The 119,770-nt window shown below is 30.3% G+C and overlaps 11 protein-coding genes across 24 annotated transcripts; 6 read left to right on the forward strand and 5 right to left on the reverse strand.

Annotated features, from left to right (window-relative positions):
• Window positions 1-2,563: 2,563 nt before the first annotated feature.
• LOC8281368 (adenylate kinase, chloroplastic) lies at window positions 2,564-7,612 on the reverse strand. 2 transcript variants are annotated; one of them, XM_048371385.1, is made up of 8 exons: window positions 7,124-7,612; window positions 6,930-7,025; window positions 5,922-6,050; window positions 5,695-5,829; window positions 5,283-5,429; window positions 5,068-5,142; window positions 3,409-3,484; window positions 2,564-2,955 (listed from the first exon to the last, which is right to left on the reverse strand). In XM_048371385.1, the coding sequence occupies exons 1-8, from the start codon at window positions 7,340-7,342 to the stop codon at window positions 2,912-2,914; spliced, it is 921 nt and encodes a 306-aa protein (XP_048227342.1). In that variant the 5' UTR covers window positions 7,343-7,612; the 3' UTR covers window positions 2,564-2,911. The 2 variants fall into 2 exon arrangements, with proteins under 2 accessions (XP_048227342.1, XP_015576444.1); XM_015720958.3 differs by lacking the exon at window positions 3,409-3,484 and having other exon boundaries at window positions 7,124-7,482.
• A 2,787-nt stretch (window positions 7,613-10,399) lies between these two features.
• Window positions 10,400-16,866, forward strand: LOC8281367 (amino acid permease 1). Of its 2 annotated transcripts, XM_048371191.1 has the most exons (6): window positions 10,404-10,608; window positions 10,721-10,954; window positions 12,626-12,719; window positions 14,770-15,136; window positions 15,699-16,229; window positions 16,734-16,866. In XM_048371191.1, the coding sequence occupies exons 1-6, from the start codon at window positions 10,569-10,571 to the stop codon at window positions 16,752-16,754; spliced, it is 1,287 nt and encodes a 428-aa protein (XP_048227148.1). In that variant the 5' UTR covers window positions 10,404-10,568; the 3' UTR covers window positions 16,755-16,866. The 2 variants fall into 2 exon arrangements, with proteins under 2 accessions (XP_048227149.1, XP_048227148.1); XM_048371192.1 differs by lacking the exon at window positions 16,734-16,866 and having other exon boundaries at window positions 10,400-10,608; window positions 15,699-16,428.
• LOC8281366 (vesicle transport protein GOT1) lies at window positions 16,748-21,360 on the reverse strand. 4 transcript variants are annotated; one of them, XM_015720896.3, is made up of 8 exons: window positions 21,260-21,353; window positions 20,993-21,036; window positions 20,801-20,853; window positions 19,886-19,977; window positions 19,702-19,782; window positions 19,513-19,610; window positions 19,348-19,429; window positions 16,748-17,169 (listed from the first exon to the last, which is right to left on the reverse strand). In XM_015720896.3, exons 3-8 carry the CDS (start codon window positions 20,829-20,831, stop codon window positions 17,131-17,133), a joined length of 423 nt encoding a protein of 140 aa, XP_015576382.1. In that variant the 5' UTR covers window positions 20,832-20,853; window positions 20,993-21,036; window positions 21,260-21,353; the 3' UTR covers window positions 16,748-17,130. The 4 variants fall into 4 exon arrangements, with proteins under 4 accessions (XP_015576382.1, XP_002521773.2, XP_048227151.1 ...); XM_002521727.4 differs by lacking the exon at window positions 20,993-21,036 and having other exon boundaries at window positions 21,260-21,360; XM_048371194.1 differs by lacking the exon at window positions 21,260-21,353 and having other exon boundaries at window positions 21,024-21,248.
• Window positions 21,361-22,383: 1,023 nt separating this feature from the next.
• On the reverse strand, window positions 22,384-26,630 carry LOC8281365 (putative F-box protein At4g17780). Of its 6 annotated transcripts, XM_048371451.1 has the most exons (3): window positions 26,287-26,630; window positions 23,655-23,868; window positions 22,384-23,574 (listed from the first exon to the last, which is right to left on the reverse strand). In XM_048371451.1, exons 2-3 carry the CDS (start codon window positions 23,764-23,766, stop codon window positions 22,604-22,606), a joined length of 1,083 nt encoding a protein of 360 aa, XP_048227408.1. In that variant the 5' UTR covers window positions 23,767-23,868; window positions 26,287-26,630; the 3' UTR covers window positions 22,384-22,603. The 6 variants fall into 6 exon arrangements, with proteins under 6 accessions (XP_048227408.1, XP_048227406.1, XP_048227405.1 ...); XM_048371449.1 differs by having other exon boundaries at window positions 22,384-23,873; window positions 26,318-26,630; XM_048371448.1 differs by having other exon boundaries at window positions 22,384-23,873.
• Window positions 26,631-28,006: 1,376 nt separating this feature from the next.
• On the forward strand, window positions 28,007-34,074 carry LOC8281364 (hydroxypyruvate reductase). Of its 2 annotated transcripts, none has more exons than XM_015720959.3 (10): window positions 28,007-28,167; window positions 28,307-28,425; window positions 28,510-28,654; window positions 28,786-28,913; window positions 29,811-29,882; window positions 30,608-30,734; window positions 30,795-30,928; window positions 31,912-31,953; window positions 32,403-32,615; window positions 33,670-34,074. In XM_015720959.3, the coding sequence occupies exons 1-10, from the start codon at window positions 28,065-28,067 to the stop codon at window positions 33,736-33,738; spliced, it is 1,152 nt and encodes a 383-aa protein (XP_015576445.1). In that variant the 5' UTR covers window positions 28,007-28,064; the 3' UTR covers window positions 33,739-34,074. The 2 variants fall into 2 exon arrangements, with proteins under 2 accessions (XP_015576445.1, XP_002521771.1); XM_002521725.4 differs by having other exon boundaries at window positions 30,804-30,928.
• Window positions 34,075-40,151: 6,077 nt separating this feature from the next.
• LOC8281363 (disease resistance-like protein DSC1) lies at window positions 40,152-44,843 on the forward strand. Its single transcript, XM_015720936.3, has 4 exons — window positions 40,152-42,084; window positions 42,237-42,539; window positions 42,641-43,921; window positions 44,041-44,843. The coding sequence occupies exons 1-4, from the start codon at window positions 41,077-41,079 to the stop codon at window positions 44,569-44,571; spliced, it is 3,123 nt and encodes a 1,040-aa protein (XP_015576422.2). The 5' UTR covers window positions 40,152-41,076; the 3' UTR covers window positions 44,572-44,843.
• A 367-nt stretch (window positions 44,844-45,210) lies between these two features.
• Window positions 45,211-51,019, reverse strand: LOC8281360 (TMV resistance protein N-like). The gene is made up of 6 exons (XM_048371468.1): window positions 50,287-51,019; window positions 48,420-49,509; window positions 47,932-48,225; window positions 46,710-47,816; window positions 45,945-46,617; window positions 45,211-45,848 (listed from the first exon to the last, which is right to left on the reverse strand). The coding sequence occupies exons 1-5, from the start codon at window positions 51,006-51,008 to the stop codon at window positions 45,955-45,957; spliced, it is 3,876 nt and encodes a 1,291-aa protein (XP_048227425.1). The 5' UTR covers window positions 51,009-51,019; the 3' UTR covers window positions 45,211-45,848; window positions 45,945-45,954.
• A 772-nt stretch (window positions 51,020-51,791) lies between these two features.
• On the forward strand, window positions 51,792-56,403 carry LOC8281358 (disease resistance protein RPV1). Its single transcript, XM_025157826.2, has 5 exons — window positions 51,792-52,304; window positions 52,715-53,810; window positions 53,986-54,288; window positions 54,405-55,505; window positions 55,577-56,403. Exons 1-5 carry the CDS (start codon window positions 51,829-51,831, stop codon window positions 56,189-56,191), a joined length of 3,591 nt encoding a protein of 1,196 aa, XP_025013594.2. The 5' UTR covers window positions 51,792-51,828; the 3' UTR covers window positions 56,192-56,403.
• Window positions 56,404-92,933: 36,530 nt separating this feature from the next.
• On the forward strand, window positions 92,934-93,580 carry LOC125369246 (disease resistance protein RPV1-like). The gene is made up of 2 exons (XM_048371254.1): window positions 92,934-93,398; window positions 93,506-93,580. Exons 1-2 carry the CDS (start codon window positions 92,934-92,936, stop codon window positions 93,578-93,580), a joined length of 540 nt encoding a protein of 179 aa, XP_048227211.1.
• A 1,059-nt stretch (window positions 93,581-94,639) lies between these two features.
• LOC112535287 (disease resistance protein RPV1) lies at window positions 94,640-98,440 on the forward strand. The gene is made up of 4 exons (XM_048371469.1): window positions 94,640-96,203; window positions 96,292-96,600; window positions 96,700-97,772; window positions 97,912-98,440. The coding sequence occupies exons 1-3, from the start codon at window positions 95,238-95,240 to the stop codon at window positions 97,762-97,764; spliced, it is 2,340 nt and encodes a 779-aa protein (XP_048227426.1). The 5' UTR covers window positions 94,640-95,237; the 3' UTR covers window positions 97,765-97,772; window positions 97,912-98,440.
• A 10,501-nt stretch (window positions 98,441-108,941) lies between these two features.
• LOC8281349 (UMP-CMP kinase 3) lies at window positions 108,942-110,689 on the reverse strand. Of its 3 annotated transcripts, none has more exons than XM_015720926.3 (8): window positions 110,565-110,689; window positions 110,417-110,479; window positions 110,056-110,326; window positions 109,859-109,976; window positions 109,592-109,766; window positions 109,429-109,509; window positions 109,228-109,335; window positions 108,942-109,126 (listed from the first exon to the last, which is right to left on the reverse strand). In XM_015720926.3, the coding sequence occupies exons 2-8, from the start codon at window positions 110,444-110,446 to the stop codon at window positions 108,986-108,988; spliced, it is 924 nt and encodes a 307-aa protein (XP_015576412.2). In that variant the 5' UTR covers window positions 110,447-110,479; window positions 110,565-110,689; the 3' UTR covers window positions 108,942-108,985. The 3 variants fall into 3 exon arrangements, with proteins under 3 accessions (XP_015576412.2, XP_002521756.2, XP_048226524.1); XM_002521710.4 differs by having other exon boundaries at window positions 109,592-109,748; window positions 110,565-110,681; XM_048370567.1 differs by lacking the exon at window positions 110,565-110,689 and having other exon boundaries at window positions 110,417-110,558.
• Between the last annotated feature and the right edge of the window lie 9,081 nt (window positions 110,690-119,770).

Genomic DNA, 119,770 nt, shown 5'->3' on the forward strand with positions numbered 1-119,770 from the left:
ATTTCGATTTAGACATGGGATTAATTCCAAAGAGATTGTATAAATGGAAAAGGTAGAGTTTAATATTGCATTTGCTTATTCCAAATTATGAATAATTACATAATCAATTCTTAATTGAAAACTCTCTAATTTTTTAAGCTATTAATTTTCTATCCTTCAGTTTGTTACTTCAAAAATGAATATAATGGATAATCACAACTACATATATCAAATGGAAATTTAATTATTGCATTCTCAACTAGCCTACATACAATTTGCCATAGGTAGAATTAATAAGGGATATGTTTTATGCTTTACTAGAAATTATAATGTCCATAGCAAGGTTAGACGCACAAGTCCTATTTTATTTTATTTTTAAATTGATGCTTAGATTTTTTATTTTCTAAATTTTAAATTTAAATTTTCAATAAAATTTTAATCATTCGATTTAAATTAAATATAGAAATTACAAACATAATTAGCTTTTTATCACAAAAGACCCCTTAATTATGTTAGTACATGTATTTATCTATCAGTGTACTTTCTTTTTAGATATTTTTTAAAATTTTAAATTCAGGATTGACCATATTTACTATCATTAATTTTATACGGTGAGGATAGTTACTTTTTTATGATTAAAAAAATTGATAGTTTTATAATGTTAGTCTTAATGATATGAAAAGTATCTCTAATTTTAAGCAGGATATATACACTTATATATCTTAGAGTAAAAAATGTTACAAAGAAAATCTTATAGTTCCACATCATTTTGTTTATGTTGACGATCAATTTAATATAAAATCACTAAAGATTATCATAACATACCTCATTACTGAATAATCTTGGATATTGTTAATTATGATATTAATAAGACTTTTAAAATTTAGTTTTTGAAAACTTGTAGAATTATTAAATTAAACGTTCGACTATAGCAATGATAGGGTGGGAAATTAAGATAATAAGCACTAATCAGTTCAAATAAAATATATCACTCTACAAAAGAAGATATCATTATCACAAATAAAAGTACTCTTACAATTTTAAACAATTATAGGCGTCATTAGAAGCATTAGAATGTGATAGAAAATGCATTTATTTTTTTATTTATATTTTAATCTAAGTTTATTTTTCAAGTAAATATTGTTGATCACTTTATCAAAGTATTGTTACAAGAGTGTATGTGGTGCAAAATTTTTTTAACAAATCATAAATGAGGATTAAATAAAAAATAAAATATGTTATAGTATCCTATAAAATAATAAATATTATTTACTTTAATTTTGATATTATCTAATTTCAAACTGAACGTCTAAAAAATGTAATGGAACTATAATTAAATTGTTATATACAATAATAATTTTTACTGTGTAAAATATTTAAAATACAGTATCAGTTATTTTTTTGGTAAAACAACCAGACTGCATTTTTGAAAAATAGAAATTAAACAGTATTTTTAAAAACAAATTACACAAAGTAAGGAACATATATCCAATCTAGAATTGGAAAGAAAATGAAAATCTTAAAATATATTTATTATCATCGCATATAATTTATTTATAATTTTAAATAACTTGTTATTTATTTTATTTCACCATCTTATAATTGGTGTGACCTAATTTCTATTTTTATTCCCCAATAAGAGGCAGGAAGAAATGTATAATAATTAGTTCTCAAATTCTTTTTTACAATTCCAATTTTCTCCCTTTTTTTTTTTAACAACCAAATGGCTCTTAAGGTTAGTGACGAGAACAAAGGATTTTCTTTTTTTTACTTGTATATATTTGTTATAAATTAGTTTAGAGATATTTATTAGAATAGCAAAAAATTTAGAAGTCGAATAATAATATTATTATTATTATTATTATTTTATCGGAATTTCAGATTTGATTAAGACTTAAAAGGGTACAATTTCATTTAATTGCACAAACAATTCACGAATAGTAGATTACATTCCTCACAATTTCAAACTGAACACTTGCACACTAAGAACGTATGGCAATATGCCATTTAAATTACATCCCTCATTTCCCAAAATACAACTAAATATTTTATTAATTTATTAAATCCAATTATCTAAAAAAATAAAATTAATTTCTTCAAAAAATTTATTAATTACTTCATCCATTCTATTATAATGGTCTCTTTTTCAAATTAAAAAAAAAAAAAAAAAAAAAAAAACTAAATTATCTGTCATTTATATATCCAATGCATCATTAATTTTTTTTTCTATTTTATCCTCATATTGGAATATATATAATATATCTTAAAATATCCATAAAAAGATAGATTAATCTAACTTAGCTAGTTTTTCTCTCTAATTAACCCCATTAAATATTTTCTTTGGTAGAGTGAATTACTTAAAAAAGCAACAGTGGGAGTAATAGAGATTATTAATTTATTAAATATTAAATTTAAGAAGGTAGACTGTATTTCAATTTTTAAAATTAAATAAACTTACATTTAGCATCGTTTTAAACTCTTGGGCAGAAACCCAGACATAAGCCGCCTCTAAAAATGCAGTCCATAAGATTAAATTGCACAAGTCTTATGAGCATGTAGTTTGTTTTCAAGGTGTTCTAAGAGATTAAGAAAAGCCTCAGAATTGTGCATTTCTTTATTTGTATTTATTACAAACGTGATTAAATGCCCACAAGATACATTTCAAAGAATAATGATGACAGTAATACCAAAATTTGTACAAGGACTGGTAATTTCTAAGAAACCTGATAATATAGCACAGCATTTAATATAAAAGATATCACATTAAGTCAAGGAACACACCTCTGTGTAGTGAGAATTGACGACCCAGGCTATTTTTTCCTGTCTCTATGCAATCTTCCACCTAGTCTTCTTCTTCTTCTCCTTCCTCAATTATGCAGCCAGAGGTTCTGATACTGCCTTCCTATCCTCATGTAATTTTGTGAGAGCGTTGTCAATTTGTGCAAACACTTGCTCCTTTGAAATGTTTCCATTGACCTGAAATCAACAGAATGGCCCCTCAAGTTAGATTTCATCATAATATAAAGCAATTGCAAGATATTGCTTTTTCATTCATCAAGATATCAATACAGAAATTTTCCTCCTGATGAGGGCTTTGTGCTAAAATGCCTTGCACTAGCACTCATTTTAGCACAAAGCAGTTTTTGGCATTATTGTCCTACTTGTTATAAATTGACCCGCCAAATATAGGGAATCTGCAGCATATTGTTTATGAAACATCAATTTTGATTGTCTATTTTGTAATTGACTTTAAGCAGATTCTTGACTTTCTGGATCATGAGCGTACAAGCAATTAACTCTTAAGAGAGAAAGGATGCATTTCTGTTCTGGACTTCTTGTCTGAGATATGCTCTGATTTTGGATTAGAATTCAATGGAGTTTGTTACTATAAATAGAAAATTGTAACAAACTAGATAGAATGTATAATACCTATGGACTCGAGAAATGACACAGTCTGTGCAACAACACGAGCATAGATACTAAAGAAACCTTCAGAGCCCATGAGCTGAATGTGAGCTCAACATATTTAAGAAAAAACAACAAAACTTGGTATTAGAAAAGACAAGAAATCAATTTTGATATGAATTTGTATTTATTGGGATGTTAGGGAGAAGCTCTATTCAATCAGTTAGAATTGTTGATTTTAGGTGACCAAATGTTAATTGGATATCTAAAATTTCTTGAGGCTCTCTGAGGAATGAAATGTCTTGCATGATAAGGCTCCTCATTAGTGGTTCGGTTTATAAGCATAATAAATTAACACAATAACTTATGTTGTACAATCTCTTTGGCTTTTTCAGTAGCTGAAACATCATTGCTTCGTCTGTACTTTTTGTGCACTCTAATCATATATTTAAATAATTTTATTTTAATTGTAGATAACTGAAATGTACTACACTGGATATTGTCTACAGTAAGTAGTCAAATGATTTTGGCTCTTATTCTCTCACATGACTCTGCGATAGACACAATTGATACTTTTCACTAACATCCCAACATTCTGAAGTTTATATGCATTCATTAAAATCAGTATATTATGATAATTAAAACTCTAAAACCAAATTTTTAATGAATTAGTTATCATTCATTACATTCCCAAACTCAATGAAGTACTTCAATATATTGTTAGGTATTTAAATGTTAATAACTGTATGTAGGTCCAAAAAACCTATACTGATTGTTTTTGAATGTGGAGGTGCGATGGGGTTTGAGCGTCCCTCGGGAAGAGTGCTTCCAATCATTTTGTTTCTTTCTTCTTGTTCTTCTCTTTATCAGTTTAATTTGGTCAAGCATATGTTAGAACATCACTCAGATCATATTATCAACAGGCAGGGATCTAAAGCAATTTAATTAAATCTAAATGTCACATCTTGCACTAAAAGGAGACTAGGGCGGGATTTGTTACTATGTCAAGATCACATGCGGTGTAATTATGTGATTGATAACCTCAAATAATTGACGTTTAGGGTTGGAAAAATCTCAAACCTAAACCCTTGGTCAACCACACACACTTGTGATGTGCAGTGCATGCTCATGCACATGTTAAAATGGCAGTCTAGTGCAAGTCACATATATGAAACACAGGAGCAGATTGTCATTCAACAATATAGGGTTCTTTCTTTTAGCTTTTTAATTGGCAGGATATAACTGGCTAACCTTCTATTTACTTTCCCCTCCCACACCCACACTCTCTCCTCCCCTTTTTTTCTTTTCTAGGCTCATGAACTCCTTCGAGCAGTCATTAGCAATATGCCATGAAATACTAATTTTATGTCCTCCAAATCAAGTGTCCAATGATTTGGTGGGTCTGGGCATATTCTCTCTCTCAAGTATGACTGATCATATAGTTGCTGTCTAAGTGTCACCTAGCCGCTTCAACAGCAATTGCTTCTTATATCACTCAGCAGCATTAGTACTTTTTTCATTATGAGCTGTGCCACATTCTGATTTTTCATAATGTAACAGAACAGCAAGGACCCTATGGTAGAACACTAAACAGGCTGTGCAAGTTCATAAATCATCTACTCTTACACACACACACACACACACACACACACACACACACAGAGAGAGAAATAGATTGTGTACCTTTAATGTAATGTCTTCATATATTGAGAGTACTGCCTCAACGTTTTCGTGATGAGTTTGCAATCGCAACTTCACCTATATAAAACCATATAAGAAAGGAAGCAACATTATTACTAAAGAATATCAACCAACTTCCATGATAAAAAGAACCAAAGAAGACAGGGAGTCTTCTGAAGTCAAAATTCTCTAACTACACAGACTAGCATAAGACATGCCTTTTCTTCAGTATCATCAAAACGTTGGGTAAGCCTAGCAGCAACTTCTTCGGTCTCAGGAGGAGAATACTTCAAGTGATATATCCTTCCAGTAACAGGGTCTAATCTACGTCCAACCACCCTCTCAACAAGAATCTCTTCATCGACCTGCAGAAGAAAATTCACAGGTTCAAACATAGTGGAAAGGCCGCCTAAATACCATATTGACAATCTAAAGAAGGTGAAGGAAATATCAAACAGTAATACATTAATAGGGTGCTACTCCTTTTCTTCGTTAGATTTTTCTGTTTGTTTTCTCCAAGTAATTTAATACTATAATCATGCATGAAATAATTAGTGCCAGAGATGGATGCTAGCATCTAGTGCATGTTTTCCTCCTCTCAAAATATGATAATTGACTGCAAATGCTTACTTCTAGGAGAATGAAAAGATCAGGCTGAAAGTTAAGTTCCATGAAAGCAGTAGCCTGTGACAAACTCCTAGGGTATCCATCCAAAAGCCAACCATTTTCTTGAGCATCTGGTTGCAGCAGGCGCTCCTTCACCATCTTCACAATTGAAATCAAGGAATTAGCCATTTGAGAATGATAAACGCCAACATTTCCTTTTAAAGTAAACGAGAAAAAAGCTGTGTCGCTACCATGACAACTATTTCATTTGGGACCAATTGCCCCTTCTCCATATATTCCTTCGCTCGCTTCCCATTTTCACTCCCTGAAGCAATTTCCATTCTCAATAGATCTCCAGCAGCAATATGCACCAAACCATACTGCATTCATCAGGAAGACTTGATTTAATCTTTTTTTCTTGACAGCAATTGAGAAATTATGTAGTAATATTGTAACCGAGAAATCATGTAGTAATGTTATAACTGATTCTACCAACCACACAACATCACTGAGAGGGTAGAAAAAAAAAAAGATGTATCCTCAAACCCGAATTCTTAACAGATATGCCATGCTTATCCAAGTAATGCCTATTTTGACAAGCGACCTATATGTTTAGGGCTGTTAAAAAACTGTCAAATAGTTAAGACCAGCCTGCAATGTTGAGAATTAATCAAGCACGGTATCACTAGAAATCATATAATTGTCCATTCCACCTAGAGAGCATTTAGAACTAGCAAACTTAGAATTTTCACACGTTTTCATATCAGCAAGTGCATCATAGAATAAATATCTGATCCCCTACGAAACAGCAATTACTGTAAATGACAAAAACTCCATGCTAACATTTTTTTTTTTGGTTTCTATATGTGCAAGCATCAATAAGTAAGACTAATGTGGCAACTAATTTTAAGTAACTTGGCTTAATTGCAAAAACTTGCTCCACATTTTACTATTAATGTTTAAGGAGAAACTTCTGTTTACCGTCAAAATCTAATGAAACAACTAGATACTAGCTAATCAAGTAGAGTTTTTCAAACCTGAAAACATGACATATATTGAGTTTGACCTAGAGCGGGATTGGAGCATTAAATGCAAGTTGATATAATCTGAAACACTTTGATGGAACTCATGAAATAAAAGCTCATTTTGATGGATGAAACACTTTGATGGAACTCATAATCGTGGCATCAAAAGCTCACTTGCTGCCATTTACAATACTATAAAAGAAATTTAAAAAAAAAAAAAAGATAAAAACTTACTTTCTTAGTAATGAGCTCGCACTGAGTACCTTTACCGGAAGCAGGAGCTCCTGAAATCATAATCTTGAGAGGCTCTGGTTTAGCTGCTGCTATTACCTGATAAATGTGCCAATAATCAAATTAAACACACACAGTGATATACATCATGCAATTACAAAAGCAATCAACATTAATCCGCTATTTCCGGAGCTTACCATAGTCGGATTGGGAACCACACGAGTAGATATTAAGGCTCCTTGACGAGAAGAACGGAGAGAGAGACAACAATTGTTAGAACAACACAGATTCCCGGTTGACGATGAAAAGATCAATTTTGAAGAGGAAGTACACGGCGGTGATTGCGGTTGCGACTTTCCTCCAACTCTAAAATTGACACCGCCGGAGGTAATTGTCGCTGCTGCTGCTGCTGCCATTTTCTTCTTATTACTTTTTTTTGTGCCTCTCCTTTCCTTCTCTGTCTAATTAGAGAGTATTCAGTGGTCAAAGAAAGACAGAGAGCTAGAGAAGGAGGCTGTCACTGGTAAGAAACTAATAATTGGGATCTTCTATATAAATACACAAGGCTTGGATGGGCAAATAGGTAATTTCGAATGAGTACTAAATCACCCATGAATATATTTGTGGCGGCTTTTTTATGTTTTATGTTCTTTTTTTTTCTTTTTTGTTTTTTCAAGGCCTTCTTGGGTTGCGTCATCTCGGCTGTTGTGCTTTAAGATGTTAATTGTCAAGGCAAAACGCATAAAGGTCCTCTATTCTTAATTTTATTGACATTTGAGTCCTTAGACTTCTATTTTGGTAATTAAATTTTTATTTAACATGATGCGGTAATAAAATAGGTTATTTAGTATGACCTAGCATAATTTAAGCCTATTAAATTATAGTTCTTAGATCTCTAACTTTTAATTTTGGCTATTAAAATCTATTATCTACTACTTGTTAAATAGGTAATAAAAATAAAAGGTTAAAAAGTAATACTATATTCTGTTTAATCTATTATTTTATAATAATAAAAGATAAAAATACGAACATTGAAGGCACAATGATCTTATTATAGCAATCGACGTTGAATCCAAACTTCTACCAATAATAGGAACACGTAATAGTCTTTGTGCTCGCCCGCGCATAAAATAAGCTATAATAAGAAAATTTGTGATTTTTCATTGAAATAATGAAACTTACTTATTTATTGTTTGTGAAATTTCAAATGAAATAATTTGATATGTTGGGTATGAATGTGCTAAAATTTATTTTCTTCATGAATATATAATCAATTCTTCGTTGGCTTTTAATTATTCATTACTTACAAATTAGAACTAAGAAAGAAAATGCATTATAAATCATGAAGAATCCTAACAATCACATTGTAAAATTACCACTATAAAACACCACACTACATGGTTTAGTCCTTACAAATGGGAGTGCATAATGTATGTGTTCGTGCATAAACCAAGTGCAAAATGCAAGTGTAATTACATATCTGTTAAATTCACAAAGTTGGCCAAATAAGGGTGTGTTTGACATTGAAGTTGAAAAAGCGGTTTTTTCAATTTCAATTTTAATTTTATATTATTTAATTTTAAAAGATAATATATTTTTCAAAGCAAATTTAGAAAAGCAATTTGTAAAAAAATTAAAATACTAATATATTAAAATCAACAAAATTTCAAACATGCTTTTTCAACACCCAGTAAGTAATTCCAAACACGCCTTAAATAATTTTATATATTATTAACAACTTTATACTTATAGCTCGAAAAATAAATATTAATTTTAGTATCTCATATAATAGCCATTAATATTATACTAAAAAATATAATACAGTTGTACATTTAAAAATATAATTCCCAAAAATTACAATAGTTAATATTTTTCCTATGGGTCTATTATTGTCCATTTCTTAATTCTTTTGGCCGGTAAGTATTTAAGCTTTTAAAAGAGAAATGTGAAGAAAAATTCCCAAAAAAAATAGGGTAAATTTTATTTTGTCGCATTTAATTTTTATAAAGATTAAAGTGCAGGGACTAAATATATAAAAGTAAAGGGTCAATGTCAACAAAATCCAAAGTACAAGGACCTATATATCTATTTTACCTAAGATCAATATAAAATGTTGAGATCAATATGCAAGGCCATCCAATTTAGACTTTCACCATCAGCACGTGTGCAACAACATTTAAATAATATAGTTATTACTTGCTAAAATAAAATAAAAACACGTTATTATTTGCTACAATTTGTATAAAAATTGACACCTGGAAACCAACTTTTACTAGAATTATACATAAAGGTGTCATTTACATAGAAAAGATGGTGAACAATTAAAGGAAATTAAAGGATGGAAAAGGAAAAAGAAATTGTTGCCTTGTATTTAATTACAAAACAAATAATTATTAAAAGGAAGATGAATTAACTAAATTTGTGTTTTTATTAAATTTAGAAAAATAAAAATAATAATTAACTAAATTTTGTATAAATTATAATTTTTTTATTCTAATAAATATATTTTGGACGGAAAAAATTCTAAAGTAGCAAGTAATAACTAATAAAAAGTTAATTAAAAATAATATCTTTTAGGGAACACTGCAGAATTTAATTATGTGGTTTAATCTTTTAATACAAAGGATTTTATAATACTTTCATATCGTAAGAATTAAAACGTTAACAACTTATATTTAAATTTACTAATATAAGTAATTAAATAATTATAATTTATTTATTTAGTGTTAATTGGTTGAGATTCCACCACCATTCTATTTTTTACCAATTTTTCTTTCATTCAAGACTAGCTATGTTAATTTTTTAAAAAAATTTCAATGAAAAATTATCAATGTGGTTTATCGTATGTTCACTTTAAGGTATGAGATTTACTTTTTTTCATTTTGGTATCTTGTTAACAAATAACGGTCAAATTGCATGATACTGTTAGTAAGTACTGACGTGGCAGTTGAAAAAATAATAGCTATTGTTTAACACGTCAGAATCTCTTAACGGTATTATGTAATTTAGCTGTTATTTATTAATAATTATTTTCACAAAATACTAAAGTGAAAAATAATAAACTATAGATCCTAAAATAAAAATAGGTTAAATCACAAAAGTGGTTTAATGAAATTTTCTCTAAATTTTATAGAGTTTCAATAGAAAAATAAAAAAAATAGTCTAATAATTATATATTCTTTTAAATTTTAATCAACGCCAACCAGTTTTAAATAATATAATAAAATTATATAACTCTATACTTCATCATATATCCATAAAATTAATTTTAGAACAATTAATTTTATTTAAAATTTAATTTTAAAAATTATTAACGGTAAAATATTAAATATAAATTGTTAACGATATAATATTTAAAATATAAAATTCTGGCTACAAAAATCAAATAACTAATGATGTCAAAAGGGTAAACGAGACTGTCAACTTTTGTAGCTTTAATCCTTTAATTAATAGACAAGATTGCGGTGGGGTTCATACCCATATATAACCAACTTACTGATCTTCAGATATTCTTTTAGGATTCTGCCGCCACCGCCTGCCTTCTCTTTTCGACCCAAAATCTTTGTTCTCTTGCCTTCTGATTTTATTTTTCTTTCATTCAGAGTGTACCAATCTCTTCTTTTGGGTGACTGTTCAGTGGAAATGGAAGTGGATGCAGGAGATGATGGACGCATTAGAACAGGTATATATATACACACGCAACATGAGGATGAGGTTATCTTCCATTAAAAGGAAAATTCAAGCTTGATTTTGCCACTTAATTGCTACTCGCTGTGTTTTTTATTGTGATGTAGGAACCTTGGGAACGGCAACAGCACATGCTTTTACAGCAGTCGTTGGTGCAGGCATATTAGCATTGCCATGGAGTGTGGCTCAATTGGGTTGGATTCTTGGATCTTTTGTTCTCGTCACCTTCGCCATTATCACTTATTATACAGCTATCCTTCTATGTGATTGCTATAGAACTCCCGACCCACTTACAGGAAGAAGAAACTACACATATATTGATGCTGTGAGGTCACTTTTAGGTAATCCTCAAAAACATGAAGTATTCATTGCACCAATTTAACTTCTCTATTCTCTCTCCCTAATTTCTATGAAATTGAATCTTGAGATTTTTCTAATTGGCATTGAGTAAACCATCGATTTGGTTCAAATAAGCGCAAAACGCATTTTTAGATCCTGAATTTTGCATGATCGGTTCGAATGCGTCCCTATATTTCAATTGCATTTTGAAAAGTCCTCAAACTTTTATTTTTATTATCGATTAAATCCTTTTTTAACATTATGCTAAAGGAGTGTAATACACTCTCTATTAAACTAGAGTTTAATTCAAAAAGCTTAATATAAAAATATTAAACAATGGAAGTTAAAAAATAGAAAATTTAAAATAAATTTAAGAAAAAATCAATTTCATTTCTCCCATTGTCTACCGTCGCACATCACAATTATTGGAGTTTTATTAAGATCTAACATCACAATTATTGGAGTTTTATTAAGATCTAACAGTAATCGAAAAAATATTTTATATTAAGAAAATAGAAGAAAAAATTAATCATTTTTTTCTAATTTATTTGTTCTAATTTTTTATTATTTATTTTTAATTGTCTTTAATGATTTTAAATCTCTCGTTAAAAAGAGTTCAATAAAATAAAAATAAAATTTTAAAATTCTTTAAAACATAGTTGAAGTACATGGACGAATCGACCCAGACACGCAAAGTTGAGGATCCAAAGATGGCTTATGCCTTCAATGAATATTATACTGGATAAATAAAAATCTAAGTATTGAATTTCTAATGCAACTAAATCGAAAGGGGAATTAAATCCAATGAATAACCTGAATTCAATTTTTTGGTTTAAATTTTTATTTTTATCTTGTTAGGTCTGAATTATTATTATTATTAAAGTATTTATTTTAATTTAAGGCTCTTATTTTATATATATGGCAATGTAAATATTTTATTTTATTTTATTTTATTTCTAATTTAATCAAATTACCTAAAATTTTCTTTAAACAAATGAATTTCATACTATACTAACAATTCGATTCGGTTTAACGAAAAAAATAACCCAAAATTGAAAAAAATAAAAATTATTTAAATTTTTAGAAATTTATACTGAATCGAACTAGTAAATAACATTAACCAAACCATATCATTAGAAGTGTTGTAACATTATCAACGATGCTCTTTATTTTAAATAATATAATTTCTATAATAAAAAAATTTTAAATATAGAAATTAAAATATTTTAATTAAGTCGAGTAGACTCATTATATTAACATTTTTATTTTTTTATTTTCATAAGTATTAAAATTTTAATATCTATTTTTCTTTTTAATTTTTACTAATAAAAAATAAAAATTATAAATATAATTATATTAAATATATAAAAACGTATAATGTACTTATTAAATATAAAATAGAAAATGTAATTTGAATTTTTCATATATAGAAAGCTAAATTAATTTTATATTTTATATTTAAAAAATAAAAAATGTGTTAAAGTGTTTTTTTGTAATATGGCTCTTTAGATATATAATTTGACATTGAAAATGCTCTCAAGCTACTTAAAATTGAATCATTCTCTCTAATTTTTGTGATGAAATTAATTAATTACAAAAGTACAAAAAGAGAGAGTTAATGAATACCTTTCAATTCTTGTTTTATTTGACCACTTGTTGTTTAATTTGCACAGGTCCAAGAAATGAACTTATTTGTGGTGTACTGCAATACACACTACTTTGGGGCACAATGATTGGTTACACTGTTACAACTGCCACTAGTGTAGCGTAAGTTACTCCATAAAGATAATTCCCTTATTTTTTATAATTACTATATATGATTAAGAAAATAAATTTATAAAAATAAAAAACCAATATTCGGCTGTATTTTATTTACAGGTCTCTATTTTTCTGAAAGTCTATTTTTTGAAAAATTAAATTTTTAAGTAAATTATTTTCCAGAAATTAAGAATTAATTGTGTTCTGTAGATAAATTAATTTTATTTATTTTTAACTAGAAATATGATCAGTATATATTAGTCGTTATTGTGTGAGAAATAAAAAATGATAATACTTTCATTCCTTACTAAAAATATTTTAAATTTAAGAAGATAATTTGTAAATTATGAATGAGTATATACAAGATTGTAAATATCTAATAACTAATTAAAATTAAGATTTATGTGGCTAACGATAGAAATATTATTTCCGTTAAATTTTGAATTTTAAGATTAAACAAATAAATATGTAGATATTTTTAAAAGAAATATATATTTAAAAGATTAATAAGTAAATAATATCAATATAAACAGAAAGTTTATTAATTTTAAGGATCAATTAGTTCATTATTTAAAAAAGAAAACTAGTTAATTTATTTATTTTTAATATAAAAATGAAAAAAATAGTAAAACACAATGCAGTTAAAAAGTATTCCATCCTACTTAGTGGATATCGCTTTATGAAATTTTCTATTTTTTAAGTGCATTTATATCATTCCAACAAATTTTTAAATTATTATATCTATTTTTAATTATAGAAAGTAAGTGACTTGAGAGTTATATTTTTTCTTTTTAAATTTAAAAGGAAAGAAAGTGATTCTTAAATGGTTTTTAAATATATTACATTATTTTTTTCTTTAATATTTTCTTTTTCTTCTTATTTATTTTTCTTTTTTTTTTATTTTATTAATAAAAAATTAACTAAAAAATAAGATAGAGAATATTGTTGAAATACACACATTTCAAGATAAGTTAAAATAGAAATTTAATTATTTATAATATAATAAAGAGAAATATAGAGAGTATTGTCCAACAAGCTCTTAAATCATTTTTTTTTTCTATTATAGAGAGCATATGCAAAAAATAAGTTTTTAAAAAATTTTATAATTCAATCGTCCTTTTCTAGAATGACTTAAGAGTCACATTCTCTCTCATTCAATTTAAAAAGAGAGAAATTGGCTCTTAAGTATATTATGTCGTTTTTTTTTTTTACTTTTTGTAACTTTTTTCTTTAAGAGTAATATTTTCTCTTCTTACTTATTTTTTCCTTTTCTACTTTATTAATTAAAAAATTATCTGGGAAGTAAAATGGAGTCTATACATTTTAAGATAAGTTAAATTAGAAAATTAATTATTTATCATTTATTAGAGAGTTTCTATAATTCACGGTGACTCTCTAAAATGACTTAAGAGCCGTATTCTCTCTCCTTAAATTTGAGGGAAGAGAGAAAGTGGCTCTTAATCCGTACTAATAGTTATTTTTAGTAGTTCTCTTGGATTGAAGAAGCATTTAATACACTTAATTATAGAAAAAAAAAAGTTAAAGTAGACTAAATTACTTCTATTGCAACACAAAGATAAAATAGAAAAGAAAAAATTGATGTTGCATTGGGTATATAAAAGTAATAAATAATTAAAATTTTTTTTATTTGAAAAAGAGAGAGCTAGTATGGAATCGAGGAGATATATTTTAGTATTTTTCTTTTTTAAGAGTCATCATCATTTATTCTCTTTGCTTATTTATCTCTCTTTTACTTTATTAATAAAAAATTAATTAGGAAGTAAAATAAAAAATATTATTAGAATACACACACATTTCAAGACAAGTTAAAATAAAAAATTATTTATTTAAAATTGAACAAAGAAATGTATAAAAAATATTGTTGGAAATGCTCTTACCTGTGCCTAACTATAATTTTCTTTATTTGACGAAAAAAATCTATAATTTAATTTATGCTAAAAGTTATATTAACACTCAATTTATCCTTAACTACTAGTATATCATTTCCCTTTTTCTTTTCTTAATTTTTGGTTTTCATTGGTTGTATTAATCATTGTAGGACTGCAAAGAGGATAACATGTTTTCATGCAAAGGGACATGCAGCACATTGTGGGGTGTCAGGAAATCTATATATGCTGGTATTTGGAGCACTGCAAATAATTCTTTCTCAATGTCCCAACTTGGAAAAAGTGTCTATTCTTTCAGCAGTTGCTTCTCTTACATCACTTGCATATTCATCCATCGCATTGTGTCTATCTATTGCAAAACTTGCCTCAAACCGTGAGTTTAAAGGAAGTCTCATGGTAGCTATGGGTGACAATAGCAAGGTCACTGATGCTGCATCAACAAAAACTTGGCATGTTTTTCAAGCTCTTGGTAATGTTGCTCTTGCCTATACTTTCTCCCAGCTACTATTAGAAATTCAGGTAATTCTTTGCTTTTTAACTAGTTATGACACTTCCAGTTTTCTTCTTTGCAAGCCTCCATTCTAGAAAGACCCTCTCTGGGCATAATTCATCACGTCTAAAAATTTGAGTTCAAAATTTTTCTTTCTTAGAAAATGAAATTTCTTTAGATTTCTTTTCTAAAGTCTTTTGACACTTAAGATCTAACTCAAACGGCAAAAATATTTATTTTTGGGAGTGAGAAGTTTCAGGTTTAAATCTTTTCGTCTTTACAGCGAGTGTAAGGAGATTACTACTCTTGTTATATAGTCCACACCTACCAGACTTCCCATAAAATCAAAAAATAAAAAGTTCTTTGCCGACTTTCCATATAAGAAAAAAAGAAAAAAATTCTTAACTAACACTATACTTTAATGGGCAATCTTAAACTCAGAATAGATTTGAACTGAAAATATCTTTTTGGTTAATTTAGACCTTGAATTCAAACAACCGACTCTAGAGATGATTTTAGTACCACTAACCATACTTTGTTAGTTCATCAATGTTATTCCTCAACAACTTTTTCACATCAACATTGGTGTAGGACACCTTAAAGCCACATCCGCCAGAAAACAAAGTAATGAAGAAAGTTACAATGTATGCCATTGGTGGAACAACATTGTTTTACCTATCTCTGGGATGCTTGGGCTATGCTGCATTTGGAAATGATATTCCTGGAAATATACTTGCTGGATTCTATGAACCATTTTGGCTTGTCGACATTGCCAATCTTTCCGTAGTTATACATTTGGTTGGTGCTTATCAAGTGTTTGGCCAACCAATTTTCGCTATCAATGAGAAGCTGCTTGCCTCAAAATACCCAACATCATCTTTTGCTACTACTTACACCCTCAGATTGCCATATATGAATAAGTTTGGATTTAGCTTTAGCCTAAGTAGGCTATTACTTAGAACATTTTTTGTCATTTTGACAACTGCAGTTGCAATGATGCTTCCATTTTTCAATGCAATTCTGGGTCTTCTAGGAGCTGTTTCATTTTGGCCATTAACAGTCTACTTTCCATTGAGCATGTACATGAAGCAAGCAAACATCAAGAGAGGGAGCAGTCGTTGGGTGAGTTTTCAAGCTTTGAGCTTGGTTTGTGGGATTGTCACTCTCATTTCAGGTTTAGGTTCAGTTGCTGGTATGTTAGAGAGTCTTAAGAAAGCCAAGCTATTTCACATTAATTTGTAAGCTTTATGTCAGAAATAATAATAACACAAATGGTTACTGAATTTTTCATTTAATTTTTTAATTCATTTTATTTTAATCATTCAATTTAATTTTAATTATAATTATAATTTTATGAAGTAACTAAATTGAAAAACAATTGAAGTTAAATAATTGAAATAAAACATTAAAGTTTTATGACAAAACAAAATTTAGTACAAAATTTAATCAACAATTTCTATCATTATGTTAAAATGTTTTGAATTTGTATTGGGAGTGGAACCTGTTATAAACTTTCATTTCCTGATAGCCTTATGAGCAATAACTGTTTGACAATTGCCATTATCAAGTTTTCCACACGTATCATACAAATACAATAGATTTATTTTACTGAATTTGCTGTATCAGATAGTTGTGATGGATGATTGAACCTGAATTTATCAATAGTACAAAACAGAGAAGCATACTAGAGATTCTGTACACATTTTCACAAGTGGAGAATCCAAAGCATATATCAGAAAGGCAATGAGCAAAGTACAACCATAATCAAGTAGATAAATGAGCCAAATCATTTTCTTTTGCTTCTTTTGCCAGTACCATGGCTATGACAGAAATAACCACTTTACTGTCATTATCATTTTTCTGTCCTTTCTCTTGTTAGAACATTGCCTGTTATCAATAAGAACCATTTCCTATGTTCCCATATCAGGAGTAAGGAAAAAAAGAATGAAGACTTTGGTTTGTGATCTGTCGGTATGCTGTAGTCACTGCAAAAAGGTTGGCAATCCATTGCTAAGATCCAGAGTCACACAGGTACCCGTTTGCCCCGTTGTCGATCAAAGAACTGCACATGATAATAAATAACAATTATTGACAGGAGAGATAAATGGCGATTTTCAATTTTGATATCAGTAAAATTAGCCATTAAAAGAATGATGAGACCCAATTGAACTCAAACATTTATATGATATTAAACTTGCACAAACAGAAAAAGAAAAGGTCCGTATGCAAAAATGAGGAAAATTATGGAACTGGTGGAAATAAAATGATTAGTACTTTATAGACTAGAATTCAACCAATAAAGATATATAAACAGTCTGTTTAGATCTTTGCCTACTGTCCATGGTCTATCCAAAGGTTGCAAATTTTACACTTCAAACTTGATCCAAAAATATTAATGATGCCTGAACGATGACTTCTTTAAGTCTCTCACTCTCTCTCTCTCTCTCTCTCTCATATGTTCACTTTACAAATGCATTTGACTCCATTGAAGATGCACTTTGCACAAACAAATTGTTCATGATGTCCCAACCTTCTAAAGATTTCAAAAGAATGACCCAGTATTGTCCCTCACAATAACCCTAGCAATGCAGCATTAATCAGTATGGACGTCATAATGATTCCAAACCCATTTTTCGTACTATACAACATCCAGTTGTAGGTCAAATTTTGTGCCCCAGAAGCCAGAAAGAATAAATTTGATAAAAGAATATTACCCCTAGTAAAATAGTACCAAAATAATATTATCGTAATTCAATCTACTTAAACCTACCTCTGCGCATGTGCACAGTATACTCATGGATAATATATGTTTTGAGCAGATGTAAGATTAAATATAAAATGAGCATCCATGTTTTATCTGCCTTGCTTTGGCAAGCATTTCTCTGGAAGTTTATTGGCATTCCTTTGGAATTAAGACACACATCCATGTTCTATCTAGAAACCAACTTCATCTGTTAACAGCTAAAAAGTGCAAATGAAATATATTCACATCTGTAATAATTGTTAAGAAGGTAGCATTTGTCTTGCTGATTCAGTATAATCTATATAGTTTCAGACAAATTTTTAGAGGCTGTTATTCCCTACAAAACTGCATCTATTTTCTTAACAGCTTGTATAAAATGGACCAGAGTACCAGACATGTGGACCATGACATGTGCGAGCTCCCCCCAAACAAAAATCAGGAATAAATAAAGAAGAAGAAAATAAAAGAAAGAAACCCTGCTTTCAAACTCTGAAAAGAAGTTGAGGTGCTGTTTGTGGTTTAGTCCCATTTAACAACCACAGCACAAATTTGAACGGCAAAGCTAAAGTAGACACAATGTAATGGAAGAAACCAAAATAATGAGTTGAGCAAAGTCCACATTAAACAACATATACTTAAAATGAACCTATTTCTACATGAGAAACAGCCAGTTCTGCATTCTTGGCCAGCCACACATCCATAATCATGTGGTTCCCATAATGTGTAAACTGCCATTTCAGATGTGGAAATAGCAGTGTTTCTCCTTAAAATGTGAACCCTTCTCAGCATTAAGAACCAGGAACACTGAAGGTTTCAGAATAGTCTGTCAGATCCACCAGGTGGGATAGCCAACCTATTAAGAAGGTATCATTAAATGAATAGGATGACCATAAAATGAAACCCTCTATCTCTTAGGCAATATGGATAGAACCTTCATTTATATCAAACTTTCTTCTTCTTGCCTGATTCAGCATTTCCTCCACAAGGCTCTAACCACAGGCAATGGTAGTTTCAAGAGTCACTTAGATTAACTGGAGGCAAACCTAATCTGGAACAAAAATCAGTTAAGGTAGGAGCAGCCCTTGAGTTCTTGAAACTGAAAACATCATTTGGTCAGTCTCTGCAACAATGTTTGACCAAAGCATAATCTAGCTCTTCTCATGACCAAAGCATAATCTATCTCTTCTCATGGTTCTAAATGCATTACCCTCCCAAACAACTAAATCAAAGCTTAGTCTACATCTAGATTATCCACAATAAATTCTAAGATATTAGCTTGATTACAAGCAACTATTTGATGCTCTTAGTCCTACACTTTCATGACATAATTAAAAAATGGCCAGTGGCTCTCAAATTTAATCACAATAGAAGCACCAAGCAGCCAAAAAAAAAGAAAAAAGAAAATGGCTTTGATATACAAAGATCTAACTAACATACACATAATGAGAAAGTTTGCAATTAAGGAAAATGGAAGTTTGAGTTATAAGATAGACATACTGATCTGACAAATGGTTGTTGGAATACCCAGCCAAGAATAGGTATCTTCTGCAAAAAGACAGCCAAGGTTGGCCAGAAGCCACTGCGCAAAATCTCTATTAGCATCTTCAGCTATTTAGACTTAATGGATTACTATGGAACAACAGCACCCAAATCTCAGTTTACCTGAAAAGTACTATGAAGCCATATGCTTCCAAGATCATGCCTATAATTGGCCATCCAATGACAATAAAGAAGAAGCCAGCACCAAATGAAATGGTTCCCTGCAGATGTGAAAAAAGCATCAGTAGTATAAAATAGAGTAATGTTGTATAATTGAAAACAAGAGTCATAACTTGATACAAACAAGTATACCTTGAAATTTTGGCGTTTCATGAAAAATTGCATGGTGGACTTCATTCCAATGGTTAGACTCAGCCCTGAGACGAAGAGGATCTGATAGATACCATACAGAAACAGGCCAATGTTAATAACAACCATAATATTCCAAAGAATCAGAAATATTACATTCAAGGAAAAGTATAACAAAGGTTCTTACATTTCCCATAGCAAGTAGTCCCTTGTCAAAGAAGAAGATAATTCCCAGAAACGAGAAAAATATTCCAAACCCTGTTAAGCCTAACCCGATCTCTGTTGCATTTCAGTCACAGATATTAAATAGTGTTTGAATTGTATATAAAAATAGAGCATGTAATTAAACTTGTAATCTTTTTGATGATCAGATTTCATTTTGGAAGTATCAATTAAGCATCAGTTCTTGAAGGAGGAGGACGGGAAGCAATTGATGCAATCTTACAGGACTCAATATGTACAAATAATGATTAATCCCCCATGTAATTTAATTGGGGAAGTAGTAAATTCTAATATTCATGATTATGACTCTCTTAACTGATTCTATTTAGTCGCATCAAATGAATACTGGATGACTAGAAAAACAGAGCTAAAACTACACAGGTTTGCAAAAGCTCTAAGGGTCTGCCTTCTAAGTAGATCTAGTAAGACTTTACCATAGGAGACGCAAAACTTCAATAATACGTCACATTTTTTTGGTACTTGAGATGACACATATGCTAAATTATCAATAAAAGAATTCCCCTATTGCCAGTGCAAAGCAGTGAATCCCCTAATACAACATCCATTGGATAAAACAAAACAGGCTAAATCGTTAATAGTGACCATTGAGTATTGACTATTGAATTTTGCTACAACTAAGTAAAAGAATGACAACAAGAGGAACATAAACAATAGTTGCTATGGCACATTTCTGAAATACCGTAAGCAAATCGGCAGAATATAAGATTTGAATTACATCTAATATCTTAATTTTACTGTAACATTTTTATTAAGCTAACTGACTTCCAGAATTTATAAGCAAATCCAAAACTAAACCATAAAATTTAGAGTAATTATTCAAAATATAAATAAGCAAAAGCATCAGTCATTGTTCACTCACTTTTTCGGTCATTCATTTCAAACGACATCATTTCTGTAGGTTTTCAATTTTCACTGCAATCACAAACATGAACAAACAAGTCTTATAACAGCAACACAAAATCCTATCAATTTATATTATTACCAAAAAAAAAAAGAAGAAGAAGAAGAAGAAGATGATCAGGACAGAATCAAGACAAATGAGAATAATTACAGAATTAGACTTTCAGATTTGGAGATTTTACACGATAAGCTTTCCTGAGTAAAGAAAACAGCGAATCAAACAATTCATCCAGCAAGAGGAAACAAAAAACAAAAAAAAAGCACTAAGAGAACGTTTCAGATAAACATCTCCGTTTGGTTGCATTGAAAAAATTATCCCTGAGTACCACATCTTCCTTAGATTTATCAGTAACCAAACAGAAAATCGCGTCAATGCAACAATTTTAAGAATTTTTGCTGTTAGAGGGAGAGGAAGAACCTGAGCTGGAGTAATGCAGCGAGCAAGAATCGAGAGACAATAACAATAAGTGAATGCCAGAAATGGGTTGATTTGAATTTGTGTTGGTCCGTAGCATTTGTACATTGTTAAAAAAATAAAAAAAAATAAAAATCTTCATCTATGTTTATTTTTCAAAATATATTTTTTTTCTTACCAGAAATTAAATTTTTATTAAAAGAATTATTTTTAATAGTGTTAATTGATAATTAATTGATATAAATATTTAATAAATTAACTATAATTAATAATATATTTATTTGTTAATATAGACATCCATTAAACTGAATTCTTAATAGTTTATTAAATTAAATTAGGAGATATCTCTAGTCTAGATTCATTAAATCTAATTTTCTAATTTAGTTGATAAAAAATAGATAGATGTTCAAAATTATTCAAATAATTTGAGACGAAAGATGAAATTTTAAAAATGTTGATGTTTTCTCTCCATGTTGCTCTTTTCATATAAATTTAATAATATTCGTTTAATTTATAAAAAATAAAATAAAAATAGGAATAAATGATTCCCATTATCAGTATTTAATTTATTTTAAAAATTATTCATTATTCTATTAATAAAATTCATCTATTCCTTTCTTTTCCTTTAAAAAATAAAAACTCTATTCCAATAAAAATTATTTCAAATCAATTATATAATTTATTATTTATATAAATATTATTATATATATTTATTATAAATTAACTATTATTTTTTTAATTATAACTAAATATTATTGATGCCAATAATAAATAAATTTGATTCTCGTTCCATACTCAACCAAACAACATATAGAAAATAATAATTTCCATTCTTTTTCCTATTCCCATTTCTATTCCCGATTTATATCTTAAAATGTACACTGTTAACATGCTTCTACTGAACAACACTGCACTAGTTGTAACGAGGGTATATTTAGTTGCAGAATTGCAATTGTCTATCCAGAACATAGCATGCTTTTAAGGTTATTATTGTTACCTTATGTTAGAAAACACAAACTTAAACCTGATTTCAGCAAACAGTAGAATCACATACTGCCATTGAAGCAGTAGTCTAGTTTTGATGCTAGAATTGCTATATCCAAGTTCAAAAGAAAAAGAAAAAGAAAAACAGGAAAATCCAAGGGCCTTATTTATGTACAGTTACAAAAGTAACTCATGACATTTGATATTTACTGATCAAGACCTATACTGTAGAAACTCAAAAACATTGCAAAGCTTAGCAACCAATGCAAAACAGAATAGGATAGAGGCAATTATGAAGTAATGTACTGTATACATGAATCTGCAAACCACACTGCTCAACTGATAGCCAAGCCAAAGGAGAAATCAATTACTGGCATCCTGAATTTTCACCCATGAGATAAGGCTGTTTACATGAGGCAGGTATGTACCATGAAACGGTAAGCACTTCTTATCCATTTCAACCTTTCTCATCTCTTTAAGTCTACAATCGTAAGAGTAAAACGATCCATCTTCATCCCTCTTGAATATCAGCTCTCCACCGATTCTCAAACTGCAAATCGGAACCATGTCAATAACACTGCCTCTAGTGATGCTATATTGTTTTGTCCAGACATCGCCAGATAAACTCCTCAAGTTCCAAATATCAATGTTCAACTCTTCATGAGTGACGAAACATAACAGACCACCCATCTCAATAATCCTATCATGGATTCTGCAACTTTTGGGGAGTGGTACACTATGAAACTTTTCATTATCCACTTCCATTGATACTAAGTAATCATTATGATCAACTTGAGGAATCCAATGCAGTGCTCCAAGTGCTGCAACAGGTCTGTATCCAAACCAACGAAAAAGTCCAAAAGAAGGTCCATTTACTTCTTTCCAGAATCTTGCCCTGAGGTTTAATGTCTCACAGCTGACATATCCCAATTCATCCCGAAACAAGTGCACTACTTTATATTCTCCAGTAGTATCACTTAAGGCAAAGCCATAAGATTCATCCTGAGGAGAATAGATGGTACCTAGAGGAAGTGCAATAAGCTTTCTCGTCACAGGATTCATGACAATCAGTCCTCCTTTCTTCAGTTTATTATCAAGCAAAATTAGGCCATTGCATGTGGCTCTAATATTTCCAAGGCAGTTCACATTATACTCTCCTATCTTCATATTTCCCTCTTTAAATTCCACAAACTGAATGCAAAATTTTGGCGCACTATTCATGATAGGTTCAGCAAAAATGGAGCCAGAGTTTGATTGGAGAAAACTTGCTTCAACTGAAAAGTTATTTGATTCCTCTGGTGGTTTTGATGTTGCTGAGTATCTTTTATTTGGAACTGGTTTTACATATATCAACACAGATTCAGAGCGACGAAGATGGGCATCAATGAAAATGGAACTGTTAATGATACTATACCACAGCTTGCAAACAAATCTTGAACTTTGAAGTGACTGAAGAGGAAGCCGAATAAGGATATTTGAGATGCAATCTTTATGAAAATAAGGAACATGTTGCTTGTTTTGCTCATCTTCCACCTTCTTGGACAGGGCTCTCTCTTCTACAGTTCTCAATAAGCCCAAATTCTTGTTTCCCACTGATTTTGCCATTAAACCTTGCTCCTCACTGAGCACTGCACTTAAAACAACAAAGTCAAAATTAGTGCATAGATTTTTTCCTGACAAGAAAAGATACATCCATTAGAAAGCCATTAAAAGGCGGTTCCACTTTTTGAATGGGGAGTTCAGAAATAAAAAATTACATCCACCACTCATTGATCGCAATCATTTAGCATCAAGTCTTTTTACTGTTTTATTTGATTGCAATACTAATTCTTCAAATTTACAAGTCTAGAGTACTTTGGTATCTAGTTATATAGGATAGATAATTCTCATGGACTCTTAAACAAAGTCTATTTAGTTTTTAGTCCTAATTAATCTAGTATGTTACAAGTGACCAAGTCCCTGTGGCTTTAGGGTGGATTCCACATGATATATCTACATGCAGACTTATTTCATTTCCCTTTTTTTCTCCGGTGATTTAGGAAAGAGAAAATTTTACAGAAAAGTATTAGTTTTCTCTATTAGGCAACAAGTGATGCAATTCTTGACATTTTTGAAATTTGATGTGAGGTTTAGAATCTTTCCTTCCTTTGATTTTGAGGTTCTTCAGAATTTTGTTCTCACTTTATCAGATCCCAAAAATCTTCTATTCAAACCCATTAATTTTTTCCTACCCATTACTATCAAAGCACACCAGCTTCTCCAAAATTACTATTCAAATAACTGTTGATCATGCCAACGCCAGCATTGAAACAGCCCTGGACCTCTTTATTTATTTATTTATTTTCCTTTTCAGTTTCTTTTTTATCACAAAGCAGGTCCCCTTTAGAAAACTTACCACCTGCATAACTTTCTAACCTTCTAGCTTTAACCAAATCCTCAACACTACTGCAAATATCAGTTGTGCATCTTTCCCCTATCTGTTAATCATTATCTAGACTAACTTATGTGTATGCACACACACACTCACAACAACAATTTCCCAAATGTATCAACCGACTGTCAGAAGTTTATTGCAGCTTCGGAACACCTGTGAAACAATGTAACAGCTTCTGCCAAATGGCTATTTCCAGTACCTAAATTATCACAGTAGAATAACCAGCCATTTCACGAAATGGCCTATCCCTACATTGAGTTGTAATCTCTGTCGGCCTTTAAAGGAAAAATAAATATTTTAGTTCACAGAAGAAAGCGATATCGATTTCTATAGCTCATTTGCCATTTACTTTGACAAGGTTAGGCTATCTAAGATTCCTTAAACATCAGTAGGTTGCAAGCTTTAGGTGGTGATTCAGGTGGAAGTCGTATATCACAACAGAAGTTTCATGTTATTTTCCAAAAATGGCTTGTTCATAAAATACCCACATAGAGAATCACGTTGAAATATCTAGACCAAATATAAAATATTATATTATATCAATACGGAGAAAAAGTGCTTTCAGGTATGTTGGTTGAATTCTTACTGGAAAGTCGTTTCAGATTTGGGATTTTGGAACATAACAATTCCAGAGATGCGTGTTAAGCACAAAGCTGTGAAGAACTGCTCTGAGCTCGAGGGTCTCAAACATAGTGCACGCTTGAGTCCCTTCAGAAACCACTTAATCATCAACTAATAAACAGACTAAAAATGCACATTGATTAAGACAAAAGCCAATTGTCTAAAAAAAAAGTGAAATTTAAACATATGACTGAAAAAGACATCCCATAAAGAAACCTAATCCAAAGAGAAAAACTAATATGTTTTTCTTTAAATGAGAAGGATCAAAATGCGATCATATTCCTGATGTAAAGAACTATACATTTAGAGTCCAAGAATTTCAGCACAGTTGGTAATGAAGCCAAGGACTGAAGCCATGTAGTGTGTCAACCAAATATTTTAGAGACTAATAATGAAATCATATTGTTTTATGGTCCTCAATTATCAAAAGAAAATGGAGGAAAGAGAAGAAAGAAAGAAAGAAGAGAAAGGTGCATATTTGATCAGAAAAGGTCATAAGTAAAGGATCTCTCATCCCAGATGAAGGTCTCTTTCTTAATTTACCTATCAGAGGGTGAGAAAACACAAAATGTAGGACAAATGATGACAGAGAATGAATAAAGCGTATAAAGATTAACCAATGAAGCCTCCAAAAATTATCAAAAATGAGAACTTTTACAAGAAGCCTGCTTCAGGGACTTAAAGTCCTCTCTAATTAATCGTAACACAAGCTTTAAAGAAATTATTCAATCCTAATAAAGTGGATACTACCAGAATCAAGAGTAAGTATCAATTGAAGAAAAAACTAATGATCAGACTCCTAAACAGAGTAAAAAATCATTCAAGAAATCATTAAAAATCATAATAAAGCAACAATAACCAAATAAATAAGGAATTAGCTATCCAGTCAACCGTATCAATAAAATCAACTAAAAGAACTGTCTCAAATTTATCAGTGTTTTATTCATTCAATCAAGAAAAGCAATTCATATAGTAATGAAAGCTAACTTACTGCTCTAAAAGATTAAAAGAGAAAGAAAAACCTTTTGGTTTCTTTACTTTCTTTATCCTCAATCAATCACAAAGCTGCAATTCCGAAATGGGTTCTTGGATTTCAACGTAAATGGTTCTAATTTAACCCTTTTGAGAAGAATAAAAGACAGAAAACAATAAGTGTTGACCTTGGAACTGACCTCATGTAACCACTACCCGCAAGGAAACAAGAAAAAATGCTGACAATACAAAGGAAACAGGAAAGAATGCTGACAAAACAATAGCCTCTTTGGTTGGGGAATTATTCTCTGCTCTACACTCCTCTGCCTATTACGTGAGTTCCGCTGATCCGAGAGGGAAAAAGAAGTTAATAAGATATTCGCTCAGTCCATTTTGGGGATATCTTATTATTATATAAAGGATAAATGTGAGAGATCGTCTGTGTATTCTAATTTAAGTTTTAGTAAATAATTGATATCTTTTTACATTAATTAAAGATGTAAATATTATTATCTTTAAATCTTTAGTGAATAATTAATAATTTTCTTTACATTGATTAATTATATTTTGTCAATGCATATTGAAAAAGTTGATAGAATTTAAAAATTAGGATAATATTAATTATAATAATTAAGTATAAGTTATGAGATATTTAATATTAATTTATAATAAAAAAATTATCAAGAAATAGAATATTTAATTACAACTTTTATAAAATTTATAAAAGAAAGTTATTATTCAAATAGTCATTAATTTTATAGATATGAATTTTTAAATACTTTTAATTTTTTTAATATATTGCCATAAATAAAAATTGTTAATAATTTATTTTTATTTTTTATGATTTCAGTAAAAAAATTTCAAAATCTCATATTTTTTATTCTTAAATTTTTTTATATTGTCTTTTTTATTTTTCTTTTCTATACTCTTCATCTTAGAAAATATAAAAAATTGAATGAAACTCATAAACTAAAAATTATTTAATAATAATATTTTTTTGTAATTATAAATATTAAAAAATTAATAAAAAATTTAATTTAATTTTAAGAAAAATCCTCGTACAAGTACGATTTTAAGTGAAGTATTCAGTACATTATTTTAATCAAACAATTATATCGTGTGTATAGATTTTTAGATTTTATTAGAAAAATTATATTAAGAATTATTTCTACTAATAAATATAATAATTATTTGTATGTATTTATCAAATAATTAGTAAGTGCAATTATTATTTTTATATAATAGATAATAAATAAAATATGAATTTAATTATTTAATTAATAATAATTGTTGTATAACAATTATTCTCAAATAAGATTTATTGTCTTGATAAAAAAATAACATTTATGTTATAAGTAAAAATAATTTAAATAATATGAATTTAATATAGTAATAAAATAAAGTATATTATTTATTTACAGAATTATAAAAAATATTATATGAAATAATTTTTGAAATAATGAAAAATAATAAAAGTAAAATAATTTAATATAATTTTAAATAATTAAATAATATCCTATAAAAATTAATAAAAATTCATTAACATTTATGAAAAGAAATTTTTAATACAAAATCTATAAAATTATTTAGAAAATCATTAACTCAATAAAGTCATTGAAATTTTATAAATTCTTTGAAAATAATATTATTCAAAAAAGTTTATAAAATTTTATCATAGATGAATACACCTCCTAAACATCCAATCATTATATATAATCGGAGTTTTGTAATGTTTCAACTGCTCTCTCATTTAGTGGGGACTTGCTATGTGTCGGCATTATATAGCCAACAAGGCAAATGGAGAAGGCAATAAGGCTACGGCTAGTGACAGTTCTCCCTCTCTGTTTGGAACTTTCTAAAGTTCTTTCTCACTCTACCCTCTGCTCTCTCTCAGCTCCTGGTTAGTAAAACACACGCACACACTTTCTTTCTTCACTAATCTTCTTCTGTATCTAGATGATCCTTTTCAATTTTGCTTTTCTGGGTACTTCATCTTCACAATTATGTCATTTACCATGTCTATAATTCCATGTTTGCAGATAGATTAATGGCAGGGGATAATTCTAATTACATCACCCGAGTTCTTTTTTGTGGGCCACATTTTCCTGCTTCTCATATTTACACTAAGCAATACTTGCAAAAGTACCCTTTTATTCAGGTATTTCAATTTTACTTACTTTTCCAAGAATTTAATTTCTTTTCTTAATGTAATATTACGGATTTTTATTACAAGTTCTTGTAGGTCGATGATGTTCCTCTTAATGATGTCCCAAATGTTATAGCGAATTACCACATTTGTGTTTCCAAAACGACGCGGATTGATTCTAGTATCATTTCTCGTGCTACCCAAATGAAACTTATAATGCAATTTGGTGTTGGCCTTGAAGGTGGTTTCCGGTTTAATTGCTTTTATAGTTGGATGTGATAAATTTGAGGTTTTGGTATGCTTATGTGCTTGAATAAAGATTTGATCTTTTTGCTAATGAACTTGATTGTCCTTGGTAAATTTTTGTAAAAGGTATTAATATTGATGCTGCCTCAAGATGTGGAATCAAAGTTGCTAGAATTCCAGGTGACTTTACTGGAAATGCAGCATCTTGTGCTGAAATGGCTATTTATCTAATGTTGGGGCTTCTTAGAAAGCAGGTTGGTTTGTTTAATCTAGTAAAGGATAAGAATTGAGGAAAAAAGAAAAACTAAAATTCACTTTGTGCTGGAGAATTTGTGGTTAAACAAACACATAAATATCTGTTGAACCTCTTAAATCAGAACATCATGCATTGCCGATTGATAGAACATGGAAAAAGAAAGTGCAAAGTATTTTATTTGTTACATTTACCATGTGCATAGGATTATCAGATCTGAAATCTGATTCCTCGGAATTTACTTTTCTATTTCACATGAACTTTCTAGAACGAATTGCTTGTATTGAGCCTGCACGTGATGAGGGCTACCTCATGTCCTAATTCAGAGATGAATATGTTTGCTGGGAACTCTGATTTGATCTTCCGTGGACATTCACCAATTCTTTCAATGAAATCTTCTGTTCAATATACCTGGCATTCAATTAGAAGTTGAAGCTTAACTCTGACTGTAATCCCGTTCTGGTTTATAAATTTACTGCTTAAACCATGACCATTGTTCTCTCTCAAAATTCTACAAGGTGAAAGAACTTTGTAGTAAACAAGCTCTGGCATGAATCAATTCAGTTAGAATGCATATGATCAGATTTTTGATAACTCTGTTTTCCCCTGCATGCATCACATTAATTTACCTTATCATTTTGTTAGGGGGTCATTCTTACTAGAAGGTAAACTGATATCTATTGGAGCTCCAGGTTTCTGTCAAGACAGTTCTCCTGTTGGTGCTTGCCATAGATATGCTTTTACTTCGTTTGATTTGGATTTTGTCCTCGTCTATCTGTGCATCTTGCTTATGTTTCTTCAAGTATCTGAACTTCCGTATGCTGTCATTATTCTATTTGCATTCTTCCTCTTAAGTTTTGCTAGTAACTTACTACGTCACCATGCTAACTTGTTGCAGAATCAGATGCAAGTTTCTATAAAGCAGAAAAAGCTTGGAGAACCAATTGGTGAAACACTACTGGGCAAGACAGTAAGGATAAATTCTCTTTTCTGTTTCTTTAATGGAAACTTATCTTCATTACTTCTGTCAAGTACTCCTGATGGTACTGATCATATTGTTCTTCGTTTAACAATAAATACCTTGGTTTAAAATGGAACCATGGAATACAAATATACACATTCATGTCACCAGCAAGTATCTTTGTATGATTCTAAAATGTTTCCATGCTTTAAGCTTTTTAACCTAAAAGGAGAATAGTTATTACATGTGAGTGAAATATCAAACAGAGGGTGGTTACTAAAATTGGAGACAGCATCATTGAGTTACCTTCTTTTCAGGCAGAAGCCATGCTTTTTGGATACTTTGGTTTCATATTGCTTCAGCCCAAAAAAAGGAGCTGACTCTGTATGAGTTAAACATATAGAATTTGGAAAAATTCAATGATAAAGTGATTTGGACTAATATGGAAATTGTTGATTTTACTTCTGTCTATGTCTGAAATAGTTAGAGGAACTGTGGTAGGAGAATTTACTTGCTGTAATCCAATAAACATCTTTCTCTTAGTTTTGGAGTGGCATGAATGGGGTTTGCCAGGGTTATCCTATTTAAAAGTGGTTAAGGACATCCAATAAGTTTACATACTCTATCAGCATTATTTCATCAATGTCTACTTTATTGATTATTGAAACTCATTTTTTAAAAGAATCATTCCCCATCTTGTTTGTTAATTGAGATATTTTAATTTTCTCATGCAGGTATTCATATTGGGATATGGAAATATAGGAATTGAGTTGGCGAAGCGCTTGCAACCATTTGGTGTAAAAGTTATTGCCACAAAAAGGAAATGGACATCAAATTTACATGTTTTACATCAACAAAAAGGTTTGTAATTTTTCTTTGTAACATAACAGATGGTGAAGGCTATTCATTTTTGTTCCTTAGTGTCTTCAGGGCTCCCCATGCAGAATGGCAGCATTGATGATTTGGTTGATAAGAAGGGCAGTCATGAAGATATACATGAATTTGCTAGCAATGCTGATATAATCGTTTGCTGCTTGCATATGAATAAAGACACAGTAAGGATTTGCTCTATCCCTGACTTTCAATTAATTTTCTTATCATATTGGCACCATCCTATTGGTCGTGGAAGTTGCATGTATGGCTGGCCAGTTTTCTGGACAAGGAAATCAGACATGGAATTTATTTCATGTACATATTGATGTAATGAATTGTTATGGTGAGTGCAAGATAGCAAAATGCCATTGTTGCCCTTGCTCATCTGAACACCTCTTGTTCTTGTTGATATAAAACCAGACCACATACAGTTCTAGATCTAGTTTTATATATCTTTTGCTTATGTCTGAGTGTGGACAAAATGAACTCCCTGGCGAAATCAGGTATTTAGTAAGGGTGTTTTATGAGTGTGTAAATGAAAGCAAGTAATTTGGAGCTTTAGATTTCAATTAAGCTGGTTATCACAATTAACTTGATGCTAGATTCCTAGATTTTGAGTTGGGGAACTAAAATAAATAAATAAATTATTTTTGCTAAGTTCTCTTCTTTAGCATGTTTGTGGTGCACACGCATACATGAATGTTTATTTTATTACTCCATTTCTTTCACTAAGAAAGGAAGAACTCACTACAAAATAAAGGTACATTAGTGATCACAAGGAGAGTAAGAGAACATGACTTGTATTAAGAGAAAGTCAAGATTGCATGAAAAAAAACAACCCAAGAGGTGCACCAATGAACCCTTTAACCTTTGTGTTGTCCTTTTTCGTCCTTTGCTGTGTCCTCATCTGCTAGAACTGGGAAAATTAAAGCACTCAATTAGTAAAGAAATACTCCAGAAGCAGAACCCATATTAAGTGAGAAACAATTTCTCCAATGAAAACTTGAGGAAAGTACTGATCTTGAAAAATATATGATATCTCTTTGAATCCGATACTGGAAATATTGAAGAAAAAACCACAAGTTCTTTGCCTTTTGTACTGTATTATAATTTACAAGTGTGTGCTAAATAATTCTTTATCTAACCCATGTATTTTAATTTTCAGGCCGGAATTGTAAACAAATCATTCATATCTTCAATGAGAAAGGTTTGTTTTGCATTTGCTTCTCTTTTATGCAAGAAAGTTTTGTTTGTTCGCAGTGCTGAATATTTCTACTTTCCTTAAATTTGCATGCAATTCAAGTGGGCATATCCTTAAACAAAGAATTGGGGCTGCTTTTGGCAAATGAATCATTTTGTAGATCACTTTGATAATGTTTCCTTTTACTTCATGGGGTTGGGGTGGAGAGCGCCTGTGAACTTTTAGGAGAAGTAAAAGTACGATTGTTATTGCAGTGAAGTTTAATATTTGCTTGCATTGAATTTTGAATTGCTTTAAATTATTAAGATACAAGTGAAGCTTTGATATGTTTTACCTTGTTTAATAAGCAATCATGTTTTATGAAAAGAGGTGCAAGCTTGTAATTGATACATCTAGATATCCTTATTATCTCTCTGTCCAATTATTTTAGCATGCTTAAGATGGTCTTGCCACAGGGTGCCCTTTTGATAAATGTCGCTCGAGGGGGTCTCCTTGACTATGATGCTGTTATGCAGCACCTCAACTCTGGCCACTTGGGAGGCTTAGGCATAGACGTTGCTTGGACAGAGCCATTTGATCCTGATGATCCAATTTTGAAGTTTGACAATGTTCTGATCACTCCCCATGTTGCAGGGGTAACAGAACATTCTTACAGATCCATGGCTAAGGTACAAATCTTGAAAAGTCTTCCCTGGTTTAGTTGAAGAAATGACTTTGTTTCTTCTTCTATTGATTAGCCTTCAGTTTTGATATTTGCATTATTATTAATCTTTTTTCTTTGCCCATTGCCATTTCCTAGAGCTGTAATCTGTCAAAGAATTACATAGACCTAAAATTTTGCTCTTAAAGTTTCTGATTCTGAGGGCTATGACAATTCTTTGGCTTTCAAGTTCAGCTTAGAAGATGCAAAGTAAATACTACCCATGAATAAAAGCTTTGCTGAGAAATGGAGACATAAGACTAATGTGTTGAGGGAAAGGTAGATGACTGCCCCTGGGGACCATGCGGGCACTCAAGAGTTATTCCCAATAGCTTAAATTCGTGTTTCATACCATATTCTACTTAAGTGTACCGCAAATTGACCGAACATTTTCTCATTTACCTACTCTAGTGCGAAGATCACCTATAACAGAATTTTCATAACGACAAGATGTCAAATATGACATTAAAACATGCCGCAACAAGCATGACATCCATAAAAAAAGTCTGCTTAATTCTGAAAGAAGTAACCTAATATGGTTTAGCCATAACATGTAGTAGATGCATCTTCAATGCATTTTAGCTGAGTGTTCAGGAGCTTTAAGAGCATATCTAGTCTAGTCCTCTGAAAAGGTGAAGATTGTTAATGAGTCTTATACGAGTTGTCAACCAGTGTAATTATCGATTCATTTCCAGTAGATTAATCTTTTTTCTTCTCCTGAATAAACTGCAGGCAAGAATGGTATACTACTTTGAGATATAAAATCTCTTTCTTTTTCTATTTTTAGTTTTTTATTTCTCTTTTTCTTTTTTCTCCACTACCATATGAGAACCATATTTTGACCAACTATCCTAGGAATCCAACAATGTCATCCTACGATGTTTCTGGATGTTTGATTTGTTTTCTTGTACTACATATACATTTTGAGTCATTGCTGTTTTTCTTGAGTTCTTTTAGATAAGTTTTTCATACTGAGTATAGCCTGTTTTTCTCTATGCTAAATGCTGGTTGCATAAATATAGGTTGTTGGAGATGTTGCACTTCAAATTCATGCAGGCGCACCTTGTTCCGGCATAGAGATTGTGAACTGATTCGTTTGTCAGCATTGAATCTCCATTCATTGGTTCCATCTTCAATGTTGAAGGCTTTCCAAAGAAGTGTGCTGTATGGAATCCTAGGTAGGTCAACCGTGCCCAGTACATCAGTGTTGGTATGATAAAACATTCTGTTTTTATGGTATATAACCTTTTATTTCTTGTGATGTTGGAGATGACTAATTCCATTGTAATTTTAAATTTTCATAATGTTTTATGAAGCAATCTACTAGAAAAATCAGCCCACCATTAGGGACCCATGTACATATCAACTTCTTCCTCAAATTGGGAGTATCTGCCTTGGTTTGTAAATGAACTTCATTTGCTTTGGTATCTTTGCTGCAGAATTTAATATACTAGTATCTTTTTGCATAAGCTAGCATTTTAGTACATAAAACATTTGGCATCCTAAACACGCCACTTCCAAACTCTACCTTAGAGACTCCAAATGATCTAAAGACTCATTACATCTACATTTACAAAGCATATCCTGTACAAATACACAAGTAAACTCCAAGCGGATTACTTGGTTTCAGTAAAGTCCGCATCAATGACATCTCCATCATCCCCTGATTTAGTTGGTTTTGATGATTATGCGGCATTGCCAGCTCTGGACCCAGCACCAGGCTGACTGTAAAGAAATTGCCCCAGTTACATGACTTCTTGGTTCAGGACCGCTATTGCATCTTTAATGGCATCCTTGAGGTCCTTCAGTTTAGCCTCTACCATCTCCTTAACAGAATCAGGGACTTTCTGTTCCAGCTCCTTCAGCTGCCTTTCAGTCTGGCAGACAACAGAGTCAACCTGGTTCTTTGTTTCAATGGCAGCCCTTTTCTGTCTTCTTTTGCATATCTTTCTGTCTCCTTCACCGTCCTATCCACCTGAAGTAATATTTTTCCCACATCCGGAAACGAATGGTTATATAAAATATGCAGTAAAAGGCATGTTCTTGCAATTCTCAGGTATGAGCAATTTAGAGGAAGAGAGTTATTTTGTGGTTGTAATAATTCATCTAGGGTTACAAATCGGGGGTGAAAGTTATGAGTGGTGTGGACACACTTTAGTGACTAGGATTGCTGATACATGTCAACATGTGATGTGTGCGTGCTTCTTTTAAAGCCTTATGAATTAAGTAAAAATTCACTAGATTACCAATTAGTACCGTCTCGGTTTAGAAATTATATGCTAACTTATACTATATTAAATCTAACCGGTTTAGAAATTATATGCGAACTTATACTATATCAATTGGGTTGTACTTATTTAAAATTAAATTTAATATTTAATAAATTTAAATTTATTAATTTTAATCGGATACGGTTTTAAAAATTTATTTTAAAAATAAAATTTATATTTGTATAAAATCTAAAAATTCTTAACAAGAAAAGTACTAAATGAAATTAATGTAATTATATAGTTAAATTAAATAAATATAATGAAAGAAGTAAAGATTAAAATTTAGTATTACTTTTTTTGATGAAAAAATAAAATTAAAAAAATAATTTTAAGAGTTTGAGAAAAAAATAACAAAACAAAATAGACTATTATCAAAAAATTTAAAAAAGAAAGTATTTATATGATATTAAAATAATATAATATGTATAATATTAAAATAATATAATTTATATAGAAAGTATATATATGATATTAAAATATTATAATTTTATATAAATTATGCACTATATATATTTTAATTTTTAGTTTTATATCAGTTTAGATCAGGTTTTACTATAATTTTTAAATTTAAAAATAAATCTAGTTTACTTTTATTTAGTTTTAAATATTTTTAAATTATTTTTAATCTAAAACAATTTCAATTTAATATTTTTTTTAAATTTTTATTAGAGTTATTAAATTAGTTAGGTTATCGGTTTGGTTGAATATTTTTACTGTCAGACCTAAATAAAAATAATAGATGAATATCAAAGAAACAAAAAGTGTGATATTAAATAAATACAACTAACAAAGTTTAACAAAGTTTTGGGATCAATGGGCAATCACTCCTACTTTCTCGAACTTTCTTTCTACAGATCTTTTGACAGAGAAATAAGTTTTCTCAAGATTCACTCTATCCTGCCTCTTGGCTATCTTCCCAACTATTTTATCTCTACTCTTTGTAAAGGCCACCCCTGACGGTCGTTCTTTCTCCCTCAATGTTATTAATGACTGTTAGCTTTCCCTCCTTCCATTGCCGCCGCTGCTGAATTCCTAGTGCCCAAATCATTACCCTCCTTTTCGCACCTTAAGCTCAAATTTCTGACTCTTTCTCCTATTCTTACCTTAACTTTTCCCATTTCAGGATTGAATGTTGAGGAAGTTGAGTTTGTACCCAAGAAAGGTGACAGGTTTTGCATGTTTTCATGGAAAAGCCATTGCCAGGAATACCCACAGAGTGGTTTTGCAAGACATGCCATAGTCTTTCTTTTTGAACAAAGATCTTTACCCTATAAATTTGTCCCCAAATTCACCCAATTTAACGGTTAAATACATAAAATTCAAACTTTATCACTAATTAGCCTAAAAGTTAAAAATATCAAATCTAAACTTTTTCAATATAAATTTATGTCTAAAGATAAAATTCATTCAATTTACACTTATAAAAAAATAAAAAAAATTAGATTATTAAATTTTAATTGAAATATAAAAACTAAAAATAATATTTATTTTATTAATTTACTAATACAATGTCTAATGACGTTCTATACAAGCACATATTTGACAAAATTTAATTTTTGGATTTAATTGATCCAAAAATGACGAGTGTAAAATAAGTCAAATTTTAACTTTTTAAAATTTAAATAAGTCAAATTTTAATTTTTTTTTAATAAATAGATCCATAATTTGTCACTTTTTAGTCAATTAAATTCAAATTTTAAATATTATCAAACATACTCTTGTATAGCCTGTTTTAGATATTGTATCAATAAAATGATAAAATAAATATTAATTTTAAATTGAGTGTATTTAACTCTTACACACAAGTCTAAGAGATTATTTACTGAAAAAATTTAAATTTAGTACATTTGATCCTTTGACATAAATTTAAAAACTATTTGCTGTAAAAGTTTAAATTAGATATATTTGATCATTGCACATAAATTTAGAGCGCAAATTGACTTTTTATCCCTTTCTTTTTCTATATTCACTTTCTTGTTTCCTCTTCCGTTTAAGAAAGGTTTCTACTTACTGGTTTAAAGCTTGTTTCTGCTGCTGCAATGGGAGTTTTAAAGGATGATAAATAACATATACAATCATAAACACATTTTATGTGAAGGAGAAGAAGAGGCTTTCTGTATATTCCTACAAACTTGAGAAGGTGGTGGAGGAATTTATGTTCTATTTTTTAATGGGCTTTGCTTCTAATCCAACTTAGGAATTTGTAAGCAGCCCATCACCCGAAACTTAAATTGACAATGGACCCTCCATGCACCTTGAATTGACATTAATAAATTAATATACATTTAAATTATAAATGATGAATAATTTTTACTAAAATAATAAATATTTAAAAATTAATAAAATATAAAAATAATATCGTTACAGTAAAATTTGAATATCATCTTATAAATGATGAATATTGATATCCATTATAAAAATGTAATACTTTTTATTATATAATTATCAATTATATATGAATAAAATTTCTAAAATTATTAAATGCGTAAGAGATTAGTTTTATTCACTAATAATATAAAATTTTAGTATATAAATATTTTTTAAAGATCATATTATATTAGTTTTAATATCGATTTTTAATTCTCTAGAGTATAACTATATGAAAACAATAAAAAAATAATAATAATTATATTAATTTTTAAATTTTATTTACCTATAATATAAACATATATAATTTTGAGATTTAAACTTTTTTTAACATGTGTTATTATATTTTGATATAGTTTAACATATTTACTTATTTTTAACACATAAAATTTATTTATTTTTATGTATAAAGAAATTAAGAAAGGCATTAGAAATAATTAATTTATTATTATTTATAAAAATATTATAAATATATAAAATATAAAATATTTTATTTTGATTTTATCTAATTAAAATAATTATAAAAATCATACAATATGTAAATAAAAATTAATATTTATAAATATAAAAATATTTACTAAATATATATTTTAAAATATATAAATATCAATTTTTATAATTTATTTTATTATAAATTCAAATGTAAAAAAAAAAAAAAAAAACCTGAAAAAGTGGAACTGCTATCCTACATGTATGGCAGCTTCCGGCCTACAGTGCAAGGTGGACCGGAATGCAGGACATAATTTGCCGTTCTCCATTACTTATAAATGGTTTACCTAAATCCCAATTTTAGATGTTTGAAAACACCACCAATGAAAATCGGAAATTTATGCCATGAGTCCCGCACTTTAGTTGTTTTGTTCTTTTTTTAATTTGAGATTATTATAAAAGTTAATATTATATAATTTAAAATTATATATTAAATAACTATTTTTATATTTATATATATTAATTTTTATTTTTGTGTTATATGATTGTCATAATTATTTTGAATTTAACTAATAATATAAATATAATATTTCTATAAATACTAATAAATTAAATATTTTTAATATTCTTTTTAATTTTTTTATACACAAACTGAAATTTTATGTGTTAAAGATAGTATAAATATTTAAATGTGTCAAAATATAATAATACATGTTAAAATAATTTATATCTCAAAATTTAATATATAAATGTAGGTAAATAAAATTTAAAAATTAACTTAATAACATATTTTTTTATTTTTCAATAGTCATATTTTGGAGAATTAAAAATCAATATATTTTCGAACAAATGATAAAATAAATGATCTATTAAAACTAATATAATATAATTTTTAGAAACTCTTTATATACTAAATTTTTATATTATTAGTGCATGAAACTAATCTATTTGTATACAATTTAAATATTTCAGCAATATATAATTAATAAATTTATAATAAAAAGCGTTCTCTTTTTATAATAGACATCAGTATTCATCATTCAGAAGATAATACTTATTATTTATTATAATGATATTCATTTTATATTCAATCAAATTTTAAATGTTCATTATTTTAGTAAAGAATATTTATTATTTATGATCTAAATGTTCATTAATTTATTAGTGTCAATTCAATAATTATATTATATATGAAGTATTATTTTTAGATGAAAATAATGTTGATTCTTTATGAAAGTTAGATTCATTTTTTTTTGTGATACATATTAAAATAATTTTGAGATATAAGTATTCGTCATTTATAGACATAATATTTATTAATTTATTAATAAATATTTATTAACTTATTTAAATAGACATATATAATAATATATATATATATATATATAATATAAATTATTTTTACACTTAGTAAACAAATAAAACGTCAAATTAAAATTATTTTATAAATATTTATATTGTGATAAAAATATCCTTTTAGTAAAATAAAATTAATCAACAATGAGCATATAATATTTAAATAATAAATATTTAGTATTATATTTAATAAATATAAATTAATAAATATTTATTATCGATTTAATAAATATAAATTAAAAAATACATCTACAGTATGCAGAGTATAAGGCCCATTGAAATCATACTGACATTATATTCTGTTACTAAGTTTTAATTCAATTTGCCCTTTTGGTCCATGTCAGCTCTATGTGTTATAGTTCTTGTGTTAAAAAAAGTGGAAATTAGATTATTACTAATTTTAAATTCAAGTTGCCCTTTTTAATATTTTTTTTGCTCCATGTCAACTCTATGTGATTTAGTTCTTGAGTTAAAAAATGGAAATTAATTATTAGATTGTTACTAAATTTTAATCCAATTTGCTCCCTTTTTTTTATCAATTTAATTAAATAAAAATCTTAATAGATTAGGACCAAAAAGATAATAGAATTATTTAAAATAATTTGATCTTTTGAGTTTGTTTCTAATATATAAAGGAATTAATAGTTAATAGGTAATGTATTTTCTCATAGTGTAGCTTATGTTTTGTGTTTCAATAGAATATTATCCAATTTGTATTATTAATATGCTTTATATATGACATGGGTTTTTATGAAATAATTCTCTTTAAAGAAGCAATCATTTTTCTAAAGTATTCTTATTAAATTTTTTTAATAAAATTCTAACTCTATTAAGATTTTTATTAAATTAATTAATAAAAAACATATCACATTCTTAAAGATTATTTTAATATTTAATTATTTATTTATATCATAATCTTATTATGTACATAAATTTTATTTTATTTGAACAACTAAATATCAATTTAGTTTATAAAATATTAAATGAGATAATTCTATATATATTAGTAAATAAGAACTATATATATAATAATCTTTATATATTATATATATAATAATCTATTAATCAATTGTAATTTTCACTGGCCATCTCTATATATGTTGCTCACAAAACAGAGTTGACAAAGGAAACAAGTTGATGAATTCAAGATCTCCATTATCATCTTCTCCAAAGAATATATAAGCAACGTCTCCATGGTGCTTCGATGACCGGTGAGCGTATTCTTCCACAGGACAAACGGATAAGGCGCAAAGGTCCTTAGTAATTATTTTCAGTTTGTCTTCTATTTATGTATGAATAACTAGCTACTGCGGCTGTAATTTTATTAGCATAATCATGTTAACTTCTTTTGGCTGTTGCAGTTTTAACCTCTATTTATTTCCATTTTTCTGGTTGTCAACTTGAGCTAGGTCTCAGTTGTAACTGAAAAACTTCAGTTGTGGTACAGTTATATTTATTGTACTTAGCAATTAAGCTTTTGACTTGGCCAAAAACATCAAAAGAAATATATATAAAATTAAGTGGTTTTTCAGCTTGGCCCTCTGCTTATATATATATATGTATAGAGGTATGTGGATCATCAAATTTGTAAACAAGAGGGGGAGAGAAAGAAACTTAGAGAGAAAAATTAGATAGTGTTTCTCCTAAATACAAAGCGTCTTTCCTTTGTTAGTAAAAGTGTGTTTTCTCCCATTATAAGAGAGAGGGCACTGTTAATTGTGGTCTCCTTATTTCACAGAGAAATTTCTCATAATATGAACCTTCTACCATTTTGTCTCCAGCCTATTTGAGATATTTTCTTTCACAAAATTACCATTTTTGTTGTATCAACTTCAGTTGTAATCGAGTGCCTAGTGCCACAATTTCCTAAAAATTAAGCTGTTCAAATGTAAAAATGTCATAATACCAAGCAAGAAGATAGAATAAAATTCTATTTCAAGAGATGGCACAGGCCTGAATCTAAACATATACAGAGGAGATTGTTGGAGATCATTTGAAGAAACTAAGATGTTCTCAACTACATTTGTTGGCATCGATTCGCGCATTGAGAGAGTGGAATCTCTGCTATGCCTTGGATCATCAGATGTCAGCATTGTTGGAATATGGGGAATGGCTGGCATTGGCAAGACAACTATTGCTGAAGCTGTATTCAAGCGCAATGTTGCTTCGTTTGACACCTGCTACTTTTTTGCAAATGTTAGAGAAGAATCAGAAAAGCATGGATCATTGCATTTGCGAACTCAGCTTCTGTCTAAAATATGTGGGAAAGCTCATTTCCGTAGATTCACTTATAGAAAAAATAGGCTTTCTCATGGGAAAGCACTTATCGTTCTTGATGATGTAAATAGCTCACTGCAAATGCAAGAATTGTTGGTTGAAGGGCGCCATTTGTTTGGTGAAGGAAGCAAAGTCATTGTGACAAGCAGGGATAGGCAAGTGCTCAAGAATGGAGTTGATGAAATATATGAAGTTGACGGACTAAATCTTAATGAAGCTCTTCAACTTTTTAGTATAAATTGCTTTAATCAGAATCACCCCCTTGAAGAGTTCATGCAGTTGTCCAAGAGGGTTATTTATTATGCGAAAGGAAACCCATTAGCTCTTAAAGTTTTGGGTTGTTTTCTGCTGGATAAAAGCAAACAAGATTGGGAAATTGCACTGGATAAACTGAAAAGAACATCCAATATAGGGATGAAAAATGTGTTAAGATTGAGCTATGATGGATTAGAGATTGAAGACAAGGAAATATTTCTTGATATTGCTTGTTTCTTTAAAGGAGAGGATGTGTGTTTTGTTGAAAGAATTCTTGATGGCTGTGGTTTCTATGTGGATATAGGACTTAACAATCTTGTTGATAAATCTCTGATTACTGTTTCAAATGGCAAGTTGTGGATGCATGATTTGATACAGGAAATGGGTTGGGAAACTGTTCAGCAAGAATCCACTGGAGAACCTGGCGAACGTAGTAGGTTGTGGCATCACGAGGACATCTACCATGTTCTGACAAAAAATACAGTAAGAGCCAAATATATGGTTAATGTCAAATTATTTCATGAAATTAAGTTTCTTCATGGATTTCTTAATTCTTTTATACCATATAAAGCAGAAATGACTTGAATATTCATATGCATTTCATGGTCATTTAATCTGATGAATTTGATTATTAGGGGACCAAAGCAGTTGAAGGCATAACTTTAGATCTGTCTGAAACGAGAGAGTTACACTTAACCTCTGAAGCTTTCAAGAAAATGTACAATCTCAGATTGCTCAAGTTTCATGATTCTGATTTTGAAGATTTTTGTAAAGTTCACTTTCCTGATGAAGGTCTTTCATTTCATTCAAATAAGCTGCGATATCTTCATTGGTATAAGTACCCTTCAAAATCTTTGCCATATAATTTTTCTCCAGAAAACCTTGTCGAGCTTAATCTTCCCCGTAGCAATGTTGAACAATTGTGGCAAGGAGTGCAGGTACATATTAAATAATATCCATACATTTCTTTCCTCCTAATAAATGGATTCTAATTTCACAAATGCTGATTCTTTTTTCCGTGACATATATTTTGATACAGCGCCTTGTGAAGCTGAAGCGAATTGACCTCAGTTACTCTGAGTATTTGACTCAAATTCCAGATCTTTCAAATGCTCAAAGCCTAGGGAGTGTGAATCTTAAAGGGTGCACAAGTTTGGTTCAGGTGTCCTCATCCATTCAATATCTTAACAAGCTTGAATATCTGAATCTGGAAGGTTGTAGATTTCTTAGTAGTCTCCCGAATATGATTGCTTTGAAGTATCTAAAAACTTTGAATATAACTGGCTGCTCAAATATCAAGAAGTTTCCAGAGATTGCAGGAAATGTGGAAGAACTATTTTTAAATCAGACTGCTATAGAAGAAGTTTCTTCGTCAATTGAGTGCCTCACCAGGCTCAGTTCTTTGTATCTCACACACTGCACAAAGCTTCGAAGTTTACCAAGCAATATTTGCAAGTTGAAATGTCTTCAAATGCTAAATTTAAGCGGCTGTTCAAGACTAGAGAGTTTCCCAGAAATCTTGCAGAGCATGGAAGGTCTAACTTACCTTTATTTAGCTAATTGCAGGAATCTTACTAGTCTTCCAAACAGCATTGGCAATTTGAAATCTCTTGCAGAGCTTGATTTGAATGGGACAATGATTAAAGAGTTACCACCATCCATCAACCATCTTACTGGGCTTTGTCAGTTAGAACTAGAGAAGTGTAAGAACCTTGCAAGCCTTCCCGACAGCATTTGTCATTTGAAATTTCTGAAGAAACTTAATCTTGCTGGTTGTTCAAAACTTGACAAATTGCCAGAGAACTTGCATAATATAGAATCCCTGGAGGACCTGGATATAAGTGGAAGTGTGATAAAACATCTTCCATCTTCTATCATACATTTGAGAAATCTTGGAAGGTTATCATTTAGAGTTCAAGATTCAGCAGGTTTAATCCAAATTCCTACAACTCTAGGCAACCTATCTTTGAAGACGTTAATTCTAAGTGGAAATAACTTTGAGAGTATACCTGCAAGCATTAAGCACCTTTCTCAGTTGCACTTGCTTGACGTAGGCAATTGCAAAAGGCTTCGTTCCTTGCCTGATCTTCCTCAGTCTTTAGAATTTCTGCATGCGCCTGAATGCATATCATTAGAAAGTGTATTTAGCAGCAAGCATTTTTGTGAGCTAGATTTCGAGCCTGGTACTCGCAATTTCAAGCATTTTTCATTTACCAATTGCTTCAGAATAGAACCAAAGGCACACAGCAGCATTCTAGCAGACGCAGAGCGAAGAATTCAACTCGTAGCATCTCTATCAGACGAACTTTATAATGGCGGGGTCTATCTTGCTCCTTTATCTATCCCTTTACACACACATACTGCCATATGCCTATGCACGAAAGAATGTGCAGGCCTGCACTAAATATAACTAAATTATGTTTTCTTATTACAATGCAGGGTTCAGTAAAAATTCATCTGCCTGGCAATGAAATTCCAATATGGTTCTGGAATCGAAGTTTGGGATCTTCAGTGAGCATGCAACTTCATTCTAGCTACGGTCAGCTAAGAGGAATTGCTTTATGTGCTGTCCTTGAGTTTGATGACTGTTACGAGGACAGAGGTTTGATTGTAAGATGTAAATGCCACTTCAAACCCAGGCATAGTGGAAGCACTGATATAAATTTCAACTTGAGTTATTGGCTTGAATGGTACTATAAACCAATAGCCTTCAAGTCAAATCATTTGTTTGTATGGGATGATCCTTGCTTGGAAGCTAAGGGAACACATGAAGAAGATTGGTTCAGAAAATACACTGAGGCCTCCTTTGAATTCTACCCTCTAGACTACGAGGAAAACCTCTTACAGGACTGCAGGGTGAAGAAATGTGGAGTTCATCTGCTACTTGGTGATCCTGCACCCTTCAGAATTTTTGGTTCTGATGAGGAAGAGCAACCATCTCCTAAGAGATTAAAATGCATCGAAGAATAACCTTGGTGAATCAGAATGTTGTCTCAATGCATGTCAATTTTAGATGAGTAGAAAAAAAAAATAATCAATAGAAGTTCACCAGTGAGTTAGGCTCTCATGTGTTGTTTCTGTTTGCTGCTTTTGTCAGACATTTTGTTTCTTAGTTTCAAGCATTCTGATCATAGGAATTTGTACTAGTTCCATTATGCTCAGCATAACAAACAACTTGTTCAAATTGTTCGCCAGTCCAAAAAGTAGGATTCTTCTGTTCGTCAAATATATATATTTCCTTAGTTTCTATGTCAGTGGTCCGCCATTAACTGGACCAATAATATTTGAGCTTAATAACCCCAAAACAAGAAACCTTTCAATGAGAACATCATTAAAAGCAGCACAACTCAAGTTTTAACAGTGAAAGCATGCATCTAGTTAGGTCTGCTGCTGGGTCTAATTGAAGGCTGAAGCTTCCTAGCCATATGATTATTGGTGAGAGATAAAAAACAGACCACCAGTAGATCATCCTCAGCATTAGAGAAAAGTTTTCTTAGGCTACCCTGAACATCTGAAGATCGCCAGGCTACCAACTTATATGATGGTAACTTCTAATTGTAGAGAACTCATTTCTTTTTTGTTTTTCTTTTAATTGGTTACTTGAATGAATTGTGCCAATCCTTATTTACCATTCACCTCTATTTCGATGACATTATTTTTTCTGTCAATTATTCTATGAATAAATCAAGATTCAAATCCTGATATCAGAAGAATTCTCAAAATTTCAGTAGCGCCATCCATCAGAATACTGGCAATTCCACCAGCCAGCTCAAGGAGAAATATCACAAGGCAATGTTAGCGTGCTTGCCCTCATAAAAGCTGGCTGTCTTGTCAATGTGTTGCACCTGGATCATCCAATCTTTGGTCAGGGCTGAAGAGTATTGATACAAGAGAACCACTGAATATAACACTCTTCCAAATATATCCATCTTAATCTGTGAATCTACCTCAAGGATTCTTAAATTTCCTCATATTGCAAGAAGTCAATTCCACTTGAATAATTAATGATGCTCTGGCTGGTTAACATGTAAAACCACCTTGTACCACATTAATGGCCACTTGCGAGGCAGGCGTCAAGACACGCTGAGAAACCCATTCTGAAGATCTGTAAACTCCACCTTTAAGCTCATTCAGTGCTCAGAATATATGGGAACAGAGAAAATTTATCCCGCTTTACCATTTTATTCATCAGCTTTACCAAATCAGTGTGATCCCCTTGTCTGTTTCATCAGAAGAAGCTCCAATTTTCTGCAGATAATAATACATATTTAAAATTGCAAGGCAATCATGGAATGAAAAACAACAGACAAAGCAAGTCCAAGTAGAGAAGGCCTTTAAAAAACCTGAAGTTGTTCAAAATTCTTTCAAGCGTTTGGCGTATGGCTCCTCTTCCTTGTAAGAACTTCCACTGCTGCTAGATCCAGCCTCATTATAGTCATCGTAGCCCCTCTTCAACTTGCAAGCTTCTTGTACCACCATTGGCACATCAACAGCTTGATAGTCAAGACCTAAATTCTCAGAAAGATGAAGATGACTGGACTGGAAAGGGATGAGATTGTAATCATCCTCATCTTGATCGTAAACAAAACGGATTCCACAATATTTCACTTCCATGCATGGTACAGAGGATTCAAAGGAAACTTTAAGATAGCCACAGTTATTCAGCCAATTTGATTTGCCAAATCCAATTCGGGAGTGAAAGCCCATCCAAAGGTGATTCGACTTTAGAGATGGGACTCTATAGATGAGAAATTTAAAGCTAGAGGTTGAAGTATACTCAACGGCTTCTAACTTGCAATAAATGGCAATATCTGTAGATAGGCCATCAGGAAGTAAATGTGGATTCTCATGGGTTGCAAAAGAGAGACAGATAGCCAGTCCTTTAAACTTCTCATTGTACCATTTTGGAGTTAACTGGATGATAAGGGATGAGCCCACATTTTGATGGCTGAACCAGGCTGGAACTTCTGTTCCGGGAACAATAACATCAAATCTACAGCCTGTATACGATGCATCCTGCAAAATGAAAATCACCATGTTGAGAGACAAATACAGAGAGAGAACAGGAGGAGAAAAGAAGGAAGAGAAGGGAAGCAGGAAAGGAGGACCTGAAGCTGACTCATCGGTAGGGACTGCAAATGGCTTCTTAGAAATTTAAAAGCTGTACTATCATTGCCTTGATTCACAGCAAGCTTGGAGCAATTAGTAAAGTAGAAAATTGGCCAATTCCATTTATCTGCAATTACTTCTGGACTCGATAATGTTTCTAGTGAGGTGCAATTGTTTGCAGAAATTTCATGTATAGTTGTTGGAAGTTTTCGCAGAGCTTTAAGATTCTTGCAGTCATCCAAATAAAGAAATCGCAACCGAGGAAGTTGACTGATGCTTGCAGGTATATTTACAAAATTATTTCTGCCTATATTGAGCACCTCCAGTGAGGAAAGGGTGTAAAAATCTGCAGGGATCATCTTGTCTGAAAGATTGCAATCACTAAGGTCTAATTCTGTTAGAGATAGTAGACCATTCAAAGAAGGCAAAGATAAACCCACGGCATCATGAGTTATTCCAAATATGGATAAAATCTTGTAGGGCCACTGCCATGCTATGGGACCAATTCCATGGAAAGATAACACTTTCAGATATTTCAGAAGTCTAATGGAGGATGGTGGTTGTCTTACAGAAGTTTTGCCTAGATCCAGCTTCTCCAAACATTCTAGATAACCCAAACTATCAGGTAGACTTTTAAGCTTTGAGCAGCCAAATAAATCCAGATTTTTTAGATATTTCAGAGAATTAATGTTGCTTGGAAGCTTCTCAAGGTTCTTACAATTTCTGAGACTCAAAAAAGTTAACCCAGTTAGATTCGCAAATGAATGAGGTACTTCGGCTATTGCGGTCCCATCTAAGCCAAGTTTTGATAAGTGTGCCATATCTCCCACAATTTCCGGAAATTTTTCAAGTTTCGAGCAGCCAGAAAGAACAAGCACATTTAGAGATTCCAACCCAATGCTTCCAGGAAGACTCCTCAGACAGTTGCAATCCTTCAAATTCAACAAAATAAGCTTTTTGAGAACTCCAATAGATGGGTGAACCTTAGAGAGGCTTGTACAACCTTCAAGAATCAATGTCTCAAGATTTGGTACTCCTGTGAAGTCTGGGGTTTCAGTCAGGTATTGGGAGTGACTGAGATCAATGAACTGCAACTCTTTGAGTTCCTATGAAATCAACAGAAAAAGATAAGAATCTTGAGATTAGCTTCCAAAACCCCTTAAAAATCAAATTAATGAATGAAAAAGAAAAGAAAAGAAAGCATAACAAGGAAAACCTTACCAGTCTTCCCCCCCAAAGTCGTTTAATGGAGCTCTGAGGCATCTCCAGCATAATGATCTTCTTAGGATTGAAGTTTGATGGCAAATATTTTAGGGGGTATCCTTCCCAGCAGAGACACTTTAATTTGTAATACAAAAATTCAAAGTCTCCAGAAAGGTGTATCTTGCGGTCTCCATAGGCACCATGCACATCGAGCAATCTTAGATTTTTCATCTTCATGAATGCCTCAACACTGAACTTTTTCTCATCAGTTTTAGACAAGTCTATGACCATGCATTCAACATGTTCTGACCCCTAATAAGCAGTAAATAAAACTGAGTGTTAATAGATAAAAACTCATCAAGATATAAGCATGCAAGAAATGTGTCCCAAGTGCACAAGAATTCCTGCCTTGTGAGGCTTTATATGCTGACAGGGTCCTAATGCATGCATCTATGGGCTAAATATTACATCACATGTGAAATATAAATGGCACAAATCTTACTCACCGATTCTTCCATTAACACTTGGACAACGTCCTCATGATCCCACAATCGACTACGTTTGCCAGGATCTTTAAGGGATTGTTGACGCACAATGTCCCGACCCATGTCTTGTAGCAAATCATGCATTCCTAAGGTGTTGTCAAAAACGGTTACTAGGGAATGATCAATAAGTTCACTTATTCCACTTTCAGGGAAAAAGCCAAAGCTTTTTAGAAGCTTTGCAACATAATCTTTGTCCTGCCCCCTAAAGTAACAAGCAATATCAAGAAACAAAGACTTGTTTAACTCAGCAAGTCCATCAAAACTTATTCGAAGTGTTTGCTGAATATCCTTGTTAAAATGTTTTTCTAATCTATTTAATGAATCATTCCACTGATTCTCACTCCTACCATATAGAGAAGAACCCAAAACTTTAAGCGCCAAAGGAAGTCCTTTACAATAATCTATAGCACGTATTGAGAGCTCAGTAAATTCTGCCGTCCGATGTTTCTGCTTAAAGGCATACCGGCTAAAGAGCTCAAGTGCATGTTCCTCATTTAGGTCCTTGACCTCATATACAAAATCCACTGCATGGCTAACTAGCAGGTGTCTATCTCGAGTAGTTATAATGATTCTACTTCCAGGACCATACCAGTGAATACCTGCTAGAAGTTCTAGTTGTCTCGAACTGTTAACATCATCAAGAACAACAAGAACCTTCTTGCGATGGAGCCTAGTTTTAATACAAGACGGTTCCGTACTTAGCATATGCATGTTTAAATTTTCATCCTCTAACAACATAGAGAAAAGTGCTTCCTGCAAATGAGGCAGACCTGTTGTTTCTGATTCTTTCCTAACATCTGCAAGGAAGCAGCAACTATCAAATAGAGCAGATATGCGGTTAAATATTACTCCAGCAATGGTCGTCTTGCCTATGCCACCCATGCCCCATAATCCTATGGTGCGAACATCAGAAAATCCAATACCTAGTAGTTTTTCCACTTGTTCTAGGGAGGATTCTATGCCAATCAGTCCCTCAGTATCACTTGATGGTGTATGATTCAATTTCTTCAATATATGATTAACAATTTCAGTGATAAGTTTGGAGTCAGGCCTGCCATATATAATGAAAAAATAGTTGTAAGTTGGAATGGACAAACAGAGAAGATTTTGTATAAAATAACTTCTTCATTCAAGCACAAAAGAATCATATTGATACTAGGACTGATGGCATAACCGTCGGTTTTTAGACAACTGTTAAAATATTTAGTTTCAGAGATGGTGAGCTCTATTTTCTTCTGCATATATTGGAATAGATTTTGATAACATTTCAACTCTCAAATGCAGATTTGAAGCTGAGAAAGGGCTGCCTTCAAGCAGTAAGAGATATTAGCAGACAAAACAAATGGATTTGACATTTTTGTTATCAATATCATTGTTGGTGTTGTTGTTTTCTGTATTCCTTGAGCTTGTTATAATAATAGTGATATAGCTGCAAAAATTATAGTTCTCTGAATATAAAGACAGCTTTATGATTAATTCAAAACATATCTTTCATCTTATTACAAGATCAATGCTATATGTAAAGAATTATACTTAACTAAATCAATTCAATGGTTACACTGATAGAATAAATATTCCAGGAAAAATCATTTTTGTTTTCCTTTTTGGTCAAAACAAAGGAACTCCACATAAGCTAAAGTTATTACACATAATCATAGCTTAGTTATGTACATAAAGCAATAAGAGTGATATGCCAATTGAGAAATGGAACATTAATCACTCTTCATATTTCTAAATTAATACTACATTAACAAATTGGTTTGGTACTTCTCCACATCCATAAATTCCCTCCCCAAAAAAAAAGCACAAGATCAGAAGCAACATTTACCTGACAACAGATGAATCCCAACCAGAAAGATTAGCAGCATCCTTTAAAGCAGCTTTCCACTTCTTCACCAACCTCATATCACCATTAGCTTGCTTTTTAGCTCCATCGAAACCTTTCCCAAACTCCCCAATTTGCTCTTCCACTTCAGAAGGATCTACTCTATAAAAAACTGGCAAGACAATCTGGCCATGAGCCCTTTTACATTCCATTATATGCACAAGCTCATCCAAGCACCATGGTGAATCAGCATAGTTGTGAGAGAAAACAACCACAGCAACCATTGATTCTTGAATTGCTTTCAGTAGCTCTGGAGTGATCTCTTCTCCTCTATTGAGTTTATTATCAATGAATGTCTCAATGCCCTTTTGATATAAATCCTTGTATAGATAATTGGTGAAGCTATCACGTGTATCTTTACCTCTGAAACTAATGAACACATCATATTTCCATTCAGAGGCTGTGTAAGAAGATGAAGATGAAGAAGCAATAAGAGCAGACATTAGTGAAAGGGTAGATAAAGGGTGAGTTTTTAGTTTTGCTTCAGTTTCCTTTGGTGTCTTGAAAAGAAAACAAGAAATCAGATTGGACCCAGATGATACATTGATTGAAACGATGAAACAAGATGAATTCAATAGAGAATTTGCAGAGTTTAAAGGATTGAGACAAGGAAAAGTCCTACAAGGAAATGACAGGGCAGCGAAGATGTTGAGCCAAGTCAACATCCGAAACGTCCGCGTTATTCTCTGGAAAAGGAGAGGACAAAAGGGTCGATTTGCTCCCTCAATGTGTGTCAAGGGTCAAATTAACCAATTTAGATAATTAATTGAACAAAAAGTAATTTAAACCTTGAAATAGAAAGATTAAAATATTAAATTTATAATTTTTTTATAATTTCAATTACTAAATTCTTTACTCCCTTCAACCCAATTCAATAAGAATACTGATTTTTATTAGATTATGCTAGAATATCATATAGACCTTGTATAATTCAAATTGTATAAAGAACTCATTTTAAATGAGCTATGGGAAATAATTAAGTGCAAGTATATGAATATATAAATATTATTATTGAAGCATAATGTTGATATCTAATATTTAGTTTAGATTTATAATTGTTTTAAAATAAAAATTGATTAAGTATAAAGATAATGTTTCAATATAAATATTTTCTAAAATGTTTTAATTTATTTTAATGAAATAAGGAAATTTCACTAAAAAAAATTATTTATTTGTTTATCATATTGTTATTTTAAATCAAAACATTTTTGTTTACTTTAATAAAATGATTAATTTATATTGAATTTGATACATAATATTAAGAAAAATTTAAATTTTTATTTTTGTGGTCTGATTAATATTTAAAATTCACATTAATGGTTAATTAAATCGAAATTCAGTAGTATCATTTTGTTCGATTTTCAAACAAGATGAACAAAAGTGTTAAAATGATCAAACCTCAGGAGTGAAATTGTAAATTTCTCAAAAGAAGACTATCATCAAAAAGCTCACTGCTCGCTCTCTTCTGACGCAACTGCCTCAAACATGGCTTCACTGAGCAATCAAAACCCATCTTCCTCTTCTTCCCTTCTTCCTGGGTCCGCCTGTTCTTCGAAGTACAATGTGATCTTGAGCTTTAAGGATGAAGATAACAACTTTGTTAGCCATCTTTATAGAAAATTGAGCTTGGAAGGAATACATACTGTAGAAAATGGTGGAAAGCTAGAATTTCCTGTAGCTATTCAAGAATCAAGACTTATAGTCGTTGTTTTATCAGAGAAGTATGCTTGCTCTGCTCAGTGCTTGGATGAACTTGTAAAGATCACAGATTGCTGGGAGAAAACAAGAAAAATGGTTGTACCCATTTTCCATAATGTGGATCCAGATGATTTGGGAAATCAAAGAGGCAAAGTAGCAGAAGCTTTTGCAAAGCATGAAGAAAATTTCAAGGAGAAGGTGAAAATGTGGAAGGATGCTCTAACAAAAGTGGCCTCAATTTGTGGGTGGGATTCATTGCAATGGTAATTGATTTTTGCAAACCTAAGTGATTTTAGGTGCTCTGTAGTAACAGTGTAGGTGGGTTATTTGAAGATTTAATACAAGACAATATTAGCAATTTTCCCTCTAATTTATTACTTGTTGATCTGATTCTGGTTCAAATATTCATGGGTGTCTCAATTCAAAGTGATTTATGGCTTGTATAGTGACGCTATTAATTACAAGTAATCTTGTGTCAATCTACATGAACTCCCGTTTCATTCAATTTTACTAGATATCTATTCTAATTTTATCTTTACTTAGCCTAGAGATTCAAGTCTGCTTGATTTGAACTCAAATTAGAGATAAAAAATCTATGTTCGGCGAGTATTTCTTTGTAATTGACTAGAAATCATAAATCTGTTTCTTTCCTTCATTATTTTCTTTACTACAGGGAGGAGACAATCTTCATAGAGCAAATTGTTAGAGATATTTCAGACAAGTTAATTTATACATCATCGACTGATACCAGTGAACTTGTTGGAATGGGTTCACACATAGCGGAAATGGAAAAGAAATTGTGCCTTGAGTTAAATGGTGTCCACATGGTAGGAATATGGGGCATGGGTGGCATAGGTAAAACAACAATTGCCAAGCTGATTTATGATATGCTCTCTAGCCAATTTGAGGTTCATTGCTTTCTTCCAAATGTTAAAGAACATTTCGAAAAACATGGTGCTGCCGTTTTACAGCAGAAACTTCTTTCCAATGTCTTAAGTGAACGAAGGAGCCTCAATGCATGGACTTTCAATGCGAGTTTTAATGTGATCAAGAGAGCTCTCCATCACAGAAAGGTTCTTCTTGTTCTTGATGATGTGGATGATTACAAGCAGTTGGAAGCCTTAGCCCGAGAGCCTAATTGGTTTGGTGAAGGAAGTAGGATCATCATAACTAGTCGTGATTATCACTTGCTAGACTCGCATGGAGTGGAGAGTATATATGAGGTTCAGTATCTGAAGACTGACCATGCCCTTCAGCTATTCAGTCTGCATGCCTTCAAACAAAACAATGCAAAAATAGAGTATCTAGAGCTCACAAAACAGTTTTCATCTTATGCTAAAGGTCTTCCTTTGGCTGTTAAGGTTTTTGGCTCATTTCTCAATGGTAGAAACATACTTGAGTGGCAAAGTGTGAAAAATAAACTAGCAAAAATTCCATGCATAGGAATTCATGATGTATTGAGAATAAGCTTTGAGGGATTAGATGAGACACAGAGAGATGTATTTCTTGATATTGCATGCTTTTTCAACGGGTTGAGCAAAGAATTTGCAAGAGATATTCTGGGTGGTTGTGGCTTCTTTCCAGACATAGCATTTGCAGTTCTCAAGGATAAGGCTCTTATAACCATTGATGATAATGAGTTGTTGGTGCATGATTTGCTGCGAGAAATGGGTCATGAAATTGTATATCAAGAATCGAAGGAAGAGCCTGGAAAACGTAGTAGGTTGTGGATTCCTGATGATATTTTCCACGTATTGACCAAAAGCACGGTAAGAACTTAAAAGCAAAGAATATCACTTTGTAGCAATGCTATTTCGACAGAGATTATATATCTATAGATGATTCTCTTGTATAATATTTACATACTCTTTGTTTCTACTTTCTTTTTCTCATATCAATATTAAACTTGCTCTAATTTTTCTTTTCTTATTGTTTGATGTTTAGGGGACTAAAATTGTTGAAGGCATTTTTCTTGATACTTTTAAAGTCAGAAAGATGCACTTGAGTTCTGAAGCCTTTGCAAAGATGAGGAATCTTAGAATGCTCAAATTCTACTATACTGGCTCTAAATATATGAATAAGGTGCACCTACCTGATGAGGGTCTCCATTATATGTCTAGTAATCTAAGACTCTTCCATTGGGAAGGTTATCCTTCAAAATCACTTCCTTCGAGCTTTCATGCTGAAAACCTTATCGAACTTAACTTGGTTGGTAGTAATCTGGAACAACTCTGGACTGGAGTCCAGGTATGTGTTGTGCCTATGTGCTAATTTAATTTTCTTTTCATCGACTCATCCAGCAATTTTTAGAACTATAATGTTCTACCTGTTTCTAATTTTTCATTATTGGTATATCCATGCAGCATCTTGTGAATTTAAAATGGATTGATCTCAGTTACTCCAGGCACTTGACTAGAATCCCAGATCTTTCAAAAGCCCAAAATCTTGAGAGAATGGAGCTTACGACCTGCCAAAATTTGGCTGCGGTTTCCTCGTCTGTTCAATGTCTCAACAAGCTTGTCTTCTTGGATTTGAGTGACTGCACAAATCTAAGGAGTCTCCCAGGTGGGATTAACTTAAATTCTCTCAAGGCTCTTGTTCTCACTAGCTGCTCAAACCTTGCCAAATTGCCAGAGATCTCTGGAGATATCCGATTTCTTTGTCTAAGTGGAACTGCCATAGAAGAACTCCCCCAGTTTATTGGATCTCTTACGAGTCTAGTTACTTTGTACCTGAGAAATTGCAAAAGGCTCAAGAAAATTACAAGCAGCATTTCTCAGTTGACATCTCTTAGCATGTTCTGCCTCACTGGCTGTTTAAGTATCACGAAGTTTCCAGATATCCCTGAAAATGTGGAATCTGTAGACTTTACAGGCACTGCAATTGAAGACCTGCCCTCGTCAATTTGCTCACTCTCAAGACTATTTCAGTTAAATCTCTCAAATAGTAAGAAACTAAAGAGTTTGCCAAGTAGCATTTGCAAATTGGGATGCCTCCAAATACTTTGTCTTTCTGGATGCTCAGCACTTGACAGTTTCCATAACTTGGAATCTCTCCCATGTCTAAAAAGACTAGATTTAAGCAACTGTGATCTATCAGAATTCCCTAGCAACCTAAGCAGTTTATCCTTGTTGGAAAATTTGGATCTAAGCAAAAACAATTTTGAGATCATACCTGCCACCATCAAACATCTATCTCAACTGAAATTGCTGAACATAAGCTCTTGCAGGAGGCTCAGATGTTTGCTGGATGTTCCGCCATGTATAAAAATTTTAAAAGCATGGCACTGCACATCATTAGAAGCCATACCGCGCATAAAAAGTTTATGGGAGCCAGATGTTGAATATTGGGATTTTGCTAATTGCTTCAACTTAGATCAAAAGGAAACCAGCAACTTAGCAGAAGATGCTCAATGGAGCTTTCTGGTTATGGAAACTGCTTCAAAGCAAGTCCATGATTACAAGGTCTCTCTCACATTCAAACTTAGCTCATTCTGTCTTTATCTCGTTTCTGAGCTTTTGCTTTTATGAAACAGGGAAATCCAGGTCAGTTTTGTTTTCCAGGAAGTGAAGTTCCAGAAAGTTTCTGCAATGAAGATATAAGATCTTCACTCACATTCATGCTGCCCTCAAATGGACGCCAGCTCATGGGAATTGCGCTTTGCGTTGTTCTTGGCAGTGAGGAGCCTTATTCAGTCAGTAAGGTCAGATGTTGTTGCAAATGCCATTTCAAATCTACTAACCAAGACGATCTCATTTTCACATCCCAATACGGGTCGATAAATCATGAAAATGTGACCCTCAATTCAGATCATATTTTACTATGGTTCGAGTCTTGGAAGAGCAGGTCAGACAAACTAAACAACTCTTTTACTGAATGTCACGAAGCTTCGTTTGAATTCTGCATTTCGTATGGCTTCAAGAAGCATATCAATGTGAGAAAATACGGTGTTCATCTAATCTATGCTGAGGAAACCAGCGAAAATCCGCCTAATATTTTCCACAAACAGTTATCTGCGCTCAACCAAGATTCTTCCCAACCAATGGGGGAAGACCGTAATACTAAGAGACGGCGCAGTCGCAGTGATGACTTCACTGCTAAGGAGGAGCAGCAGCCTAACCGTAAGAGAGTGAAAGTATGTTCTGCTTAGTGTACTGCAAATTTAGATGATCATCAATCCTTTACCCTGGTTTAGCTTTGCTGTCTTGTCCATTTCTTTAGTAAGGAGACAGGACTTTGTTAATCAGACAGAAAAGAAAAAAAAGAATCCAGTAAGTCTGACAATTTTTATTAGGAGCTATTGATTCTCAGATTATCACTAAAACAGAAAAAAGAAATGCATTTCTGCTTCGATTTTGTTAACCTATTAAGTTCTCAAATTAATATGGGTCACTTATGTATGTGATGTGCCTCCATGAAGCATGTATAAATTATTAAATTTTACAATGACCGAATGAAAAATTATTCAGTCACTTCAATATTTTGTTTTTTCCAATTTAATTTAATAAATGTTTTTGTAATTTATTTAAATAGTCAATTGAATTTTATATTTTTATGATATTTGAATATTCATTTGCAATATATATAAAGATGAAAAAGTCTTATTCGAATTCAGAAACTCGATCTGACTCGCTTGAATCTCGATTCATCTGAACTTGAATTTTAATATAAAATTAAAGATTCAAATTCAAAATTGAAACTGAAATCGCTAGAACTCTAAATAACTTAGATCCGAAGTAATGCGAGACTGAAGTGATTCAAAATTCCTGAGACCAAAATAATTCGTGCTCGAAACAGTTTAAACCAAAATTAATCTGAATATGAAATTGACACAATCTAAGATTTGATAATACTCGAATTTATAATCGACGTAATCTGATTCAAAACCCAAAATAACTCTAGATATAACTTTTTATTAAAATAAAAATAACATTTTGGTGATGATAAATTATTATATATAACTAATTTTTTTAATATATTTTCTTTTCTTTTAGAATTTTAAGAAATATCTCTTGTAATTCATTTCTAAATCTTTAACCTTTTAAAATTATTGCTTTGTAAATTGTTAACTATTAAATAAATTAACTAGCTTAAATTTATATATATAATATCAAAAGATAAAAACATCAAAAAGTAATCAAATAAAATAATTGATGTTAAAAATGTTATAATTTAGTTTAATTTCTATTTAAATTATTTAAAAAATAAAAAAGTGAAATTATTTTATGTTATATTTGAAATTGAAAATAAAATTATTTCTTAAGTAATTAAATTAAATTAATAATTATAAATTATTTTTATAAAAGTCAAGAAATTTAATTGATAATGAAAAATTAACTAAATAAAAATTTGATATTAAATTTTTTTAATTTATAATAGTTTCATAAGTAAACTAAATAATTAAGTTAATTATTCTCAAAATTAATAAAACTTGTAATTTTTATTTTTTTCTTTAATTTTTGAAGAAAAATTTAAGATAAATAAAAATGATAGTTTAACAAAGAAGCGGCCATGCAGATATAAGGTAGAAAATGGTCCACCACAATACAAAAATTTGAACTTCGAATTTTGAACTAGAAAATTTTAAAGAAATTAAATATATAGAATTTTACTGGAAAAAGTTCATGAGATCAAAAAATAAAATCGCATAAATTAATCATAAAATTTAATCCGAGCCTGATAAATTAATCTAAAACCCGATCTAAAATTTGAGGCACTCAAACTAAATTTTATCTGAACTCGATTCGAACCAAACCCGTAATGACCTGAATATAAAAAAAATAAGCAGGGTTATAAAAACCGAACTCAAACCAACCGAAACGCTATTTAACCCGAAGCCGAAACTAGTAGAACTCGACATCATCTAATCCCAAAATTATCATAATCCTAGAAGATCCAAATCCGAAATGACCAAATCCAAAATGATTAGAAACCCAAAATAATATTGTCCGAACCTAACTCGACCTGCCATTTGCCATCTCTATAAATATTTATGGATATATTGAATGAAATTATATATAAAACAAGGTGTTTAAATAACAAAGAAGAAATTGAGGTGTTTTTCAAGTTCCATTGAGAATTAATTGAAGTTACTAAATGGTGACATATATTTGTCCAATTTACAATTTTGGATATGGAGCTAGAGTAAGCACACAAGTTTAAATTATTTTATTTACAAGTTTAAATATATCTAATAAAGTATTAGTAGATGTGCCTGCAAATCTCTGCTAAACAGGTACATCCTTAGATCATCTCAAAAGGGCTTTTTATATAAACTAAACTCTTTATTATAAAGAGTTTTTTAATTAAATAAGACTCCAACACACTCTTTATATACTTAAAATATAAAATAAAGAGTGAAATTGACTCTCTACATTTGGAGAGCCAAATTCACTCTTTATCTTTATTGTAATTAATACATTACAAGTTCATATACATTCTATTAATTGATATCTACTATCTTTTAGCTTTTTTATAAAATAATTTTTTTTAAAAAGAAAAACAATTTAAAACATTATATTTTTTGAATAAAGTAAAATAAAGATAAAAACAAAGAGAGCATAGAAAAAATTTCTCTTTTTATAAGTAAAAATTACTTTTTATTAAATAAAAGATATTTTTTAAAATAAAGAGCAATATTGGGAATGCTTCTAAAACCCTCATCATTTAGCTGAAATTATCTTTTCAAATTTATTTATTTTTTAAAATATTAATTTATTCATCCCATTAAAACTTTTAATTTATTCTCTTCATTCTAAATATAATTTTTAATATTAAGAAATAAGAAATAAAGAGTTTGGCCTGATCGCAATATCAACAGCTAAGTGTTATTGATTAAAAAAAGATCACAATAAATTGTTTTATTCGTATATTGCATTGATGATGTTATTATTCTAATTATAAATAATAAAAAATAAATTAATATAAAAAATATGAAAATAATTCAAAATTTTATAATTGTATTTTATAATAAATTTTTAATATTTTAAAGTTTATTAATGCAATGAATATAAAAATCTTATTATAAAATATTTATTAGTTGTATATAAAATGAATACTACAAATATTATTGATATGCTAATAAGGATTAGTAATTACATGTATATTTAGAAAACTAATAAAAAAAATCATCTTAATTTATTAATTTTATATATAATTAATATGTGTTTTTTACGAATAAATTGTACGATTAGAAAATTAATTTAGTGATGAATATAATATTTAAAATATAATTTTCTTAAAGAAAGTATTTTAATATAATTAAAATATAATTTTCTAAAATTAAGAATTATTATTTAATTTAAAAATTAATTTATCAATTAATAAATTAATAAAGATATACATAGCTTAAATGCATAGCTAAAATAGGTATATCTGTCAAAAAATTTATATGTTCGAGAATATATTTATTGGTTGATATCTGCATAAGTGCGCCATAGATATTAACTGAACAGATTTTTAGGTGAAAATGGCTTTTTTTGAAAATAGAAAAAAGAATATTTCATATCACAACGTACCCTGGAATCTTTATTATATTAAAAGCAATTCAAGTTTGGCTCTTCCCGATAAAAATTAGATCTTAAAATATTAGATAGTGCACTGCACTCCATTTGGTTTAAAGTTTTTCATAGATTTATATTATTGTTTTGGACCCTGCTAATGCAGGAGGTGGGGGTTCAAATATTGACGTTTCCTTTCTCTATAAAAGTCTTATTTTATACTAATTAAGAAAAAGGGGGGCAGCTTTAGATTCTCTCGGATAGAATACTATGATGAATTGTAGTGCTCTCTGCTTGTCTACCTGCAGTCTGCCATAGCTTCCATGAGCACTCGAATGGCCTCTCCCTCTTCTTCACTTACTGAAAGCCCCGCTTTCTGCAGCTATGTTTTCTTGAGCTTCTCGGATGCAGATATGTGGAATAGAACTTTGATTTATTCTGTTTATCAATGTTGAGGTAGCAGCTACATCAGAAGGTAGGGTTAGCTCAACCGCAGCTGATCAAGATTCCAATGACACATTAGCAGGAGGCTCTTGGTATGCTAGTCAGCAGTCAACAAGTTAGTTATGGCTGAAACCAACTCTTCCGCCAAAAGGTGTAATTAGCAAGTTTGTTACCACAGCTTTAGTGTGTGCAAAGTCGGTTGTAATCTTACTCTATATATATGAGCATTGTATTATGTTTGTATATGAATTATTTTTCTGTTGTTTCCCATTCTTTCTCTTGGTATCAGAGCTTTCTAAGACGTCAGTCATGGAAGATCCTAAAGTTCTTGATAACCCTAACTCTTCCTCTTCCTCTTCGTCTTCTTCTATTTCTTATATTCTTCCCTCAAATCTTATTTGTCCCTTTGTTTCAACTCTTAATACAGTAATCTGTGTCAAGTTGGATAAAAATACATATTTGATTTGGAAGTCACAGATTCTTCCAGCCTTGAAAGGTTACGATCTCACTGGTTTTATCAATTACACAAAGAAGTGTCCAGCACAATTCATACAAGACAAAGAAGCTGATGACTCAAGAGTTCAAAAGTTAAATCTAGATTATGAAAAATGGATTAGAGATGATTCTCTTCTATTAAGTTGGTTACTGTCTACTTTAACACCATCAATCCTGAAATCTGTTGGAAGATATAATACAACTTTTGATGTTTGGAATGCTTTAGAACAATTGTTTGCTGTAAGGTCTAAATCAAGAGTAATATTAGCCTTTAAAGATTCAATTTCAAACTATTAGAAAAGGAGCTTTGAACATAAGTGATTAATTCTCTAAAATGGAAAATTTGTGTGATCAACTCTCATTAGTAGGACATGGAATATCTGAAGAGGATTTAATTTCACAAACTCTTGCCAGTTTACCAGCAGAATATGATGCTGTAATTGCTGTTATCAATAATCGTGCCCAAGAAAGTTCTATTTCTCTCCATGAAGTTCACGCTATGATTCTTACTCAAGAAAATAGGATTGAACAACTTCATGCAGCATGAACTTTGACTGTAGGTTCTCAAATGTCAGCAAATTTTAGTGATTCTAAAGGTAGAACATGTGGCAATAGAGGAAAGAGTTTCTTTAATGGGCAGAGAGGAGGCAGGACTGAAGGACGAGGTTACTCAGCTGGCAGAAGTTATGGGAGGCATTATAAGCCTGTGTGCAAAATCTGTACCAAACTTGGACATACTACTATCGCTTGTTAGTACAGATTAAATGAAGGATCATTTAGTGCTCAAGGCTCTCAAGTGCTAGGAAGTCCACAGTGGAATAATCAAGCTAATACAACTGCAAGTTGGAATAAACATCAAGCACATTTTGCAGGTGTTCCAGAAACTGTGGTTGATCACCCCTGGTATGCTGACACTAGTGCAACCAATCATATTCCACCAGATCTGGGAAATTTTCACATTGCTAATAACTTTAATGGGCCACATAGGATGATGGTTGGAAATGGTAAGTTGCTTGGGATTACCCATATTGGGTCTAATAATTTGCCTACAATTACACCAAACACACTTCACTTAAACAATATTCTAAGAGTTCCTAATATGAAAAATAATTTAATTTGCATCTCTAAATTGACCTCTAACAACGATGTTATTGTCTCATTTTATCCTACATTTTGTCTTGTTAAGGATATCAACACAAGGATTCTACTAAAGGGGAAGCTTAAGGAAGGTTTATATGTGTTAAGTGACAATGATCAAGCTGCTGAGAGTTCATCAAATTCTTCCTTTCAGAATCGTCGATCTTTTTACAGTTCTATTAGTCCAAGCATTCCAGTTAGTGTTAGTTCTACTAAAGCTTTTTCTGTTGTTGCGATGTCTGCTAGCCAATTACTTGTACTAGGTTTTAATGCTTCAGCAGTAATAACGTTAGACTTGTGGCATAAGCGTCTTGGTCACCCTTGTGCTCAAACTCTCGATAATATATTGGCAACTTGTAAACTTCCCAATTTAATAAAAATGAAATTTGTTTTATGTGATGCATGTCAGCTTGGTAAGAGTCATGTATTGCCCTTTCCAACCTCAAATACCAAAACCTCTAAACCATTAGAACTGGTTCATATTGATTTATAGGGTCCAGCTTCTGTTTTATCTTCTAGGGGCCACAGATACTATATTTCCTTTCTTGATGATTTTAGTAGATACTTGTGGATATATCCATTACAAACAAAGTCTGAAGCCCTATTAACTTTCATTGCCTTTAAAACTCTTATGGAGAAACAACTCAAAACCTCTATTAGATGCTTACAGTGTGACGGGGGTGGTGCGTTTAGATCATTTTCCTTTTATCTTGCATAAAATGGTATAATGTTTAGACATCCTTATCCCATACTCATCAACAAAATGGAAAGATTGAGCGAAAACACAGACATGTTGTTGAGTTAGGGCTTACATTACTCACCCAAGCTGACATGCCTCTCACGTTCTGGTGGGAAGCTTTCTCTACCGCTTCTTACTTAATCAATTTTGTCCTTTTGAAAAATTATGGCATCAACCTCTCTATTATTCCTTTCTTCGAGTTTTTGGATGTGCGTGCTTTCCATATCTCTGACCGTATAACCATCATAAACTCCATTTTCATTCTGTTAAGTGCATTTTTATTGGTTATAACAACCAATATAAGGGTTACATGTGCTTGTCCAGTTCTAGTCGACTCTATATAGCCAGAAATATAGTATTTAATGAATCTGAGTTTCCTTTCAGATGTTTGTTTCAATCATCTCCACCTCTAGTCAGTGAGTCAGCTCCTGTGTCTGTACCTTTTCATGTCGTGAACTCTCAAAAGGCTACTTCAAGGCAGTTTACAAATACACATTCTACCGGCTCTCCTCTAGCAGCTTCTTCCTCTATAAGGTCTCATGCCGAACCACCTTCATCACCTTTAGTCCCTTTTGTACTTACTTACACACCTTCCCAACTTGATACACTTCTTGTTAACCAGACACTTCCTTTGCCCTTACCTGAGCTTTCACCCTCACAATCTAACCATGCAACGTCTTCACCTGTTCTTGAGCCTGTCCAACCAACTCATCCTATGATTACTAGGTCTAAATAAGGAATCTTCGAGCCTAAGGTATTTACTATTTTCAAGCATCCTCTTACAGTGCAGTCTGGTCCATTAGAGCCCACTTCTGTGTCTGAAGCTCTTAAGGATCCTTTATGGATAAAAGCAATGCAAGTTGAATATGATGCCCTTATCCGAAATAATACCTAGGAGTTAGTTCCTCCTTCACAAGCCTATAATTTGGTAGGTAAAGTGGGTATTCAAGCTGCAAATTAATCCCGATGGCACTGTCAACAAGCATAAGGCTCGTTTAGTAGCCAAAGGGTTTCATCAAAATCCTAGTGTGGACTTTAATGAGACTTTCAGCCCTGTTGTTAAAGCTCCAACGGTCAGACTTATTCTTTCACTTGTTATTCATTATGGTTGGCCAATTAATCAAATGGACGTAAATAATGCTTTCCCTAATGGCATACTACAAGAAACTGTATATATGTCTCAGCTTGAAGGGTTTATTGATCCTGCTACTCTTAATTATGTTTGTAAGCTTAAGAAAGCTCTTTATGGTCTCAAATAGGCTTTGCGAGCCTGGTATAATATTTTACAACAGCTTTGCTTCGCTGGGTTTTACTAACACTACTTCAAATTCATCTCTCTTTGTTTACTCTTCTGGTGTTAATCTCCTTTATCTTCTGGTTTACATCGATGACATTCTGGTTACTGGGAATAATACTTAGTTGTTAAAGAAACTTGTTGTTTGATTTAAATGTTGTTTTCTCATTGAAGAAGTTGGGTTCTTTGCACTATTTCCTGGATATCGAAGCTTTTAGGCACTCATCTGGTTTGTATTTGTCACAAGCTAAATATATTATTGATTTACTCAAGAAGGTTAAGCTTGAAGGTGCTAACCTTGCTCCAGTCCGACTGCTCCTAGTAAGACCTTGTCCAAGTTTGAGGGGGAAGGATTGAAAAACCCTTCGGTTTACAAAAGCTCAGTTGGTGCTCTTCAGTACCTAACTTTTGATAAGGCCTGACATAACTTATATTGTTAGTAAGCTTAGTCAGTTTTTACAGAATCCCACAATAGTGCATTGGCAAACCTGCAAGAGAGTGTTAAGGTACTTGAAAGGGACAATTAAGCATGGAATCAGTTTCAAGCAAAGCAAGAACTTAAGTCTCACTGCCTTTGCAGATGCTGACTGGGTAAGCTGTCCTGATGACAGAAGATCCATAAGAGCCTACTGTATTTTTCTTGGGACAAACTTAGTGTCCTGGAGCTCCAAGAAGTAATTTGTTGTGTCTAGGTCAAGCACAGAATCTGAGTATAGAGCTTTGGCTCAAATGGCTGCAGAACTGTGCTAGATGAAGACTTTAATGAATGGATTAAGTGTTTAGCTTAATTCATTGCCCGTAGTTTGGTCAGACAACGTCGGAGCAGCTTCATTTGCTGCTAATCCCGTCTGTCATGCAAGAACAAAACACATCGAAATACATGCACATTTTATTTGAGACATGGTGTTAAAGAAGCAATTGGAGATTAGGTATGTTCCTACTGCTGATCAGGTAGCAGACGTTTTAACTAAAGGAGTTTCAACTGCAAGATTCTTTAAAATGAAAAACAAGCTTAGGGTAGATGCCTCTCCCTTTTGCTTAAGGGGGAATGTTGAGGTAGCAGCTGCATCAGAAGGTAGGGTTAGCTCGACCATAGCTGATCAAGATTCTAATGACACATTAGCAGCAAGGCTGTTAGCATGCTAGTCAGCAGTCAACAAGTTAGTTATGGTTGAAACCTACTCTCCCGCCAAAAGGTGTAATTAGCAAGTTTGTTACCACAACTTTAGTCTGTACAAAATCGGTTGTAATCTTGCTCTATATATATGAGCATTGTATTTTGTTTGTACATGAATGAAAGAGCTCAGTTTTCACAAAACCTTATTAATCTGTTGTTTCCCATTCTTTCTCTATCAAGAGCTGACCCTGAAAGACATAAACACCATTAAAGCTAGGGAAGAACAGGGCAAAGGAAAACCACTTACGAAAGCTATTGTAGAATCAAAATTTTTAGTAGTGTTTCTTTCAGAAAACTATGTTTTTTCAGGTCAGTGCTTGGATGAATTTGTCCAGATCACAGATAGCTGAGAGAGGATAAGGCAAGTAATAGTACCCATTTTTTCTAAGGTTGATTCATCTGCTTTCAGAGATCAAAGAGGCATAGTGGCTGAAGCCTTTTCCAAGCATGAAGAAACCTTCAAGGAAGAGATAGAAAAAGTGCAAAGGTGGAGAGAAGCTCTAACAAAAGTGGCCTCAGTTTGTGGCTGGGATTTAAGGCTGTGCTAAATACTTGTCCCTCTTAACTTTCTGCTTAATTAGATTTGACTATATTGGAGCTCTCTGATATTTAGTTGTCCACAGTTTTAAATTAGATTTGAGAAAGAAGTGATAAGATATAAATTGACCCTTTTCCTTAATTTGTTGATTCTCATTGACACGAAAAGGAAACAATCCTCATAAAGGAAATTGTAAGAGTTATTTCAGATAAATTAACTTATGCATCGTCATGCAAGACTGTTGAATTTGTTGGAATGGGTTCTCACATAATAGAATTGGAAAAGATATTGTGTCTAGAGTCAAATGCTGTTCAAATGGTTGGAATCTGGGGCATGGGTGGCATTGGTGAAACAACAATCGCCAGGGTTATTTTTTTGACAGGCTTTCTCAGCAATTTGAGGTTCCTTGCTTTCTTGAAAATGTTAAACAAACTTTCACACAGCATGGTGCTGCTGCCTTACAACAGAAACTCTTATCAGAATAGAGAAGCAAAAGTGCTTGGATTTTCAATACCAATTTTAATGTGATCATGAGAAGGCTTTGTCACAAAAGGGTTCTTCTTGTACTGGATGATGTAGACGACTGGAAGCAATTGGAAGCCTTAGCTAGAGAACCCAGCTGGTTTGGTCCAGGTAGCAGGATCATCATGACCACTCGTGATAAACATTTGCTAGCTGTACGTGGAGTAAAGGACATATATGAGGTTAAGCATCTGAAGACTGATCAAAGCTCTTCTGCTCTTTAGCCAGCATGCCTTCAAACAAAATAATCCTGAAATAGAGTACTTAGAGCTCTCAAAACGCCTTGTATCTTATATAACAGGTCATCCCTTGGCTCTGAAGGTTCTGGGCTCTTTTCTCAATGGCACAAGTATGCTTGAGTGGCACACTGTTCAAAATAAACTAGCAATGATCCCTGACCTGAGAATACATGATGTTTTGAAAGTGAGCTTTGATGGATTAGATGATACACAGAGAGAAGTATTTCTTGATATTGGTTTTTTAATGGGGAGAACCAAGAATAGGAATAATTTGGAATGCTGTGGCTTCTTTCCTGACATAGCATTTGCAGTTCTCAGGGAAAAGGCTCTTGTTACTATTGGAAATGACAGGCAGATGAAGGTGCACGATTTGCTTGCAAGAAATGGGTCGGGAAATTGTACGACAAGAATCAAAAGATCCCGGGGGACGTAGTAGATTATGGAATCCTGAGGATATTCACCAAGTATTGACAAAAAATATGGTAAGAACCTATTAAGTGTATGCATTTTTTAATAGGCTTTTTTTTTCTCTTCTCTTGAGGTGAGAGAGCGGAAAAATATATGGTTATTTTGGGATATACAAGTGGACAAATATCAATAGAATGTTTAACATAGTATTGAAGAGCACCTCAAACTTTTCATCAAAAGTCCTAATTATCTAAATGAATAGACCAAAATTAGCCCTTTTTATTATAATTTTAGTTTTAACTGTTATTCTTTTAGCTTTGAACTAAGACTAACATAATTTTAATTTCTTATGAGTAAATAAGAATTTAAGATTATTCTTCATGCCTCTTAAAGATATTAATTTAAAGATCTCTAAACAACTAAAATAAAATAAAAGTTTGTTTTTACTATATTCTTTATAAAATTAAAATGATATAAAATATTATAGTTAATATTTTTTACTTATTAATAAAAAATTGTGTGTAAATAATCAATTTTAGTATATTTTTTACATTATTTATATATATAAATAACATGTTTAAAATAATATTATATTGTTAAACCCTTTCAATGTGTGTACTAATGGCTAATTATTTTAGAATATCAAACAATTAATTTTTAAATTAAAATGTTATTAACCTGTGTTTTAAGCTAAATGTTCTCATGATATTTCCTTTTTGCTTTTGGTGACATCCGAATTTAATTACAATTTTAAGTATATATTTCTTATCGACGATCGACACAATATATATAATTCTTAAATATAGATAAATATGCATTTGATATAAAGTATATTTTTAGAATATTTTTTTTTTTTTTGCTATATATTAATAAAAAGTGTTTGAATTCTACAAGTAATTTTCGTTCAAAAGACATAGAAATTAGTTTACTAAAAAAAAAATACTAAAATCACAATATGACTTTGAAACAAAACATGCAACTCACCCATTTTATTTCTTTGGTCACTGATATGTAGGGAACTAAAACTGTGGAAAGCATATCTTTGGACATGTTGAAAACAAAAAAGATGCACAAAGATGCATAATCTTACACTGCTCAACTTCTATGTCTCTGGATACGTCAAGAACTGGGAAGATAAAGTGCACCTTCATCATGGCCTTCTATCTCTTTCTAACAGGCTGAGGTATCTCCGATGGGATAGATTTCCTTTGATATCTTCGCCATCGAATTTCTGTGCAGAAAACCTTGTTGAACTTGTGCTGACACGTAGTAATGTTAAACAACTCTGGACAGGAGTCCAGGTATGGATGCTTCTGTAGATGCAAAAATGTCCACTTATTCGTTTCTTTCTGTATTTATACAACATTTTTACTGATGTTCGTACTTTATGGCAGAACCTTGTGAGCCTCAAAAAGATTCAACCTAGCAGCTGCGAATAGCTAACTACAGTTCCAGATTTATCGAATGCCAAAAACGTTGAGACTATTGATCTTCGAGAATGTAAAAGTTTAACTGAGCTTCCCCCCTGTATTCAATATCTTAGCAAGTTGAACTACATCAATCTAACAGACTGTCCAAGTCTTAGAAACCTTCCGGACAGGATTAATTCAAGATTTCTCACTGAATTTTATCTTGGAGGTTGCTCAAATGTTAAAAAGTTTCGGTTCAACAAATATTCTGGGGAAGAGGCTTGTTTTGAATTTGAAGGTTACTATGTACTTCTGAAGCATTGCAAATGCATGGTGAAGAAGTGTGGGGTTCTTCTACTATATGATGATGAAGATGAGGCTGTGCTCCTGCCGAGCAAAAATCTTGCCTCTGACGACGAGCAAGATGAACCGCACCCCAATAGATTAAAGCTTTCAGATGTAACAGTGTAATTGTAAGTTCTGTAAATATGTATTCACATGAATAAATATGAACACATGTTCCGCCTCTGTCTGTCGTCTGCCATGTCCATAATACTAACTTTGTAGATCAGAACTTTTCTTTATATGGTTAAACAAATGCTATATATTCACCTAATTGGAACTTATTTTAGGCCTCTCAAATTAACCATATCCTCTGAGAAACACTTAATCAACTGAGAAAAGGATTTAATTAATGTCTAAAAATAACAAAAATAAAAAACATGAAATTAATTACAAAAATTAATGAAGAATAAAAATAAACTCTCAACTATCTTTTTTGTTTCTCGGGGCATGAAAATGGCAAAGAAGATATGGTTTCTACTCATTTTAGGGTTTGTAAAAGAACTATTTCTTATTCTACGCTGAGATTTTGCTTAATTCCCATTGTAGGATAGTCAAACTTGTTAAAAACAAAGTTATATATGTCTGTCTATCCAACCAGCGGATAAAAATTTAAATATTTTTTGAGACGACAGATTTTATAATTCATAAATGTAATTAGAATTTATAAATTGTATTAAATATAACAATAATAGATTTTGTCTAAAGTTAAAAATAATTTTAAAAAAAGATAAATTTATTAAAGAATTCATCAATTTTTTAAAATGATGGATTAATAGGTGGAAAATTAAAACCTTAAAAAATAAGAAATTTTAAAGGATAAAGAATTTCTTAAAATCCAAGAATTTAGACTATATATTTACTTGTCAAAAAATAAATTTAAATTAAATCCATATTCTTCTTCTAAAATCTGTAGATCCAAACCAATTTATCCGCCTGACCAGCTGGCAAACAGAGTGCTACATGCTACAGATATAAAGGCAGGCTATATGCAGCTAGCTTGCAGAGTCTCCTGTGAGTGGGTGTCGCCTTATTGCCCACCCACTCATATATATATATATATATATATATATATATATATATTGTGATTTTTAAAAATTAATAATAATAATAATAATAATATAATAATAGTTCTAATAGAAAAATACTGATAAAATATATAAAATTAGTGATAAAAAAGTGACAATAATCATAGCAGTAATAAAAATAAAAATCTTATTAAAATAATAAAAGTAGTTAATTATAATATTACTATTGTTGCTAATAATAATAGTAATCGTAGTTGTAATTACATTAATAACAATAGATATAATACTAAAACTAGAATTATTAATCACAAAATTAATAGTAGTAGTAATAATTTGAATTGAACTAAAAAATCTAAAATCTTAGAAATAAAAAAAGATTCAATTGAATTGAAATTATAGAATAAAAAGAACTAACCCAAATTGAAATTAGAAATAAAATAAACCAACTGATAATCTCAAAATTATTAAATTTAATCTAATCAACGGACTAGTAAATAAATCAAATTGAATGGACAATATTAATTCGGTTGAATTTAATTTCGTAATATATATTTTTATATTTAAATTATATGTTATATAAAAAAATATCAATAAGATATTAAAGTATCATGTGGTTTTACCATTAAATAACTTTTGGTATATAATTTTTTAAAATAAAAAACAATTATGTGATTATAAATCATGACAAAAAATAGTATTTTATAATTAAAAAATTTCAATTGGTAAAAATTTAACCATTTTCACTCCGATCATCTATTATTTCATATTTCTCATCTTTGATAATATGCGTTTAGAGCTTAACAATTTAAAACGTCATTGTTTGACTGTTAAATTGATAATCATCGGATCAATAACTATTTAAATCACTATTTGACGGTAAAAAAGTACTAAATCGGATTATGTTAGTAGACAATTCTTTTTTTGGGCAATTATCACAAATATTAGAAAAAAATAATTTAGTCAAGGTTAGAATTTAGAGTTTGCTCTTAAGAATTGTTACTTTTTTCTGAAATACAGAATTAGTAATAAGTGCCTGTGACGATTATAGAATTATTTTTGATATATTTAGTTTCAAGACTCAAACATGCAAAGAAATAGGTAAAAATAAATAGTCTACTAACATAATCCGATTTCAGAAAGGTCTGGACATCAGATCAACAAACAAAAAAGGAAGAGCATTTGTAACAATTTTCTCCCAAAAAAGAGCATTAGATTTTATTTAAAATCAGCATAATAGGAGTTAAATACTAATAGTACTTCATGCAGTACGTAGCTAGATCAATTAGCAGTAACAATGGCAATGATGTTTTTTGCCCGATAACTTGCAGAAACCTCCTCTGCACTTACTGCTGCAAAACTCATTGCATCTATGGTCATCGTGCCCTGGTAAGCATCTTCCGAACTCATAATGTTCCCTGCAGCACATTCCATCAGCTTGGGAAACCGGTAGTTCAACTCGCCCAACTGCTACATTCATGTTATATTCTGCACATAACACGAGTGCAACTACAAGAACAATTGAAAATAGTTTCATTTGAGCCATTGTTTATAACAGTTTCAGAAATTATAGAACAAGAAAGAAAGTAACCCAAGAACAAGTTTTAGAATGAACAACAAATTTGGATGCGTAAGTATTTGCTCTTTGTTTATAAAATTGGTGTTCTTATATAGGCACCAAATTACATTCCCTAACAGGGAATAAGATTATAATTCTAATATCAAATATATGTCTTAATTATGATGATACGCCCATTAATAGAAATATATGAATTTCTTAATTTATAGCATTAAGAAATAGAATTATTCTACCAGAATAGAAACATACTGATTCTCCATTTTACAAGAAAAAGAAAAAGAAAATCATAGACATATTATATTATTCTTGGTATCAAAATACTGGTTATGGAGATTCTACATTAATTGGTCAGAAAATGTTTCCAAAAAGATAGCAGAATCTTAGTGTTGGAAATTAGAATTATTTCCCTATTGATGTTTTGTTTTATAGTCCACTTTCCAAATTAAAATTAACGGGTTATTGGTCAACTCCATGCCTGACATTTAGAGCTATTTAAGAGGTGTAATTAGGATTCTTTTACACAATTTAAGCTACATAAATCAGCATTTAGAATTGTTTAGTAACAATTTATTTCTTTTTCTTTAATATACATTGCTTAATAAAAGTATACTTATGCACAACATAAACATACAAACACATGACATGATGATACACAAGAGGAGAATCAATCTAATTGAAATGCCCAGGTGCCAGGAGTGGCTCAGTAGAATAGATTATTAGAGCAACCACTTAAGGTCTTTTATATAAATATATATATATATATATATATATATATAGAGAGAGAGAGAGATGGAAAATTAAACTATATAAAAAGTAAAAATAAAATTAAATAATTATATTTTAATCTAGTAAAATAATATAGACATTAAGTTGACAAATTGATTGTTAATGAAGAAGATTATGATAATCTTATATGGTAAAAAAAAATTTATCATCGACTTCAAATGAGATTAATACGAGTGAAATTTTAATTTTTAATATAGCTCAATTTTAGTATCTAATAGAAATAATAATTTTTAAATATTTATTTTATTTAAAAATCTAAAATTAAACTACATAATAATTTAATAATATTAAATAAAAATAAGTATTTTTAATATGTTTAAATATCTTAGAATTAAATTGTGCTAAAAATGAAATTATATTTTAATGTAATGATAAAATTAATTTTGGATGAGTTTGATATTTAATAATAAGCTAAAAGATCAAATTGTAATATTAAATTATTAGTTTAAACCGTCGACTAATACGGAATGAGCTAGTAGTTAATTTTATTAAAACTAAATAAAATTTTAATATAGTTGAAAAATACAGAAATTGAATCATATATTTAACTAAATGTAACGCCTGCATTTTCTCATCATCCATGTTATGTGCATTTACATTTAATCATTAGGCATATGATGGTATATCAATGATATTTTTATTTTATGAGAACATATATATATTAATTATAAGTAGAGAATAAGAAGCATGATATTAGATTATTAATTTAGATAAGTTGATTAAGTACTTGGGTTATGTGTATTAAGCCTTAAGACTTAATTGAACCAATAGTTGAAGGTTGGGTAAATAGATTGGACTTAAAAGATACAATTAAAAGTTAGTACCTATATATGGTTAGTAAGAATTGATTTAGGGTGATAAAAATAGTTTAGTAGGTGGTGGCATTAAGAGAGGAATATTGGAAATTGGAACCATGAGTAAGCTCATTTTACCTCTTCATTTCTCTAAAATTCGTACATGGCCAAAAACACAAAATTTGGAATAAGAGAGATGAGTGGAATACCTAGAAAAACTTAAGATTAAGATAGGATGTTGCCAACTATTGAAGGAGCCAAGCTAAAGCTAAAGGATTTAAGCATATTAGCAACCCAAAAGCTGAAATTGGTAAGTTGTTACTTGAGTGTTATTAATTTGTCATTAGGGTTCTTGATTACAAATTGGAAAAACTTCATTTGATGCTCTCATTGATTAATTAAAGGTCTGATTATCATGAATTAGTAGAGTATTGAATGATTGCATAAAGATTAAGCTTGATTTAAGTTTAAGTATGTTAAGATAGAAAACTGTCAAAATTCCAGCAACCTTGATGTTCTGTATTTTAGGCATAACATGGGTTATATAAGTCCAAATTAAGCTTAATTGGTGTCTATGGAAAGTTTAAAGAGTCCTCTATAACTTTGTAGTTTTGTGATTTTGCTATTTTTGCCGTTTTGGTTGCTTAAATTGAGCAAACAGATTGCTGCTCGGGTACAACTAGCTGTATGACCCTTGCTCAGTAATTTGAAAATAATTAAATCTATAGAAGTCGGAATTGAGTAATTCTTCTTGGATATGAAACTAGACGCATAAATGGATATGTCTATTTAATATGAGAGTTTTGTATTAAGCCAATTTTGCCCAGCAATAAATATACCTTGGTACTAAATTCTGTCTAGAAAACAGAAATGTTGGAGATTAGTTTTATGCAATTTATTGATGTTAATTTGAGTTAAATTGGTATTTAACTAGATGGGAAATATTTATAGGATATTAAAACAGTAATTGAGAGTCTTAAAGGAAGAGTTAGACCTATGAATTAGAGAGGGGATGATCTTGTAATGCATTAGAACTCGCATTTACATGAATATTTGTAATATGCATGAAATGTGAATTGATGAATGTGTTGACAGGTACTCAAAGGCCTGGAAAGGAAGTTGTGGAGAAAGGAGGTTCTTATATGCTAAAGGAATAAGTATATTTTGAGTAAGTAAATAGTTAATATTTGCTATGTTCATATATTTAATCAAATGTTCTGCAAATGGTTGCGTTTGCTTAATATTGTTTATGTTTGAATGACTGAGATGGAAATGATTGGTGTTGAGTGGAACAATTGTTATTGCTGAAATATGATATAAGTGAAATGATTGAATTGTGATGTTAAGTGCATATGTGCATGTGAATGGTGGATTCCCTTATGAAAATATATATATAAAGCCTTGGGAGGCTAAAGCCTAGAGAGGCTATAAAAGTGTATAATGTGAGATGAGGCGAGCTTACGTGTGTGATATGTGAGGATGAGGCGGAGCAGCACATTAAAGGGGATCCACAAGCCGTGAGAACTAACCATAATTGTTGAATTGTATTTCTTCTATGATGGTTGTAATGAATTGAGTAGAATGGTATGACTTTATACCTAAACTATGAATATCATGGAAAGTTATGTGATTGGGTGGAAATTGTATTAAGTGTATGTGATATAGATTATGTTGATTATTTATTTACTGAGCTGGAGGCTCACCCCTCTCCAAAACTTTTCTTTTCAGGTTTGTAAATAGTAGTGCATCCGTTGGTTGTATGCGAAGTCTAGCTTTTAGCCTCAAGTTGGGCCAGTTTTGTGAAGTCTCCTCCCCGATGCATTTTTGTATGCAGTTATGTGATATATATGGAAGTATGCCTTATAAGGCATAAGAAGATGTTTGTAATACTTGTTAAATGATGTTTAAGTATAATCATATGTTTATATGTTAATAACCTTGTGTTTGGATTCTTAACAACCTACATATTGACCTATCTACCTGTAGTATATATTCTACGACGCTTGTATGCTTCCTGGCTAATGTTTATTGGTTAACATGTGATGGGGGTGTTACACTAAATCTCATGAGTAAATAATATTTAACCCTTGTTTTTCTCATTCTATATTCATCTCCTATATATTAACTAATTATATTTTCTAAATAGCTTCCCATCTATGACTAGAATTTCCTTTCTTTTACTTACTTTTTTCTTCTTTTGATACCACCTTTTATTTACTTTTTTATAGTACTTTTTTTAATTTTTTTTATTGAAAAATAGTTTAATAATTAATAACACTACAAGTATTTGTTAATCTCTTATAGACAAAAATTATTGTACATATATGCAAGCAAATTTGATTCCATATATGGCAATTTCATGATATTTGGTAGAATTTTGGCAATTCTACGTTTCTTCATTTTTTTTTTTGTCATTATATTATGTTTCTTTTTATTTTGAACTAAAGTAAAATAAATAGCAGTTACAATATTTTAATAAAATAATTCTAATAACTCTTAATACTTATACAATAATAAAATAAATAAAATAAATCCACTTTCAAAAATTAACTAAAAGCTTATATATATGGTTGTCTTTTTCTTTATTATCTTCAAGAAATTAAAATTCTAATAAAAATAAATAGGCATCCAAGTTCTTGATATACTTTATCAGCGTCCATCCATGCCCATAACATCTTATGCATTATAACATATTTTTTATAACCAATTTCAAGTCTTTGAACTTATGCAATAAGAACAACCATTAGCTTGACACCAACATTAACAACAAGGACTAATAATTCTACCCTTGTTCAACCTCCCATTATCAACATACTCCAACATGTTATTATAACATTTGAAATATATAGAGATAATTACTATTTGCTTCCTATACTTTTTCATATTATACTAATTACCTCTAAAATTTAAAGAATATAATTTTTTATCTTTTTATTTTATAATCTTATACTAAAGACTCATTTCGTCGGAATTTCACTAATCAACCTTTAACTAGATTTGATTTTATACTATTTGCTTTTTGATTTTTGACATAATATACAAATTTTTCCTTATAATTTATTTATTATATTATAACCTCCATGTCTAATTTTTATGCAAAAATCGATTTTAGTGTCTGCACAAAAATAATTAACTAGTATTCCTTAATTACTATGATTTTTAGCATAACTAAATTCTAGTAAAATTTAAATATCTTGAAAGTACTGATTAATCAAAATATTAGGAATTTATTTAATTTAACATTAAATTATTAAAATAATATTAGATATTATTTTTATTATTAATTTTGTTATATAATAGAATTGTAACTTTAATAAGAAATTTGATAATCAAATTATATATTTTTTCAATTTGATTCCTTAATGCATTGACTTTCAAAACGCAAGGGGATTCCAGTGAATAAATAAAATATAGGGGATAAATAGTATAAAATCAAACGTAATTAATGATTTCTTAACGAAAATTCTGAAATGAGGGGTTTTAACATAAAATTATAAAATAGAAGAATGAAAAAGATATATTTTTTAAATGTTAAGGGTAACTAGTATAATATGGAAAAATACAATAGGCAAATAGTAATTACCTCAAATATCTACTACATGTCATTACGAAAGTGTTAAAAAAAATTAATCATAGACTTAGACGTTGTAACATATTAATACTTAGTTTTCTTGATGACCATCTTCAGAATTTTTTCTTTGTTGATAACTACAACTGTTGTGACTATATCCACCACAATTATGGCACGAGCGCTTCTTAATTGATGCTTGAGTTAATGACAACTCAAAACCACTCTTGAATTTTCTATTCTTAGTTTGTACCTTTCTTTCAACCTTTAGTTTGTGATATATTAGGGTCACTAAATTGCAATGAAATAGCAGGAATAGCAGGTTGAACATCTCTCAAGTCAAGTAAGCAATCATTAAGGGAATACTGGTGTAGGTTCAAATTGTTGCTCTTTTCATCATAAAGCATTTGGCTTTCCATTCCTAATGCTTTTTTTGGCCATTGGGTCTAAATTATTAATAATAACTTTATAAATTTCTTCTGATTTTTCAGTAAGATGAGATAATTGGTTCATGTATCGACATACATGTATATTTCTTAAAGAACCTACTATATAATGCTCAACCTCTTGTACTAGCCCACTATCATAAATATGATGAATGCTCCTTTTTGCATCCTTAGTCCATCGCTTCACAATATAGTTACTCGGAATTCCAACAATATTTCTTTAAATTGAAAAACCACTAATAGATGTCTGCATAAACTACCCATAATCACAAAGAGTTGGCATTAACAATTGCCAACTTTTCAATCCAAATCTAGAGAAACAACAAAAGTGTCATGAGAATCAAAGAAATTTTTTACTTTGTACTGATAATACGAGCCATGCTTTTCAATTTTCTCCTCTGTCAAATGACTGCTTTTCACTACTTCCTCTTGAAACATATTGAAAATACTCCTAATATAAATGGATGATCCATGATGTTCTATCTTAGACACAGTTCTCAAAATGCGTGACTTATTTCTTGACTAAAAATCTTCTATTCTTTGCTTCGAAAAGGACTATCTACAGCTTTGTCATATTGTCTTACAAAATCTTTTAATGTTGTTGAATCCATTAAAGCATCAAAGAAAGCATTAATATTCTTTTTGAGTTGTATTCATTCCTGCAAAAAGAAAAGTATTTCTATCATATATCGGAATTCATGAATCTTGAATATTATATAATGATTGTAGGCATTCATTTTTCTCCAAGTCATACTCAACAATCAAATCTTTCTGATACCTTTCAAAGTCATCTATTGCAGGCGATTTTTGGATGCACCTTTTCAATGCCTGATTGAGACTTGAATTTTTATGATATAAATGTAACAGCTTTTCAAGGAATTTTTTTTTTAATATGCCATAAGCATAAACGATGACGAGTTGATAGAAACACTTTTTTCACTACTGCTCCAATAGCTAAATCTTGGTATGTAATTATAGATATCGGTTGTTTTCCATATATTGCCTCAAGCCATGTTTGAAATAACCACATAAAAGATTGCTCTGATTCATCTTGTAACAAAGCGCAGCCAAATAAAATTAATTGATAATGATGGTTTGAACCAGTAAGGGAGCAAATCGAATGCTATATTTGTTAATTTTGTAAGTGGTATCAAATGTAATAGTATCTCAAAACTGTTGATAAGCTAGTCATAATCGTGCATCCACCAAAATAAAATAATCATTCAAGCATCATCATCACATTGAATGACATAAAAAAATTAGGATTCTCCATTTCTCTTGTTTTACAGTAAACTAAAACAGCTTGATCCTCGACATCTAAAGTTTCTCTAAGGTGATTTCAATAATCTCTATTAGAAACTTGATGGTCAATGCTACCAAACTTTTTGTAGCTGCAGACATTTTTTTATGACATCTAAGATAGGTTACGCTCTTAGGACTAACCATAATATGGTTATGAGCATTGCTATAAGACTTCACTATCCAATCCCTAGAATTCTTTCCCTTTGATACTTTTAACATTGCCTCACAACGAGGTCTTAAGGTTGAACATCTTTTTTCTATTTATTCCTTTGGTATTTTTTATTTCTTTTCTATAATGGCATTCATTTCAACATACATATATACCACTGACCACTTCATTACTTCGAGAACCTCTTATGTATGATTTTATACAAATTTGAAAACCATCTTCTTTGGCAATGCCTTGCAAAAAAAAATTCAGAATCATCAAGAGAACTAAATTCCATTCCTTAAGTTATAAATAATAGTACAACTTTTTTCTTGAAAAAAATATGTTAGCTAAACGATCGTTACTAAAAAACAAAGAAAAACAATGATACTTTAAATACACATAGTTCTCTTTCTTGAAATTTTAGATTATTCTTAAAGCTCTCTTTCAATGGAAGAAAATAAAAGAAAAAGTACTATAAGAAAGTAAATAAAAAGTAGTATTAAAAAAAATAATAATAATAAATGAAAGGAGGTAGATTCTGATAATAGATGGAAAGTGAATTAGAAGACATAATTAGTTAATGGATAGAAGAGAGAATACAGAATGAAAAAAAGAGTTTATAGCCGTTAGATGTAAAAGAAATCAATGGGGGAGAAATTATATAAAATTAAAACATTTTACACATGTGCAAATGAATCTCCTCCTATATATATGTATGTATATATGTAAATCTCTAATTAATTAGAGGATCTTTTTTTTTTTTTCCTTCTTTTCAAAGGCCTGAGTCCAAACTTATTGAGGAAATTGTCACAGACATGTCCAAATCATTCTATAGGTTTGGTTGGAAATTTGGAATTGATTCACCCCTTGAGAAAATTCAATCTATGTTGTGCTTGGAAATGTTAGATGTTCGTATTATTGAAATATGGGGCATGCAGGGCACAGGCAAGAGCACTCTTGCTGGAGAGCCATATTTGATCAAATTTCTGCTCCGTATGAAAGTTCTTACTTTCTAATAAATGTTAGAGAACAGTTGAAAAGTTGCCTGCTTGTTCATTTTTCAATTTAGTTTAGAAAGCCCCCATTTACATTAATTAATTTCCTCCAAAGCAGCTAAATTGAAAATTTTAAACCTCTATTCATCAATTGGGTCATTTATCATTGTTTAAGGTAACATAGTTCTAAATTCTATATTTGTATTTATTTTATTTGTTTGGTTTTGTTACAGAATTAATGGGTACCTGTGACGATTATAGAATTATTTTTCATATATTTTGTTTGAAAACCCAAACATGCAAAGAAATAGGTAAAAACAAATAGTCCACTAACATAATCCCAATTCAAAGAGGTCTGGACATCAGACCAACAAACAAAAAAGGAGAGCAGTAGTAGCAACTTTTTCCCAAAAAAGAACATTAGATTTTATTTAATATCAGCAAAATAGGAGTTAAATATTAATAGTGCTTCATGCAGTACGTAGCTAGATCAAATTAGCAGTAACAATGGCAATGATGTTTCTTGCCGGATAACTTGCAGAAACCTCCTCTGCAATTACTGCTGCAAAACTCGTTGCATCTATGGTCATCGTGCCCTGGTAAGCATCTTCCGAACTCATAATGTTCCCTGCAGCACATTCCATCAGCTTGGGAAACCGGTAGTTCAACTCGCCCAACTGCTACATTCATGTTATATTCTGCACATAACACGAGTGCAACTACAAGAACAATTGAAAATAGTTTCATTTGAGCCATTGTTTATAACAGTTTCAGAAATTATAGAACAAGAAAGAAAGTAACCCAAGAACAAGTTTTAGAATGAACAACAAATTTGGATGCGTAAGTATTTGCTCTTTGTTTATAAAATTGGTGTTCTTATATAGGCACCAATTTACATTCCCTAACAGGGAATAAGATTTTAATTCTAATATCAAATATATGTCTTAATTATGATGATACGCCCATTAATAGAAATATATGTGACTTCTTAATTTATAGCACTAATAGGGTTTTTACAAATAAAAGCGTATGTTAAGGCATGAAAAACTGAGAAACAATGCTAAATTATCTCTAAAATAGAATTATTCTACCAGAATAGAAACATACTAATTCTCCATTTTACAAGAAAAAGAAAAAGAAAATCATAGACATATTACATTATTCTTGGTATCAAAATACTGGTTATGGAGATTCTACATTAATTGGTCAGAAAATGTTTACTAACCAGTGAAGAGTGAAGAAGGAAGGTCCTGCGAAAAGATGGCAGGATTTTACATTTTATTTCCCTATATATTTATTATTGACGTTTTGTTTTACAGTCTACTTTTCAAATTAAAATCTATGGGTTATTGGTCAACTCCGTTCAAATTATTTCCCCATGTAACAGAATAAATAGGATTCTTTTACACGATTTAAGCTACACTTGTGCCCGCCCCCACACACACATATATATATAGTAGTTATAGTCATTTTTTTCAATGTTTTTATATATTTATTTAAAAAAAATTATAAATTTAGCTCAAATTTACATAAAATATTTTAATATGTAGATCTTATATAATATTACATACTAAAATATTTTTACATAAATTTCTTAATTCATAAATTTTTTTAAAATTAATATAGAATCTTATAATTTTTATTCAATGAGTATATAAAGATATTAAAAAGTTACTGTAATTATAGTACTCTAGAATTCACCAAGAATATGAAGTAAAGTAATTACAATGACTTTTCAACAACTTTATATATTTATTTAAAAAAAAATTATAAAACTTGGATCAAATTGACATAAAATATTTTAATATGTAAAATTTTATATAGAATTACATGCTAAAATATTTTTACATAAATTTCTCAAAAACAAAAACCTTTTTATATAAATTAATATAGAGTTTTATAATTTTTATTCAATGAGTTGAAAAGTCACTGTAATTAGGACATTTTAAAATTCATCTAAAAATTTTACTCATATATACATGTTCTACTCTCATAATTATTGTGGTGTATACACTAAATCTGATAATATTAACTAACTAGAGTTTTTTGCATGGAACTTAATAAAAATCATATCTTTTTTATTTATAAATTAGTATTAGATTCATAATTTAGGCTAAATTTATTATATCTTATATAATAATTATATTACTTGATTTTTATCTAAATTATTATAATTTCTAATATAAGTTAATAGAGCATATATGTTATATATTTCCTATTGATATAAATTTAAATATCAAATATAAATATAATAACTATCATAGTATATATAAAATTAGATGTCATATCATAATAAAATCGGCCGATTCCGATTCCAGTTTGATCCAACCAATTTTTTAGAAAATAAAAATTTAATTAAATTGAATTTTTTTTCAAGTTGGAATTGAAACTAATAGTTCCGGTTACAGTTGAGGAGAAACCGATCTTCACCGGCTTCTAGTTTTAAGCTGATTTCAGTCTATTTTGACCATTCTGGTTCTATTTACCAAACTTATAAATTTTATTTCGACCATTGTGGGGCAATAATTAATACTTGTAATAGACAATGATTAATAACTCTTCCAGTCATTGGAATATCATTTTTCGATCAAATTTAGAAGCTCCCATTTAGGTTCATTAATTAATTCCTGCAAAACGGCTAAATTGAAAAATCTAAACCTCTATCCATCAATTGAGTTAATTATCTAGACCTCTTCTTCTTTTTTTCTTTTTCTTCTTTTGGTTTTGGCTAGCTAGAATTTGTTACAGAATCAGTGGATGCTTCTGAAACCACCAAAAGTTGATTCTTTTTTTAAGAAAGTCTTGCCTAATTCAAGTATACAACATTCAAATTACTAAATGATTGAATACATATAGTTTAATCAAGATTAGAATCTAAGGTTTAGACGTGATTCATGATAGTCTTCATGGTAACCTGTAACAATTCCAGAATCGTTTTTCATATATTTTGTTCGACAATCAAACATGAAAAAAAAAGAAGGTAAATTTAGGCAAACCAAAACATATAAATAAAGAACAAATAGTCTAATAACAGGAGTAATGATTTCTCATTAAAAAAAAAAAAAAGAAAGAAAGAAAACCATTAGGTTTTATTTAATATCCTCAAAATAGGAGTTAAATATTAATAGTTCTACATGAAGGACGCAGTAGATGAACTAGCAGTAACAATGGCAATGATGTTTCTTGCCAGATAACTTGCAGAAACCTCCTCTACACTTACTGCTGCAAAAATCATTGCATCTATGGTCATCGTGCCCTGGTAAGCATCTTCCAAACTCATAATGTTCTCTGCAGCACATTCCATCACCTCGGGAAAGTGGTAGTTCAACTCGGCCAACTGCTACATTCATGTTATATTCTGCACATAGCATTAGTGCAACTATAAGAACATATGGAAACACTTTCAACTCTGCCATTGTTTCTGACAGTTTCAGGAATTATGGGACAAGAAGAAAATAAACCCAAGAACAAGTTTTAGGATATAGAACGAATTCGGATGCCTGAATATTTGCTCTTTGTTTATCAAATTGGTGTTCTTATATAGGCATTAAAATACATTGCTTAATAGGGAATGAAAATTTAAATTTAATATGGGATTATATGTTCTAATTAGGATGATACGCTAATAATAGGAATATATGAGTTTCTTAATTAATAGCATTAATAGGGTTTACAAATAAAAAGCGTATGTAAGGCATGAAAAAGGAAATCATTGATTTATTATATTATTCTTAGTATCAAAATAGTGGTTATGGAGATTCTTCTACTGAATATTAATCGGTTTGAAAATGTTTAATAACCAGTGAAGAGGTAAGAAAAGAAGGAAGGTCTTCCGAAAAGATGGCAGAATTTTACTGTTGGACATTAGAATTATTTCCCCACATTAATAATTATTATTATTATTGACGTTTTGTTTTTCCACTTTCCAAATTAAATGGGTTATTGGTCAACTCCATGCATGACTTTTAGAGCTATTTAAGAGGAATAAATAGGATTATTTTACCCGATTTAAGGTAGACAAAACATTGAAATATATATATATATATATATATAATAAAATTAAAAATTGAAAAATATATTTAAATTTTATAATATAACTTACTAAAACAATTTATAAAAAAAGAGAAATCTATATGAAAGTAAAAATAAAAAATTAAGTCTTTATCTTTTATTATATTTATTTTAAATAATAGCATCATTCTATAAGTTCTTTTTCTAAAAACAAGAGTATAATAACTATTTACTTTATTGTTAATTAAGTCAAATTTTTTAAAAGAAGAAAACCCTAACATTTATTTTTATTTTTTCTTAAAGAAAAGTAGCATAATTCATAAACTATTTTCAAAGTAAAGTAATATATCTGATATTATATTTAGTCATAAGAAATTAAGATCTCTTAATAATTGTAGTTTAGAATAAAATATCTAAATATTAAAAAATTTCTTTTAGATATAAGATACATTCTAATATTTATGGTTTTGATTTAATTTAGGTCTAAACAAAGTTTCAAAAATAAGAATTAATATTAACTTTACAATATTTAATCCAATAAAAGTACTAAGACTTTTTCTAAATTATTTTATTGCAAATAAAAAAAAATCAAATCGCTATAAGCTCTTAAGAAAAAACTCTAAAATAGAGCTGATACAATCAGCAACTATTTAGACTAAATCAGCTATTAGTTACTGTTTCTTAAATATTTACCAAACACTTTAATATAGTTGTTTAGTGAGAAACATCTATCAGCTACATTAAATATCTGAATCAAACACTCTCTAAAACTCATTTTTTTTTATTTTGTGAAAAATGATAATTTTGATATTTTAATCTAAATATTCAGTTGTCTTTAATTAAAGTTTTTTTATATTTTTTGTTCGTTCTCTTCTTTCTCTGTCGTTATCCTCTTTCTTTTTTTGTCAAAAATGGTAGATTTTGATATTTTTTTCTTTTTTATATTATTTTATATTTTATTATTTTTAAATACACATAAAAAATAACAATAAAACAAAGACATGCATCTAGAAAGAATTGAATAAAATTGTAACCATTTACAAAATCCATATAGCAAATTGATACTAGTTTAAAATTAGAATCGTAATATTATATAAATATGTAAAATTCAAGATAAATAGATTCATCATTCCTAAACAAATTTACAATCAACTACTTGACTTGAGGAAATTGGACAATTGAGTCAGAATGGCTCTCACCTTCTGTTTATTTTGATATAATTGAGTCACAATGGCTCTCACCTTCTGTTTATTTTGATACAATTGAGTCACAATGGCTCTGAATTTTACAAATTTCCTCATTTTCTCCATATTCCACTTTCTTTTTGAAGCATTTCCTCCTGTGTTGCTATGTGCTGCCACCTTTAGTTTTCAAAACCCTAGCATCTTACTGGTTAATGCATTTCGAATAACGTAGAGAGAGAGCTTCCAATCTATTATTCATACCCAACGCCCAAAAGCATAATTACAAAAATAAAAAGTACTTAACAATAAAATTGAGTTACTAGAATATGATTATGTTACTTTATCATCATACAACTTATCTTTCAATTATAGATAATTAATTTATAAAGATTTTGTCTCCTTCTTTTACTTTAGATTATCATTGAATTTATATATAATTTTCAGAATCGTTCTAGTCTATCATGATTATATGGTATTTATTGATATTATTCTAATTTTAATAATTTATTAATATAATTGGTTGCTAAAATATTCAATTATATATTTTGCTTAGTTATCAATTAATAAAATATATCATTTTTATTTTAAAATTTATTTAATGGTAGTTGACAACTATAAGATTCACATATATAATTTTGACTTATATAAATAATTAAAATTATATATGAATTCATCAATAGTCTAAAACAGTGAAAGATATATAAAACTAATATATTAATTAAAATAATACCAATTAATTATCTATAATTTAAAATACACTTTTATAATGATAGAGCACTCTAGCAAAACTCTAAGTTTTAGTTATTTTTTAAAATAAAACTTATACATGGAAATCTCATAGTTATACCATAATATATGATATGTTATAAAATTATAATTTTTAATTTTAATAATTTATTAATATATTAGTGTTGAGCCTACAAATAATTTTTAAACCCAAAGCATAAAGAAAGTCCAAAAGATCAAAAGTCTATAATTATTAAATTAATTAATTAACTAATTAAATAATTAAATTAATTAATTGGTTTGTTTGTTTAGTTAGTAATTAAGGGTAATGTAAAGAAGAGTAGTGGAAAGAAGATAGGCGGAGATAGTTACTTCCACTCTCCAACAAGGAGTAATAGGATTTTTGGCACACAAAGCATAAGAAGATTCCAAGTAAAGTGAAATTTAGAGATCTCTATAAAAAGAGCATGCAACACCATCAAGAAATCCATAACAACTATGCTGCATAATACAAATTCTCAGCAAAAATACGACGCACAATACAAATTCTCAGCAAATACATTTTAAACCTTTAGTTTTTCAGCCAATTATTTAAACTTTTTTCTTGTATCTATATTCATTCTAAATATTTAGTTGTTTATGCAATACTCCAGCAAATTAAATACCAGTCGTTTAGCAATTATTTACTGCTATATTTCAATTAATACTTACGGTGTCTTTTTGAGGATCTAACCAAATTGTAGTAAAGGAATTTAGAAATTGACAAGAAATCGGATTAAAGAAGTCAATTAAGACGCATGTATACCTACACACATGGCACGCTCAGCATCAAATTTCCACCGGACAATTAGATTAACAAATTACATATAGTAATTAGTTATCCACCAAATAAATATAAATAGTTGCTTGATAAACAAATACAAAGATAAGATAAAGATAACAAAAGGCGATTAATACTAAGAGTCCCATTCTAATCTTTTTGATAAAAGGAAAAAGATCAGCAAAGGATTATTAGAAGTTTAGCACAAAATATAGATTAAAGAAAAGTTTAATACAATCAGTTCATTTTAAAAATCATCAATGGCTAAGATTTAAGTTGCATAATTTAAAAGTATATAATCGTTTACGACACTCTAAATACAATATCGTTAACTCACTCTAGAACTCACTGAACGTTCTATAACAAACAAAAATTGACCACTCCATTTTTTTATGTCTTCGTGAACGCACTCTAGAATGCAAAGAAAACAAGACCTTGAATCAAAAGATTGCCAACTTTTGCTCTATGGTGGAACAAATAGACTACTAACATAACCCCAATTCAGAAAACGTATGCAACCTCACATCAACAAAAAAAAAAAAAGAACAGTAGTAACAATTTTATATAAAAAAAAATATTAGATTTTATTTAATATCAGCATAATAGGAGTTAAATATTAATAGTACTTCATGCAGTACATAGCTAGATCAATTAGCAGTAACAATGGCAATGATGTTTCTTGCCGGATAACTTGCAGAAACCTCCTCTGCAATTACTGCTGCAAAACTCGTTGCATCTATGGTCATCGTGCCCTGGTAAGCATCTTCCGAACTCATAATGTTCCCTGCAGCACATTCCATCAGCTTGGGAAACCGGTAGTTCAACTCGCCCAACTGCTACATTCATGTTATATTCTGCACATAACACGAGTGCAACTACAAGAACAATTGAAAATAGTTTCATTTGAGCCATTGTTTATAACAGTTTCAGAAATTATAGAACAAGAAAGAAAGTAACCCAAGAACAAGTTTTAGAATGAACAACAAATTTGGATGCGTAAGTATTTGCTCTTTGTTTATAAAATTGGTGTTCTTATATAGGCACCAAATTACATTCCCTAACAGGGAATAAGATTATAATTCTAATATCAAATATATGTCTTAATTATGATGATACGCCCATTAATAGAAATATATGAATTTCTTAATTTATAGCATTAAGAAATAGAATTATTCTACCAGAATAGAAACATACTGATTCTCCATTTTACAAGAAAAAGAAAAAGAAAATCATAGACATATTATATTATTCTTGGTATCAAAATACTGGTTATGGAGATTCTACATTAATTGGTCAGAAAATGTTTCCAAAAAGATAGCAGAATCTTAGTGTTGGAAATTAGAATTATTTCCCTATTGATGTTTTGTTTTATAGTCCACTTTCCAAATTAAAATTAACGGGTTATTGGTCAACTCCATGCCTGACATTTAGAGCTATTTAAGAGGTGTAATTAGGATTCTTTTACACAATTTAAGCTACATAAATCAGCATTTAGAATTGTTTAGTAACAATTTATTTCTTTTTCTTTAATATACATTGCTTAATAAAAGTATACTTATGCACAACATAAACATACAAACACATGACATGATGATACACAAGAGGAGAATCAATCTAATTGAAATGCCCAGGTGCCAGGAGTGGCTCAGTAGAATAGATTATTAGAGCAACCACTTAAGGTCTTTTATATAAATATATATATATATATATATATATATAGAGAGAGAGAGAGAGAGATGGAAAATTAAACTATATAAAAAGTAAAAATAAAATTAAATAATTATATTTTAATCTAGTAAAATAATATAGACATTAAGTTGACAAATTGATTGTTAATGAAGAAGATTATGATAATCTTATATGGTAAAAAAAAAATTTATCATCGACTTCAAATGAGATTAATACGAGTGAAATTTTAATTTTTAATATAGCTCAATTTTAGTATCTAATAGAAATAATAATTTTTAAATATTTATTTTATTTAAAAATCTAAAATTAAACTACATAATAATTTAATAATATTAAATAAAAATAAGTATTTTTAATATGTTTAAATATCTTAGAATTAAATTGTGCTAAAAATGAAATTATATTTTAATGTAATGATAAAATTAATTTTGGATGAGTTTGATATTTAATAATAAGCTAAAAGATCAAATTGTAATATTAAATTATTAGTTTAAACCTGAATCTTGAATATTATATAATGATTGTAGGCATTCATTTTTCTCCAAGTCATACTCAACAATCAAATCTTTCTGATACCTTTCAAAGTCATCTATTGCAGGCGATTTTTGGATGCACCTTTTCAATGCCTGATTGAGACTTGAATTTTTATGATATAAATGTAACAGCTTTTCAAGGAATTTTTTTTTTAATATGCCATAAGCATAAACGATGACGAGTTGATAGAAACACTTTTTTCACTACTGCTCCAATAGCTAAATCTTGGTATGTAATTATAGATATCGGTTGTTTTCCATATATTGCCTCAAGCCATGTTTGAAATAACCACATAAAAGATTGCTCTGATTCATCTTGTAACAAAGCGCAGCCAAATAAAATTAATTGATAATGATGGTTTGAACCAGTAAGGGAGCAAATCGAATGCTATATTTGTTAATTTTGTAAGTGGTATCAAATGTAATAGTATCTCAAAACTGTTGATAAGCTAGTCATAATCGTGCATCCACCAAAATAAAATAATCATTCAAGCATCATCATCACATTGAATGACATAAAAAAATTAGGATTCTCCATTTCTCTTGTTTTACAGTAAACTAAAACAGCTTGATCCTCGACATCTAAAGTTTCTCTAAGGTGATTTCAATAATCTCTATTAGAAACTTGATGGTCAATGCTACCAAACTTTTTGTAGCTGCAGACATTTTTTTATGACATCTAAGATAGGTTACGCTCTTAGGACTAACCATAATATGGTTATGAGCATTGCTATAAGACTTCACTATCCAATCCCTAGAATTCTTTCCCTTTGATACTTTTAACATTGCCTCACAACGAGGTCTTAAGGTTGAACATCTTTTTTCTATTTATTCCTTTGGTATTTTTTATTTCTTTTCTATAATGGCATTCATTTCAACATACATATATACCACTGACCACTTCATTACTTCGAGAACCTCTTATGTATGATTTTATACAAATTTGAAAACCATCTTCTTTGGCAATGCCTTGCAAAAAAAAATTCAGAATCATCAAGAGAACTAAATTCCATTCCTTAAGTTATAAATAATAGTACAACTTTTTTCTTGAAAAAAATATGTTAGCTAAACGATCGTTACTAAAAAACAAAGAAAAACAATGATACTTTAAATACACATAGTTCTCTTTCTTGAAATTTTAGATTATTCTTAAAGCTCTCTTTCAATGGAAGAAAATAAAAGAAAAAGTACTATAAGAAAGTAAATAAAAAGTAGTATTAAAAAAAATAATAATAATAAATGAAAGGAGGTAGATTCTGATAATAGATGGAAAGTGAATTAGAAGACATAATTAGTTAATGGATAGAAGAGAGAATACAGAATGAAAAAAGAGTTTATAGCCGTTAGATGTAAAAGAAATCAATGGGGGAGAAATTATATAAAATTAAAACATTTTACACATGTGCAAATGAATCTCCTCCTATATATATGTATGTATATATGTAAATCTCTAATTAATTAGAGGATCTTTTTTTTTTTTTTCCTTCTTTTCAAAGGCCTGAGTCCAAACTTATTGAGGAAATTGTCACAGACATGTCCAAATCATTCTATAGGTTTGGTTGGAAATTTGGAATTGATTCACCCCTTGAGAAAATTCAATCTATGTTGTGCTTGGAAATGTTAGATGTTCGTATTATTGAAATATGGGGCATGCAGGGCACAGGCAAGAGCACTCTTGCTGGAGAGCCATATTTGATCAAATTTCTGCTCCGTATGAAAGTTCTTACTTTCTAATAAATGTTAGAGAACAGTTGAAAAGTTGCCTGCTTGTTCATTTTTCAATTTAGTTTAGAAAGCCCCCATTTACATTAATTAATTTCCTCCAAAGCAGCTAAATTGAAAATTTTAAACCTCTATTCATCAATTGGGTCATTTATCATTGTTTAAGGTAACATAGTTCTAAATTCTATATTTGTATTTATTTTATTTGTTTGGTTTTGTTACAGAATTAATGGGTACCTGTGACGATTATAGAATTATTTTTCATATATTTTGTTTGAAAACCCAAACATGCAAAGAAATAGGTAAAAACAAATAGTCCACTAACATAATCCCAATTCAAAGAGGTCTGGACATCAGACCAACAAACAAAAAAGGAGAGCAGTAGTAGCAACTTTTTCCCAAAAAAGAACATTAGATTTTATTTAATATCAGCATAATAGGAGTTAAATATTAATAGTGCTTCATGCAGTACGTAGCTAGATCAAATTAGCAGTAACAATGGCAATGATGTTTCTTGCCGGATAACTTGCAGAAACCTCCTCTGCAATTACTGCTGCAAAACTCGTTGCATCTATGGTCATCGTGCCCTGGTAAGCATCTTCCGAACTCATAATGTTCCCTGCAGCACATTCCATCAGCTTGGGAAACCGGTAGTTCAACTCGCCCAACTGCTACATTCATGTTATATTCTGCACATAACACGAGTGCAACTACAAGAACAATTGAAAATAGTTTCATTTGAGCCATTGTTTATAACAGTTTCAGAAATTATAGAACAAGAAAGAAAGTAACCCAAGAACAAGTTTTAGAATGAACAACAAATTTGGATGCGTAAGTATTTGCTCTTTGTTTATAAAATTGGTGTTCTTATATAGGCACCAATTTACATTCCCTAACAGGGAATAAGATTTTAATTCTAATATCAAATATATGTCTTAATTATGATGATACGCCCATTAATAGAAATATATGTGACTTCTTAATTTATAGCACTAATAGGGTTTTTACAAATAAAAGCGTATGTTAAGGCATGAAAAACTGAGAAACAATGCTAAATTATCTCTAAAATAGAATTATTCTACCAGAATAGAAACATACTGATCTGTGTATTAGGGTTATTTCCCACATTATTATTACTGAGGTTTTGTTTTACAGTCAACTTTCCAAATTAAAATTGATGGGTTATTGGTCAACTCTATGGATGAATGGGATTCTTTTACACGATTTAAGTTGGACAAATCAACATCTTAGAATTGCTTAGTAACAATTTCTTTTTCTTTCCTTGAACTTTTTTAAATTTTATTATATTGAGCCATTAAAGTTTTGAATTTACTCTATTAAGCCTTTCTACTATTATTCTAATTTCATTAAGAATTTCTTATACATATTTTATGGAATTTTTATTTGTTTTATTGAGCCTTTTATATTTTTATTTTTACTTTGATTAAATATTATTAGGTCTTCAATAAAAGTATAAGGACTCAATAAGATAAAATAAAAATAAAAATTCAATAAAATAAAACTGAACATATATTATATATTATGCACAAGTACATAAATATACAAACGCATTAACTGTTGTTTCAGAAAAGGAGAATAACTATAAAATGTGGGTATTAAATGACGATACACTAAAGGAATATCAGCCATGCTCAGGTGCATCAACTAAATTTTCACTTGGCTTTAGCAAATTGGACAATTGAGTCAGAATGACCCGAGTAAATTATCAATATATTCATATATAACTTTTAATTATTTATATAATTTTAAAATAATATAGATAAATCTCATAATTGTATTATAGGTATATGATACTTTAGAAATATATTACAATTGATATTATTTTAAATTTTAATAATATAATTAGATATTAAATTAGAAAACTATATGTAGTATTAGTTATCTCCAAAAAAAATACACTAGTATAGTCTATATATATAGTCGTCTGATACGATGACATGATAAACAAATACAAAGATAAAGATAATGATAATCGTACAATATCAAAAAGTGATTAATACATGCTATATTTTATTGAAATTCATTAAGAAAATTATTTTATATATGAAAAAGATAAAAAAAAAAAGAAAGTAAAATCAAAATGATAAAATTGAAAGAAATATTTTCATGTCATGAAATATATTGATTTACTAATATAGAATTCATATGGAAATTCTACATATTTTATTAGAATTTAGTTTATCTATATCCAGTTTCACTCAATTTTAATTATATGGAGTTTTAATTTAACTTTCATTTCATTCAAAGCATATAAATTTTAGATTTGCAAATGAATTTTATAAATTATATAGTTTTCAACCAAATACAGTATAAGGTTCCTTCTGATTTATATTTTTTTATAAAAGGAAAAAATCAGCAAAAGATAATTAGAAAGTTAGCACAAAACTAAGATTAAAAAGATTTTAATACATGTCGACCGTTCCATTTTTTTATATCATCAATGGGAAATATTAAATTTATATAGTTTAATGGTATATAGATATTTAGTGCAGGCTGAATACAATATTGTAAAAGCATCCTATAATTCACTCAATATTCTATGATAAAACAAAATTGACCAATCCATTTTTGTTTTCTATTAATATTAAATTGTGATATTTTTAGTTAAATATTAAATTTATATAGTTTAATGGTTTATAGATATTTAGTGCAGGCTGAATACAATATTGTAAAAGCATCCTATAATTTACTCAATATTCTATGATAAAACAAAATTGACCAATCCATTTTTGTTTTCTATTAATATTAAATTGTGATATTTTTAGTTTGTTTTCAAGTTCAAAGCAAAAATTTGGCCTTATATATGAATAGATTTGTTTGGTCTTCAGTATATGCATGGTCAAGTAAAGAGGAAATAAGACCCTGAATTCAAAACTTCCAACTTTGCCTGTATGGTCAAGAGTTCTGTCTTGGGCTTAAAAACATATATCAGACAAATATTTTCCCTTTACCCAACAATATCAATTTCTCCACACTTCTTTTTCATGACAGAAAATTGAATTTGAGGGCAATGGCTGCTACTTAAAGCTGGCCGGTCCTCCGTTTCGAATGGACCAACTCCATTGCAGAAAGCTTCAGATTTCCACTAGAAAGTTTGACACAACTAGAAGGTCAAGGAAAAGTCATAAATAAGAGTGACCTTTGTGGTGGGTAGATCACAATTAATATATTCATTTAAGGCTGCTATATATATATATATATATATATATATATACATCAACCTTTTGTTGTATTCAAGAGTTGAAATTCTTGCCTTGCTGTACTGCTAAGTAAAGAATTAATTCTCACTTCCATTCTATGGCTCCTTTAGCCACTTCTGAGAAAAAATATGATGTCTTCCTTAGTTTTAGAGGTGAGGATACTCGTGATAATTTTACTAGTCATCTTTATTCAGCTCTGAACAAGAAAAAGATCTTTACGTTCATGGATAAGGAAATCAAGAGAGGAGAAGAAATTTCGCCATCGATCGCGAAAGCCATCAAAGGGTCGAAGCTCTCTGTGATTATTTTCTCTGAGAAGTATGCGTTTTCAAAATGGTGCTTGGATGAACTTACAAAGATTCTTGAATGCAAGAAAATGAATGGGCAAATTGTAATACCGGTGTTCTATAGAGTGGATCCAGTGCATGTACGAAATCAAAGGGGAAGCTTTGCATGTGCATTTGCTAAACATGAAGAAACTTTGAAGGAGAGAATGGAGAAGGTGGAGAGCTGGAGAAGTGCCTTGAATGAAGCAGGTAGCATATCTGGGTGGAATTCACTGGTAGCTAGGTACAATCTCTATACACTCTTTTATATATATATATATATATATATAATAAAACTAATTTTATTAATTTAATCTTTAACGAGGAAGAAACATAATATTAGGATGTTGAACTATCCAAAGCCATCAGGTCCCCAAGTACACCTGAGATTGAACCTAAGCATCATAATATCATGTGAAGAAACCTTCAAGCACACCTTAGTTACATAAATATAAACAAAATTAAATGGTCACTCTTATACACTCATACTGTGAGATAATAATATAAATGATTAATTTATATAGTTTCAGATAATAATATAAATTGTCACTAAATTAAGTGGAAACCGTTTGTATTATTATTATCTTGAATTATTTATGTCAATTCTTTATTTGGAATAAAAGTTTGACACTTTATTTCTTACTTATTTATGTAGTTTTCTTTACCGTTATCGAATCTTTGGTTTATAAATACTATTACTTTTTTTTTCAGAAAGAAATGTATGAATAAAGAAATTTTATTTTTTTTTATGATTTTTTTCTTGCTTATTTGAGACGGATATGCCTTTTATTTTCACCATATTCTGATGTGAATATTACATATTAAAATACGGTGGAGTAGCAGAGAGAGCTCAGTAAGATAAATGGACCCAATAATTAATGAAAAGTCAAAAAAAAAAAGTGTTTGATTTTGCTCCATTCAAATCTAAATGACTTCAATATCTAATTCTAAACTAAAATCTAGAATCCAAAATGTTTCATTTTGTTTTGGTCAAAGTCTCATCTCAATCTATTTTGGTCTCAACTCGTTTCAGTCACTTTGTTCAATCTCTTTTTAATCGAGATAATTTTATTTTATATCTTAATATTTGTAACTCAACTTTAAAATATAATTTATTCAAACTTAATGGATAGAAAGAACATTTTTGATAAAATATAGTTTTCTATACTATATCAATTATATTTATAATTAAATTAAATTATTTGAATCTAAATAAATGTGAATAAGTAGCTATTAAATTAATATATTTAGAAATATCAACTTTTACTATTAAATTCATAATTTTAATTAATTTTATATTGTATATATAAAATGGAACAAGTCGCATAGTGAAATAGTCCCTAACTGAATTATACGATCTTAATAAAAAAAAAAATTAGTACATTATTTTTATTTTTATCCAATTATAAAATAGATTTTTTTTTGCTCCATTTATTGAATTTTAACAGAATATTTTATAAAAAAGAAAAGGCTAGATTACTGTTAAAGAAGTCTACTGTTATAAGTATTTTTTTTTTAATTATAAACAATCAATGCGAAATTTCACTTAATGAGAAGATGAAGATTTAAATTTTTTTTTTAATTATAGACAATCAAGGCGAATTTCACTTAATGAGAATGTAAAGATCTCTAGACAATCGCTCTTACCATTTAAACTAAGTATTAAATATTAATTTAATATTTAATTCTGTTAATAAATTAATAAAATTAAAATAATAACATTTTTTACAGATTTATATATTATTACGGTACATTAGAATAATTCGTTATTATAACATATGACTCTATGTTTTCTTTTTCTTTCAATGATTGCTGGAATTCTTTTTAATGAATTAACAATTGGGTCACGTCTTTGAATCCATCTATTATGATAACGTATGACATCAGACCTGGAGTTTTTCTTTTTTTTTCTTTTTTAATTTATAAGTTTTCTTTTTCTTTTTCTATTTGTTAGGCCCGAATCCAAACTTATTGAGGAAATTGTCAAAGACATTTCGAAGAAATTAAATCAGACTTCTCCAAGTCATTCTATTGGTTTGGTTGGAATAGATTCACGCCTTGAGCAAATTGAATCTATGCTGTGCTTGGACATGTCGGACGTTCGTATCATAGGAGTATGGGGCATGGGGGGCATAGGCAAGACCACTCTTGCTGGAGCTATATTTGATCAAATTTCTGCTCAATACGAAAGTTCTTACTTTCTTGGAAATGTTAGAGAACAACTGAAAAGATGTTTGCTTGCTGAACTGCGAGAGAAGCTTTTTTCAAAGATATTGGAGGAAAAGAATTTGGATACAAGAACTCCTAATTTGGGGAATACATTTCTGAAGGACCGGCTCTCTCGTAAAAAGATACTTGTTGTTCTCGATGATGTTGATAGCACAATGCAATTGCAAGAATTACTGCCTGGACAACATGATTTATTTGGTCCAGGAAGCAGAATCATCGTTACGAGTAGAGACAAGCAAGTTCTTAAAAATGTTGTTGATGAAATTTACAAGGTTGAGGGATTGAACCAACATGAAGCTCTTCAGCTGTTTTCCTTGAATGCCTTCAAGAAAAACAGCCCCACAAATGACCGTGTAGAAATTTCAACAAGGGTTGCAGATTATGCAAAAGGTAACCCATTAGCTCTCAGAGTTCTGGGTTGTGCTTTGTTTGATAAAAGTAAGGAAGATTGGGAGAGTGCATTGGAAAAACTACGAAATGTTCCGAATGGTGAAATTCAAAAAGTTCTGAGGTTCAGTTATGATGGGCTAGACCGTGAAGAGAGAAACATATTTCTTGATATTGCATGTTTCTTCAGAGGGGAAGATCGGAATTATGCAACGAAAATACTAGACGGATGTTATTCTTCTGTGGGTTTCATTATAAGTACTTTGATTGACAAGTCTCTTGTAAGTGTTTATCGTAGCAAGTTAGAGATGCATGATTTGCTACAAGAAACGGGTTGGAGCATTGTTCGTGAAGAACCTGAGCTTGAAAAGCGTAGCAGGTTATGGAATCCTAAAGATGTTTATTATGTATTGACAAAAAAGAAGGTAAAATTCCAGAACCATCAACTTCCTTCTTTTCTGGTTTTCATTTTTTCTTCAATATTATCTCATTTTTCAAGTACTTGATTATCAGGGAACTAAAGCAATCGAAGGCATATCTTTAGACTTGTCTACAACAAGAGAAATGCACTTGGAATGTGATGCCTTTGCAGGAATGGATCATCTAAGAATACTTAAATTCTACACGTCTAATTCCTCTATAGGATGTAAACATAAAATGCACCTTCCTGGCTGTGGCCTTCAATCTCTTTCTGATGAGCTGAGGTATCTCCAGTGGCACAAATTCCCTTCAAGATCATTGCCACCCAAGTTTTGTGCAGAAAATCTTGTTGTACTTGACCTCCCCCACAGCAATATTGAGCAGCTTTGGAAAGGAGTACAGGTATGCTGCAATAGCTATACGGGCATGATGTTTCACTCCTTACAGAATTGTCAGATTCAATACGTTACTTATCTAATTGTCATTCTTGTTTCTTCTCAGGATCTTATGAATTTAAAACAGATTGGTCTGTCTTATTCCAAGCACTTAACTAAAATTCCAGATTTGTCAGAGGCGAAAAATGTTGAGAGTATCAATCTGGAAGGCTGTAAAAGTTTAGTTGAGTTGCCCTCGTCTGTTCAATACCTAGACAAGCTTGAATACCTTAATCTCAGACTTTGCAAAAGTCTAAAGCGTCTTCCAAGTAGGATTGGTTCGAAACTACTTCGAATTCTTGACATATCCTACTGCTCTAATGTCAAAAGTTGTCCAGAGATTTCTGGAAATGTTGAAGAATTACATCTATGCAGGAGTGGAATAAAAGAACTTCCAGAATCAGTTCAGAAGCTGAAAGATCTTGAAGTTATTTGGCTTATAGGTTGCTCAAGTATCACAAAGTTTCCACAGGTCTCACTCTATGTAAGAGAGTTATATCTAAGTGAGACTTCCATTAAAGAAGTTCCCTCATCAATAGAGTTTCTCACAAGACTTGAAATCCTTGAGATGATAAGCTGCAACAAACTATCAACTCTTCCCAGCAGCATCTGCAAGCTGAAATCTCTTGAAATTCTTGTTCTGTCTCGATGCTCAAAACTCGAGACTTTTCCAGAAATCTTGGAGCCTATGGAAAGTCTTGCTTGTCTTTATTTAGATTACTGTGAAAATTTCAAGAGGATTCCTGACAGCATCTGCAATTTGAAATCTTTGGAGCATCTTCATCTGAGTGGAACAGCTATACAAGAGTTGCCGTCATCAATTGAAAAGCTAAATTGCCTTAAAGAATTGAAGCTTGAATATTGCAAAAAGCTTGTGAGCCTTCCAAGCTGTATGCATAAACTCTCTCAGTTGCGTTCAATTTACTTGAGTTATTGCAAGAGTTTGAGGGAGTTACCTGAGCTTCCAAAGTCTTTAAAAGTTTTGGAGGCATATGACTGCAGATCAATGGAGAACTTCTCAAGTAGCAGTAAATGCAATTTCAAGAATTTATGTTTCACAAATTGCTTCAAATTAGATCAAAGGCATGCAGTGAAATCAATGCAAATGCTGAGTCTACGGTTCAACTGTTGACAACCAAGGTGAAATCGAGCTTCCTTTTTGTTGTTTTGTTTTACCAATGAGCGCTTTTGTTTAATTGTACTACAGTCATCTTCAGGATTCTTTCTCGTCTCTCTTTTTTTCTCTGTCTGAGAATTTTATTTTTTTTACTTGCTGTAGTATCGCGAGTGTCAGGATCAAGTCAGGATTCTATTTCAGGGAAGTGAAATCCCAGAATGTTTCAATGATCAAAAAGTGGGATTTTCAGTGAGCATGCAATTGCCTTCAAACTGGCACCAATTTGAGGGAATTGCTTTCTGCATTGTCTTTGCATCAGAGGACCCATCAATTGATTGTCGGATCAGCAGATTTAGATGTGAAGGCCAGTTCAAGACTAATGTCAATGAACAAGAGGATATCACATGCAACTGGGAGTGTTTTATTGATGATCTCCATTTACATGAGTCAGATCAAGTGTTATTGTGGTATGATCCTTTTATTATTAAAGCATTGCAAGGTGGTGGCGGTGGCGCATCCCAAGAAGAGGATCTGTTCAATAAATATTCAACTGCTTCATTTCAATTCTACCCTCAAAGATGGAAGAAACTTCAAAAGCATTGCAAGGTTAAGAAGTGTGGTGTTCTTCTACTGTAAATTTAATCAATTCCTCGTTTTAGAAATAAGAATGGATTGTTTATAATACATTTTTATTTTAATACTGTCTGTAATAAAAAAAAATTATTTTAAAATTATAGTTAATTTTTAAATAAAAATTTATTATTTTAATCATTTTAAAATTCATAAATTTTAAATCTATAATTTTTAAATCCATAAATTTTTATTAAATCTATGAATCGTAAATCACTCAACCGATACAATATTTTCAATATACCTTCAATGCATGCAATTTTCTCTTCAGGTTTGCTTCCAGTGTTAAGTAATCGATAAGTCTATCTTTCTTATTTTGCTCATCTCATATTTTTATTATCAATAATTTTATTTTATTCCTCTCAGGATAAATTTAGGATTTCTTTTTCAGAAAGTAAGATTTCAAAATGTTTAAATGATTAAGAAGTGGGATCTTCAGCCTAACAATTATAAAATCATCCATATTAAAACAGGTAAACACGAACAAAATTATCCAAATTACTAAATTTTTAGATAAATTTAGTAAACAACCCCGAAGTTAGTTCTATACATATGACCGGCAACGAGAAAAATAAATGTTAGTTCTATACATATGACCGGCAACGAGAAAAATAAATGCAATAGCTAAATGATGATGTGCAATATCGGTCGGCCATAAACTTTGTGTTTGTAGATGGAACCCCCAGAATGGCAGTTCCTGCTCCTTGGGAGGTACCAAATAAATGATTACCGGAATCGGGATTTTGAGCATAAAGATTTCACTGACCTGTAAAAAGTGAGCCTAATCCTTGGAGATGTGGTAATACATCTAAGAAATTATTCCATCGAACGTATTCTCCCCTAGCGCCAAGAATAGTGACATGGACTAAATGTCCTGTCCAAGCTAATATATTAAAATAGTAAAATTTAGAGGTGAAAGTATATTTACGAAAATGGGTAAAAACCAATGTAAAATTGAACCCTAAATATGGACATGATATTTTTTTCTTAAAAAGAAGTAGCATATTATTAAAAATAAATGTAATATTATAATAAAAAAGTACAAAATACCCTAGAAATATAAAATAATAAATATAATAGTAAATTATTTTTAATTATATAATACTAAATTAAAGAGTTGAAACACGTAAAAAAAATCATTTTATAAATATTAATAATTTATACATTATAATGAAATTAAATTTATATCATTTATGCATTTTTGACAATCATGGTATATATTACCAATTGACTTTCATGATACAACAAATTAAACTTCAATTCAAATTTCCAAAATCTGAATTTTGGTCAACAGTCGTGTCTTAGATTAACATCATACATCGTACAAAAGTTTGTCATTTTCCAAACAATATTAATTTATGTAAAAGTATATATTATATTGAAGTAATAAAATAAATACAGACAAATTTAATGTTTTTTTTCTAAAAAAGAATAATATATAAGAATTATAAAAATTAAATTTTAAAACAATTTTGACCCTAGAAAAACGTACGTACTTCTTTAATATTCAACAGTAATCCTAAATGTAAGGTTCTTTTCGAACTGGAGCTGCTTAGCCAGTCCTCCATTTGAATGGATCAACTCCATGGCAGAAAGCTTCAATTTCAAAGGTCAAGGAAAATCATTTATAAGAGTGATGTTTTGTGTAGGTAGATCACAATAAGGATCGTCATCTACATTTTGACCCACTTAGGTATTAATTATGGTATGCTTCACGAAATCATCACATAAAATAATGTTTTTAATTTTACTAAATGTATTACAAGTAAAATATAAATAATTTATTGGACATAAATAATTTTTTTTAACTTTTTATATTAAAATATTATTTATGATATTTTTAATTATACAAATCATGTTGTTTTTAATAATAAATAAGGTATGTTTTAGTTGAAATATAAACTGATTGCTCAAATTTATACATTTAAAATATTATATAGAGATAAAAATATATTTTATAAGAAATTATAAAATATTAAAAAAATTATAGAGTCAAAAAGATATTTAATAAATATTATAAACTATTAAAAAACTTCATTAAAGATTTGCAACTAAAGTATATCAAATGCAAATAAGTTTTTGAATGATAAAAAATTGTTACTATAGGTGTAAAAATAGTTAAAAAATTAGTTTAGGTTGCTAACTGACTAAAAGTTATAAATATAAGGGGTTGCATATGCATTTAACCTAATTTTTAGGTTAATTATTGAAGGGTGCTTCTAATAATTACTTACTAAACTAACAATTAAAAAAGAAATGTGGACTATATAGGACGGACTAAAAAAGAAAAAAAAAAATTTATAACGAGATAGTATTTAAATTTAATGAACTCTTTATATTTTGCTCTGTATTATACTATTATTTCCATAAACATTAATTTTAAATTATTTTTTATTTTTTTTAATTTTTGCTAATATAAAAAATAAAATTACAAATATCAATTACTAAGGTGCATAAAAATTTATAATGCATTTACTAAAATCAAAATAGAAAGTGATTTAAGCTCCCTACAAACCAACTTTTGTATTTTCTATTTAAAAAATAAAGAGTCTATTAAAGTCTTAATTTATGAGATAACTTTTTAAAATAAAAAATTTAACATATATAAAGGTTGTACCTGTTTTTCTTCTTTTTTTGTATATATATATCTAGAGTTAATCTAGAGCGTGCCGAATAAGATCTTTACGGGTGGCAAACATTGCCTTAAGAGTTTTAACGCAACTGCATGCCTAAAGTTTGATTTCAAAATTTTAATTAAGCTAGAAAAGATCTTATCATCTCATTTATACGCTCTTGGGTAAGCTCTTCTTTTCTTTAATGCTAGCTAGATAGAGCTATGTAGTTGGTTGTAGGGATTGGGGAAAAAAATAAAAAAGGACTGCTATATATACCACATAGATCAACCCTTATTTTATATATGCAAGAGTTCAATTCTTTCTTGCTTTAGTATACTACTCCTAAAAGACTAATTCTCACTTCCATGCCATGTCTCTTCTAACCACTTCCCAAAAGAAATATGATGTCTTTCTTAGTTTTAGAGGTGAGGATACTCGTGATAACTTCACCAGCCATCTTTACTCAGCTCTGAACAAGAAAAAGATCTTAACTTTCATGGATAAAGAAATGGAGAGAGGAGAGGAGATTTCGCCATCAATTGCGAAAGCAATTAAAGCATCGAAGCTTTCAGTAATTATTTTCTCGGAAAAGTATGCATTTTCAAGATGGTGCTTGGATGAAGTTGCACAGATTCTGGAATGCAAGAAAGTGAATGGACAGATTGTGATGCCGGTGTTCTACAGAGTCGAACCAGTGCATGTGCGAAACCAAAGAGGCAGCTTTGCATGTGCATTTGCCAAGCGTGAAGAACGTTTAAAGGAGAGAATGGAGAAGGTGGGGAACTGGAGAAGTGCTCTGAGAGAAGCAGGTAGCATCTGTGGGTGGGATTCACTTGTCATTAGGTATGTACATATACACTCATTTAATTAGTTTATAAATTGTCGAGTAAGAGTGAGTTTGGCATTTAAGGTTGGAATTTCTAATTTTCTTTTTTTGTTGAATGATTTTTTAAATTTTAAAAATTATCTTTTGTAAAAAGCATATGAATATATGTTTTCTAAAAGTAAATTTAAGAAAAAAAGTTTATAAAAATTTTTAAAAAAAATTAGTAAATTAAATTAAAAAAATTCAGATTTGCTTTTGGAATACCTAATAGCTAGGTTTGTACAGAAACGGAAACGAAAAACGCGATAACATAAGATATGAAAATACAAAACTTTTAAAAAAATTAATAAACAAAACGTTAGGGAAATATCTTATATATATATCAAATACTTAAAAATCATGCTAATTTTAATAATATTTAATAAATAATAATTCGGGCTCTGCCTGGCTTTAGTTTACCAAAAATAAATAATAACTATTTATGAAAAAATAAAATAATAGTAAATGATTATTCTAGACTTTTAATACATCATTCTCTTTATTATTATAAAAAATATAAATTAGATACAATTAATATAATAGATCATATCGCTATATAATAAATATTATATTGCATGATTTGTTGATTGAATTTTTAGCTAATATTTACTAGATTTCAAAAGAATAACTACTTACTATAGATTAAGAGAAAACAATTATGAAAAAAATTAAAAATACTAATATAATAAAAAATTATTAATAGGAAAAAATTAAGAATCACCTATAAATAAAAAGCAAAATAAATAAGAAAAAATTAAAAGTCTTACTCAAAGTAGGAACTCTAATTAAATAGATAAATTTTTTTAATAAAATTTAAAATTTATAAAAATAAATAAAATAATATAAAAAATAACATAAAACAACTTTTGAAGTTTCTAAAACATATCTGAAGAATTTTCGAAGAATTTCGGTGTCCAAAACCTGTCCAACACATAAACGTAATATTTTAATTTATTATTTCTTTAGAATGTTACCTATTTCACTTAATTTTGGCCATTTTGATCAAAATATTTCAATGTCGTCTTGGTTGAGATTTTTTTTTTTTTTTTTGGTGTTTCTGCTTCCTACTTTTTATGTAATTTCTTTAAATTTAATTACTACAAATGAATATTTTCAATAAGATAATATATTATTCATTGTGTTTTATAATTTAATGAAATTATTTAAATTTATATACTAATATGTTTAAAAAGTTCCATTTTAAACAATTTATTAAAATTATTATTATATATAAATTTTACAATTTTGATTTTCTATATGATATATAAATTGAAATAAAATATCTAACACTATGTATGGATAAAGATTAATTAAAAGGGAATAGAAGAGAGTTAAAAAAAATAACTAATTATAATCGTATCCGACTATTGAATTTCGTTTATAGAAATTAAAATTGATTATATCCGAATTTAAAATGTAAAAATTCTCAATTCATAAAAATATATTAAATTTATCAATTCTTGTAGTTTTAATAAAAAGTTCAAAATAGATTGAAACTGAAATAAACTGTTCCAATAGAAAGAATTTTGAAATATCAATCAAAATGATGCTATAGAGATTTGGAGCAACACTCATAAGCTTAGTTTACTGTTTCAAATTCAAGTATTTTTTTTAATGAGTTGAAATTGGGTGTTAAAGAGTTAATACTTTTAATTTTAAAATTAGGTGAGTTTTTATAAATTATTTAATAAATATGGTTATTGAATTTGTTGATTTAGGAAATGGGTTTGAAAAAATGAGATAATCATCATAAATTCATTACAAATATATAATATATATATATAAATATTGAAATGGTTCTCTTCTTATTAACATTGAATTATTAGATTTTCCAGTTATTTGTAGAATTCTGGTTGTAGAAGATTTATCTGCTGGGATTTTGTTTAATGAATTAGCAATTGGGCCACATTTTTTCCTTCAATTGAGACCTAAAGTTTGTTTCATTTTAGTTTACAAGATTTCTTTTTTTCTTTTTCTATTCGTTAGGGCTGAATCCAAACTTATTGAGGAAATTGTCGGAGACATTTCGAAGAAATTAAATCAGACTTCTCCAAGTCATTCTACTGGTTTGCTTGGAAATGTCGAACGTTCGTATCATAGGAATATGGGGCATGGGGGGCATAGACAAGACCACTCTTGCTGGAGCTATATTTGATAAAATTTCTGCTCAATACGAAAGTTATTACTTTCTTGGAAATGTTGGAGAACAATTGAAAAGATGTTTGCTTGCTGAATTGCGAGAGAAGCTTTTTTCAAAGATATTGGAGGAAAAGAATTTGGATACAAGAACTCCTAATTTGGGGAATACATTTCTGAAGGACCGGCTCTCTCGTATGGGAATGCTATTGCAAACCTTCATCTGGCACTTGCAGATGGGATCTTGTCCAGTATAGAAGAAAAGAAAACGGCAAAGGAGATTTGGGACCACCTCACTAAACTGTACGAAGCCAAGTCATTACACAATAAAATTTTCCTTAAGAGGAAACTTTACACATTAAGAATGTCAGAATCTACTTCAGTGACAGCACCTTAATGTCTTGAATACTCTATTTTCTCAACTCACATCTTTGGGCTATAAAATAGAGTCACAAGAACGTGCAGAACTTCTACTCCAAAGTCTACCTGATTCGTATGATCAACTCATCCTCAGTTTGACAAATAATTTTGTTACCGAAATTCTAGTCTTTGATGATATAACAGCCGCTATTCTTGAAGAAGAAAATCGGCGAAGGAACAAGGAAGACAAGCAGGCAGGTTCACAACGGGTGGAAGCCTTGATGGTGATGAGAGGGAGATCAACAGAACGTGGTCCAAATGGGAGTCACAATCATGGTAGATCAAAATCAAAAAGTAAGAAGAATTATAAATGCTACCATTGTGGTAAGAAAGATCACCTGAAGAGGGATTGTTGGAGTCTGAAGAATTCCAATCCTCAAGGAAATGTGGCATGCACTTCGGATGATGGAAATGTATTGTGCTGTGAAGCAGCAATATCAACTGAGAGCAGGAAGAGATTTGTTGATGTATGGCTTCTTGACTCAGGAGCAACTTATCACATGACCTCTCGAAGAGAATGGTTCCATCATTATGAACCTATCTTGGGAGGATCTGTGTATAGTTGTGAAGATAATGTCTTAAAAATCATAGGCATTGGAACTATCAGGTTAAAGATGCATGACGGTACAGTCCGCACTATTCAAGGAGTGCGACATGTGGAAGGTCTGAAGAAGAATTTGTTATCTCTGGGACAGCTGGATGATCTTAATTGCATTATTAAAGTTCAGAAAGGAATCATGAAGATTAGCCGAGGAGCGCTTGTAATTATGAAAGGAGAAAAAATTGTTGTTAATTTGTATATGTTTTTGGGAGAGACTGTACATAAAGTAGAAGCATCTGTTGCTTCAAGTAGTTCAAGCGAGAGATCTGCAATGGTGTGGCATCAGAAGCTTGGACATATGTCTGAACAAGGCATGAATGTTCTTGCTGAGAAAAATCTACTTCCTGGTCTCACAAATGTGTCATTACCCTTTTGTGAGCATTGCATAACAAGCAAGCAGCATCGACTACAGTTCAATACATCCAATTCTAGAAGCAAGGATGTTCTAGAATTAGTTCACTCTGATGTATGGCAAGCACCAGTTTCATCACTAGGAGGAGTTAAGTACTTTGTGTCCTTCATTGATGATGACTCCAGGAGATGTTGGGTGTATCCTATCAAGAGCAAGGGAGATGTATTTGCAGTTTTCAAAACTTACAAAGCACGGGTTGAACTTGATTCAGGCAATAAGATCAAGTGTTTGAGGACAGATAATGGAGGAGAATACACAGGTAATGAATTTAATAGCTTTTGCAAGCAAGAAGGCATCAAGAGGCAGTTCACTACGGCATACACTCCTCAACAAAATGGAGTGGCAGAGCGGACGAACAGAACTCTGTTAGAAAGAACTAGAGTATTGTTGGGAGCTGCAGGCCTAAATAAGGCATTCTGGGCTGAGGCAGTTAACACCGCATGTTATGTGATTAACCGGTCTCCATCTACAGCAATTGATCAAAAGACACCGATTGAGATGTGGACTGGGAAGCCAGTTGATTATTCAAATCTCCATATATTTGGAAGTCTTGTGTATGTGATGTATAATACCCAAGAAACTACAAAGCTGGATCCAAAATCCAGGAAATGTTTATTCTTGGGATATGCTGATGGTGTGAAGGGGTATCGCTTATGGGATCCCACTACCTACAAGGTTATAATCAGCAGGGATGTAATCTTCTTAGAAGATAAATTGAAGGGAGAAGATGATAGCACTTCAAAAAAAATTTAGAGACTAGAACTATACAGGTGGAAAGAAAGTCTACAAAAGAAGATTCTTCTGAAGCAGCACCAGAGCATGAAGAGGAAGAACCAGTCGAGTTTGAAGAGCAGCCGAGTTTGAAGAGTCAGAACTTGGAAAGGGAAAACATATAAAATTTACACCAACCTGGTAGAAAGATTATGATATAGGAAGCAATGTCGCATACTGTCTTCTAACTGAGGAAGGGGAGCCATCAACTCTCCAAGAAGCAATGAGCAGTTCAGATGCATCTCAGTGGATGGCAGCAATGCAAGAAGAGATGGAAGCTCTACATAAGAACAAGACTTGGGAGCTTGTGCCACTACCACAAGGAAGAAGGCCATTGGCAACAAATGGGTCTTTAAGATCAAAAGAAATAGTGATGATCAAGTGGAGCGGTTTCGTGCAAGAATGGTGGTGAAAGGATATGCTCAGAAGGAGGGGATTGACTTCAATAGAATATTTTCCCCTGTGGTTCGATTAACAACTGTTCGAGTAGTCTTGGCGATGTGTACTACATTTGACTTACATCTAGAGCAGCTAGATGTGAAAATAGCTTTTCTTCATGGAGATCTTAAGGAAGAAATTTATATGCTCCAGCCAGAAGTTTTTGAAGAAAAAAGAAAGCGGAACTTGGTTTGTAGGTTGAACAAATCTTTATACGGTTTAAAGTAGGCGCCGAGGTGTTGGTATAAGAGATTTGATTCCTTCATCATGAGGCTTGGATACAACAGACTTAATGCAAACCCTTGTGCATATTTCAAGAGGTTTGGTAAAAGTGATTTTATTATCTTACTGTTGTATGTAGATGACATGTTGGTAGCAAGCCCCAACAAAGATCATATTGAAGAACTAAAGGCAGAGTTGGCTAGGGAATTTGAAATGAAGGACTTGAGACCAGCAAACAAGATTCTAGGGATGCAAATTCACCGAGATAGAGACAATAGGAAGATCTGGCTTTCTCAGAAAAATTATTTGAAGAAGGACTTACGACGCTTCAATATGCAAGATTGTAAGTCAATTTCTACCCCACTTCCTGTTAGTTTCAAATTATCCTCCAATATGAGTCCTAGCAGTGAAGAAGGAAGGATGGAAATGTCTCGAGTACCGTATGCATCAGTAGTGGGGAGTTTAATGTTCGCAATGATTTGTACACGACTAGACATTGCACATGCAGTGGGAGTAGTAAGTCGGTACATGGCGAATCCTGGTAGAGAGCATTGGAATGCTGTAAAGAGGATCCTAAGATATGTTAAGGGAACCTCAGATGTTGCATTGTGTTATGGAGGATCAGACTTTATTATTAGAGCATATGTTGATTCAGATTATGCAGGTGATCTTGATAAAAGCAAATCTATTATAGGGTATGTGTTCACACTTACTGGCGGAGCTGTGAGCTGGGTATCAAAACTGCAGTCAGTTGTGGCGACATCAACAACAGAAGCAGAATATCTAGCAGCTACACAAGCTAGTAAGGAAGCAGTATGGTTGAAAATGATGATGGAGGAACTCGGGCACGAACAAGAGCATATTCCTCTGTTCTATGATAGTCAGAGTGCCTTGCTTCTTGCAAGGAATCCAGCTTTTCATTCAAAGCCAAAGCACATACGAGTCCAGTATCACTTCGTTCGTGAAAAAGTAGAAGAGGGCACTGTGGATATGCAAAAAATTCATACTAAAGACAACCTAGCAGATTTTCTGACGAAGGCAGTTAACACTGATAAATTTATTTGGTGTCAATCCTCTAGTGGCCTGATAAAAGTATAAGCAGCATGGAAAGGTAAGGAAGAAAGAACGGTGTGAAGATCTGACTGATCCTTAATCAAATCTTCAAGTGGGAGATTGTTGATATTTAGGGATTTGTATCTCTCCCACATTGTTAAGTTATTAATTTTTAAGGAGTATTTCTCCCACATTGCTAAGTTAATAATGTTGAGGTACCTTCCAAGCCTATATAATAGAGGTCTCACCTTGTTATTCTATCATCCCAAAAATAAGAGAAAAATATTAGAGAGTTAAGCAATTATTTTTCTCCTATTATAAAGAGAGAATTTTAATGTTTTCTCCTTTATAAATAGAGAGTTTGTAACTCCTATTATTTTCTTATAGTAAAATCTTTTATCCTTGTCCGTGGTTTTTACCCTAATTTGTTTAGGAGTTTTCCACGTAAATCTGTGTGTTCTACTGTGTATTTTGTCTTACTTTATCTTTATTTTCTCAAATTATTAGCTGTGATTTTACTCTATCAGGTTCATATTTTTCTACATGATCCTATTATTTTTAGTGCATTTCAAGGTGGCGATGCTAGCGGTGATTCAGCCAAAGAAGAGGATCCGTTCAATAAAACTTCAAACGCTTCATTTCAGTTCTACCCTCAAAGGTGGCAGAAACTTCAGAAGCATTGCAAGGTCAAGAAGTGTAGTGTTCTTCTGCTGTGAACTCATCAATTGTCAAATATAGGCACTAAGTAATGCTTGGTGAGTTACTTCCAATCGAAAGCACATTTCAATAGTTTGGCTTCACTCCATTTTTGGGGCAGTTTTACCTTAGCAAGATGGGTTTAAGGATCAGCGGTTACATTACAGAAACGACCTACTGTGATTTGCTCTAGTATATCATCTGTTTAGTGTTAAAAGCGTTGAAATTACTGTTCTTTTCAGGGTTAAATTGTGCATGTTGAACTATATACTGTAACTAACATAGAAGGCCATTAAGTAAAAACTTAAAAAAAGAAAAAAAGAACAATTCAGCTTCAGTACTCAATACTCAAATAATATATAACATTTACAAGATATTCATATTTTAATATTCATGATTTCCTTTTCCAATTCACAAGTAGCTTCCAACTTTCCCTCTTCAGGTTGCATTTCTGAAGCAGGGTTCAAAATGCTCTTCAGCTTCTCAAAAACCTCTTCCGTTGGCTTGGCAGCATCAACCTGAGAGTAAAAGCAGCAAAAAGATTAATTATTTAAATACTAATTTATCTTTCAAAAGCAAATCAAAAAGAAAAAAGAAAATGGTTAGAAAAAGCTTCTACCTCAGAAACTATTCCTTTAGAGCGGTAGTAATCAACCACAGGAAGTGTATGCTCTTCAAAATACTTGAACCTCTTCCTCAGTGAGTCAGGGTTGTCATCCACCCTTCCCTTCATTAATTCCCAAAATGAAAGAACACCATTACCACATTAAAGAAACTAAAAAGAATTAGTACAAATTCAAGAAAAAAGAAAGAACTCAACTTCATTCCTGCTGAGGATTCTTTTCTCTCTTTCTTCTGCAGAGCAATCAAAGAACAGAACTAGTTCTGGCTCTATATTTGTCTGCAAACCCACAAAAATTTTAAATCAAGATATTCACTTTCCTGAAAGATTTAGATAACAGAGCCAAATTGAAGGTACTTACAGCAGTTTCGAATGCAGAACGGATTTCCTCATCACGAGGAAAACCATCAAGCAAAAACTTGTCATTCCCACTTTCGTCTATTGCCTTCTGCAGTATTCTCATTGTTACATCTGAAGGAACACTCTTTCCCTCCTTTATGATGCTCTCGATCATTGGTCTGGAAACCAAAGGGTAACTAGAAAATTGTTCATTTTCATCATCAACAAACAAAAACAAGGGCATTCAAGAACTGGCATTATATGACAAATTAAAAGGCTTTCCCTATACCCATTTTCAGCATCTAATTTCATGGCTTTGCGAAGTAAATCACCACTGCTTAGATGAGTGTAGCCTATTTGTTTTGCAAGATTAGCACACTGTGTGCTCTTTCCACCACCAGGACCACCTGATTGGTCAATGCAAATGAGAAAAATGCAACTAAACATAATCCAAACTATAGTTAGTAAAGTTTCCATAATTCTCACCTAGAACAAAAACAACTCTAGGATTTCTCTTCACAGGCAGATTTTCATTTGTCATCTCCTCCGACACTGTCTTCTTTTCCACTCCCACAGACGCAATTTCATTTGTTGTCTCTTCGAACACAGGTTCTTTTTCCACTTTCTCGGACACAATTTCATTTGTCTTTTTCCCATGATGATCGGCCACAACTTCATTTGTCTCTTCCTCTTGATGATCCGACACCACTTCACTTCTCTCTTCCTCATGATCAGATATAATTTCATTTATTCCCACCTGCAATCAGATACATATACATATTCACATGCAATGTTAATGATCAATCATAATTCAACAAAGAAGATGATCAAGATTACATAAAGCTACCTCCTTTGCATCATCAAGAACTGAATCCATGACGTACAGCTTATTCAATCACTTTCACAGAATCTGCGGAACAAACACGCACATAATGTCTTTAAAAAGCATGAACCCCAATTTGAAGGTGGTGAAGAGATAGCATATAGGTACTCACAGAGGAAGTTGAAAGCTTAAGCACTTGGAAGTCAGTTGTGAATGAAAAATATGTGCAGTGTCTGTGTATATATATATATATTGTAAATGTAAGGATACATCAAAAGACAATTAACATTAATGACATATTAAACTGTTTTAAATTTCCCATGCATCGGCTACCCTCCAAATATTCCAAGGGAAAGCAATCGACTTTAGTAATTACTGTGATGAACTAAATTAATGGCAGTCATGATCCCAAAAACAACTTTACTTTTTCCCAATGGGAGTATACAGATTGTTGAGTAAAAGAGAACCCAAATAAAAATAAAATATAAAAAGAATAATTTTGACTTTAATAATTCAGTTTGATTTAGTTATTTAATTTTTTTCGGACTAGTTATGATCGTCGGACAGCGAGAAACACTTATGCAGGAAGAGGTTTCGAATTTAAATTTTTTTTTTTAAAATATAATAATTTTATTTTTTATTTATAAAAACAAAAAAAAATCCTAAACTATATCTATTATTAAAAAAATTATAATTCTCTTTGTCAATTTTTAATTATAAAATTAGTTGGTGATTTAATTTTGTGGTAAGCTACAATTATTTTAAGAGTATGTGTTAGAGTTTAAATTTCATGGATTTTTTTTAATTATTTCCTCCATACTGATTCTCATATTTTAATAGTTTGATTGGATTAAAAAAGTATTTAATAGGTTTAATTATAAAAATATTAGTTAAATTAGACTATAAAATTTATTACACCTATTCAGATACAAGGATAAAATCAAAAAAATTAATATTATATTAAATATATAAAAGTGACAGATAATTAAGTTTTTTTAATTTAAAAAAGACAGTTAATATAAAATGCAGAAAGTACTTAATAATTTATATAAAAATACAAAAAAAAATGAAAATTCAAAGTGAAAAGAAAATTAAGAGGAAATTAATGTAACTTAGTTTTCTATATAAATAATTAATAGAATAAATTATATAATTAATTTCTTTTGTCTAATATTAATTGATTTTATCGAACAAAGTCGATCATGACAAAATTATGGAATATACAACAAATGAAGAAAATGAAAGGTTTAGGGGAATATTAAAAGACAAATGGTTCTATAGATGTTTGATATATTTTCAAAATCAGAATAAAGTATAAAAGTTATTATTAGAAGGAAAAAAAAAAAAAAGAAGAAAAAGCCATGTGTACTAAGTGGGACCACATGTAAATCACTTTAGATTTTTCTCTAACCTTCTGATTTACTATATACTTATTTATATAGATGTTTATGTATAATCATTAATATGATTAATAAATGTAGATGTTTTATTTAATATCATCAAATTATTAAATTTTCTATAGACCTATAATTTTAAAATATAAAATTAATTATAATATGATTATATCTATGTCAGAAAGGTAATTTTTAAAAATTTTATTTATTAAAAATAATAATTAAAAAATATAAAGTATAATTTAAAACAAACCAAAAAAATATTTTTTTTTTAAATGGAAAGAATAAAAGTAAATACTTATACATCTAAGAATAAGTAAATACTTATCCAATAATTCAATAAATAATATATATTTTGTTGTGGAAGGATTAAAAAGTTGAATGTTCAAAAATGAGATTTTCCATAGAATTTGGAAAAAATGAAAAAGTCCAAAAATTTTGTAATAATTGAGTTGAAAGTTGACCATTAAAATATGTTGTGAATTAGGAAGCCACCTGGGAAAATGCCCCATACATATATATTTACAAAAATTAAAAAGAAATTTTAAAAAAGAAAAAAGAAAAAGAGTCTAAGTCAGTCAATGTGATGTCCTATTTTAGCTACTTCTTTATTAAATATTGACCTTTCCAATTCTTGACTTCATACACAAGCACCCACCAAGTAACTTCTCCACGTCATCATGTTCTAAATAAAAGAAATTAAAACTTTTATTTTTAACTTTAATTTATCTACTTGGATATACATATGTGCTTCACCACATGTATATTGGCAATTGATGTAATTATAACTATAACTATAATATAAAATAAATTTATAGACAAAATTAGATAATATTTTAATATTTATTATATTTTAAAATTTCTGAATTATTTCAGCTTTTTCACGAGCGGTGAACAAAAAAAAAATAAATGGAAATAGTAGTGAAAATCAGAAATCTAGTCTAAGAATTAGTACGAATGGTAGCGATTTAACTATAAGAAAAAGTTCTAATCATCTCGATATAACTCAAAAATAATAATAACTTAATATATTCTTAAGTATTTTTATAATAAAAAATTTCAATGCTTACTTAACATTTTACTAATGTAATAGATATAGAAATTATTTTCAAAATATTTATTAGTTGATTTCTTTTAGTTACATATAAAGTTAATGATACAAATACAAATAAAAAAATTAAAATATTAAATATATAATTAAAATTATTTTAATTAAAAAATTAATTTATTAGTTAATAAAATATTAAGAAAGGAACTAATTTTAGTTATAAAGATTTCTCCTAAAACAATAAGGCTAACGTCCTTTTTATCTCAACTGGGTTTTCAAAATTGATAAAATTAAACATGTGCACGATTAGTAATATTAAACATTTCATGTTTTATGAAGAAAATAAAAAAGAACTAAAATATTCTCATATTGAAATTAACATAATTGATGATTTATAAAATTTTAACTATTAAATTTAGAGCTAGCGATTGATATACCATTTTAGTAAATAATTATCTTATATTTTAAATATTCAATTTAAACACAATAAATCTTAATCCGAACAAAATGATATATATAAAGACGATAATTTTCTTGAGCGGTCCGACAATTCCTACTTGAAAACTCTGAATACTTTATTTTTAATTTTCAAATCTATTAAATTCGGAAATGAAATTTATTAGGTGAACCCAATGAACAATTTTTGTACCCAATTCATGCTTTAGAATACCTTAGGAAGTAAGGAGTTAAAATGAACAAATGATTGATGCTTCCCTGCGAGAAGAAGCAGATGCATAAAGTAGAAAAAACGACAGCGTCACCAAAAGTTCCATTCTATCGTCACCACTTTTTATTTGACAGAATGTCATCACTTTCTTTTTTTTTTCTTTTTTTTTTTGCATCTTTTCCGTACAATCTTATACATGAAGGATAAAAAGATACAATAATAATATTGTTTTTATTATAAATAGAAATATTATAAAAATGAAACAAAAATTATACTTTTATATTTATATAATTACAAATTAAATTATATACAAGATATAAAATAAATAAAAATACTCATGCAATAGTATGAGAAAATTCTAGGTTATTATATATTTTATACACATATGATGTTTATTTATTTTTAGAAAATTTTATTAGTAGGGCAAAAAAATAACTAATCAGGGCCAAAGACAGACATAAAAAGATTAAAAACGCTATGGAAAAATTTTGTCAGTTAGAATTAGGGCATAACTTATAAAAACTTGAAAATCTTATTAGACTGAGATAAATTTTAAAAATATTTTGTGAGAGCCAATTAAATCATCCTTTGACTCAACGCTTAATAAAAAATAATAAATTTTAAATAATATTAAAACTAGATTTTAAAATCTATTTAATTCACATATCAAAATAATAATTAGATCGCTGTATATTTAATCGATATATTTAACTATTAAGATGATTCCGATTTATGAACAAAGACGAAGGAAATCCGGTTGGGAGGTTTCCTTGGATGTTGCTTTTCTAAAGCAGTCTTCATTGTTTTATTTAATTAATAATAATATTTTATTATTATTTATTTACTTTTTTATTTATTATAGGAGTAATGAAATTACGATGGCCGACATAAATGATGCCAAACATCCAAGGAATAAAGATAAAGGTCTCTACTTTCACTTTATTTTTATTTTATATGAAAAGGACTTCCCCCCAAACACACACACCTTCCTTCACAAGTAGTCTTTGTTTATTTTCTTTTAATTGATCCAAAAAAAAAGTCTTTGCTTATTTTAGAATAAGGAAAAGACAAAATGAAGAAGAAAAGTCTTGTTTCATTAGTAGCTATGAAGGAGGGAGAGTAACAAAAGTCTTGTTTATCAATGTTAAATTTTCTTAGTCTGATGTCAAAATTTTTAAAATAATATTTTATTATCGATACGCTCTGAATTAAAACTATATTAAAAAAAAATAATTATTATTTATTACTTCTATTGCCCAATTCCTTGCTCTTCGGGTGCGTTAGGAAGTTAGAAAAGATGGATTTGAGGATTTTGATTTAAAATTATTCGTTTAATCTATTTGTTAGATTTTGATTTTAAATGTAAAGAATTTAATTTAACTGAATTGCCTAAATTTAACTAAGTAAATTTTAAGTAGTTTGATTTATTTAATTTAAATTGTTTGATTTGACCTCTTATTCGATTCAGTTTGATTTATTTTTATATATAATTTATTTAAAATTATTTGAATTAGTGCTCGATATATATTTATAATTATTTAATATGCTAATTTTTTCAAAAGCTAAGTGAATACTCACCCTATCTATAGGAAAGAAAGTAGAATAGCCGAAAAGATATATTGGAATTATGATACAGATACAATATTCTTTTCTTTTCTCATACCAAGTATGGAATATTTAAACAAAAAAGAGATAGACTACTCGAACTTTATACCTCTTACTCGCATGAGTAAATCTTAGACCTCTACCTCTTAAGAACAATCGCTTTTTCTATTTGAGCTAGCCTCAAGTGTGCAATATTCTTTTCTTTGTACTATGATAGCTAAGCAAACATATATAGTAAAGTTTACAACCATAAATCTTTACATACAAGTTTAGGAGCAAACATGATATTTTATAAATGTTTTTGGGCAAAACCCATAATTAAACACTTGATTTTTTCAATTTTGAATTATTGAGTGCCTGAATTTTTATTTTATTTTATATTTTTATATTTTTATATTTTTATATGTAGTCTAATTATTTTTTTATAATTATTTTGATTAAGGACTTTATCATAATTAAAATATAAGATTCAGTAGAATAAATAAAAATCTTATAAAATATGTGTAAAAAATTCTTAATAAAATAAAATAAAATAGAAATTAAGGATTAATGATTAAAAATGGAGGTTCAGAGCCAAACTTATTTGCAATAGTGTTTAGTTAGTTACAAATATGAGTTTTAAAAATTATAAAGACATGGTTTCACAAAAGCACCTAAACACCTTTTCTGACCATCATTTTCTATAATACAGGACAACAACTCTTTATTTTCTAAAGGGCATAAATATCCTTGATGAATTAAGACAATTACCTTTATACCAATATATTTATATGGCTATTTTAAATGTACAAATAATTCACATTTTTAATAATGTAATCATTATGTTCAAATGAATTTACTTTTATTAATATTTTATCATATTAATATTTTTAATTAAATTTTTAATATTAGTTTGAAATTAAATTACTATGAAAATATTTCAATTATTTATAAAAAATAATGTAATACCCGGAAAATTTATTTAATAATAATTAATAAATAATTTTTGATTTAAATTAATTTTACTTTATTTTTATTTGGTTTAATTTGAAATGATTTAATGGAAATTTTAATGTTAGACAATTAAAAGAGTTATATTTTCTATACCCAATTAGTTGGATCTTTAAGAATTAATTAAGTTGAGAATTAAATTATATTTTAGTTATTCAAATTTTCTCCAAATGTATATATAATATTTATAAATAAAATATATATTGAAGAATTATGGAAGAATTTATAAAGGATGTTTTTGTAAAAGAATTTTGAAAAATTGGTATTTTAATTAACTAGTGGTATTAAATTTTAAGTTGAAAAATAGTTAGCAAATTGATTAATTAAATTAATTGTGTGTTAGGACTAAATTGAAAATTTATTTTGGATGAGGATTAAAAGTATAATTTTATTATTATAGGGGTTTAACAAGAATTTGTAAGTTTTGTATTTTTGTAAATAAATATGTTGGCAGTGGTATATATGTAATTGTATATTTTCAATAATTCTAATTTGGTCCAAATTAAATAGTCAGGGGTTTAATTAAATGCTAAAGAAAAGTTTAGGAGTTAATTAGAAATTTTACAGGGTAAATTTCGGTAATTAAAAACGTTGAGGGACCAAAAGGTAAGAAAGAAAACTTTAGGGGCTAAATGTCGATATTGAAAGAAAGGAAAGAAGAAAGAATCGGGGAGAGAGAAGAAGATGAGGGGAAGATGGAGGAGGTTCACTGCCGTCCATGGCAGCCGGAGAAAGAGGCTACTCGAGCGGTGGCGGTGGAGGAAGGCCGACAGTTGAGCCCAAGCGGCGAAAAAAAAAGGAAATGTTGTGGTTGTCGGTGCCGTTCCGGCCGATTCCGACGTCCTTTGGCGGCGAGGTCGGTCTTGTTTTGACTGATGAGTTGAGGGTTTCCTTTTGGCGGTGGCGGCGTCGACTTTGGTGGCCGGAGGAGGGAGTTCCGGCGAGGTGATGGCAGCAGCGTTTTTTTACTTTTCCGGCGAGCTCCTACGGTGGATGGACAATCGGAGGACATATCCTGACTCTCCTCAGCTCAAGCTTCGCAATGGCACCGGTTTCATGGCGATTGGACTTCGTTTGCAAAACAACGGCCGAGATCGTCTGCAAATCTCTCCGGATGATCGGGGATCGGATCAGAAAATCGGAAGCGGGGATCGTCATCAGACGCGTCGTTTTGAGTCCGATGTGTGTTCGGATCGTCGATCGAACTCCGGCGGCTGGAGGCGAGTCGACCGAGCGATCAAGCGTCTCGGTAATTTTTCTCTGGCCGTTGATTTAAGAATTCTTTGATTTAATTTATGCTTGTTGATTTATGCTGAGTATTAGATAATATTTATGAGTAAAAAATAATTGTTTGTCAAAGTGCCTGCCGTAGTCGTGATTTTTGTGTTGTGTGGCGGAGTCGGGAAATTAGTGAAGTCTTGGGGACCCGACTCCCATTGTATTAAATTGTTGAATATTTGAAGTGTTTTTCTGGCAGGTCCTGGACCCGTTTTACGAGGGGTAAATGTCCGTATTTTAAGGGAGGTTCTGCTGAATTTTCGGTAGAATATACCCAAGTCAAGATTCTTAGACAGTCAGTCCTAGGAATCTAGACCTAGGGTTAATGGTTAATTATTTTCGCGTTTTGATAAATTATTTTTCCGTGATTAGATAATTCGTCTGTTCAGCTCGCTCCAACCGAGGCACCGGAGCAGAGCTAGGAGGTCGCAAAAGCTGTGAGTTAAAGTCATATATCGATTATGCACGTGTGTCATGCATAAATTTTTGATTTTCTATCGTAGTTATTTTATTGCAAGTTCAAATTATTCATTTAATTATTATTAATTTGTATCATGCTTTTGATTACTATTCATTTATATATCATTGATTTTATTATTGCATGATAACACGGGATGGGACGACAGTAGAACATATTGGTTTGATGAGTGTACCGGTGTAAATCCGAGAGGGATGGAAAAATGATAAATGGATAAATTTAAAAAGGAAGGTTTAGGATTTGCCCTCGTCGAGCATTGCTCTCTGGGCTTAGTAGAGTGTGGTTGCCGGAGTAAAGGTCCCTGGTCGAGCATTGCTCTCTGGGCGCCGGCTTATTTGGAAATCTAAGTGACCAGACTGGAGGTAAGGTCCATGGTCGAGCATTGCTCTCTGGGCGCCGGCTTATTTGGAAATCTAAGTGACCAGACTGGAGGTAAGGTCTATGGTCGAGCTTTGCTCTCTGGGCGCTAGTCTTATTGGAATAAGAGAGCCGAAAGGCTAAGGCTGATAATGAACATTAAGTGACCGGACTGGAGTTAAGGACCCTGGTCGAGCTTTGCTCTCTGGGCGCCAGTCCTATTGGAATGAGATTAGTCGGGATGTTAGAGTTGAGATTATTCGAGATGTCAGTATGGAGATTGATCGAGATGTTTGTGTTGGGATTAGGGTTCTACTGGAGTATTCCATCCCGTAGCGTGTGAAAATTATTTTATTTAATTTAAGCATGGCATGACACGTGTATTTTTACATGACTTAATGTTTATTTTAAATTAAATAAATGTATGATCGAAGTATATGCAAATATTTTTAGATATATGATTTTAACTCACTCTCAAGACTGACAGTTTCAATTTACTGTTTTTCAGATCCGTGACTTTTAGTCTTCCTGCGACTCTTATCCAATAACCCGATTCCTTCATCATCATCGGGTGGTGTATTTGATTTGGTATGTTAATTTGTAAAATCTTATATTCTCCGCAGTAGTAATAGTAGATGTATCATATGTAAATTTTCTGTAGTTTCGAGTCTCGCCTAATTTTTCTGGCAGACCAAATTAATTATGTAAAAATTTAACTGTTAAGGTAATTGTAGTATCACTAATATTATATGAGATTTATTTAAGTCAGTGAGTCAGGCTTACTAAAGGGATTCAATGGTCTTACACCTACCCATTCCTTAGTGCCGGTCACGGGTTCACAGATAGGGTCGTGACAATAACTAAATATTTTACTTTTATAGTATTTTATCATTTTTTATCATTCTAATTATAACAACACTTTTAGACAATATTTTTAATCAAACATATAATAAATTATCTTTTTATTCAAAAGTAATATATTATTTTATTACTAAATAAATAAACAACTTTTCTCATCATCAGCACAAAAATCTAATAGCAATGTTAAACACTTAATCAATAATATACATTATATTTCACATTTTCTATAATGTAATTATTGAGAATGAATTTAGTTTTGTTAATATTTTATCATGTTAATGTTTTTAATTAAATTTTTAATATTAATTTGAAATTAAATTATTATGAAAATATTTCTGTTATTTATAAAAAATTACTAAATATTTTACTTTTATATTATTTTATCATTATTTTATCATTTTAGTTATAACAATACTTAAACAATAGTTTTAATCAAATATATAATAAATTATTCTTTTTCAAAAGTAATTATTTTAATACTAAATAAACAAACAACTTTTCTCATCGGCCTAATAGCAATGTCAAACACATAATAATATACGTTATTAGCAATTTATGTATGCTAATGCATAATTAATAATTTTATGATTTAAATGTTTAATTAAAATATCTTATTTTAATTATAAATATATTATATTATAAGTTGTATTTAGACATTATCTTACTTTAATTAGTACCTAATATTCTCATTTTACTTTAA

Source organism: Ricinus communis, chromosome 2, assembly GCF_019578655.1.
Source record: "Ricinus communis isolate WT05 ecotype wild-type chromosome 2, ASM1957865v1, whole genome shotgun sequence".
In the NCBI taxonomy this organism is placed as follows: domain Eukaryota; kingdom Viridiplantae; phylum Streptophyta; class Magnoliopsida; order Malpighiales; family Euphorbiaceae; genus Ricinus; species Ricinus communis.

What these genes read in the sequence shown, in the direction of transcription:
- LOC8281368 (XM_048371385.1), bottom strand. Translation starts at nt 7,342, where the DNA reads ATGGCAGCAGCAGCAGCAGCGACAATTACCTCCGGCGGTGTCAATTTT. An exon ending in TTGATGATACTGAAGAAAAG is followed by an intron (nt 5,143 to 5,282) that starts GCATGTCTTATG and finishes GGTTTTATATAG; the next exon opens with GTGAAGTTGCGATTGCAAAC. An exon ending in ATGAAGACATTACATTAAAG is followed by an intron (nt 3,485 to 5,067) that starts GTACACAATCTA and finishes GCTCACATTCAG; the next exon opens with CTCATGGGCTCTGAAGGTTT.
- LOC8281367 (XM_048371192.1), top strand. Translation starts at nt 10,569, where the DNA reads ATGGAAGTGGATGCAGGAGATGATGGACGCATTAGAACAG. An exon ending in TGATGGACGCATTAGAACAG is followed by an intron (nt 10,609 to 10,720) that starts GTATATATATAC and finishes ATTGTGATGTAG; the next exon opens with GAACCTTGGGAACGGCAACA. An exon ending in AGCTACTATTAGAAATTCAG is followed by an intron (nt 15,137 to 15,698) that starts GTAATTCTTTGC and finishes ACATTGGTGTAG; the next exon opens with GACACCTTAAAGCCACATCC.
- LOC8281366 (XM_002521727.4), bottom strand. Translation starts at nt 20,831, where the DNA reads ATGATGTCGTTTGAAATGAATGACCGAAAAA. An exon ending in TGAAACGCCAAAATTTCAAG is followed by an intron (nt 19,611 to 19,701) that starts GTATACTTGTTT and finishes TCACATCTGCAG; the next exon opens with GGAACCATTTCATTTGGTGC. An exon ending in AACAACCATTTGTCAGATCA is followed by an intron (nt 17,170 to 19,347) that starts GTATGTCTATCT and finishes TATCATGTGCAG; the next exon opens with TTCTTTGATCGACAACGGGG.
- LOC8281364 (XM_015720959.3), top strand. Translation starts at nt 28,065, where the DNA reads ATGGAGAAGGCAATAAGGCTACGGCTAGTGACAGTTCTCCCTCTCTGT. An exon ending in AAAAGTACCCTTTTATTCAG is followed by an intron (nt 28,426 to 28,509) that starts GTATTTCAATTT and finishes AAGTTCTTGTAG; the next exon opens with GTCGATGATGTTCCTCTTAA. An exon ending in TGCATATGAATAAAGACACA is followed by an intron (nt 30,929 to 31,911) that starts GTAAGGATTTGC and finishes TTTAATTTTCAG; the next exon opens with GCCGGAATTGTAAACAAATC.
- LOC8281363 (XM_015720936.3), top strand. Translation starts at nt 41,077, where the DNA reads ATGTTCTCAACTACATTTGTTGGCATCGATTCGCGCATTGAGAGAGTG. An exon ending in ATGTTCTGACAAAAAATACA is followed by an intron (nt 42,085 to 42,236) that starts GTAAGAGCCAAA and finishes TTTGATTATTAG; the next exon opens with GGGACCAAAGCAGTTGAAGG. An exon ending in AATTGTGGCAAGGAGTGCAG is followed by an intron (nt 42,540 to 42,640) that starts GTACATATTAAA and finishes ATTTTGATACAG; the next exon opens with CGCCTTGTGAAGCTGAAGCG.
- LOC8281360 (XM_048371468.1), bottom strand. Translation starts at nt 51,008, where the DNA reads ATGTTGACTTGGCTCAACATCTTCGCTGCCCTGTCATTTCCTTGTAGG. An exon ending in GACTTTGGGGGGGAAGACTG is followed by an intron (nt 47,817 to 47,931) that starts GTAAGGTTTTCC and finishes TTGATTTCATAG; the next exon opens with GAACTCAAAGAGTTGCAGTT. An exon ending in TACCGATGAGTCAGCTTCAG is followed by an intron (nt 46,618 to 46,709) that starts GTCCTCCTTTCC and finishes TTCATTTTGCAG; the next exon opens with GATGCATCGTATACAGGCTG.
- LOC8281358 (XM_025157826.2), top strand. Translation starts at nt 51,829, where the DNA reads ATGGCTTCACTGAGCAATCAAAACCCATCTTCCTCTTCTTCCCTTCTT. An exon ending in ACGTATTGACCAAAAGCACG is followed by an intron (nt 53,811 to 53,985) that starts GTAAGAACTTAA and finishes TTTGATGTTTAG; the next exon opens with GGGACTAAAATTGTTGAAGG. An exon ending in AACTCTGGACTGGAGTCCAG is followed by an intron (nt 54,289 to 54,404) that starts GTATGTGTTGTG and finishes ATATCCATGCAG; the next exon opens with CATCTTGTGAATTTAAAATG.
- LOC125369246 (XM_048371254.1), top strand. Translation starts at nt 92,934, where the DNA reads ATGGCTCCTTTAGCCACTTCTGAGAAAAAATATGATGTCTTCCTTAGT. An exon ending in TATCTGGGTGGAATTCACTG is followed by an intron (nt 93,399 to 93,505) that starts GTAGCTAGGTAC and finishes ACATAATATTAG; the next exon opens with GATGTTGAACTATCCAAAGC.
- LOC112535287 (XM_048371469.1), top strand. Translation starts at nt 95,238, where the DNA reads ATGCTGTGCTTGGACATGTCGGACGTTCGTATCATAGGAGTATGGGGC. An exon ending in ATGTATTGACAAAAAAGAAG is followed by an intron (nt 96,204 to 96,291) that starts GTAAAATTCCAG and finishes CTTGATTATCAG; the next exon opens with GGAACTAAAGCAATCGAAGG. An exon ending in AGCTTTGGAAAGGAGTACAG is followed by an intron (nt 96,601 to 96,699) that starts GTATGCTGCAAT and finishes GTTTCTTCTCAG; the next exon opens with GATCTTATGAATTTAAAACA.
- LOC8281349 (XM_015720926.3), bottom strand. Translation starts at nt 110,446, where the DNA reads ATGGATTCAGTTCTTGATGATGCAAAGGAG. An exon ending in GTTCTGCATTCGAAACTGCT is followed by an intron (nt 109,510 to 109,591) that starts GTAAGTACCTTC and finishes GTGGGTTTGCAG; the next exon opens with ACAAATATAGAGCCAGAACT. An exon ending in CTAAAGGAATAGTTTCTGAG is followed by an intron (nt 109,127 to 109,227) that starts GTAGAAGCTTTT and finishes TTTTACTCTCAG; the next exon opens with GTTGATGCTGCCAAGCCAAC.